Genomic DNA, 136582 nt, shown 5'->3' with positions numbered 1-136582 from the left:
ACGGTTTCCACCAGGCTGGGAGCGCACCGGGATGCTGGGACTGAGCAGGACCTGCAGAAAACTCCTTCAGGGCTGGATTTTGCTTGGTAGTTGGTTTTCTCAAAGGTCCTCTTGGATTAGTGAAGGCTGCTCTGACTGAAGCACGGTGCTAGGAAAGGGCAAGACACGCCGTAATTAGTCAACCGTCATTGAGCTGAAATGAGCCTCTGGTAGATCCATTGCTTTCAATCCATGCATAGCTTGAGTTTGGGTGCTACCAAAATATACGCCTGTGTATGCACATGCGCAGAAAGCCCTGCTCATAAAAAGAGCCATTATCTAATGGCTTGCTTCTGATACACAATTTGCACAATAAAATCAGGGCCGTGGCACCTTCGTGGTCCAGTCGTTTGCTGCGGCGCTGTTTGGTGTCAGTGGAGGATGGTGGGCTTCAAAAGATTTAAACCATCTCCGTACAGCTTTTAAAACACTGCTGAGCATCCCGGAGGGATGCGGGGCAGAGCCGTGGAGACGGCATGCTGCGTGCCGAGAAGGGGGTCGGAGCTGGGCACGGAGCCTGGTCCTGTCCGTGATGCTGCCAGGGTGCTGCCAGCCGGGTGGGACAGCCAACGTGGCAGCTCGTGGTGAGGAGCAGACCAGCCTGGCGGGATGCCCGCGGCTGCCCAGGCGAGTTCAGGCTCTTGCGCTGCGCTGAATCCCCTGGGGAGAGGGATTAAGCTGTTAATTGGATTTGCAGTTGTTTTGGGTAGACGCTTCCTGCAGCGGCGGAGATGCAGGTACAGATCCTGCGGATGTCGAAGGTCATCGCAGTGTTCGGTGTGTGATCGGGGACCACCGGAGCCGGCGGTGGCCGTGGTGCCCGATGTCCGCTGCGGACCTGCCAGAGCAGCGCCCAGAAAAAATGAAGCTGAGCTCTAGGAAATATTTGCCTGTGATGGGTGACTTGGTGTCCCTGCAGCGAGGTCCCCTGCCCGTGGAGGTGAGCCCCTGGGTGGGAGAGCAGCAGTCATCTTGTTGCTTGATCCTTTTAAAATTGGACTTGACGATGCACTTAATGGCTAACATGCGCTTAATGGGTAACAGCTTTGCGCTGGTGGAAGAACGGATGCTCTGGACCTGCATTTCCACCTGCGATTCTGTTAAAAGGCCTAATTTGCCAGAGGAAATGTTCCGGAAATTCAGGACCCATCCTCCAAGCTGCATAGTTCACTTAAGGAACCTGTAGGAACGGGCTTGCTAAGGGTGCAGAAACAGAAGACAGACCTCTTAAAAACTGCTGCCTGCCTCAGAAAGGAACTCTGCTGCTGTCTGCGTTGCCTTTTCGCTGCCTACAAATCTTCTGCTTAAAAGCAGGCTGCCATAGCAGTAGGCTTGTTCTCACCAACCTGTGTTTGGGTAAGTAACGGTGGAGGGCTGTCAAATGAGCATCTGCCAAGAGCACGCTGCCTGGCTGGGGTTCCTAACGCGTCGCAGTTGTGCGTAACGTTCGGGTTTCACCTTCGGCGGTGACACCTTCCAGGGATGCCTACCTGCGGCGTGCCTGGGACGAGCTCCTGCAGGGATGCTCCGTCCTTTCGGGAGGGACGGAGGGGCCGCGTGCGCGTCCGTGGGCCGGTTGCTGCCGTCCGTCGGCAATGCGGTGAGCTTGGCAGGTTTTAGGAAGGAGCACGGCAGGTTTTAGGAAGGAGCACAGCTTGTGGTGTGGCCGGCCCTGGGTCCTGGAGGCGTTTGCTTCCCCTCCCGGGGCTGCTGGCGTGCGGGACGGATCGGTTCATGCGGGTCCGAGCCGGGTGGCTCCAGGCTGGTGAGCGTGAGGTCTGTGCAGGGTGTTCTCCTGTGCGAATTAATCCTGCGCCACCGGTACAGCCGCTGCCGGAGCGGCTGGGCACTAGGGACTCGCTGGTCTGTACATCATGGTGCATCGTGATCCAGATGCACATTCAGGGGGTGGCTGCTGGGGAGCACGGGGCATCGCCGGTCACCCGGGTCTCTCACCTGTCCGTGGCAAAAGTGACGATGGCAACTGCTCAGCCTGGAGGAGCCGATTGCTGGAAACGTGTTGTTGAGCTCGCCTGAGTCAGGGTGCCTTGGGAAGCTTTTGCTTTTTTCTTTACCTCATCTCTCAATAAATAAATAAAAAATGTCTTAAGCTTTGCCAAGCTGGGTTGAAGCAGAGGCTGCAAACAGAGCTGATCATTATAATGCTGATGAGTCGCTAATATACCATCAACAAATCGGTACCATCCTTTGGGGCTGCGATAAGCGAAACCTTTTTGAAGAGGAAATAGATGAATCAGCGCGGGGAAGCGGATTGTTTCCCCACACTCCTGTCCTTCCCACTGCACACGCACGGATCTTCCCCCAGGCTGTGATTGAGCGTCGGAGCTGATCGAGTCGGAGCCGTGCCTGGATGAGGTGTTGGGCTGCGAAGTGTTTCTCCCCGTGGCTTGACGGCTTGTCTGTGCCTGTGAGCTTGGCTCAAGGCACGTTAATATGAGGGAAGAGAGGGGAAAAAAAAAAAAAAAATCGCAGAAGTTTTCAGCAGCCTGCTTCTGCCTTAAAGCGGGCTGGATGAGATCTTTAGCACGACATGGTGTGCGAGCAGTTACTGCCAGTCTGCGGTGACAGGCGCGCAGGGGATGTGCCCCAGCCGCGACCGCAGGAGCTGGCCACGGTGGCCGATGCTGCAGCTGGTGGAAAATGGAAGGTGCGAAACTGGCTCGTACGCAGCGCTGAAAGGGGAACTGGGAACCGCTGGGCTGAGCGCCCTGCTCTGCCAGGTCCGGGGGGCAGGATTTCACCCTGGAGCAATGCTTTGTTAGTAACATGCACAAGGCTGGTGCTCTCCACCCCAAAAAAAACCCCCTAAACCAATGGAGCTCTCCTGTCCAGCAGGTACCTTTGCTCAGCAGAGTCCGGGAGGAGTGAAATGGGTGCCTGTGTCGGAGCAGTGCCTGGTGCAGGGACCTCCCGGCCCCTTCTCTTCCAGGTACCCAGCACTTTTGCATCTCCGCCTGCCCTGGGAATGCGCCGGTGTGGGCAGGTGCTTGCTTGGCATCAAAGGATTCAGCTAACAGCACTCAACCAGCCATTGGAAAGCAGACTGGGCTTTTTTTTTTTTTCTTCTTAGGCTTCAGGAGCTCAAACAATTTGCCCTGTTACTGTCTGTTGCTTTTTCTTCTCATTAACGAGCTAATGCTCCTTTTCTGCCAGCTCGGTTAATTCCCTTGATGCCGCCGTTGCCTTTCCCGGTCTCCCTTAACAAAAAGTACCAGGGAGAAGCCCAGCACAATGTCAAGCAGCAGAGGAGCTGAGCCCCTGGCCTCCTTGTTTCATCCTTCCATGCTCTTTATTTGGGACCTGCATCTCCAGAGCAAGTGATCTTGGTGGAGAGCGATGCCAACAGCGCTGCATCCTCAGCGCTGCAGGAGCAAGGAGCGATGCTGGCGTAGGACGCGGTGCTGTTTGCTTGTCAAAGCATCCCCGCTGCCGGGCTGATGCCTGCGGGAGCCGGTGGCCAGCGGCCGTGGGACGGGCTCCCTGGCAAAGCCAGGCGCTGGCCACCGGCTCCGGCTGCCCTTGCAGGACAGGCTGGGCTGCTTCAGCCCTGCGCAAGCATCAGCGTGTCCCGGCTGGGAGCAGTTTGGCTCCTTCACCCATGCATTGTTTGGTATTTTTATTAAAAAATGGCTCATACCTCGCTCGAGAGGGAAAGGGGGGAAAGCTTTAGGCTCTTGAAAACTCAAAAGCAAACACCCTGCGAGATGGGTTCCTACTGCTCTGCCTTCTGGAGGGGCAGCTGGCTCCTGCGCAGGGCTTGCGGTGCCGATAGCAACGGGAGGGATGTGGAACAACCTGTTTGCCTGTTCCTGGCTGGGTGTGGTAGGGAAGGGCCCACAATAGCCCCTATAGTTCTCCCAGAACGATACTGTGAGTCAGACGGACGTAAATAGCAACTCCTCCTCGCCTGTTTGTGCTTTGCAGCCTGCGGAAAGGCGCGTGAGCCCCGCACGGGCAGGTGAAACCCTTGCTCTGCAGTCCTACCCTTCCCCCTCTTTATTTTTGCCTCTGGGTTTAGGTGAGACACTTAACCTTGGGTTTCTTGACCCATCGCATGTGTGTTTTGGCAGCAAGGCTAGCCTGGTGTTCCCGCTCTGTATGCGCAGTTTACACTGTGACCCAAGCTCTTGCCCTCTTCTCTGCCCTGCCGCGCAGCGGTAATTACAGCGTTTAACTTGCAAATACCACTGGTAGGTGATGCAAAACGCCCGCGGCGTGGGCGGCCACGCTGCTGCCGGGGCGTGTGCCGTGGTCCGGCCCTGCCGCCGAGCTCTGCTGGCACCTTGCAGTATCTACCGTCGGCGCAATGCCGCAGATCCTCTTCTGACCCAGGGTTTGAAATATTTTAGGCTTTCCGACTACTGTGGTATCTCTTAGTCACAGTTTAACCTCTTCCCTGCTGCCACGCTCTGTTAGTCTGAGCGGTTTCGGGGTGTAATGTCTGTTAATGTCTAACAAGGTCTGCAGCGTTTTTGCAGTGGTGAAGCAGCTTGTGGCGTGGAGGCATCGGGGTGTCGGAGGTGCTATACGTGAATTCACACAGCGCTGCAGCTACCGTTCAGGAGATCGAGCTCAAATCCTGCCGCTGCCCCACGTGGGCTCCCGGCGATGGCAGAGGCCACGGGAAGCCCGGAGCTGATTCCTTCGGAGCCTGTCGGGCTGTCTCAGCCCGGGGAGAGGCTCCGGAGGAAGCTCTCATGCCTCCGCGCAGCCCAGCACCGGGCAGGCATCCAGCCGCTTCCTGCGCCGCGCCGGCTGCGGCGTGGTGCTCGGCTTGAGCCGCTCTGGGTGCTGGGCTGGCTGCACCGCCGGCAAAGGCGCAGCAAACCGGCCGTGGCAGGGGAGCGGGCACGGGGGGCACGGCAGCGTCCCCTCGCCCGGGCTGGGACACAGAGCAGCTTGCAGCCGGGATGCTGTGCTGGGTGGGAAAGGCTCCCCACCGGTGCTCGCTTTGATGTGGGGCTGAAACGCCCCGTGCTCTCGCTGTGATAAGAGGCAAGGGGGTGGCAGCGGAGGAGAAAGTCTCAACACAAAGATGCCTATCTGTTGAGAGACGCACCACGTGCCTCCCCGGCTGCTGGGAACAGGTTGCTTCCCTGGGTGAGGAATGCGGTGGGGGCAGAGCCCGGTTGTCCCGGTGCAGGGGGCTGGGTGTACCCGGTGCCGGATTTGGGGATATGTATATTATTTCTGAGCGCCCTGGTCCCTGCTCTCCGGGTAGGTTGGGGTCTCGGCAGTGGTGGCCAGGAAGCCATCGGCCAGCCCTGCACCGGCTTTCTCAGCCAGGGTTTCCACTCCGGCCAAACGGGAAGCAAAAGGGAGAGGGGGTGGCGCGAGCTTTGGGAATAATAAGCGAGCCACCCTTGCATTGATACACTCTTGAGAAAGCCATCTCAGCCAAGCGACGGCGTTACGTCATTGCCTCCTTGCAGTGGGAATTTGTGCACTTCCCATGATTGAGCTGTCGCAGCCCAGCCGGAGAGCAATTTCCTGGCAGTCTCGTGGTGGTGACCCCTTGCCCGGACCTCCCCGTTCATGCGTGAAGTTCTTCACCGCAGACATGCGTAATTGCCGCAGCCGGCTGCCTGCTCGGCGTGAGTGCCAGGGGCTGCTCCGCTTCGCTCGGCACCTTGCGAAGCGGCTGTAAAAGTTAGAGCTGGCTCGGTGGCTGCGGAAATCTCGGCACGTGGTTTCCTCCCGGTGAAGGAGCAGGGCTGTAGCCGTGCTGTGTGGTCACCTCCTCGCTTTGCGGGATGCTTTGTGCATCGCTGCTTTTTTGAGGAGCCAAGCCGGGGGGACGGCAGCCCCGGTGCTGCAGACGGTTCTGTTACCACATCGAGCCGCGGTGCAGGCGGCTGGTGCCCGCCAAGGACGAAAAGAGATCAGATTTTAATGTTTGCAGAAGGTTTTGAGACACAGTGCAAAGTACGAATTGCTTCAGCCACAAGAGCAAAGCACTGTTGGGCCAGGTTGTTCCCGATGGGCTGGTGGTATCGATGCTCGGCTGGCGTACGGCCCGTGTACCCGGGCACGTGGCGTGCCGGGGACGGGCTGACCGAGCAGCGGGCTGGGGCTGGCCCAGCGTACGCCATCTATTTTTGTGCTGAACGAGGGTCCCAGTGGTTCCCTTGCACCGGTGAGACGCTGGTTTGGCTCGTCCCGCTCTCGCTGCTGCTGAGGTTTGACTCCACGCATGCGGTTGTCCTGGAGCCCAGCACGGACCCGTCCTCCGCAGAGGACTCGCGTTTTCCTTCACTCTCTAAATACACCAAAACCGCAGTGTTTGTTGCCAGGGCTGGGCTCTCGCTGGAGCAGGACAGGAGTGAGCAGCCCCGTGTGGAAGCAAACCTGGGCTCTGCATCTCGGCTGCTGGGGGCTGGGGAAGGGGGACCCGCTGTCGGGTGGGATTAGGGCTGTGGCTGCTCCCCCCTGGATCCCCAGAGGGTTCCCAGGTTCATCCCTGCCGGGAGCCGCAGCCTCGGGAGCGTTGCACCATCTCCTCCCGCACATTGTCCTGGGGCTGCAGGGCTGCTGTCCCCTCCCCATCGCATTTCCCATCCCTGGGGTTGCAGTTTTGTCACTTAAAACTCCACGTACGTTTTTATGGGCGGTATGTTTGGGGCTTTGAGTTATCCCAGGCGCTGCTCTGCTTTTTCTGGGATGGGATGTGAGATGCTGCTTCCCTTTGGAGAGCCCCTGCGGGTGCCGGGGGGCTCCCAGCCACCGCCAGCTGCAGGACTTGCTGAGTCCTAAGACTGGAGTAGCTCAGAGACGCGGATCACGGCTTTCAGCTTACAAACAGCTCCATGAATCCTCCTGGGAAGCTGTGACCTGCCATGCTGGAAGTAAGAGCTTCCTAACTCAGCCCTTACAAATAGCTGACAGAGCTCGGCTCTGCCTGAAAGCTTGCTCCCATCCCGAGATGGTGCTTTTCGTTGAGCAGTAGCACTGGCTCCTCTCCTAAAAGACGCCCCTGCAGCTCCCATGTGTGTGTCTGGCTCCAGCTGCCCGGCGCTTTTGCTGAGGCAGGATGCTGCCCTTCCTCCCAGGAAAAGCGCAGTGGGTGTGTGACTTGATGAATTCTGCATTTGAAAAGAAAAAGGAAGAGACAAAGCAGAGCTGGGATCCCTCGGCCATGGGCGGCCCTTCGTGGGACTGACCTGCGGCGTTCGCGGCAGCCACGGGGCCACGGCTCTGCCCTCGCTGCCCAGCTCAGCCGCTGAGGTTGAACAGGTCCAGTGGTTTTGCGGCAAATATCAACCTAGGGCTTAGCTGCGTTTGCAGCTCCGTGACCTGGACCGAGTCCCGCGGCCGCGTCTATCCGCTGCCCCGCTGCTGGGGGAGAGGGATGCGGGTGCTCTGTGCTTGGCTTCGGGCTGTACGCGCAGCTGGGAGAGCGTCGGGCGAAGCTCCTGGCTGTAACGGTGCTGCTTAAATTCCCATCTCGGTTATTAGCGCAGCATTACTCGTCTCCACCTGCTCCCTCCAGTATCTGGACTGTGAGTCGGGTTGAGACGAGGGACCTTTCTGGGTCCTGTCATCTCTGGCTCCGTTGTCACAACCCTGCGGCCAGGCTAAGGGCTGGCACGGGCAGAGCCGTGCCGTAGCTGGGGCGGCCGATGGCACGGCGGGTTGCAAGGCAGGGCTGCCCCTCAGGGCTGGGCTCCCGCTGCTGCTTGTCCTTGTTTCCCTTCATGCCACGCAAGATACGCGCGTTTGTCCAAGCGTCTCAGATGAACGTCTGCTCGCCTACAGCTCCCCAAAGGCGGGCACCGGGGGTTCTCCAGGAGCACCCATGGGTCTGGCTGCGGACCCCTCCCTGCTAGTGGGGTGCCACCTGCCCCAGCCCTGGGGTGTCCCCCTGAGTTCGGTGCCTCAAGCTCCCTCCCCATGTCTTGTCTTTGCAGGAGATGTGCTCTTCCAGATGGCAGAAGTCCACAGGCAGATCCAGAACCAGCTGGAGGAGATGGTGAGTGCCCCAGCACGCCGGGCTCTCCGCCTGGCCACGGGCTCCGCTGGTGTTGCAGCTGGGCAAAATGGCTTTCCACATTTTGACTGGGTGACACCAGCCCCTCTGAAGTGGATTTGCTGAGCTGCAAAGGGTCTGGTCTGCTTGGGCATCTGCTCCTGCCCTGCTGGGTGCCCCTCCGAGTGTCTGTCTGTCCCTCACTGCTGTCAGCCTCTGCTCTGTACAGCCCCGCTCCCCTGGCAGGGTTCGCCAGCCCTCGCCAAGGAACCGTGTTTTCTCTTTCTGCCTGCAGCTCAAGTCCTTCCACAACGAGCTCCTGACGCAGCTGGAGCAGAAGGTGGAGCTGGACTCCCGGTACCTGAGTGTGAGTTACGGACTCGTGAGGTCCAGCAGCACAAGCGTGGGCTCGGGCGTCTCCGCGGCTCCCGTTCCTGCTCCCTGCGCGGCGGACAGTTGTGCCCGGGCACTGCTCGTGCCCCTGGTTACAGATGGATCCCCGGCCATCGCGCACATCGCCGTGCACAGAACGTTTCCCCCCATGTCAGACTAGTGCCGCCCCATTTGCTCTCCGGGCTGCGGGGTTCCTGCTTTTCCCAAAATCCGGGGGGAGGCTGCTTGCTCCTGCCAGCCCTCTGCAGCAGGGGCCGCGGCCGAGGCAGGGGTTTGATTTCGGCTGCTCAGAGCTTTCTCCTGTCGCATCCAGGCTGCACTGAAAAAATACCAGACAGAGCAAAGGAGCAAGGGGGACTCGCTCGACAAGTGCCAGGCAGAGCTGAAGAAACTTCGGAAGAAGAGCCAAGGCAGCAAAAACCCCCAGAAGTACTCGGACAAGGAGCTGCAGGTAGGACCCCAGGCGTGGGGGGGGACACGAGCATCTCATCCTTGTGCTGCGGGCATGGATGGGACGAGCATCTCGTTCTTGTGCGGGCATCGGGGGGACGAGCATCTTGTCCTTGTGCTGTGGGCATGGGGGGGGACAAGCATCTCGTCCTTGTGCTGTGGGCATGGGGGGGGACGAGCATCTCATCCTTGTGCTGCGGGCATGGTGGGGACGAGCGTCTCGTCCTCGTGCTGCGGGCATGGCGGTGACGAGCGTCTCGTCCTTGTGCTGTGGGCATGGGGGGGGACGAGCGTCTCGTCCTCGTGTGGGCATGGCGGGGACGAGCATCTCGTCCTCGTGTGGGCATGGCGGGGACGAGCATCTCGTCCTCGTGCTGCGGGCATGGCGGGGACGAGCATCTCGTCCTCGTGCGGGCATGGCGGGGACGAGCATCTTGTCCTCGTGTGGGCATGGCAGGGACGAGCATCTCGTCCTCGTGGTGCGGGCATGGCGGGGACGAGCGTCTCGTCCTTGTGCTGTGGGCATGGGGGGGGACGAGCATCTCGTCCTTGTGCTGTGGGCATGGGGGGGGACGAGCATCTCGTCCTCGTGCGGGCGTGGAGGGGACGAGCATCTCGTCCTCGTGCGGGCGTGGAGGGGACGAGCATCTCGTCCTTGTGCTGCAGGCATGGGGGGGGACGAGCGTCTCGTCCTTGTGCGGGCATGGCAGGGACGAGCGTCTCGTCCTTGTGCGGGCATGGCAGGGACGAGCGTCTCGTCCTTGTGCGGGCATGGCAGGGACGAGCGTCTCGTCCTTGTGCGGGCATGGCAGGGACGAGCGTCTCGTCCTTGTGCGGGCATGGCAGGGACGAGCGTCTCGTCCTTGTGCGGGCATGGCAGGGACGAGCGTCTCGTCCTTGTGCGGGCATGGCAGGGACGAGCGTCTCGTCCTTGTGCGGGCGTGGCGGGGGACGAGCGTCTCGTCCTCGTGCAGGGCAGCGGATGCTTGGTACCGCATGCTAGAGGTGGCCCCGCTCTTGCAAGCGTTTAGTTAAGGGCTCGCTGTTCCTTCAGAGGAACGGGTGCAGCATTAGGGGAGCGTGGCGGGGTGTGGGAAGTGTGGATAGGGAGGGGGCGGCAGCCCGTGATGGGAGCGGCTTGGTCTCGTGGCCACCCCGGGGGAGGACGGTGCAGAGGGGGAGGCTGCGAGCTCCGCTGACGCTGTGCCAGGCGGTGCGGTGGTGACTAACCCTGCTCGATCCGCTGCTCCTGGTGCTTTTTATTTTTTTTGCTTAATGAATGAACCCAAAAAGATCATTAGTTTCTGTTGTGCCAGATCCATCTTCCTCTGGATGGTGTTTTGCTTAAATATTTTCCGTGTCTGCTGCCGGGGCGCCCCTTCCCCCAGCCCGCCGGGGCGGCGGCGCGGGCCGGGGGCGGCTGCGGTGAATCACTGCGGTGTGATCGCGGTGTGGGCTCCCTCGCCGACCACGCGCCGTTTGCTAATCGGGTCCCGGCTGCGCGGGGCTGGGGTCACTCATGGCACCCGCCTGGACGGTTTGTGCTGCGGGGCGGGCGCGTTTCGGAGGTCGAGGCGTTGGGATTCCCTGCAGGGAGGGAGTCAGGGGGTCGGCATCTCACTGAAGAGCATCCAGGGCACGGCCCCGGCTGGGGCTGAGCCGGGGCCGTGAGCGGGAGGTGCCGAGGGGCTGTGGCACCCGGGTTACCGATGCGTTCGCAGCAGCAGTTCGTGTCTTCTGACGTCTGCAACCTTTGGTTCAAGCTTTGCCCGGAGCACGGCTGAACATGGCAAACTTTAACGAGAGGCTGATGCACCTATCCGCAAACCTGCTCCGGCTGGAAGTCCTCGTGCTGCTGCTCGAGTTAAGGCTCTTGAATGATTGCAGCACGAGTAGCACCTTGAAAAGAGGAATATGAACCCTGAAGCCAGAAAGTACCTAGTCTGTCTCTGAGGCACGAGAGTATGCATTACGTTGGGACCGGTGTCTGTTACTTTGGGTGCCATGGGCCGGTAACGTGCCAATGATCCGTGTCCGCTGAAGGGGATCCAAACGTTGGTGGCACTTTGCTGGCAGGGGCTGTGTACAGGGTGGCATTTAAAGTAGCTGGCAGATAGTTACTATGAAGGTTGTGCTGGGGAAGTGACATTCTTAATTGCACTAAAATTTGGGAAATCAGTCATTCTCTCGGTGGCGTGAATCAGAATAAGCACTGAAGGAGAAAAACGCGCTCGCAGTCATCCACCCCGGCTCAGCGTGCGGCTCCCGTGCCGAGCCGGAGCACGTTGCGCTGAGCTCGTGCTCGTTTGCAGCCCCGGACCGCCGGGGCTGCGCTGAGCTGCTCGCAGGAGGCACGGCTGGCCAGAGCGTGGCTGGAGGGTGTCGATGCCGCGGACGTGGGTGTCCTGCCCGCCGAGGCGGGGGCTGGCGCGTTGTTGAGAGCCGAGCAGCTTAAACCGCTTCTGAGTTGTGGCGTCTCCGCAAGCCCTTGCTTCGGAATTCCTGCTGAGCAAGAAAAGCCCTGTTAGGCAAATGAGGCTCAGCGTGGGGAAACTCGGGGATCAAACCTGCGTTACCCCCCGCTTGCGAAAGCTGCTGATGGCGACAACAGAGCGAAAGTGCTGCCAGAGCCACCCCTCTCCTGCCCAGCCACCCCGGGCTGCTGCCGTGCAGGGGTCCCCATCCCACACCCGGAGTCGGAGGGAATTCCATCCCAGTGACTGGCTTTACCGTAGCTGGGAGAGGAGCGACGGTTTGATCCTCCTGCTGCGATGTGGCAGGGTGGGGTGGTCCCGTTAGCATGGCTGCTTTGGGCAGGGAAACAGGATCAGGCTTTCATTCCCTTAATCTTTCAGCAGTAAGTATTTAGGAAGCGCTTACCTCTGAAAAAGTCTTACGATGGCTTTTGAGCTTAAAGAGTTATGAGGCTGCTCAACTGCTCACTTTTTTTTCCCCCTCTACATCAAAATACAAAGTTAAATTGCCGAATTCAGCCAAGAGGGCAGTTTTCCCTCTGTTCTCTGCTGGCTGCGATGCTGGTACTTCCTTTCAACAGAAAAAGAGTGTTCTGGGCCACCCTTGATGCTGTTTTTACCTTTGCTTGCGCATCAGAGAGCGGGGGGATCGCCGCAAGGGTGGGTCCAGCCTGGAGCTGCGTGGGCGTTGGTACCGGTGTGAGGAGGGATCCTCACCGGGCGCGTCTGCGGAGCTGCTGGTGTCGCACCGTGGGGCTTCGCTCCGCAAAAATCTTTCTCAACTGGCTTAAAACAAGGAACCGGGCGGTTCTCCTTGGGGAGCCGCTGCCCGCGGCTCGGTTTGTTTAGCTGGCCCGGAGCCACCCCTGCGGCCGGCTTGTAAAAACCCCCCGGCGGCCTCTGAAGAGGCGGCTGAAGGCACCTTGTGATGCTTGCGGGAAGCTGAAGGCTTCATCAGGCTGGTGCCTGGGGACCGCAGGCCGATCAGACAACGGCTGCATGGAGCTCTTCTAATGGGCTCTTGCAGATTACTTGTCTCGTAATGGGCGAAGCTGCTGCTGCTGGAAACGTCCTGGTAGCTACATCAGTCGTCTCCTTCAGTAAAGCGATAACATCTTGCTCTTCTTTTGAGGACTCATCCACTTAAGCTACTGTAGCAGTCGGCAGCCAGGAGTCTGATGCTCTGTCATCATCTGTCCTCGTATTTAATGCTACGGGAAGCGGAATTGCTCCTTTCTGCCTTTTCCCCGCTTGGTGAGTGACCGCATCTTGTCATCGCCTGCAAGTGAGAAGGGTGGGCGAGACGAGCGCGGTGGGAGCAGCCGTGCTGGCCTCCGTCGGGGAGCTCCAGGATGTGGTTTCTGTAACATCTCACTCTGCCGAGGCGAGAGGAGATTTGGGGCTGGTCAGGCTCTGGTTTGCCGGGTGCAGAGCTCAGCCCTCACCTGGGCCAGGGCACCAGCGTGGCTCAGGCTCCGTGCTTTGCTGGATTGATCAGGAAGCCCGGTAAAACAGACCAAACATCTCGCCTGTGACTCCTCAGTTCAGATTTTCCCCCTTTTAGAAAGCAGAAGTAAATGCTGATCTTCAGCAGGCGCTGCACGTAACTAATTATCTTGTGGCTGGTGAGCAGTAGCTTTGGGAAGACGGAGGTTGAGGAGGTCTGCTCGGGATGAGGCAGCAGCGTGGTGCTCGTGGGCACTTGCAGGACGCTTCTCCTGAGCTTCGTCAGCCACCCGTGGCACCGAGAGCGCTGATCCAGCGTTGTCTGCGAGCCCCACATCATCCGGCCGCTGTCTCCTGTGCTTGTTTTGTGGAGTTTAATAGTCGAGGACGGGCATGGCAGGATTAAAATGGTTGAGGATTTGAAACACCTTGTGGTTTGCAGTAAAGACAACTCATGTAGCTTAAAAGCAGCTCAAAGTGCAATTAGGCTGCAGGAGTGATTTTCCATCTCCAGAGCTTTGTCTGTCATGGTCAAGAGAGATGCTGTGGTTGTGGGTTGTTGCTGCTGAATGTCGCAATAAAGCCAGGCTTTTTATTCTTTATGAATCAGTCCAGAGCTTTTGTTATACGTGAGGAATGAAAGCTGAGACAGCTAACTGCCTCAAATGTCTCATCTTGGTTATGTAGTTAATGACGCTTTTTTTTTTTTTGACCTGTGTTGAAAACTGGGAGAATAAAGCAATTCCATTCACTTCATGTCTTTTATGAAGAAGAATGAAAGCAATATTAAGATTAAATAATCACCGAGGAAGCTAAACTGCTGTGATTTCATTAAACGCTGGTTATGACTGTCCTGGTTTCAGCTGGGATAGAGTTAATTTTCTTCCCAGTAGCTGGCATAGTGCTGTGGTTTGGATTTAATGCGAGAATAATGCTGATAACGCACTGTTGTTTCAGTTGTTGCTAAGTAGTGCTTACCCTAAATCAAGGACTTTTCAGCTTCTCATGCCCTGCCAACTGAGCAGGCTGGAGGCGCGCAAGGAGCGGGGAGGGGACGCAGCCTGGCCAAGGGGACGTTCCAGACCATACGGCGTCATGCTCAGTATAGAAACTGCGGGAAAGCTGGCCGGGGGGCTGCTGCTCAGGGGAGGTTTAGATTGGATATTAGGAAAAATTTCTTCATGGAAAAAGTGGTCAAGCATTGGGACAGGCTGCCCAGAGAGGTGGGGGAGTCCCCAGCCCTGGAGGGGTTCAAAAAACGGGCAGAGGTGGCACTTGGGGACATGGTTTAGTGGGCATGGGGGTGTTGGGTTGGTGGTTGGACTGATGATCTTAGAGACCCTTTCCAACCTTAATGATTCCTGGTTTTTACTGTCATTAAAAAATAATCCAGCCCCCAAGCCAGGAGGCGTGGGGTTGCTACTCTCCCCTTAACTGGTTTAGTGGTGGACTTGGTAGTGTTGGGTTAATGGTTGGACTGGATGAGCTTAAAGGGCTTTTCCAACCTAAACGATTCGATGATTCGATGATTCTATGACATCGGTTGGTGGGTGGTGCATCGTGCATCACTAGCTTTGTATATTCTGTTATTATTATTACTATTTTATTTCAATTACTGAACTGTCTTTATCTCAACCCACCAGTTTTCTCACTTTTACCCTTCCGACTCTCTCCCCCATCCCACCGGGGGGGAGCGAGCGAGCGGCTGTGTGGGGCGTAGTTGCCGGCTGGGGTTAAACCACGACAACGATCAAGCCATGAAATCAAGGTCACGATGGGTTTAGGACCTTGATTGAATCAGCAGCTCAGCAATGAAGTTATGTTGGTTCAAACTATTTGGCAAATCATATTAGCGCTACAAGCAATTGCATTTCTCCGTTGGGCTGAGACGAAGCTGACTGTAATTCATGCTAAATAGGGGAGCTGAAGCCGGCTCTTTGCGGCAAAAGGCCGTGCCTGACCCGGGCGAAAGGGCTTTCGGCGCGGCTGTGCCGGCGAGCAGCCGCGACGGTGACTCTGGAGGTTTGCTGAGCCGGGGGCAGTGGGCTGCGGAGGCTGGGCTCGGTTCCTGCCCAGATGTGTCTTCTGCTTGGCCATACCTACACCTGCTCCTGTTGGGAATATTTGAAGCATTAAATACCACTGTGCCAAATAACCTGCGGGGTGGGGGGGGGGGGTTATAAACTTTTGTAATTGAAACCTCATTTTGATATTCCCAACAGGAGAGATAATTTTAGCTATAGGTCAAGAAGCTCTAACTGATAAGGGGTTTGCACAAACCAGGTTACAAAGGCTTATGTAAAAGTCAAATAGGGAAGAATTATGTAAAAGCTCGGTGGCTGCAGGTAACTCTCTCCAGGTTTTATCGTGCTTTAAGCTGAGTTGGGCTGGGTGTCCAAACCCAGCAAATACAGTCAGCGGGTGCAGGGAGGGGCAGCGCATGCGAAACGCTTGGTGGGAGATGCATCAGGTCTGGGGCTGAGCCGCTCCGGTCGTGGGCAGCGTCTGAGCGTCCTTGCCACGGCCAGCTCGGGACTGGCAGGGATCCGATTCGGGAAGCACCGCCCTGAGCGCTCACGTAGCTCGGTGGCGTTACCTGCTCGCGTCTCAGGACTTGCTGGAGAGCTCGTGCCTTGCGGTATCTTTTTGCCTCTGTTTACTCTGTAATCGGCTGTGAACGGGCGTGCTGGTGGCGTTGGCCCCTCTTACCGCGGGGCCGTGGCCCTGAGCGTCTGGGGGGGCTTTGGGCGTTGCACCCTGCTCTGGCAGCACGCCGGACCCTCTCCTCTCCAGACGTGGTGCCACGAGAGCCAAGACGCTGAAGCGGCGGCTTCTTCAGACTTTGTCGGCTGTGAGAGCTTCTGAAAAAAAGCAGCACCGAGAGGAGGAGAGCCTCCATCCCCTCCGTCCAGCGGCTGCGGTCGGGGTGGGCTTGCTCGGCCGCCACGGCTGGCTGGCAGCGTCCCCTCCGCCCCGGGTGAGCTGCAGGCTGCTGCACAAAGCGTGGTTTCCTGAAGCCAGCTCTACAAATCCGTAAGCGGCTGCTACAAATACGCAAAATGAAATCTTAAATTCCTTTTCCTCGGGGCTGAGGTGCTTTAAATGACTCTTCTGGAGAGCTGGTGTCTCGGTCCCCGTGCCTGCACAGGTCAGGGCCACGTCTGAGCGTTTTGGTACCAAACCTTCTGCATCGAGCCCTTGATCCCGGGCGTCCCTGTGTTGAGGGAACGTTTAAAGCAGCTGATCATGAAACCCCCGCACAGCCGGCTGGAGAAAGCGCTTGCCTGCTGCTTTGCTCGCTGTAAATTTTATGTAATACCACATGCGTGCGTGGATGGTGCTTTTATAGGAGCAGTGAAAGGATGAGGCTGATGCTCCGATGAGCAGATGTGCGAGACAGGCAACGTAACGAGGGGAGACGGCCCTTCTCGGGGGTGGGAAGGGAGGTCAGCCTCCTCGGAGCAGGGCGGCTGTCAGGGTTGTGCTCCCTAGGATCCGCTCTGCGTATTATTTCACCTTTGATACCCATCAGTGCAATAGTGTCTGCAGCATCCCGCAGGCTGCTGCAGCGGGGGAGCGGTGGAGGCTGGTGGGCAGCGCGGCGGGTGCCGGCACTGAAAGATCTGCCCCGGCTGGAGGTGTCGGTGCTTGTGCAGGGGGAGTTTGCCTTCTCCCCGGGAAAGGTGCAGAGCTTCGGGCTGCCCGTGTGCCAGATGCACAGGAACCATCCGACAGCGGCCGGCTGCGGTGACATGGGGTCCGGTGGCTCTGCAGGGGTGCTTTGTCCTTGCGAAAGGCAGTGCAATGTGTTTCGGCTCCCATGGTGACCCGCGTACGGGCGTGCTCTGCTGCAGGAGAGGGTTTGGTCTGTTGCTTTATTTGCCTTATCACAAGACAGGTTAGGTCACCTCCAGGCTGGTTTCCGAGCTCCAGTCTCCTGCCCGGACGTGCTCTGCTGGGAAGAGCCGCTGATATCCCAGGGCTTGAATACGGCATCGCTCTGTCTGGCTAAACAGACCAACCAACCTCCTTCATCTGTAACGCGCTTGGGCGATGATGGAGGCTGGAGGGGACGGTGTCTCCCCCAAGGCTGCTTAAGGGTCCGCCAGCTTCCACACAAGGAACAAATTCTGGGAATGAGGAGAAGCTGTCCCCTCCCCCCGGAGCCATCGGGGCTGAGGATCCCCAGGCTTGCTTTCCTCAGTTTGGCTATATGCCGTGGTAGGGTTTCAGCTGTTTTTCCTTGAGACTATTCAACAGCTTAGATGCTCTTCCTCTGTTAATCAGCCTAACTTCTTTCTTATTTTATCCCGTTACTTGCTAATTCTTCTCCCTTGTGGTTCCCTAAATAAATCCTTCCTTCTCTCGGTGTTTACTCCTTCCAGGTATTTCAGCGTGCCGCACGGGTCCGGCACAGCTCACAGAGTCCTCTCCCTTCCCCTCGCTTCCCTTTGTCTCTTCGCCCCACTGCTCTGTGCTGCTGATCCTGACCCGTCCCTCCCCGGGACGAGAGCCCGGCGTTTGGAGCTGGCGTGGAGGCACGGTCCCCTCCCGGCTCTGCGTCGCACCTGACGCCGGCTAGAAGCATGCCCGCCGCGTGCTCCCCTGCGGCGTTACTGCCTTTCTGGTCTCAAAACGTGCAACCACCACGTCCAGCGTGGCTAGCTGGTGCCTCCTTTCCTTGCTGGCTGCTGCCTGCTGTTGGTTCCCTCTTGGCCCTGTGGCCGATTCTTTGCTCAGCGGTGGCAGATGCGGCTGAGCACCGATAAAGATCTGTAATGCTGAATTCTGCAGGCATGCTCTATGCATTAGCACTGCCCTTGGCTCATATTCCTAACTGTGTCGCATGTTCTCGGCTTGGGTAGAGCAGTTTGAACTGATTTTTTTTTCCAGTAAGGCTGTGTGGTTATTAAAGGCTTGACTGAAGTTCAGTACCGACGTCGCTGTTTCACCTGCACTAACTACACTGATGGCAGCGTGCGCTTGAAAAGAACTCGGTTCTTGACATTTCTCGGCTGCTTTTTCATCTTCACGCACCTCTAGCTGTCAGCTTTGGGGTGGCATTGGGAAGTTGGTAGCGTAAGCGGCAGGGCCTTTGTTGTGCCCTGGCTTTTCTGTGCCGGGGATGACCGCGGCTGCTCGAGCTGGGGACTTTGCAGCGTCTTGTTTCCTCTTTCATGGTTTTTTTGTTCCTAATTTACTGTCTGACCGGTTGGGGTAACTTGGTCTGGCTTCTGAATGGAGATTGCCCAGCTCCGGCTGGACCCAGCGTGGCCAAGCTTTGCTCCGGCATCGCTCGTCTCCCCCAGGCACGGAGCAGCCGGGAGGGGTTGAGCCGGCAGGTCCCTGGCCGAGCCGGGGCTGCCGGGACCAGGCTCCCCTTCCCGGGATTGCTGCTTCCCTGGAGCAGGCAGGAGCCCTCGCTCCGCCAGCTCTCGTCCCCGAGCCACGGCAGCATCTTAAACCGATTCCTCGGCTGTGCCCAGCGCCGCCGCGTGCTGACATTGCTAATTAGGTCAGCGGCTCCCGGTGAATTGGAAGTGGATGTGTTCGGGAGGCGGATGGGGGGGGGACGGGGGAGTTATTTGAGGCCTCTCCAACCTAGAAACCCAGAAAAAGGTTTCTGGAGCTGTTGGGTGGCTCCAGCGTGTGCTCTGGCTTTTGGCACGGCCGTGACCCCCGCGAGCGCTGCCCTGGCCGGCTCCCTGCCCCCTTGGGCATTCAGGTCACAAATCAGGTTGGTTTTTTTTTTTTTTTTTCTCTCCTTTTAACTGGGATTTTTATTTAGGCAATGCTTAAAACACGAATTCGAAGCTGACAGCCTAAGTCAAGGTCGGAATTTAAGACGCATCGCTCGAGCGGTACGTGCTCGTGGGTGAGGTCCTGGAGAGGATGCTGCCGAGCCGCGGAGCCCGGACACACCGAGGCCGGCGGGGACGCGCGTGCCTCTGGCCCTTACGCCGGTTGTCAGGTCGTGCCGAGCTGAGAAACGTGTTTGGCTGGGGTTCAGAATGCAGGGTGGCCGCGGGATCCCCCTCTGTGCCCAGGGAAAGGAGCTGGGAGCGGCAGCCGTGGGCACCTGGCTGCAGGTAAAGCACCGCTCGCTGATTAACGACGGCGCTGCTCCTTGACACAGTAGTGAGCTCTTACATCGTGCTTTGCCTGTTCCTTTTTTTTTTTTTTCCTGGTGCATCTGGCGTATTTAGCAAGGTTTTTATTTAAATTGTCTTCCTATGCGTTATTTGAAAGCCCATTGTCATTGTGAACAAATCCAAAATGAACACTGTCTAGTGAACAAGAAGTGTTGCTCGCCATTTTGTAATGTAATAACGTGTAAAAATGAAGGCTCTGAATAAATCAATGGCACATCAGGCATATTTACATAAAGTATTAAAAGCGCTGAGAATACTAAATTTAGAGCATAGGCGCTCTGCTTGCAAATCAACATGTTCTAACTGGCTGCAGCCATTAAGACAAGCCTTTCCTTAGTGAAATAATTAAAAGTATACTTGCAAAACAAGATTGAAATCAGAGATGTAAATAAGGCTTCAACTTGCGTATTTGTACGTCGCGATTAAAACCCAAAATCTAACATTGCTAAGATAAGGAAGAATTTCCCCGCCGCGCGCCACGGCATACGGTGTGTTTGGGAGCGGAGCTGGCTCTCGCCCACCTGCCGTACCTGGGGATGGTTATCGTACGGGGCAACCTGGATCGCGGCGGGCTGGTCCTTGTGCTACTGAACTAAATTAGCCGGCGGTGGACTCATTTCACTCCTCACCTTCTCGTTCTTGGTGGCCCAGTTAGTAAATTAAGCAGGATGAGCTTAGGGTGTCGGGGTCTGCGCTTGCTCCCGCGCTCGCTCCCGCGCTCCTGCTATTTCAGGTGCTGTTAGGGTTGCGGTTTCCTTCCAGAAATGGGGCTGTGCAGGACGGGGAGCGTCGTCCTGCCGCTTCCCTCAGGAGAGGAGTGAAGGAAACTTTTTTTTTGGGGAGTTGCCTGTGGCGCAGGGACAGCGGGGATCGCTCCGTCCCTGGTGTAGCAGCGCTGCGCTGGAGGGGTCGAGGCACCGGGAGCTGGGGCTTGCCGGCGTGCTGCTGGGACATCCTTCCCTCCCGGCTCCTCTCCCTGCTGCCAAGCTGACGCCTCTGGGCTCTGTCCCTGTGCTGTTCCCGGGGCTAATAATACCTGGGAGGAGGCGGCGTGCTGCCGGCATCGCCTCTGTCCCGAGCCCACTCCGCAGGAGCGATGCTTTCCCTGCTTGCGCCGAGCGTGTCCGCCCACTGCCGCCTGCTCCCGCCGGCACATGCCCGGGGCTGCTGCCGCCTCTTCCCGGTGCCTCTGTGCCTGCTGCCGGCTTTCCCGGTGCCCTCCCCTACATCCCCGCCAGCTCTCCCTGCGGCTTCGCTTGGGGGTGATGCACATTCCTCCATTATTTCTGCTTCTACACCCAACGGCGTCAGCTCAGTTACCTTCATTTATTTCTGTTCCTAAACACAGGCGTTTGCACTGGATTTTCTCATTTGGGAGAAAAAAATTTCTCCTTAGAACAGGGTTGTTGGTTGCAAACTGGGTTTTTACCCATTTCTCCCTGACCCCCTTTTCCCTAACCCACACGGGAGACCCGAAACCTGCTGGGTGCAGCACAAGCTCTCTGCAGGGTTTGCTCTTGAGGGAGGATGCTCTGAGCAGGGTGGGAGCAGGCGGAGCTCCAGCTCTGAAATAAGCCCCCTTTGAAGTCTGGGATGTCACTTAATCTCACTGCTTTGTTGAAGTTTGTTCCATTTTATGTGTCTGCTAATAAATATTGTAGCATGCTAAAAATAACTGTTAAACATGAAGAAGGAAGTAAAGCTGCTTTGGGCCCTGAATTTCCAGTTTAATTCCCTTCTCGGGGAAGCTCAGACTTTCTGAAACAGGTTTAGCAGTGCCTGGTCTGCAGGGCTGCTTGTGGCTTTTCAGCGTGGTGCAGCCGTCCCAGGGCAGAGCCGGCGGCAGCGAGGTGCTGCAGGGCAGGACAGCGATGGGCAGGAGGGATGCTCCTCTTGGAGGCTTGGTGGCCGCTCTCCCAGCACCACATCAAGGGTGGAAGCTCCTTGCAGAGCAGCTGGGGACATCGCGAGGGCATCGAGGGAGGAGAAGGTGCCTGGTTTGGGCTGCTGGGGCCATCTCGTGCCCTGCATGCTGAGGGATGCTGATGGTGTGGCCGAGCGGCAGCCCTGCGGTCCCCGGCGTTGCTCGGAAGCCCTCCCGTGTGCCACGTTTGCACCGCACGGGTCAGCCTGAGCGGCCGGCTTAGCCCAGCCCTGTATGGTGCCGCTTCCGTGCCCTGTATGGTGCCGCTTCCGTGCCCTGTACGGCGCTGCCAAAGCCCTGCGTGGCGCAGCCCTGCTGGCACAAGTCCTGTAGGTAGAGCAGGAGCCCGTGCCAGCGGAGAAGCCTCCCGCCGCCGCGTCTACGGCATCTCTGCCCAGCGCTGGCAGGGTCCCCGGCGTCTGCGCAGCCCCGGGGTGTGCAGCACGGAGGATCGGCCGTCCCCGCTGTCCCCTCGCTGCTTGCGGCCGGGCAGAGAGTGCTGTGCCAGCGTGCGCCGGGCCCCTGCACCGCTTACCGCGCGGCTGACTGGCAAACGCAAACCGCTGCCGGTAGTCTTAGCGTTGCTGACGGTGGTGTGTGGTGGAGGGGTTCACGCGCTGTCCCGCTGCGGCTCTCGGCAGCGCGGCCCTGCCCGTTCTTGCAGGCAGCGGTGGGCAGCAAGCAGCGGTTCGGCGAAGGCGCCGGCGGCAGGGAGGGTGCCGGAGGTGCTCGGCCTGGCTGGGTTTCACCGTGGCTCGTGCGCTGCGGTGCCTGGCAGGGGCAGGGGGCTGCGGGAGCCATTGCCGGCCCTGGGTGATCGGGGCAACCTCCGCCGCTGGTGCGAGTGCCTCGGCGCGGCTCGGGGGCCTGTTTGGTGAGAGGGCGGCTGCACGCGGTACAGCTCGTCCCACCGCCCGCGCGGCTGCCAGCCCACGCCCTGAGTCAGCGCCTCTGCGTGGGGGGGGCTCCGATGAGTAAGGGCGGGGTGGAGGGGCCGCGCAGGCACACGTGTGCGTGTCCTGTGCTGGGGGGGCCGCCTGCGGGCACCCCGCCTGCCGGCCACCCCCCCACCGGCCCCACAGCCGCGCCGCTGACCCCCCTCCGGAGGATGCTGCGCGCGGAGGGGCAGGCGCTCGGTGGGCAAAGCGGTGGAGGCAGCCACCTCTCTGCTTCTCTCTCCCTTCTAGTACATCGAAGCCATCAGCAACAAGCAAGGCGAGCTGGAAAACTACGTCTCTGACGGCTATAAGACAGCTCTCACGGAAGAGAGGAGGCGGTTCTGCTTCCTGGTCGAGAAGCAGTGTGCGGTAGCAAAGAGCGCGATCACCTACCACGCCAAGGTGAGTCGGCCCCGCTGGAGCCGCCGGTCTGCTGCCGTGCGCCCGCAGCTGCCAGTCCGCAGGTCCCGGCTGCCCCGTCACCGGGTGGACGCTCCCGTGGCGAGCCGTTGCCTATAGAGCGGGCTGATATCCTGAAAGCCGCAGCTGATGCAGCTCCTGCGGCTCGGGGAGCAGAGGAGGCGAGCGACCCACGGACAGGGTGCCCTGGGAGACGCGAGCGACCCACGGACAGGGTGCCCTGGGAGACGCGAGCGACCCACGGACAGGGTGCCCTGGGAGACGCGAGTGACCCACGGACAGGGTGCCCTGGGAGACGCGAGTGACCCACGGACAGGGTGCCCTGGGAGACGCGAGTGACCCACGGACAGGGTGCCCTGGGAGACGCGTGCGCTCCCGGGCTGGGCAAAGCAGGGCTGTGCTGCCCTCCTGCCTGCACCCCGAGCTGCCCTTCCTCTGACGAGGGGGCACGTCTCCCATGGGTGCTGCTCTGCGTTTCACAGCAGCTTCTGGCTGCATGAGGTAGACGAGACCGACTGCGGGTTGGCTCCGGTGCCAACGTGGCGAGGGCAGAGCCTGGCAGCGCATCCCGCTGACTGGCTCGCCCAGGCGGTGCCGGCCCTTCCACGGTGCGACTTCGCCTGCGTGGAAGAGCTCGCGGTAGGTGGATGGGGCTGAGTGTGCCTCTCCTGCGTGTCATGGTCACCGAGGTCTGAGGGCTATGCCCTGGCAGAGACTCATCAGGTTCCTCGTGCATCAGCTCATGATTTGCAAAAGCGGAAGAATTATAGAACCATCAAATCGTTGAGATTGGAAAAGCCCTTTCAGATCATCCAGCCCAACCATTAACCTCACACCACCAAGCCCACCACCAAACCAGTTAAGGGCAGAGCAGCAATTTCATGTTTCCTCCTTGGTGGCTGGATTATTTTTTAATGAAAGTAAAAACCAGGAATCATTAAGGTTGGAAAGGATCTCTAAGATCATGAGTCCAACCATCAACCCAACACCACCGTGCCCACTAAAAGAAATGCTTTTAGCACTGCCCGCCGGGCAGGGCAGGGCGGGGGCTCCCTCTGACCCCCTGGGACCCCCTGGCCTTAGTAAAGGTGGGGATTAAACTGCTGCTCCAAACCCCCTCTTGCCTGTTCCCAGGCAGCCCACGTTTCCTGGGCCAGGGGCCGGAGCTGCTGGATGGAATCCATCTGGCCGAGGGCTGGGAACACCGGCGCTGCTCCCACAGCCTTGTGCTCCCATCCTGGTTGTTCCCCACCGCCACCCCCCCGTCGCTCACAGCACCCATCTGTCACCACCGCGCTTGGCACCGGGAGGCAGGAGAAGGAGTTTGGATTAGTCAGCGCTGTCCTCGCGCTGCGGGCTGCGTCGATGCTCGGCACACGCAAACTCCTCCCGTAGTGCAGGAGGGAAAAATTCCCCCCCCCCAGGGAGAGCGGGGTCGGCAGGAACGAGGGTGCCAGCGCTTGCAGCGTGACCGTGGCACGGCGAAACCAAAAGCTGCTGGCGGCAGCACGCGGAGGGTGGTTTTGCAAGAGGGACTCTGCAGGTGGCTCGTCCAGAGCGTGGTGGGTGTCCGTGCGACGGGGGCGCCCAGCCCCACACCAGTCTGGCAGCCGGCATGGGCCTTGCCGGCTAAAAATGCCGTCCCGCTGCTGCCGGCAGCTCCCGGAGGATGCTGGCAGCAGCCGCAGCCTGGGTGGCGAGGCTGCGCCTCGGCCAGAGCCGGTGGCAGGGAAACGTTCCGGGCCTTTGGAATTCACTTTAGAGCGGTTTTTTGATGCGTAGGGACCAAGTTGTCTCCAGGTGAGACCGGTTGCAGAGGTGTTGGGTCACCGTCTGCCGTGCGGCTCTGCTGCGGTGTGAGCTGGCGGGCGAGCCAGCCGTCGGGCTTACCGGAGCTGCTCCTCGGCAACTCTTCACGGCGCGTTTCCCGGGGAGGTGTTTAGGCAGGTGGGGGGGGGTGACCTGGGGGTGGTTTGGGACATCTCCTCCCTCCGACTCACACAAAGGGGTGCTTGCTCACGCAGCATGGGTGTCTTAGCTGAATAAGGGCAAGTTGAGCTCCATCTATTTTTTATTTCTTTTTTTTTCCCCCCTCCTTTTGTCTCGGAGCGCGGTGGTGGATGGCTGCAGGTCCTGCCTGTGGGCAGGGAATGGCGGGATTTGGCTGCAGCGTGGTGGGGCCGTCGGGGCTGAGCAGCCCTAAACGTGAAGCTCATCCCTCTGGCCCCAGGTGACAGAGCACGGCTGTGCGCTGCATGTCCCGTGGCCGAGCCTGTGGTCAGGTTTTATTTCTCCGCTCAGTTGAGTGGTGCTGTTCTTGCTGAGCCCAGCACCCTGCCCAGCTTTCTATAGCCCCTCTGCTCCTGGAGCTGCCCCATGCAGGATATCTCGGAATAAGCTGGGGAGATGAATTACCTTTTCCTTCCCTCCTTTCCATGTTTCATGACACCTTCCTGGCTCAGCTGCTGTCAGAGCTTGGAAGCGGTAAGTCCCCGTGTTTTAGCTCATCCATGCCATGCACAGAGGAGTCGATCGATCTTGTGGCCAGGATCAGGCCAGCTGCGGCTCCACGCAGTGCTGCCCAGGGAGGGATGCGGAGCTGGGTGGGTTTTGCCGTGCCCCTGTGCCCTCACACCTCGTTTTTCTCTGTTGCAGGGGAAGGAGATGCTGACGCAGAAGCTGCCGCTGTGGCAGCAGTCCTGCTCGGATCCCAACAAGATCCCAGACCGCGCTATACAGCTGATGCAGCAGATGGCTGCCAGCAGCAATGGCACCATTATGCCCAGCCCTCTGTCTACATCCAAATCCAACCTCATCATCTCTGACCCCATCCCTGGTGCCAAACCTCTCCCTGTCCCCCCGGAGCTGGCACCTTTTGTAGGAGTAAGTATCTCCGTTGTGGAAGCTGTCCTGCCCTTCCGAGCAAAGCTGGAGGGAGGAGCCCGGGCCGGTGTCACCGTTGTCCTCAGCAAGTTGTCTTTTGATGGACTGTCGTTGATGCGCAGCTCCGTGCACACGCTGCCCTGGGATGCGGGAAGGAGCCTGGCATGGGGATGGGGAGCCCATCCCGGCCCATCCTGCCTGGCTTGCTGAGCTCCAGAGGGCCAGGGGCTCCCAGCGGGGTTTTGGGGAGCCCACGAGCTGGACTCGCCTGGCCAGGCTGTTCCCAGAACTGTGGGGCTGAACCAAGGTACCCAGTAACCACGGGAGAAGGTGCTTGGAGTGACCCACGGGATGAAAGACCCTTCAGAAAAGGGTCCCCCCGCTGATGTGGGGGCACGAGCTGAGCGGTAGAGCTCAGGAGGGGTTTATTGGGTGTGAGGCAGCTTGGAGCAATAAAATACCGTAGAGGTGACCCCAGTGCTCCCCCCAGAGCAGTTTGTCTCAGGTGGGGAACTAAAGCCAGCAGGCTGAAGCCCTGGTCTGCTGTGAGCTGCCTCCCCGGGAGCTGCGTCCCGCTGCGGGAGCTGCGGTGGGGTGCCCTAATGAAGACGTTCCCCGTCTTCCCCCCCCCTCCTCTCCTCTCTCTGTAGCGCATGTCGGCGCAGGAGGCCATGCCGGTGATGAATGGAGTCTCAGGCCCAGACAGTGACGGGTACAACCACTGGTCTGAGATGAAGCCAGCACAGCCCAAATCTTTATCTCCTCCCCAGCCTCAGAAGCAGCTGAGTGACTCTTACTCCAATACACTCCCAGTTCGCAAAAATGTGCCACCGAAAAACAGCTACGCATCAGGTGAGGCTTAGTCCTCCCCGTCCTCCGCTCCCGGGGTGCCGGCTGTGCCGGGCGGTGCTTGCGGGGAGCGTTCGGCAGGGGCCGGCCGCAGCCGCGGTTGCTGGTGGCGGCAGGGCAGCGACGGCAGCGTGCCTCCGGTGCCAAGTGCCGCTCGTGCCTCTGGACCCGGGGTTAGGAAACGAGCGGAGCCGGGCTCTGCCGTGGCTTTGGCTGGGTGGGCTTTCAGCCCGCGGACAGGATTTCCAGGAGGAAAACTGTGAGGAATCTCACGTAGGGAGGCTGCTGCCTTTGCCGCGGCTGGTGGGCGATGCCAGGAGCGGTGGCCCGATCCTGCTCGCTAAGGGGGAAGGTGCGAGCTGAATGCTGACGGTTTTATTGGCACCTGGGGTAAAATAGGCAAGGCTAGGGACCTGCCCCTGCCCGTGCCTGGGTTTGGCCGTGGGGTGCAGGACTTGGGGCACTCGTTGGTCTCTGTCTCCCACCAGCCGAAAACAAGACGCTGCCACGCTCCAGCTCCATGGCCGCAGGGCTCGAGAGGAACGGCAGGACGAGGGTGCAGGCCATTTTCTCTCACGCTGCCGGAGATAACAGCACCCTCCTGAGCTTCAAGGAGGGCGACCTCATCACGCTGCTGGTGCCGGAGGCCAGGGACGGCTGGCATTACGGAGAGAGCGAGAAAACAAAAATGTGAGTGCCGTGGCCGTCCCCGCGAACCGCTGCACACCGGGCGCAGCCTCTTCTGGATCCTCCGCGAATAATCGTGGGTTTGGCTTCATCCCCTGCCTTTGCCTTGCAGGAGGGGCTGGTTTCCGTTCTCCTACACGCGGGTCCTCGACAGCGATGGCAGTGAGCGGGTCCACGCAAGGTAGGAGCATCATGCCGGGTGGGTCCCTGCACCCCTCCCAGGGCAGGCTTGTGGGTTTGGGATGGGGATACTGCGCTTCCCCCGGGCAGGACGCATGTTGTTGGGAATAAATCCCAGCGCAGGCGGCTGGTGGCTGGCTCGGGCAGGGGGCTTTGGCCGTGGGGTCCCCTGCAGTGGGTGGACGGGCAGCCTGGGGGTCTCAGCCTGCGGTGGGCTGGTGCTGACGCCTCTGCTTTGGGTCCCCCCACCCAGCCTGCAGCAAGGGAAGAGCAGCAGCACCGGCAACTTGCTGGACAAAGACGACATCGCCATCCCGCCGCCCGACTACGGCATGGCCTCCCAAGCCTTCCCGGCGCAAGGCGTTAACACCTTCAAGCAGAGGCCATACAGCGTGGCCGTGCCTGCCTTCTCCCAGGTGAGCCCGTGGGCAGCGGGGGCTTCTCCCACTTTGGGGGGGGGACTTTTTATAAACGGGAGATGCTCGAGCAAAGCCCTGAGCGTTAGTCCCGGCTGGAGCCCTGCGTGCGGTGGCCCGGGTGTCTGCGGCGTCTCCGTCCCGCCTGTGGTTTTAGAGCAGAAGGATAAAATGCGTTCAAGCGTGTTCTCAGTCCTGGCGTGGCGTAGACGGCGTGCGGGTGAAGGAGGGCCGCTCTCCAACCTGTGTTCGTTGTTTGTAGGACTACCTAATGCCCTATGGTTGTGCAATTAAAGACTATTCCAGTGGCCTCTGCCAACCACCCTCCGCTCACTACAAGCCTTACGCTAGGTCGACAGCTGTAAGTCCAAACGCACGCAATGTTTCCCTTGGGATTTACGGGCAGTCGGCCGTTTTTGCCTGGTCATCCACGTGCCTCGCCCGGGGCCCTGTCTCCTGCTGAGCATCTCTCCCGGGGGAGAAGGGACAGGGAATGCGGGGAGGCAGCAGGAGAGGGGAGCGGCGGACGGGGAGGACCAGCCGGTTTGGCTCGCCTGGGCGGAACGGGCAAGGCACGGGGAGCGAATGGCACAAAGCGGCACCGTAAACCCCCAAAGGACAACACTTGCTGACTCCATGGCAGCCTCCCACCAGAAACGAGCTGTTCGCAGGCAGCTGGAAGCGTTTTCTCTGGTACATGCCGATTCAAGCCAGTGACGGTCCTGTGGGAACGCTGGAGTGAGCGTGCGGGACTGGGGCAGACCCCGTCCGGGGCTCCGGTGGCTGTCCAAAACGAGCTCAGGGCTTCTCGGATAAGGCGTTGGGGAGGATGCATGCGTGGACAAGATCAGCTTAACCCAGGAGCTGCTGGCGTGGGGCTTCCCTGCCAGAAAAAGCCTGGTGGGATGAGCCCCGTTGGCTTCCCTGGAGCGCTCGGCATGTGCTGGCGCGTGGGGAGAGGATGAGGAGGGGGAGAGGCAGCCATACAGCACCCGACCCTTCGGCAGGGCGCTCCGGAGAGGCGGCAGCTCCCGCCGGGGTCTGGCCCTCTCTGCAGGGGATGGGCAAGTGCAGCCCCGCTTGCTGGGTTTTCCCAGCCGGATTTGCTGCTGGATTTGGGGTTTTGTGATTGGGAGCGTTCCTGGGACGATGGGAACGTGGGTCTCTGATCCCCAGCTCAGAGACCAGCGACTCCCGCTCCTTCCCGGAGTGGTCCCACGTTTGTCACGGAGAGCAGAGCTGCTCTGTGGCCATGTCCCAGGGCAGGCCCTCGCCTGGGGAGCAATGTCCTTGAGGGTCATCCTCCGAGCGCGGTCCCCCCTGCTCCTCGGACCGCGGCAGTCCTTCCCTGCTGCAAAGCCCGTTCAGTACCAGCTGAAGGAGAAAATGGTCCAAAACCCTGTGGGTTTCTGGTGGGAGTTAATACAGACAGACGCCTCTTTCCGCAGAACATTTCACTGGTGTCTCTCAGACTTGTCTGATCCCTTTTCGAGTGTCTCGCATCTCGAAACTGGCTGGAGCTCTGTACCACGGTGGGGCTGGGCCGAGCAGACCGGGGCTCTGCCGGCTGTTGCTTTCCCTTGTCCTGCCAGAATAAAGTCCTGCTCCGAAGAGAGTGGTGCAACTTTACTCTCTGCTGTCTTAAATCCCATTTAAATCATCTCCATATCTCCCTTTCCTCTCCAAATGCATTGGCTCTCGGCCCCGGCGTCCCTGGGTCCCGATGCACTTTGGTGGCTTTGTGTGACCCTCCGGTGGCACAGCCCCCGTCCCCCGCCCCTCACCGCGCTTCCTCCCCTCCTCTCCGCAGGGTCTCGATGACTACGGGACGAGGTCCGTCAGCAGGTAAGACTTCACGTTGTTACCTGAAAGCGTTACCTGAAAGCGAAGCGTTGGTGTTGGCTCTGGGCGAAGCCGTGGTGCCACGTCCCCGCGGGGCTCCCCAGGGGACAGGCGGTGGCTGGGATGGGGCCGTGCGGTGGGGGACGTGGTGCAGGTCTCGTCTGTGAGCGTGGAGGGGACCCAGCGTCTCCCGGGGAGGGCAGGGCCCCAGGCCAGCCCCTGCGTCCCCGTCCTCGCACCCTTTGTGCTCCTCCAGGGAGAGTCGTGTCTCCCCAGCCTCCTCTCCGGGGCTCGTGCCCAGATAGCGGGGCCACGGAGAGCGTGCGCTCGCGGGGTCTTTCCCCGGCACCTTCTCCCGCCCAGCAGCTCCTCCGCCCCCATCCCCTCTGCCTTGGAGCCGCCCCATCTCGCTCTGGGCGATAAACCCCGAACCCAGAGGCACGGGCTGCGAGCAAAGCGGCGACGGGCAGGGGTCGCGCTGGCCGCTCCGCGGCGCGGGTGCTGGTGCCGCCGGCCCCCGTGGTGCCCATGCCGGAGAGCTCCCGGGCACGGTGCTGCCTCGCGGCGCGCGCTGGCGGTCCCGGCCACCCTGGCAGTCTCCTGTGCTTTGTTCCGCAGCGGCAGCGGCAGCTTGGTATCAACAGTGTGAGGACACCTTGGCTAGCGGCGGCCCCTCGCTGCTTGGAAGAGCTTTCTGCTTCTTTCCCCTCTTTTTTTTTTTTCTTTCCCCCTCCTCGTTTCTCTTTCTCTACTTCTTTTGGATTTTAAACTCTTGTGATCTTCAAGGAAACCATGGTGCTTCTCCGCCCCTCCCTGGTGTTCACAGTGCCCTTGTTTCTGAAGCCTTTTCAGAGCAGAAACTGCCGATCGGTCTGTGCTCGCTTTGAAGCAGCCTGGATGCAGTTTACACTTTAGTGGGAGCCAGTTTTTGTACTGCTGTGTGAATGTTAGCGATGCACTATCCCTCCTCCGGGGCTGCACGCCAGCCGCCGCGCACGAGCCTGGACAAAACCTCCCAGACTGGAACAAATATGCATGGCCTCTGGTGTCCGTACTGTTACCGAGCATCCGGGATGCCCGCGCCCGGGATGCCGTTCCCGTGGGGGGCAGCAGCCCCGTGCCTCCCCGCTTGGCCTGATCCGCTTCCATCCAACCGCCCGCCGCGGTGGCTTTGGGAGAAGCGGATAGCGCAGGGCTCCCGCCCCAGGGAAAGGGCTGCTTCTCGGCTGGGGTCCTGCCGGCCGTGGGGCGCAGCCCGCAGCCCCCCTGGAAGCGTTACCCCTGGTTGTTTTATAATTTATTTTTTTTTTTTTTTTTTTTTTTTGTAGCCAAGGTATTGTTACCTCACATTAGCGCTGGGGGCTGGTGCGGAGCCGTCCGAGGACGCGCTCGCATCCCTAAACCGGGCTTGAGCGAGGGGGTTCGGCAGCGGCTGGGGGTCTCCCACCCCGCTGGGTCGGCGCTCGGGATCCTGCTCCCGCGGCCGAGCCCGGCCGTAGCCCTTCCAGTGCCCGTGGCCGTCTCCACCGCAAAGCTGTACACGCTTTCTTTTTCTGATGTGATTTTTAAAACCTCTGACATTGCCTGTTTACTAGGACATTGCTGGCAATACAGACACACACAGAGACAAGTTTTTGTTTTATATTCTCGCCTTTGGGCGTACTGTAATGAGACCCTTCTGCATCGATGTCCTAATTTTGCTAAAGATTTTTAACCCAGGATATTTCATGCTGAGTGACTGAATGTAGAGGGGGAAACAAACCCAGCCTAGCAAAGCCTGTACGGAGATTGTAAAGTGCTGAAAAACCTTTTTTAAAAGCCAGAGAGAAATGTGCCCTGTACTGAGTTATTGTTTGAATAAAAGTTTTATTTATTGCATTGAGCTGGGCCTCGGTGTCTTTTTCGGCTGCCGTGCCTGTGTGCTGCCCATCACCGCCTGCATTGCCCATTGCCATGCCTTTTTGGTTTTTTGGGGTTTTTTGGGGTTTGTTTTTTTTTTTTTTTCCTCCCCCTTCTCCATCCCTTCGGCTTTAGGCGGCTGTGGGAGACCCCGGGTGCCGCCTGCCTGCTCTCGGGCCCTGCAGGCTTTAAACAGCTTTGCTGAGCGGGAGCAGCTAAAACTGTTTAAGGGCCAGGTCCCTCCTCCGCACGCGTCTGGAGGAGATGCTGCTCCCACCGCTTGCTGCATGCCGAGGCTGCGGCTGCGCTTTCCCGGCCCGGCGGCGGTGGGAAAGCAGCGATGGCCAGGGCAGGGGGAAGGAAGCCGCCCCCCTCCCTTCCGTAGCCCCCGCCATGCCCGGCCTCTCCTCTCCGCAGGTGGCTCCCAGTGCCCCGCTGGCCGTGCCCTTCCTTCCCCTCCTCGCGGGGAGCCGGCAGGCAGCACCAACAACTCAATAAACACGACTTTTCCTCCTTTTTCTTCTTCTTCCTCCTGCTTCCTCTGCCCGGAGGTGCTGTGCGCGGTGCAGCCGGCGGGCTCTCGCGCCGGGGTGGCCGCCAGCTCGTAGCCTGGTTCCTCTCCTTAACCAACACCTTCTGTTCCCGTCAAGCGTGTCCCGGTGTCCTCCAACCTGCCTTCTCTTTCCCTTGCAGCCCCGATGTTGAAGTGGCCAGGTTTTGAGGTGCCCCTGCCCGTAGTTAGTAAGTTGACGGTCTCGGGGGGGGCCGAGCCCTGGGCGCGCTGGTGCTGGGCAGCGGGTGACGGCCGCGGGGCTGCGCGGGGACGGTGCCACCGCTCTGCTTCCCCCCCCTGCACCCAGCCGAGCGCGTCCCCTCCCTCGGTCACCGCTTGTCCCCGTCCCGGTGGCAGGAGCTCCCGGTCTGACCACGCTGCATCTGCACGGCTCCCCGCGCCGCCGCCGCGCCGGGCAGCCCGCTGGGGCTGCGCTTCCCCCGGGGATGCTGAGCTGCTCCCGCTGCTCCCGCTGCTTCCCACGCTCCCTGTAACCAGCCTCTTTGGTCGTAGGTCTGCGGCGTCCGCTGTCCCACCGGCGCCTAGTCGCTGCGTCGCCGTCCCCAGCCCTCTCCAGTGGGGACAGAGCAGATCCGTGCTAACGTCAAGTTTTTTGAGCAGCTTCTTTTGCTTGTAGACCGCCCTGGGGATGTGTCTCGGGAGCCTCCGACCCCGGCCGTGGCCCCCGGGCAGGGATGGAGGAGTATCCGCAGGAGCCAAGACCCCCCCTCGCCGGCATTGCGAAGCCCAGGAGGGCCCCTTCCCCGTTTCTCTTTGATCCTTGAGCTGGTTTTCCCGTGGCTGCTGGAGCTGCAGGCTCCTGTCCCAGTGGCTCTTCTCTGCCAGGACAAAAATAGTTAAATAATAACCCCTGGTGACTCATCAAAGCAACCTTTCCTCTCCCTCCAGTCCTGAAAAATCTATTTTGGCATTCTGGGGGGAAAAGTGATCTAAGAATCCGCATTAATTAGGTGGGAAATTAATTACCCTATTTTTAAGCAAAAGCCTTTTGAGGAAAGCCAAAGCGCACATGGAGAGGTGAGCGATGGCGGGGGAGAGGGGCCGAGGGGGGCAGCGAGGGCCCTTCCCTGGGGACCAGGGGACCCAGCCCCGTTCCTCCTGCCCCGCGGGAGGCGGCCGGGGGACGTCCCAAAGCTGCTCCGGTCCAGGCAGAGGTAGCCGGTAACCGCGGCTGCTCCTAGCGTGGCTTAACCCCACGTTCATGTTTGTCTTGCTGGCGCTTTACCTGCACCCCGGTCTTGGGGTCTCAGGCGAGACCTGCCGGGGGCTTGGCCGTGGCACCCGGTGTGCAGGGCCGTGGCAGTGCCGGTGGCCGAGCAGGGCTCGCTGCTGCAGGCACGTGGCCATTGCCCCCGTTGCCCAAAGGAGACCGGGGCCGGCCAGGCGGGGAAGGGCTGGCAGCAGGCAGGAGAGGCGGGGGGAGCGCGGGGGGCTGCAGGGGTGCCCCGTGGCTCCCTTGGCCGCTGATCCCAGCGCAGCTTTGCACCCGATGGCTCCGGGCAGTCCGTGCACCGCAGGCAGCCAGCGGTACCCCCACAGCTGCCTGCACCCCTGGGAGTTACCTCCTGCCTGCCCTGCCAGGAGGGGACAGCGGGACCCTCCCCAGGGCAGGTAAGGGTCCTCCCCGTGTCACGGCACCCGTGCCGGGGCTGCGCCTTTGCCGGTGCCGCAGCAATAGCCGTAGCCGGCAAGCGCTGGCGGCAGCGGGACGGCGCTGGGGATGCCCCAGGTAGGTAAGATCCCGGCTCAGCCCGGCTGCTTATGGCTCTGGCCGTGGGATGCCGCCGCCGAGGCTGGCGTGCCGGGAGCCGTCGGCCTCGTGGCCCCGCTGAGCTCCCCCTGCGCAGCCGGCTCGTCCGGGCGCCCTTCCTCTCCCCGCGCTCTGCCTCGCCAACATTTGGCTTCTCCAAAGGCTTCCCGGTCGGCACAGCACGGAGCCGCAAGCTCTGCTGTCGCCCGGGTGTCCCTGCGCGTCCCTCGGCAGACGGGGTGCAGGCAGCCCTAACCCCCTGCTCCCCCGTAGCGGCACGGTGGGGGGCCAGGTGATTTTAGGGTGCTCCCACGCGTGGGAATAGCTGGAGCCCAGCCTGGTGGGGCTGGAGCGGCTTCTCCAGCCATGGCCCTCCTTGGCAGTCCCAGCTGACAGTGAGGTAGGAAACATCCCGCATGGAGCAGCCCTTGACGGCTCATCTCTTACATCCACCACTGCTTTAACTGTGAGAGGGGCGAGGGGCAGCTCGGCCAAGGGCTCTGCAGGGCAGAGCAGCTCCAGCTTAACCCCTTCCCAAACGCTGCTGAAGCTGGGTGGGTGGAGGGGACAGGGATGGCGGCTCCAGGCTCGCCGGCAGCCCCGCTCGGGCTTGGGCTCAGCCTCGAAGCGCGCCCAGCGCAGCCTCTGCAGCGAGCGGAGCCACCTCGCCAAAAAGCTTTTTGGGGTCTCGCCAGGTCGCCGCTCGCGGTGCCGGCGCCCCGTCCTCGCAGCCCCCGCTGCCGCCATCCCTCCTGCTAAACTCTGCCCTTCCTCTTTCTCTGCAGAAACCCCTTTGCCAACGTCCAGCTGAAGCCAACGGTGACGAACGACCGCTCGGCTCCGCTCATCAGCTGATCCGGGAGCGTGGCGCCTGCCGTGCCGCGTGGCACTCGCCGCGCGCCGCCTCCTCCTCACCACTGCATGTCCGGCTTTCCGGGACTTCATTTTTAGGCAGAGTTTATTTAATCGTGCTGCTTTGAAAGCCAAAGCTAAAGCTAGTGCCCTAGTTCTCTCTTCTCTAGACCAGCTTATTGCTCTCGGTGGCAGAGGGTCGAACCGCTGCCCTGGAGCCTGTCCTTTGCCTGCGCAGAACTAGCGCGATGGCAGCCCCTCCCCGCACGCTCCCAGCGTGTCCCGTAGCCGGATTTGGGACACAGTTTGCTTCTAGGCTTAGCAGCAGCTCGCGTGGTTGGGAGATCGGTCTCAGCTGGGAACGGGCTCTGCAGAGGCGAGCTGCGCTTTGGGCTCGCGCGGGGTGGAGCGGCGATGGCAGCGGGGAGATGCTCCCCTCCTGCTGGCCGGGAGGGACCCCAGGGACAGGCGGGATAACGTGGATCCCCCGTGCAAGCCAAGGGGGTGGTGGGAGCCGTAGGCAGCTCCCAGGCTCCTGTGAGACCCCGGGCTGGGAGGTGGCAGGATGCTGGCAGCGGGGTGCTGGCACTGCAGCCCCGCGGGGACGGGGACGGGGGGGCAACTCCGCTCCCAGAGCTCCTGCAGTGCAGGTCTCTGTATATAGTAGGGTGTTACGGTACTGCTGTAAAATATAAGCTAGAAAAAAAAAAAAAACCACTTTTGGAGGCGAGGGCTCTGTTTAAGGCTGCCTTGGGGTGCCTGGGGCCGCGGGGGTGCCGGGCGGTTGAAGGGGTGCCCCCCTCAAACAGGCTCTCCGTCCAGACCTCTTGCTTGGCTGTTGCTCCTCCTCTATTACTAGGGCTGCATGAGAGAGAGAAAGAGGTAGATAGATAAATACAGATATATATACACACACACACACACTCGCTGAGCTTATTGCTGGGGTCTGCACCCCCGAGCAAACCGGTGCCTGAGCCGTTCCGCCGTCCCGGCTGCCGCCGCACCCCGAGCCGGCGCGGGAGTTGCACCCCTGCTATGGGAACAGGGAGAAAAGGTTTCCCAGGCAGGAGCCGGTCTCCGTGCCGGCGAGTGGTTGCGTGCAGCAGGCAGCCAGGTCGGGGGGGGAGGGTGGTGGGCAGCACCCTCGGAGGTTTTTGCCTTTTGCATTGTATTTGTCATTTTGAACTTTCTAGTGGCTAGCGCCGCGCGGCCCGTTCAGCGGGTGCTTTGCTGAGCGCAGGGCGCGTGGGTCGCTGCCTGTGGGTTTCCGCGCCGGCAGGGCTCTTCCCAGTCAGACGCGACGGCTCATCGCTGCTATATCCCCGCCGATGATTTTTTTGTTTTTGCAGCTTTGCCGCAGGAAAGCGGCTTCTCCTGCGACCGCCCAGGCTCTGGCTGTGCGCAAGGGCTGGGGTCTCGCTCGACGTGCCGCTTCTTCCTCTCCCGGGGCTGGAGCTGATGGATGTGGGGGCCAGACGGGGCAGGGGCGAGGGGACGGGCTCCTCTGGGGCATGTGGTGGCGGGTGGGAGAGGGCTGGGGGCTCACGGCCCGGGGCGGGGGGCAAGCCTGGGGTCCCCTTGGCCACCGGACCAGCGTTGTCCTCTTCCAGCCCCGTACCGGCGGCTGCCGCCCCCCCGGGACCCCCGGGCAGCCACCCCGGGCTCCAGCAGCCCCCGGGCTTCGCTGCACCTCCTGGCTTGGTGGCACCTGCAAGATGTAACCTGAAATAATTTTTTATGAGAAAAAGAAGTAATTTATGAGCAATAAAATCCCCACCCCACCCACCCGCTGTGTTTTCCTTGGCTGCAGGCATCGGCCTGGCCCCGGAGGGTCGCTGGTCTCCATCCCGAGCACCCCCGGTCCCAGCCCCGGTCCGATGCGCAGCATCCGGCCCTGCACGGAGCGAGAGCTGGCAGCTGCCCGCATGCCGGGCAATGATCTGGGCAGCAAACGGCTTAAGATATTTTAAAAACTTTATTATTGACCCGATGATATTTGACACACATGCTGGGAGCTGTATGGAAGTCAGCACTGATAAAAAATACAGCAGTTATGACCCGTATTGATAAAATAGACAATGTAATAATAGCCTTTCTATTAAAAAAAAATATCCAAGACACAGCTCTGTCCTCATGCTGCCCTCCAGAGGCAGGGACCTGCGGTGCCATAGACCAAACCCGGGCTGCTGTGGGGGGGGACCCAGGGGGGGGAGAATGAGGGGTGGGGGGGGTCCGGGCCAGCATCCCACTGCCCTGGGTGTGCGGGGGAGCGGAGGGTGCCTGGGGAAGGGGCCGAGCAAACCCCCAGCCCCCCCAAAAATGCCAAGTAACCCCCCCTTGCAATGCAGGCAGGGCAGCGGAGGGGTGGGGGGTGCAGCAGGGTGGGTGCTGCGGGAAGGGCACCCCCGGTGCACCCCCACTCCTGCACCCCAGCAGCACGGCTGGGTGCTGTGCCCCGTGCCAGCGGCGCCCGAGTCAGCAAAGAGCTTGCAGGAGCAGCGCTGGGGGGGGGGGGGGGGGGGGGGGGGGGTGTGGGGGGGGTGTGGGGGGTACAGGCCAGGTTGGAGCTTAAATAAACCACTTAAATAAAGCACTAATTGCCATCGGTGACTGGCTGCTGCAGGAGAAGCGACCAGTGGTGTGGGGGGGGGGTCCAGGGCAGGCACAGCCGCCCTGGATTTTAGGGGTGCAGCTGGGGACCCCCTGGGGCAAATCCCCCTGCAAGAGCTTCCTGCCCCCCGGGGGGGGGGGGGGGGGGCCAGCTAGGGCCGCAGCTCCAGGCTGGGCTGTGCCGAGGGTGGGCGAAGGGTGGCCCAGGTCGGTACCGCCTGTGCCCGGCACCAGGCTGGACCCGCAGTGCGGCCGCGGTGCCGGAGCTGTGCCAAGCCGGGGACGGGCTCGTCCTGCGGCACCGTGCCCCGGCGTGGAGCTGAATTCCCCCCCCCGGCAGCAGCCCCGGCCCACATGTGTGTCCCTGCACGAGCACGTGTGCATTGGCGCACGAGCACGTGTGTGTCCGTGCACATCTGCATCCATGCACAAGCATGCGTGCCCTCGCCCCACTTGCACAGGGCTGCGGGACATGGGGCTGGGGGCAAGGGGGGCCGGGGGGGGCAGGTGGGAGGGGGCATTTCTCACCTCAGGGTTTGGTCTATAGACCCCAAAGGAACCAGCCCTGATTTCAAGGTTTTGCTCAGCTCCGCTTACTTCCATTTCCTTCTGGAAGCTGGAATTGCACAATTATCCTAAGCCTCAAATGAATTAAAAAAGATAATAAACAAACAAACAAAAAAAAACGGAACGAAGAACCGCGAGCGCCCACCCCCCCACCCCCCCCCCAACTCATTACCTCTCTTTGGCAGCAATAACTTAAAATCGCGTCAATGTGGATTCAATCAACAGCAAGTTTTGTTTTTTCGGGTGGGTTTGGGATAATTTTTTTTTTTTCCTTTCTTTCTTTTTTTTTTTATCCTTTTCTTTAAATACAAAAATAGTTGGGTTGGCGGGTCCCAGGCCTCCCCGCCCTGCCAACCCTCTCCATGCCGCAGCGGGGCAGGGGTCCCGCCAGCCCTCGGGGTCCCTCACCAGGCCGGGTCTGCTCCCCAAAAAGCAAGGGAGGGGGGAGCTCCCCGGCCTCCCAAAGCCGTGCCGCCCACCCCAGGCGCGGGGGCATGAGAGCCACCATGGGACTGGGGGGGCTCGGGGCGACCTCCATCAGCAGCAGCGGCCGGCGGCCCCTCGCTCGGGAAGGCCGTGGGGCGGCCGTGGGGCGGCCGTGGGGCAGCTGAGGTGCTGCGAGGTGCAAGGCCAAGCGCATGGCACGGGGGGGGGGTGGGGATGAACACGGCCTCGGGGAGCACACGTGGGCAAGAAGCCAAGGGGGGGGGACTTCACTGGGGCGGGGGGGGACGACACTCTGCGAATGTTAGCAAGATCAGGGCACTACCCTTTAAATGCTGTAATTTTTCTTTATATATATATATATATGTATATATATATATGTGTCTATTTATACACGCACACACACAGCCACCCGCACACACACGCACGGCCATCACCCACCGCCTGGCCCCGGACCGTGCCGGCCCCACTCCCACTTGCAGCAGCAAACGAGCTCCTTCCGATAAAATCTGCCTAAAAAAAAAAAAATCCAGAGCGTGGTCTCGGAGCCCATGGCCAGACCCCGCTCCCGGCCCCACCGTCCTCCGACGCCCCGCGCCGGTGCCGGGGCGATGCCCGGCCGGCGTCCCGGCTGGCTCACTCCCGGTCGCCGTCTTCGCTGCTGCCTGCAATGAGCAGAGAAGCAGTGTGAGCGGGTGCTGGTGTGCCAGCGGGACACCCATCCCTTCGGAGGGGGTGACTGTCCCCATGGGGCACACGGGCAGGGCGTCCCGCGCACCCCCGGCTCCCACCGCAGCTGGCACCGGGGGACGGCAGATCTCCGGACCCCCGCGGGTGGTGGTGGGGGGGTCCCGGCTGCCTGCAGAGCGGCGTGTGGGGGGACTCACCTCCTATGGAGTCCATGTCCGAGTCGGAGACATGGGTGATGGAGAACCGGGACACCGGGGCGGGCGAGACCGTGAACCGGGAGAACTGGATGGGCAGCACCTGCTTCTGCACTGGCACCAGTGCAGGCAGTGCAGGCAGCGCAGGCAGCGCAGGCAGCACGGGCACGGCCGGGTCGGGCTCCGCCGGCGTCCCCGTCAGCGAGGACATCAGCGACGGCTTCACCGGCATGAGCGGAAAGTCGTCGTCCCACTCAAAGCCGCCGCCTGCGACATGGAGCGAGGGGGCTGAGCCCACCGCGGGGGTCACCCCAGCCCGCCCCGCCATGGCCCCCGCCGCCCCCCCGGCCCCTTACTCTCTTCCGAGGCATTGCCGTCCGAGGAGTCATCCGAGGCGCCGAGCCTGTCCGCTGGGCTGGGGGGGCTGCCGCCGGCGGGGGGCTGCCCCGAAGGCTGGGGAGACTCCGGGAAGCTCTGCTCAGCCAGCTCCCGCGTGGGGCTTTCCTGCACAAGGGGAGACAGGCGGGAAGGGACCCTCGCTGGAGGCATGCCTGGGGACGGCTCCCACCACTGGTCCCCAGCATCCAAAAACGCCGTGGGGGCCGTGCCCAGCGCCCAGCGCTGCCCGCCCCACGGCCGCCCACCTGGTCGAAGAGGTAGATGGTAACATCGTCGTAGAAGGAGACGGCCTTCTTCTTGCGCTCCAGGTCCTCGCAGAAGGCCTCGGAGAGCAGGCTGGGCATCTTGAGGAGGCTGCGCAGGTTCCTGCTGCTCTGGCTCTCGGCCACCACGATGGGCACGGCCGCCGGCTCCTCCTCGCTCTCCTCGCTCTGCTCCTGGATGTTGTAGCAGCGCAGTTCCTCGTCGGACTCGTCGCTGTCCTCCGTGTCCTCCTCCTCCTCCTCCGGCTCCTCGCGGCGCTCGGGGGCGGCCGGACGCAGCTCCCGGGCAGACGGGAGTGGGGAGAGACCCGGGGCTGACTCGCCCGCCGGTAGCACCGTGCTGGGACCCCCCGGCGCATCGCCCACCCCAGTCCCCTCCGGGAGCAGCCCCGGTTGCCCTGGCGTGAGGGGCTCAGTCTGTTCGCCCCCGGCCGCGGCTCCCCCGAGTCCGGGGACCCCCTCGGGCACGCGGATCCCTCCGACGGACGCCGGGTCCCCGGGGCTTGCCGGCACCAGGGTCAAGAAGAAAGTCTTGGGCGGCGCAGAGCCCGGGGGACAAGCATCTCCGTCAGCGTGCCGGGAGCTGCCCGGCACCGGCCCCGTGCCGGCAGGTCGCCAATCGGTGCCAGACCCCTGCCCTGTGGGGCTTGCTGGGCCACTCCCGGCCTCTGCCCCCCTCCAGTCCCCCGCTGAAACCCCCGCTGCTGCAACGTCCACTGCCACCGCAATGCCGGGCGCTGCCGGGGGGCTGCCAGGTGCCCCCGGGGGGTGCAGCGGGTCCTCTCCCGGCACGGGGGCTTGCCCCAGGTCCTGCGTGGTGGGCCGGGGACCCTCCTCTGCCTCTGGGGTCCGGGACCCGTCACTGTCCTCCTCGTCCTTGGCACCGCGCTCGGCCTCGGCGTCGTAGTCGGAGAAGTAGGCAGAGTCGCGGTAGGGGTTCTTCTCGGCGAGGCTGTGCAGCTCGGCCCCGAGGGAAGTGGAGAGCCGCGTTTCGGAGGCCAGACCCTCACCCTCGCCCCCCGGCAGCCCCGGGGGTGGCTTCCCCAGCTGGCTGAAGGCCTCCGGCTCTCGGGGCTCGTGGGGCTCTTTGAGGACAAACTCGGGGGACTCGTTGTTCTCGGTGTCGTAGCCGCTGTCGAGGGCCTTGGGCTGGCCGGCGGGGCGCGAAGGCGGTGGGGCTGAAGACCTCGCAGGAGCTGGCTGTGGAGGGGATGTCCAGCGACTCCAGCGAGTCCGGTGTCCCCACCTGCTTCTGCAGGGACTTGAACGCTGGGGCCGCCTCCACCCGCTCCATGTAGTCCCCAGAGAAGTCGGTGAAGACGCCGGAGGTCAGCTCCGCCGTGTCCTCATCGCTCCCCTCGTCTGCGCTGGGGAAGCTGGTGCTGGAGAAGGTCTTGTCCGGCGTCCGGTCTGCGTCACCAGCGGCAGACGCCACGGTCTCAGCCGCAGCCTCCCCAGGCACCGGCACGGGCGCCTCGGAGGCCTCTGGCACGGGCTGGGTGCCGTCTATGCCGGGCTCAGCAGCGGGGATGGGGTTCGGGGCGGCGGTGCCGGCCACGGGGGCGGCTTCCTCCAGCCCCGGCGCAGCTGTGGCGTGGGACGGGGGGCTGCGGGCAGGGCTGCTCCCCTCCGCGCTCTCGTCTGGGCGGGCATCGTGCTGGGCCCCCACTCCAGCTGGCAGGGCCGTGCCGGGGCCCCATGGTGTGCCGGGGCTGCCAGCCAGCGCTGCTGCCTGCGAGCGGCCGGAGGTTGATGAGTCACGGCCGTGCCAGGCCTGGCGCCGCGGGGAGGGCGAGCGGCACAGGGAGGAGGAGCCGCCGGCCGTGCCGGGGGGCTGATCCTGCCACGGGCGGCGGAAGTCGTGGCCCGGCGGGGACCCCCCGAGCTGGGGCTGGCCGCGTGGCACGGTGCCCAGCGGCTTGGCCATCAGCCCCCGGAAGGTGATCATGCGGCGGTAGCACCAGCTGTCGCCGGCCGGGGGCTCGCGGGATGGCGGGCTGCCGCTGCCGATGTTGTTGTTGGAGGAGCTGTTGGAGGCCCAGGGATGCCGCTGAGCCGGGGGGCTCACGCCCTGCGGGCGAGGGGCTCCGGGGGGGCTGTCCTCGCCCAGCTCCAGCGCCACGCAATCCGGACGGACCCCGCTCTGCCCCGACAGACGCCTGCTTGGCGGGGCTGCCGGCGGCTCCCCGTACGCCCGGGGGCTGTAGGCGCAGTTCACCGACGGGGAGATGCCCAGCGGGTCGGTGAAGATGCTGGGCTGGAAGCTGGGGACGGGCCAGTCCTGGCTGCCCGGCTGGGTGGGCTCATCCTCCAACAGGTAGCCCTCGGCCCCGCGGCTGGGGGACGGCTCGTAGCCCCGTGGCTCCTGGCCCGGGCAGGGGTAGGGGTAGTACTCGGCGCACTCCCAGGAGCCCTCGCCCGCCGGCGCGTGGCCCAGCAGCGGCTCCATGCTGAGGGAGACGGTGGGGCTGCTGTCGGAGTCGTAGGCGCTGCCGCGGGCACCCTGGGCTCTCCAGCAGGACGGGGGGCGCGGGGACCCCCGCTCGCCCGCCGGGCTGTAGGCGCACATGGCGTAGTCCAGCTCGGCACTGCCTTCCCCGGGCCCCTCGATGCGGATGTAGTACTCGCTGCCGAGCGAGGGGCTGTGGGCGCCCAGGATGGGCACCACGCCGGGAGCTGGCAGGCCGGGGCAGCCCGGCGGCTTGCACTCGTAGCAGGAGGGCGAGACCCCCAGGCTCAGGCGCCCCGCGGTCGTGGCTGGGTAGTAGAGGTCGTGGTAGCGGGCGGCACTGCTGGGGCTCAGGGACCCCAGGGGCGCCTGGAAGTGCTCGGTCTTGGTGTGCTCCCACTTGTACTCAAAATTGAGGCCGTGGCTGGTCTCCATGACGGTGAGGATGTCGTCGCCGTCCGAGGGGAAGCCGTCGGCCGAGAACTGCTCCAGCAGCGGGAAGGAGGAAAGCTCGGCACCGTGGTGGCTGGCGCTGGCGCTGCCGTTGGGCTTCATGGAGTTCCAGCGCTTCTCAAACTCCTCCTCCGCCTCCGTCGCCCCTTTGGCGCAGAGGTAGGAGAGCAGGAGGTGTACCTCCTCCGCCGTCGGGCGCTGCTCCGGCTGCAGCCAGCAGAACTGCATCACCTCGTACCTGCCGCGGCGAGGGGCAGGGGTCAGCCCCAGCCCCCTGCCCGCCTGGGGACAGGGAGAGAGGGAAGGGGCAGGATGCAGCCGCAGCCCGGCCCGGGTCCTCACCAGCGCTCCGACAGCGACAGCTTCAGCTGGGGCTTGGGCAGCTTGAGCTGCTGCTCCTTGATGGCGTAGGCGAGGACTTGCCGGTCGGAGTAGTGGTCGTAGGGCTGGCTGCCCAGCTCAAACAGCTCCCAAATGGTGACGCCCAGCGACCTGCGGGCAGGGTGGGATGCTGGGGGCACGGGGAGACCCCCACCCCGCTACCGCTCCAAAAACAATCCACCCTGACGCATGCCGCTGGTGCTGCCCTCGTGCCAGACACCTCCCTCCGCACCCCCCCGGCCGCCAGCCTGTGCCGTGCCCAGCTGCAGCCCCCCCCAGACCCCCGCTCACCAGACGTTGCTGGACTTGGTCTGGTCCACGATGAGCAGGTTGCCGTGCACTTCGTCGATGAGCTCGGGCGCGATCCAGCGCAGCGGCACCCACAGCTGGTCGGCCGTCACGAAGTAGTCATCCTGCCAAGTATGCAGGGTCAGTACGAGAAGAGAACGTCAAACCTACGTGTAAGGGACCGGCCACACCGCGGCAAGAGCTGTGTCCCCCCCTCCTGGCCCCGCCGCCGCCCCCCCCAGCCACCCCATCGCTGCACCCCAGGTCCCCGATCGCCCCCGGTTTGTGCTCTGCTCCCTGCACGCTCCCAGCCCCCTCTGCCTGCTCCCCCCGTCTCCCCATCCTGAGCCCCCCACAGCCCCACAGCCTCCTCCGCCACCCCCCCGCCGCTCCCTGGCTGCAAATCTCAGCCCTGCCAAGAGCCGCAGGACACAGCCGCGAGCAGGACAGACGGACAGTGCCCAGGCCGACGCGCTGGCAGCTGCCTGCAGGGACCTGGCCCTGGCAGAGGGGCACGTCCCGGCCAGCCCAGGCAGTAGCAGGGAGCCCCGGCTGCATTGCACTCTGCTGGGCAGGGGGCCAGGGTGCTCGGGGGGGAGCAACCCCCCCCTTTGTGCTCAGAGGGAGCTGCCGGCTGGCAGGGACAAGCCTGGGGGGGAAAACCTGGTCCCGGGGCACAGGGGGTGGTCCCTTGTAGGGTGGTCTGCCGGGGAGCACCCCACCGCTGCCGAGCAAAGCCCGGGGGACAGGGTGCTGCCCCGGCACGGCTGGGGAGGGGAGATGTGTGCGTGGAGGGCGGGGTGCAGGGCTCGGTGCCGTGTCCGTGTGCGTGTGTACGTGTGCGTGCCGCGGGGTCCCGGTGCGCAGCCCCCCCACCTCCTCCCCCAAACCAGCCTTACTTTGTACTTGCAGTGCGAGAGCCCGTAGTCTCCGATTTTGACGGTCAGGTCGGCGGTGAGCAGGCAGTTCCGCAGAGCCAGGTCGCTGCCAAGCAAACCCCGGTGCTGTCACCGCTGCCGTGGGGGGACAGGGGGGCACCCACTGCCCAGGGGCCGAGGGTCTGTGCTTGGGGACCCCCCCCGGGCAGTGCCGTGGCCGGCGGGCTGGCGGTGGGAGCGAGACGGCTGTGCAGCATCGGGGCCAGTGCTCTCACTGCCGAGCACCGGGCGTGCCAATAACCAGCCACCAAATGCACAGCAGGAATGCCTGCACGGCTCCAGCTGCGCCTCCGTCCATCCATCCATCCGTCACGCGCTGAGCCAAGCAGAAAGCCGGTGTCCCCGGGCAACGTGAGCCCTGGCACAGGGCCGGGCTCCCGGGCAGCTGCTCCAGCCATGGAGGGGTCATGCAGACGGGGCACACACGAGACCCCCGGTGCAGCAGGGCCCACCGAGGCCGGGATGCCTGTAGGAAAGTCCCTCTCTGGCACAGCCAGGGACCCCACATCCCCCCGACCACAGCGTTGGGCACCTTCAGGGGGACCCACCCACAGAGCCCGGCTCGGGTGGGGAAGGTCCAGTGGCCCCCGACGGCAGCGCACCCCCCTCCTCAACAAAATCACTGATGCTGGAGTCTCCATCTGCAACTCACTCAGCACCAGGATATTGTTGGGCAGGAGGAGCAGCGGTGGGGCGGGAACGCCGGCATCCTGGGGACCGCACGTGGCCGGACCCTCCAATTCCTCCCCAGCCCCGCCCCGGGGCATCAGGCCAGCCTACCTGTGGATGTAGTTGTTCCTGTGCAGGTGCAGGACGCCGCAGGCCACCTCGCACGCCATCCTCTGCAGGGTCAGCGGGTCCGGCGTCATGGCCTCGGCCCCCCGGCAGCTCCGCAGGTACCCCTTCAGGTCACCCTGCAGGGCAGTGCCACTGTCACGCTCCACGGCGCTCGGCTCACCGGGGGCTCAGCCGTGGCCAGCAAGGCAGCGCGCTGCCATGCACCCTGCCCTGCCTTGCCTGCAGCCCTGCAATCCCCTCCGCGACACCGCACGGCCAAAACTCGCCCCACGGCAGCACCTCGGGGAGTGGGACGGGACGCAGCGGGGGGGACACGCGCGGGACTCACCAGCGGGCAGAACTCCATCACCAGCAGGTATGGGGTGACCTCGGCGCACTGGGCCAGGCACTGCAGCAGGTTGGTGTGCTGGAGGGCTCTGTGCGGGGCAGAGCGACAGGGGCACGTTGGCACCACGCCGGCTGGGGCGCGGGGATGGCGGCAGCCCCCTGGGAACCATCTCCCTGCCTCCTCTGCTGCTGCACTGAGGGCCAGCGCGGGGGCTGCCGGGAGTGCCGGGAGCGGGTACCAGCACGTCCCAGCACCCTGGGACACGCCACAAAGGGACATTTGTTCAGCTCTGCCAGGGCAGGGAGCAGCTCCGCGGGCCCCCCTTGTCCCCACTCTGCCCATGACCTCACTGCAGCCTGCGGCCCCCACGCCGCAGCCAGCGGCTCCCGGCACGGCCCTTGTCCTGCCGCAATGAGCCCCAGGCAGACAGGCGATGGGGCCAAGACAGAGCCGTGCCGCCCGGAGAGCTCGGCCGGGCACCTCCACGGGGCAGCCACGGCTCTGCTCGGCAGCCAAACGTGGCACGGAGGCGACCAGGCGCCATCCAACAGCATCCCCGCTCCCGGCTGCGCCCGGTGCAGCAGCGGCACCGCGGAGTCACCCCAGATGTACCTGTAGGGCTGCGCTTCCTCCAGGAACTGCATCTGGTCCTGCACGCTGGCGCTCGCCTTCAGCTCCTTCACCACCACCTGGGTGCTGCTGATGCCCGAGTTCACCTCCCCCAGGAACACCTGGGGAAAGGGACAGGCTCGTCCCCTCCATCCTCACCGTGCGCCCCGTCCTCACCCCAATCCCCGTCTTGCACGGCCCGGGCCCCGCGGCCAGCATCGGGGTGTCGGCGGGGGGACCCCACCCCTGGCACTCACCTTGCCGAACCAGCCATGCCCGATCTCCTTCAGGTAGAGCAGGCTCTGCCGCCCCAGGTCCGCCGATTTGAGGAGCTGCACTGTAACAGAGCGCATCCAGCTGCCCGCGTGCCCTCCTGCCCGCCCGCCCGCGTTACCCGCCGGTCCCGGCACAGCCCTGGCATCCCCACCGTGCCAGCCGGTGCCAGGCCCTGCACCGCCCCGGGGTGCTCCGGAGCAGCCCCCACGGCAGCCATCCCCAGGCACCCTGCAGCCAGGGCATCCTCCTGCCCAGGCATCCTCCCACAGCCGCGCCGGCTGGGGGGTGCGGGGTACCGGCGTCCCCAAATCGGGTGGCAGCCGTGAGCTGGCTCCCTGCCCCTTCTCCTCCGCAGGGACCAGGGAGAGCACAGCCGAGCCCAGCGGCAGCTCTGGCATTTAGCCCCTTCCCGGCCCCCCCCGGCGCAGGTCCTGCCCCTCGGGCACCCCATGCCAAGGGCGAGCAGCAATGGGGCCATTGTTGGGCTGCGCCGCCCGCCTCGCACCCGCCGGCCCCCCGACACTGCTGCCATTCTCCCGGCCGGGGAGTGACGCTGGGCGGGAGGGGGCCGTGGCCGGGTGCCCCCCACATTCCTCTCCCACTCGCGGGCTTGTTTACGCGGGACCGGGGCTCGCGGGTGTCACAGTTCGGGCCACCCGTGTCCCGTCCCACCCGGGCTGGTGCCATGCACGGGGCTGGGGACGGGCCACCGGGGACCCTCGCACGGCGGGACAGCGGCAGCGATCCCCATGGACCACAGCCCCCCTGTCCCCCTCCCCGGGAGCTGCTCCTGCTGAAGCCACCGCTGGAGCCGTCCCTCCTTAGCAGGGGACACCCACCATCCCCACCTCGCCCCGCTGCTGCGGGACCCCCGCAACGGGGGGGGGTCCCATGTGGACTGGCGCCTGCCCTCGCCCCGGCTTACCTGAGCGCCCCGGCTGCTTGGCCATGGGCAGGGAGACCTTGGTGAGGGGCAGGACGTAGACCTCGGGGCCATGCTGCGGGGCAGGCGAGCCCTGGGCCGAGAGCTCCGTCACGTAGTCGTCCCCCTCGGCGTTCTCAAACTCCTGGGCCGGGGGGGGCGTGGGGGGTGGGGGGCACACACCGAGCAGAGACCACTGACCCTGCGGGTTCCCTGCTGCCGGCACAGCCCGCCCCGGCACGCCCCTCTGCCCGCCGCCCCGACGGGCTCACCCACGCTACGGGGACCCCGAAATCACAGCCCCCCCACCCCCCACTGCCGCACAGCCCTGTCTGCACCCCACCGCCATGGGGACCCCGAAATCACAGCTCTGCCCGCACCCCGCTGCCACGGGGATGGTCATGGGGTTGGTCACAGGGATGGCCCTGGGGCAGGCACCCACTCCCCGCCCCTGGCACCCCATCCCATTACCTGGCTGTGCCGCCCAGCCAGCCCCCGGCTACCGAAAGCCGCCTGGGCGAGCAGGTAGGTGATGGTGAGCATCCTGCCCTGCCCCTGCCCTTGCCCCTGCCCCTGCCCCTGACCCTGACCCTGTCCCTGTCCCTGTCCCTGTCCCTGTCCCTGCCCTTATTCCTGTCCCTGCCCTTGCCCCTGACCCTGTCCTTGCCCTTATCCCTGTCCCTGCCCTTATCCCTGTCCCGGTCCCTGCTGTTATCTTTGTACCTGTCCCTGCCCTTATCCCTGTCCCTGCCCTTGCCCCTGACCCTGCCCTTGCCCTTATCCCTATCCCTGCCCTTATCCCTGTTGCTGCCCTTATCCCTGTCCCGGTCCCTGCACTTATCTTTGTCCCTGTCCCTGCCGTTATCCCTGTCCCTGCCCTTGTCCCTGTCCCTGTCCCTGCCCCTGTTCCTGCCGTTATCCCTGTCCCTGTCCCTGCCCTTGTCCCTGTCCCTGTCCTTATCCCTGTCCCTGCCCTTATCCCTGCCCTTTTCCCGTCCCTATCCCTGCCCTTTTCCCATCCCTATCCCTGCCCTTATCCCTGTCCCTGTCCCTGTCCCTGCCCTTGTCCCTGTCCCTGTCCCTGTCCCTGCCTTTATCCCTGTCCCTGTCCCTGCCCTTATCCCTGTCCCTGTCCCTGCCCTTGTCCCTGTCCCTGTCCCTGTCCCTGCCTTTATCCCTGTCCCTGTCCCTGCCCTTATCCCTGTCCCTGTCCCTACCCTTATCCCTCTCCTGGTCCCTGCCAGCCCCAGCCTCATGCCGCTGCCCCCCCTCACTCCATGCACGGCGGGCCCCGGGCAGCAGCCCTATATATATATATCTCTGTATCTATAGATCTACAGCCACGGCGGGGGTGCAGGGGGCCCCCTGCTCCCCTCCCGCCCAGCGAGGTGCAGCGGCCGCTGTGGGACGGGTACACAAGGGCCCGGCGTGGGTCCCCCCGCCTGACCCCCTCCCGCCGCGGGCGCCGCAAGCCTCCACAAAAATCCCAGCAATTAGGGAAAAAACGTTTCTCGGCACATTCTGTGCCTGTGAGGTCAGGGTGCCTCCCACCCCCGGGGGCGTGCGGGTGGGACCGCCGTGGCCCTTAACCATGCCGTGGCCTGGTCCCGCATGGAGCTGGGAGCCAGCATGGGTCAGGATACGGCCCGCAGGGATGCTGAGCCCCACAGATCCAGGCTCTGCAGAGCTGAGAGCTCAGCTGGGTCAGGATACGGCCCGCAGGGATGCTGAGCCCCACAGATCCCAGCTGTGCAGAGCCAGGAGCTTGGCTGGGTCAGGATATGACCCCCAGTGACGCTGAGCCCCACGGATCCGGGCTCTGCAGAGCCGGGAGCTTGGCTGGGTCAGGATACAACCCCCAGTGATGCTGAGACCCATACATCCCAGCTGTGCAGAGCCGGGAGCTTGGCTGGGTCAGGATATGACCCCCAGTGATGCTGAGCCCCACAGATCCCAGCTGTGCAGAGCCGGGAGCTTGGCTGGGTCAGGATACAACCCCCAGTGATGCTGAGCCCCATACATCCCAGCTGTGCAGAGCCGGGAGCTTGGCTGGGTCAGGATACGACCCCCAGTGATGCTGAGCCCCACAGATCCCAGCTGTGCAGAGCCGGGAGCTTGGCTGGGTCAGGATACAACCCCCAGTGATGCTGAGCCCCATAGATCCCAACTGTGCAGAGCTGGGAGCTTGGCTGGGTCAGGATACGACCCCCAGTGATGCTGAGCCCCACAGATCCCAGCTCTGCAGAGCCGAGAGCCCAGACAGGTCAGGATATGACCCCCAGTGACGCTGAGCCCCACGGATCCGGGCTCTGCAGAGCCGGGAGCTTGGCTGGGTCAGGATACGACCCCCAGTGACGCTGAGCCCCACGGATCCGGGCTCTGTGCAGAGCGGGGATCCTGGCTGGGTCAGGATTCGGCCCACAGCGATGCTGAGCCCTGGCAGCACCCTAGCAGGCAGGGGGTGCTGAGCTCCCCCCCGCCCCGAGCAACGCTGTCCCGAGCCGGGCCGCATCCTGCACCGGCAGCAGCGGGGGATCCCGGGGCAAGCCTGGGCCTGGGGGGACCCCCGCCCGCCGCCCGCCCCGCGCCCCAGCTCACCTTGAAGCCGATGTCGCCCTTCTTGCAGCACAGGCAGGCCAGCATGAGGAAGATGAAGGTGAAGAGCCCCGAAAAGGAAACGGCCACGACAGCCAGCGAGGAGGACCAGGAGAGCTCGCTAAGGGGGGTGCCGTCTGCGGGGACAGGAGGGGCTGGGGCTCAGGGCAGGGGCAGGGGGGGACCGGGGAGGGGATGAGGCTGTGCCGGGGGTCCTGCGTCACGGGATGCAGGGGCACATCGGGGGGGCGGGGAGTGCTCTGGGGGGAGCAGGGGTCCCGGCACCCCTTTGCTGGCTCAGATCGCGGGTGGGGAGCCCGGGAGGGACCCCAGAGCCGAGGCAGGAGCCTGCCGGCAGCCTGCACGGAGCGGGGCACAGTCCCCACGGATGCAGGGTGGCAATGGAGGGGGTCCCCGCAGATGCAGGGTGGCAATGGAGGGGGTCCCCGCGGATGCAGGGTGGCAATGGAGGGGGTCCCCGCAGATGCAGGGTGGCAATGGAGGGGGTCCCCGCGGATGCAGGGTGGCAACGGAGGGGGTCCCCGCAGATGCAGGGTGGCAATGGAGGGGGTCCCCGCGGATGCAGGGTGGCAATGGAGGGGGTCCCCGCGGATGCAGGGTGGCAATGGAGGGGGTCCCCGCGGATGCAGGGTGGCAATGGAGGGGGTCCCTGCGGATGCAGGGTGGCAACGGAGGGGGTCCCCGTGGATGCAGGGTGGCAATGGAGGGGGTCCCCGCGGATGCAGGGTGGCAATGGAGGGGGTCCCCGCGGATGCAGGGTGGCAATGGAAGGGGTCCCCGCAGATGCAGGGTGGCAATGGAGGGGGTCCCTGCGGATGCAGGGTGGCAATGACACCCCATGGAGGGGGGAGCTGCACCGGCTCGGGGTCCCCGGCACCCCCCGGCCAGCCAAGCCCTGGTTTGCCCTCCGGCGGGTCCGGCAACAGCAGCAGCAGCCCCGGGCGAGGCGGCATCCCGAGGCCGGCCGCTGCGCCCGCGGGAGCTGGGAGGACGGGAAGCGGGTCCCCAGCGCCCAGGCAGCGCTGGCTCTTGCCCCGTCCTGTCCGCAGAGCCCGGAGCTGCGGTCCCCCAGGGGAAGGGTCTGCCGGAGACCTGCCGGTGCTGCCGGGAGCCCCCAGCCCTGCTCCCGCGACACCCACAGCTCTGCCATCGCCCCGCGCCATCCCGCCTGCAAGCACTGCTGGGCAAACCGCAGCCGCAGCTCCTGCCCCGCACCGGCTCCGGACCCCAGGCCACCAGGCACGGGGATGGGGATGCTGGTGCTCTCAGCTGGGCACCACACCCTCCAGGCACCAGCGCACCCCAAATCTGGCACCCACCGCCCCGCTCCAGCCCGCGCCTTGGCCGCATGTCCCCTCGGGGCGGCAGGGAGCACGGTGGCGGCGGTGGCAGCCACGGCCCAGCTGCCAGTCCCTGCCAGGCCCCCGCCACCGGCTGCAGCTGCCACATTACTATTCTGCCCGGAGCCTGCCCAAACAACCGGCGCGATTGTGGTGGGAGGAAGCCGGAAGGCCACGGTGCTGCCAGCGGAGCTGGCCTTGCCGGGGACCCGCACGCCGCCCCGCAGTGCCCAGCGCGGTGCCCTCCCCATGGGACATCAGGGCTGGGACGGGTGCCCTGCGCCAACCCACGGCCCCGCTGCGCCGTACCCCCCGGCCCAAACCCTGGTCCAGTGCCCACAGTCCTTGCCCAGGCCGCCGAGCGCGGTGCCGAGCCCCTCGGTGATGCTCGCGGTGCACACGCGGCTCCCGCACATGGACCACGGGTGCATGGCCCCATCACCGGCCCTGAGCCCCGACCGTGCTGCCCCTCTGCCGCCGCCCACGCTGGGGCTCAACACCGCGCTGCCAGCTCCTGTGTGTCCTTGAGAAAGGCACCTGAAGGGCACAGAGGGTCTGGGGGAAGGCACTGCCCGGCACCGCACAGCGCGAGCACAGAGCACCCTGGCTCCCGGCACGGTGGCGAGCGGATGCGCTGGCCCCGCGTGCTTTGGCGCAGCCCGGGCCATGCCAAACTCTTTGCCAGCGCTGGCGAAGGAGCTCAAGAGCCATCTTCTAAGGCTCATGGATGCAAAGCCGAACCTGGGAGGAGCTGGGGGTGGCGTTCCCCCTCCTTTCAGCTGGTTTCCATGGTGAACACACTTTGTACCGCGAATGTCACCATTTTCCCTGGATAGTGGGACAGCAAGAGAGAAAATGACTCACTGAAAAGAGCCTTTTGAACGTCAACGGGGAGCGGAGCGTGGCGACAGAAGCCTTTCCAATGGGGACCGTCAGCTGAGCCGCCCCTCGGCCGCGGCTCGGGAACCAGGGCTTTGCAAACGAACGGCTCTCCAAACCAGCGAGCCTGTCGGGTCCAGCTGGCCCTGCCTCAGTCTCCCCACCTGCACAATGGGCGACCTGGGAGCCACGACCAGCCCGGACTGGGCAGGGTGCCACGCCGGGAGCCGGGGGCATCACCACCACCACAACCCACCGCCACCCTCCGGCTGCCCGAGCAAGCAAGCGCTGCCCTTCCCCGTAAGCAGAGCGCAGGCGTTCGGTGTGGTGATGGGAAATGCGGCATCATTTCAGAGGCCAAATGCTCCCAAAACCAGACCGAACGCACCTGCAGCAGCAGCTGCCAGAGCACCGGGGCGCAGGGAGCACCAGGACGCAAGGAACACCAGGGCATGGGGAGCACCGGGGCACAGGGAGCACCGGGGCATGGGGAGCACCGGGGTGCACGGAGCACCAGGACACAAGGAGCACCGGGGCATGGGGAGCACCAGGACACAAGGAGCACCGGGGCGCAGGGAGCATCAGGGTGCACAGAGCACCAGGACACAAGGAGCACCGGGGCATGGGGAGCACCAGGACACAAGGAGCACCGGGGCGCAGGGAGCACCGGGGCACGGGGAGCACCGGGGCACGGGGAGCACCGGGGTGCACGGAGCACCGGGATGCACGGAGCACCAGGACACAAGGAGCACCGGGGCGCAGGGAGCACCGGGGCACGGGGAGCACCGGGGCACGGGGAGCACCGGGGTGCACGGAGCACCGGGATGCACGGAGCACCAGGACACAAGGAGCACCGGGGCGCAGGGAGCACTGGGGCGCTGGGAGCACTGGGGTGCACGGAGCACCAGGACACAAGGAGCACCGGGGCATGGGGAGCACCGGGGCGTGGGGAGCACCGGGGTGCAGGGAGCGTGAAGGACCCCAGGGCTCTCAGGAGAAGCGGGGGGCCCCACCGCATCCTGCACCCCATGGAGGTGCAGGGTCCCCGGCACTGCACCGTGCCATCCTCTGGCCTCGGTGCTTGGCACCAGCCCTGAGCCGCTCCCCGGCAGCCTGCTCGGCTGTCCGCCCACCACTATGGCCTCTGGGTCAAGGCTGGGGTGCTCGAGCCAAGCAGGGGGTGCAGGTGGGTGCACGCAGCACGGCGGCAGCGCTGCTGGGATGGGGGGGCAGCACCCCACGGCTGAGCCCTGCACACCGTGCCGGCACAGGCACCAGGGCAGAGTATTTGGGGGTTCACCACCTCAGGAGGGCCGAGACCCCCGTGCAGCCCTGCCTGGCACTGCCCTGAACCCCCCCGCCCCAGCCACGGGGGTCCCATGGGGCTCTTCCAGCCGCGGCTCTGCAGCGTTCTCCCCCCAAACCACTCATGCAGCGCCGGCCTCGCCACGGGGGTCAGGCTGAGAACGGCCAGTTCGGTGCATCCTCCAGCCTGGCCAGCAGGAACTGCTGCATCACCCAGGTAGCCCCCAGCACCCAGGGCCAGCCCGGGCCAGCAACCTGCCCAGCAGCAGGGCCGGGATGCACCGGCGGCTGCGTGCAAGCCAGGCAACACCGACCGCTCAGCCCGGCCAGCCCTGCGGGGGGGGGACAGGCAGGGGTTTGGGGGCAGCGGCGAGGCCACAGCTCCAGCCCCAGGGGCACCTGTGCCGGCCCCGGCAAACGGGAGCAGAACGGCAATGGAGAGAGGCCGGGGATGCTGGGTGCAGCGGGCTGCAGCGGGGTGCAGCGGGGTGCAGCAGGGTGTAGAGGGGTGCAGCGGGGTGCAGCGGGGTGCAGCAGGGTGCAGTGGGGTGCAGCGGGGTGCACTGGGGTGTAGCAGGGTGCAGGGGGGCACGCGCTACCCTCCCGCCCCATGGAGCTGCCGCCGCGCACCCCAAAGAGCCCTGCCCAGCCGCTGCCCATGCCCCCCAGCCCGGTGCATCGCCCACCCAGCCAGGTCGCAACCCCGAAACGCCGGTTCCCAACAGGGATGGGAAAAGGCCTCGGGGGGACCCAGGCATGGGGTCCAGGCCCTGCAGCGCGACGCCGCTGCCCGCCGTGCCGGCAGCGGAGCACAGCCCTTCCCTTTGCTGACTCACGTTTGCCGGGTGCCTGCGGCCGCCTCGCCGGCCATGGCACGCTGCCGCTGGGCCGCTCTGCGGGCTGGGGCGATGCTGCGGCCGCTGCTCGTCTCTCCCCGGCGGCGAGCGGAGCCCAGCACGGCGAGCGGCGGCTGACGTGTGCGGAAGGGACGAGCCGGGGGCTCCCGCAGAGCCCAGCGGCAGCTCAGGGCTCCCAGCCCAGGGCGAAGCCTGCGTGCGGAGCCAGCCATGGGCAGGCAGCACCCAGCTCCTGCCCACCCACACGGGTACACAGGGCTGCCCAGCACCCTCCCCGAGCAGGCAGAGCAGACGCGATAGCTCCAGGGCAGAAAGCTGCAGGGCGCAGAGCACGTCATGACCCCCTGCTCCCGCCTGGCCTCCCACTGCAGGACCTGCTGCAAGCCACGGTGCCGTGCCTCAGTTTCCCCACCTGTAACTCACAGGGGGTGGCTGCTCCCAGGACCACCGAGGGGCTGCACAGCGGGGCGAGGGCTCGCAGAGCCGTCCGGGAGGTGAGGGATGCTGCACCGCGTTGGGAGCACGGGCTGCACATCCCCCCGTGCCCCTTCGCCACCCCACCATGGCTCCCACCCTGCCCCATGACCCTGCCGGGCCCTGCACCCCAGGGTGCAGCTCCCTGCAGCAGGTGCCCAGCCAGGAGAGGCTGGATTTGGGCAGGGAGCAGGGCAGGATTTGGGCAGGGAGCAGGGCTGGATTTGGGCAGGGAGCAGGGCAGGATTTGGGCAGGGAGCAGGGCTGGATTTGGGCAGGGAGCAGGGCAGGATTTGGGCAGGGAGCAGGGCTGGATTTGGGCAGGGAGCAGGGCACGATTTGGTCAGGGAGCAGGGCAGGATTTGGGCAGGGAGCAGGGCTGGATTTGGGCAGGGAACAGGGCACAATTCAGGCAGGGAGCAGGGCTGGATTTGGGCAGGGAGCAGGGCTGGATTTGGGCAGGGAGCAGGGCTGGATTTGGGCAGGGAACAGGGCACAATTCAGGCAGGGAGCAGGGCTGGATTTGGGCAGGGAGCAGGGCAGGATTTGGGCAGTGAGCAGGGCTGGATTTGGGCAGGGAACAGGGCACAATTCAGGCAGGGAGCAGGGCTGGATTTGGGCAGGGAGCAGGGCAGGATTCGGGCAGGGAGCAGGGCTGGATTTGGGCAGGGAGCAGGGCTGGATTCAGGCAGGGAGCAGGGCTGGATTCGGGCAGGGAGCAGGGGAGGATTTGGGCAGTGAGCAGGGCTGGATTTGGGCAGGGAGCAGGGCAGGATTTGGGCAGGGAGCAGGGCTGGATTTGGGCAGGGAGCAGGGCTGGATTCAGGCAGGGAGCAGGGCTGGATTTGGGCAGGGAGCAGGGGAGGATTTGGGCAGTGAGCAGGGCTGGATTTGGGCAGGGAGCAGGGCAGGATTTGGGCAGGGAGCGGGGCAGGATTTGGGCAGGGAGCAGGGCAGGATTTGGGCAGGGAGCAGGGCACGATTTGGGCAGGGAGCGGGGCAGGATTTGGGCAGGGGGCGGGGCAGGATTTGGGCAGGGAGCAGGGCAGGATTTGGGCAGGGAGCAGGGCACGATTTGGGCAGGGAGCAGGGCAGGATTTGGGCAGGGGGCGGGGCAGGATTTGGGCAGGGAGCAGGGCACAATTCAGGCAGGGAGCAGGGCTGGATTTGGGCAGGGAGCAGGGCTGGATTCGGGCAGGGAGCAGGGCACGATTTGGGCAGGGAGCAGGGCACGATTTGGGCAGGGAGCAGGGCTGGATTCGGGCAGGGAGCAGGGCTGGATTCGGGCAGTGAGCAGGGCTGGATTTGGGCAGGGAGCAGGGCAGGATTTGGGCAGGGAGCAGGGCTGGATTCGGGCAGGGAGCAGGGCTGGATTCGGGCAGTGAGCAGGGCAGGATTTAGGCAGGGAGCAGGGCTGGATTTGGGCAGGGAGCAGGGCTGGATTTGGGCAGGGAGCAGGACAGGATTTGGGCAGGGAGCAGGGCTGGATTCGGGCAGGGAGCAGGGCTGGATTTAGGCAGGGAGCAGGGCAGGATTCGGGCAGGGAGCAGGGCTGGATTTGGGCAGGGAGCAGGACAGGATTTGGGCAGGGAGCAGGGCAGGATTTGGGCAGGGAGCAGGGTAGGATCCGAACACACAGGACCCATCAGCACCTCCAGCCGCGGGCTCAGCGCTCCCCTGCCCCGGCAGCTCTCCCAGCACAGGCGCAGCCCTGGTATCGTGCTAATCCCCAGGGCCATGGGCAGCTTCCAGGAAAGCAATTTTACACCCCACAGGACGAGCGCTCTGCTCACCCACATGCATCCAGGCGGCAAGAAACCATCCGCTGCCATTTAGCACGCAAACGCCAGGCTGCTCCTCGCAGCCCGTCTGCGGCTCCAGAGGGAAACTGAGGCACGGGGAAGCTGGGCAGTGGGGAAGAAGCGGGGTGGCCCCAGCTGCTGCACCCCCGAGCCCGGATCCCTTGGGCCACAGGAGCAGCCAGGAGCGGGGTCGGGGCTGGCACTGCCCACCGGTGCCACCCGGGAGCCCGGCACGGAGCCAGCACCTGCAGCGGCTGGCCGAAACCGGGGCGCGAGGAAGCAGCACCCTGTACCCCCCAGCCCTGCAGACCTTCTCCCACCAGGAACAGCCGGAGCCATTCGGGCACTCTCTCCGGTGATTAATAGATCAGTTCATTTTAAATGCAAGGCACGCCTTGTTAATCTGTTCTCCTTATGTATCTTTTAACGTGGGCTTATTTAACCATCGCAGAAGTATTTTAAAAGGATTGATTCTTGCCTCTTAATTCTGGTTTTATCATCTTGGGATGAATTAGGAGTAAAAAAACAATTAGACGGAAATTAAAAAAAAGATCTTCCATCATTTTCTAACGCGATGAAATAAAAATTAGAACTGTAACAAGCACGGGCCAAGCAGCATCATTGTTGTGCACACACCAAGCGTGTCAGCCTGATTAGAGACAAAAAAATCAAGTTCCTCCATCAAAGCCTGCCCTGCTGCAGCGCCGGGCTTCCAGCCGGCACAGCCCAACCACGATCAACTTTCTCCATTTTCTGAGAAAATAATAGTACATAAAAAAGCACGCCATGCAAGGTTCGATGGATTATTTAGACCAAATTCTCCTGTTTGGTGTTTTAAACCAGGTCTGAACCGGGTGCTGTAAAGCCTCCCACGCCGGCGGCGATGCTACGGCTGCATCACGGCAAACCCGCTGTCCAGAGGGACAGGGAGCGACCTCGGCCCTTCGTGCCCGGGGGAGAACGTTCACCCCGACCCTGCCCGTGCCCTGGCAGGGACCCTGCCAGCCCCGTGCCGGGAGCGGTGCCGGCGGCCGGGGCTGCCCACGAGCACGGCACCGTGGTCGCGCCGCCGGCAGCGTGCAGCACCGGCCGAGACGAGGCTCTCGCCAGCCGGCAGAGCAGCGTTTACGTAACAGCGGGAGAGCGGCAGCGTGGAGCGGGGCAGCCTATTTTTATCAGAAATGCTCGGCGGCGTTATGAAACGAGAAGCTTCGGCTCCGGAACGGAGCGGTGGAGGAGCAGGACCCTGCGCAGGAGGCGGGCGAGGGGCGAGCGGGCAGGGGGATGCTCCGCGGGGCGGGCAGAAACCTGGGATGCGGGGTTCGGTAGCTGCGGCAGCGCCGGCGGGGCTCTGCTCCCTGCCGTCGAGCCTCGAGCTGCTCCGGCGGCAAAGCTCCCCTCTCGCCTGCCCCACACCTCAGAGCCACGCGGTGCCGTCGCCGCGAGCGTCGCCGAGCACCCGGCAGCAGCCAAGGGCGCGGCACAGCCCTGCGCGCCCAAACACCTCCTGGTGTGCGGAGGGGACCCCGGCGATCACCGGCCATGGGATCCTCCACGGCTGCGGCAGCCACGGCGTTGGCAGAGCGGGAGGTGGCCGGAGCCAGCCCAAGCTGCAGCGGCCGGTCCTGGCCCCAAGCAGCAGCGTGTGCCGAGGGCCCTGCATGGCCCTGCCAGGGCACAGCATCCTCTGCTGCCGCCACGGCCGCTCGCCCGGGTGGGCATCGGGGAGACCCCCACTCCCCGACAGCCGTCAGGGTGTCCCCCACCGCAGCCCCGGAGGCCCAGACCCCGGCTGCCCCAGCCCATGGCGCGGCGCAGGACTCGGCGTCGAGGATGCTCGGGGCGTGAACCGGGGGGTTGGCTCGGCACCAGCAGCCCAGCACCCCTCTGCACCACGCCGGCTCTCGGCCAGCCCCGTGGCGGCCAAATCACCCGTCACGCACGTGCACAGGAACACGCAGACCGGGGAGCCCAGAAAAACCCTACTTTGCCATAGCGATGGCGGCAGGGATGACCCGAGGGCGGGAGCAGGTCTTGGCCCTGCTCCTGACCGCCCGCATTCGGTGCAGCCAGCGCGGCTGCGGAGCAGGCGAGCGCCGGGAGGAGCGCACAATATCTCGGAAAGACGAAGGGCCGCAGAGGCCGATGCAGCGGCCCGGCAGCGGGACACCCCGGCACAGCTGGGACGGGAGCCTGGGAGCGCCCATGGGAGAGCCGCTCCCTGCCCAGGCACGGAGGGCAGAGCCGGTCCCTGCCCAGCCAGGCGGGCAGCGCTGCTCCATTTACTGCATTTGCATACACTGGAATTTTCCTTCGCTCCAGTAATTAAAACAAACCGCTTTAACACGGCTGCTGGCACCAGGCTGCGGAGGAGGATGCCGGCTGCGGCTGGCAGAGGGGAAGGGACGGGAAGCGGGACCCCCCCGACGCTCTCTGCCTTCATCCCAGGCTAGGGGACGGTGGCTCTGCAGGAAATCCTGGATCTGCTCCCGCTTCGTCCGGTGCTGAGCCCTCCCACGTCCCTCGGCCAGCCCCAAGCACCACCGGGAGCCCTGCACCAGCTCCAGCGCAACCCGGGATGCTCCGGTCCCTTCGCCCCCGGCCGTTAGGCCTGGCTGGAGCGGCTCGCAGAGCTCTGCCGATGGCAAACGATATCACGGCCGTAATTGCCCTAAGACGGCCCCACAGCACGCTCCGCCGATGCTTCCCCGGGCTGTCAGGGGGATTAATGCCCAGAGGAGATTTATTTTCCTGCCACCGGGCGTGCTGAGTCAGCACGGCCCGGCTCCTCTCCGTGCCAGCCCCATCACCCTCCAGCCCTCCCCACAGCTGCCCCAGCCCGGTGTCCCACACCGTGTCCCATGCCGGCAAAGCCCCGCTGGGGCGTGTGCCGGAGACGTGCCAGGGCGTTCACCGGGGCGTTCACCGGGGTGTTCACCAGGGCAGGAGCCGCGGGGACGAGCAGAGCCCCCGAAGGGCTGCAGGGCACGGCCGGGACCACCACCCTTCCACCCCGGGCAGCAGGTCCCGGCACCTCCGCGCTCGCCGTATCGGGGCGGCACAGGGCAGAAACGGGCTCAGCCGTGGGGCGAGAGTGGCCCGACAGCCCCTTTGACCCCAGCGCAGGAGCTGCCTGACCCGGCAGGGATTTTCCAGCCCATGGAATTAGCGGGATGGCGAGGCGGCGTAACATGAATGAGGCAAAACCTGGAAAGCGCGAGTCGCCCGCTCTGCCTGCCCTGGCCGCGGCAGCCAGGACCGGGCAGGCCCCCGGCTAAACGCAGACCCCCCGGCCGGTTGCAAACCCCCCTGGCTTAACGCAGACCCCCCAGCGAAATGCAGACCCCTCGTGGCAGCGGGCAGGATCCGTGCATGCGGCTGCACGGCGCAGCCCCCCGCCGCAGCCCCCGCCGTTTCTGCCCCACGTCCCCCGGTGCCGCCGGGGCGGCAAGGCTCGGGCCAAGGCAGGCTGCGTGGCGCGGCGAGGCGGGCACCGGAGCCCTGCTCCGGCTGGGAACACGCGGTGCCGGGGCGGGCACCGGAGCCCGTGGGCTGCTCTGGCACATGGCGTCCCGCGGAGGCCGGGACCGCCGGGCAGGGAGCCCGTGAGTCACAGCCCGCTCCCCTCCCCGGGAGCGCGGAGCCCTTTCAACCCCGGCGTATTAATTTCTCCTAATTGGCTTTGACAGGGATCCGTATCACCATCCAGAACGCAACCGCCCGTGTGCGCGGGGCGGGGGAGCGGGGAGGGAGCAGCACGCGGAGGGAGGGAAGGAGGGGAGAAGCGGGGAGCAAAGCGGCACCCCCGGGAGAGCGGCGCTGCCGGCTGCCCGGATCCGTCCCCCGTGCCGAGCGGGACCCAGCTGCCCTGCTGCACTGCAGAGCTGCGCCAACGCCATTTCCCACGGCAGCCCAGCTGCCAGGCTCCGCCGGGGCAGGGGGCTCGATGCGTGCCCACCCCCGGCATCCCTGCAGGCACTGGGATTCGCCCCCCTACCTGCGTGCCCAGCTCCTGCCGCCCGCCAGCCCGGACAGACGGACGGGCCCCGCGCCGCTGGCACCTCCCGCGCGCCGTCCCCTCGTGGGAAACATGCAACGAGACGGGACGCCGGCCACGGTGCTGCCCCGGCTGTGCAGGGCGTTACGCCTGCCCGTAGCTGCCACCCTCATCTGCCGCCCGAGGAGCTCCCACCCCCCTGCCCCAAATCCCCGCTTTGCGCCCAGCCCCTGCGACACCTTCCCCCGGCGTCGCCGGCAGCCAGCGGCACGGTTGGTGCCAGGGCGGGAGCACGGGGGGATGTCTGGCCCCCATTTGGGCTGCCAGGGTCCTTCTGGGTGCTACGGCCCCCTCGCCACCACGGTCCCCCACATCCCTTCCCATCCCCATGCCAGGAGCGGGCGACGATGCCGGACACGGAACGCCAGCGCTCGTCGAGCTGTTGCCACCGCGTGGCCTGGGGCAGAGGATGGCAGCTCGTGCCAGCCAGGACCAAAAACACAGGGCTGGGGGGACCCCCCAGCCTCCCTTGGCCTCGACCCCCCCATCCTTCCCCAGCGCCCTGAGCCCTGGCTGACCCCGGCGCACGTCCCCCCGCCGCAACACAGGGTGCAGGGTCCCACAGCCAGAGCGGGGAGCGGCAACGCCGCGGCCGCCAGCAGCCAGCGACACCTCACCGGCTGCCGTGGGATGGGGAGAAGGGCCGGGGCAGCCGAGGGGAGGAAAAAAAGAAAGGGGAAGAAGAAATAGGTGGGGGAGAGGGGATGTTTCTCATGATTTTGAAACTCACTCCCGGGTCTGAGATGGGGAAGCGTGGGCTGGGAGCGGGGAGGGCAGGCAGGGCAGGCAGGGGGGCGAGGAGGGGAGCAGCCCTTTCCCCCAGCAGACATCCTTGTGTCCCTGCGCAGCTGCCATCGGCTTCACTGCGAGAGGACGGGGTGCTGTGGGCCCCAAAGCAAAGCGCTGCCCCGCCGGGTGATGCAGGGGATGCAGCACTTCGGCCCGGTGCCTCCAAACGGCATCTGCTCGGCCGGGCTGCCGCAGGTCACGGCGCTGAAACCCCATTCTGGGAACCCCAGAGGGATCCAGGCTCCAGGTTGGGGCAGGGGGGTGGCACGGCAGTGCCTCTCGCCGGCACAGCGGGCGATGCTCCACCGGTAGCTCCGGCGCTGCAGGCACCAGGCGGGAGCACCTCTGGGTCTGGCGTGCGGATGGGCGAAGCAAGACGGGAACGACGGGGCCACCAGGACCCCTCCCTGGAACCCCCGGCGCCGGGAGCGAGTGCATCCCCCCGGATGGTGCATGCCTGGCACAGCCCGGCGCGGGCGCATCTGATGGCCGAGCCAAGGAGCCTCACCAAAAACACAAGCTCAGACCGGAGCATGGGCTGCTGCGATTAACGTCTCCCTTCAGCACCTCCACCCCAGGTGACACCGCTGTCACCATTCCCCGCTGCCGGCTCAGCCCGTGGCCTGGCCATGGTGGCTGTGGCTTCCCACCATCCCAGGGGATGCAGGGACACGGGGCCGGGAGCGTCTCTGCTCCCCTCGCGGAGCCGGAGCCCCCAGGGCTGTCCCGTCCCCCAGCCGCGGAGCCCCCCAAAGCCCTTCCTCCCCTTCCACGCCGGCACAAGCAAACCCCAGGGAAACCGGGCTGGCACGGATGGCCGGCGACACCACGTTGCTGCCAAACAGACAAAATCAACAAAGCCGTGAAATGGAGAATACGGTTTGTTTCCCCCTTAATTCCTCTCCCCGCCAGTAACCATGGGTGGCCCCCGTACGGCAGCGGCCGAGCCCTGGGCCCCGGCATGCGGCAGCACGGTGACGGGCAGCAACGGAAACCTTCTTGCAGAAGGATTTTTAAAATCAAACGTGCCCTGCAAATCCCCAGGTTGACGGGATTAGCACGGCAAATGGGGCGCCTCACGAAAACCCAGGGAAAAAAATCACACCGGAGGCTGAGGGCGGTAAACACGGCTCCCATCCCAGCACTACCGCATTTGAGATGCAAATAAAGAGGTTGCCTCCTGAGCAGAAATCAATGCCGAGCGGGCTGGGAACAAAGTCTCCGGCAACGGGGACGCGGTTTGGTGAGTCCTGGCGTGGTTCATTTGTAAATCCCTCCACGGATTCAGATGGTCCGCAGCCGCCAGCCCCAGGGCCAGGGGAGCAGGAGTGGCGTGCCGCGAAGGAAGGAGGGACCAGGAACCCGGCTGGGAGGGATGCAGGAGCCCGGCACCGACTGCCAGAGCCTCCGCCACCACCGCGTCCGGCACGGGCAACGCTTTGCCTCCGCAGTGATGGAGGAGACGACGGGAGAGGCGCGGGAGCCACGGTACCGCTGCTCGGCTGCCGGATCCCAACACGCATTTTCCCCGGTTTGGTAAACAAAGGGCCGGTGCCGAGCACGCTGCCAGCCACGGCGGACATCCCCGCGCCTCGCCGGGGCTTCCCACCTCGGCGGCTGCTCGGCGGGCAGCGGGTCCCGCGCACGAGGGCTTCCCGCCGCCCTGCGCGGGCGCGATCCCCGCAGCGGGAGGGACGCCAGGCGGAGAGGCAGCTGCCGGCGTTTGGCAGCCGAGGAGCGAAAGGCAGAGGAGAGGGGGGAGGCTGCTGCTGCAGCAGCCCCAAAACACGCACACAAAAGCCAGCCCCTGCTCCGCTCCCGCGTCTGCAGCATCTTCCTGCAGCTGCGACGCGGCCGAGGCCGTAACACCGCACCTTACATAACAGCCTGCGCCCCAAAACGCCCGCTCCCTGTCCCCCAGCGCCTCGCCGAGCCCCACCGGCTCTCCCAGCCCAAGGGGCCACCACTAGCCCCCCGGCCAGCAGGCAGGCGGGTGTCCCAGGCAGCAGGGGTGGTCAGCCCCTGGCACCATCTTCCTCCCTCTCACCATCACCGTTATTCCCGCTGTTGTTATCCTATCTGGATGCGAGAGATGCCTTCAGAGGCAGTGCAGCCCCCGGGATTCCTCCGCGCACTCCAGCCCCGGTGAACAAAATGCCGCCCAGGCTGCGGCAGCGGTCCCACCGCCGCACCGAGACGTCTCACGGTGGCCAAAACCGCGACGGGTCGAGTCCGGCTGGCAAGAGCCGGGAGCCCATAAAGTGACATTTCACGGCGATGAAAGGCGAGGGCAGGCTCCGTTCGCGGTGCGGCACGGTGCAACCGGTACGGCACGGTGCACCGGTACGGCTCGGTGCACCGGTACGGCTCGGTGCACCGGCACGGCAGCGCGGGCAGCCGGTTGCGGGGCTGAGCCGTTGCGGGGACGGCGGTGGCAGAGCGCGGCGGGGACCCCCGAGGGCACCGGGGGGGGCTCGGTGGGAGCGGGGGGGGGTGCCCGGAGCTCCCCGGGGATGCGGGTACCGGGCGGCCCCGGGGCTGCGGCACTCACCGGGGTCGAAGTGGGAGCTGAACGCAAGGCTGGGGCTGAGGAAAGCGGCCGACATGGCAGCGGCGGCGGCGAGGCGGCCCATGGCGCGGCGGCGGCGGGAGCCTCACGGCCGCCGGCTGCCGCTGGCCCGGCGCTGGGCACGGCGGCGGCGGCGGCGGCGGCGGCGGCGGCGGCGGCTCCTCCTCCATGGCGGCCGCCGCGGCCCCGCGCCCCGTGGCCCGGGGAGGGGCCGCGCCGCCGCCGCTGCCGCCGAGGAGCGGGGGGCTCCGGCGGGTGGGGGCCGTGGGTGGCGGAGCCGCAGCCCCCGGGCCCCTACCGGGACCCGCGGCTCCCCCGGGATGCGCCGCCGCCGCCCCCCCGCGGGGCAGACGGAGCCCGCCGGGACCCCCGGAGCGGGGACGGGAACCCCGGGGGCAGGGATGGGACCCCCCGGGAGCAGGGACGGGACCCCCCGGGAATGGGGACGGGACCCCCGGAGCAAGGACAGGACCCCCCGGAGCGGAGATGCGACCCCCCGGGAGCAGAGCCGGGACAGACGGAACCCGCTGGGACCCCCGGAGCGGGGACGGGAACGCCGGGGGCGGGGATGGGACCCCCCGGGAGCAGGGACGGGACCCCCCGGGAATGGGGACGGGACCCCCGGAGCAAGGACAGGACCCCCCGGAGCAGAGACGCGACCCCCCGGGAGCAGAGCCGGGACAGACGGAATACGCTAGGACCCCCGGAGCGGGGACGGGAACCCCGGGGGCGGGGATGGGACCCCCCGGGAACGGGGCCGGGACCCCCGGAGCGGGGACGGGACCCCCCGGGAGCGGGGACGGGACCCCCCGGGAACGGGGACGGGACCCCCGGAGCAAGGACAGGACCCCCCGGAGCGGAGATGCGACCCCCCGGGAGCAGAGCCGGGACAGACAGAACCCGCTAGGACCCCCAGAGTGGGGACGGGAACCCCGGGGGCAGGGACGGGACCCCCCGGGAGCAGGGACGGGACCCCCCGGGAATGGGGACGGGACCCCCGGAGCAAGGACAGGACCCCCCGGAGCAGAGATGCGACCCCCCGGGAGCAGAGCCAGGACAGACAGAACCCGCTGGGACCCCTGGAGCAGGGACGGGAACGCCGGGGGCGGGGATGGGACCCCCCGGGAATGGGGCCGGGACCCCCGGAGCAAGGACGGGACCCCCCTGGAGTAGAGCCGGGACAGACGGAGCCTGCCAGGACCCCCGGAGCAGGGACGGGAACCCCGGGAGGGGGGCCGGGACAGACGGAGCGGGGACTGGAACCCCAGGAGCGGGGCCGGGACCCCCCGGGAGTGGGGATGAGACCCCCAGGAGAGGGGATGAGACCCCCCGGAGAGGGGACGGGACTCCCCTGGAGTGGGGCTGGGACACCCAGGAGCATGGCCGGGACCCCCTGGGAACGGGGCCGGAACCCCCCAGGAGCGGGGACAGGACAGACGGAGCCTGCCAGGACCCCCGGGAGCAGGACCAGGACCCCCGCAGCAGGGACAGGAACCCCAGAGCAGGGATGGGACCCCCCCAGGAGCAGGAACAGGACCCCCCCGGAGCAGGGCCGAGACCCCCCAGGAGTGGGGACGGGACCACCCAGGAGTGGGGATGGGACCCCCAGGGAGCGGGGACAAGAACACCTGGGAACGGGGCCGGGACCCCCCAGGAGTGGGGCCGGGACAGACGGAGGCCGCCGGGACCCCCCAGGAGTGGGGGCCGGGACAGACGGAGGCCACCGGGACCCCCAGGAATGGGGCTGGGATCCTCAGGAGCGGAGCCAGGACCCCCCGGGAGCGGAACTGGGACCACCGGAGTGGGGCTGGGACACCGGGGAGCGGGGATGGGACCCCCTAGAGCAGGGCTGGGACCTCCCAGGAGCAGGGCCGGGACAGACAGAGCCCGCTGGGACCCCCGGAGTGGGGCCGGGACCCCCCGAGGGGCAGCCACCCCCCCGGCCCCATGGAGCTGTTCCGGTGCTGACCCGCCCCGGGGACAGGCCTGGGGTGGGGAGCAGGGACAGGGTGGGTGGCTCTGCCTGCCAGCCACCCCTCGCCCCCCGGCCAGCCCCACACCCCCCCCACAGCGCAGTCCCACGCACCCCACGCTCCGCCCTCGCACCCCGGCTGGCACCCCCAGCACCCCAAATCTCCGCACCCACAGCCCCGCAGCCCCTAGACCCGGCCCGGGATGGGGCAGGGGGTCCCCGTCGGGCTGGGGGGCTGCCCCGCTGCGGGGCCGCACAGCTCGGCCTCGTGTGCTCGACGCCGCAGCCCCGGCACGTGGGACCGCGCCCTCCAAACGTGGGATCCTCTAAAAACCGAACCATCCCGACCCCATAGCAGGGAACAGCCGGCAGCTTCGCCCATGGCCGCTCCTGACCAAAACCCCGGCAAAGCGGCGGGTGCAGCCGGTGCACGGAGCCCACCCGGCTCCAGAGAGCAGCCGGGACCCAGGCGGGATTTTCCTTTGGGACTGTGGTGGGACGGTCCCACCTGCATGAGCCCCCGTCCGGGAGCCGCCGCTGCGGGACATCAGCCCACCCCGCGCAGGGCTCGGCTCTTAGCACGGAGCTCGCGCCGGTTTTAATATTTAAAGCCGAATTTTGCGTCCGCGATTAATTTTTTACAAGACTTCAAGCTTGCAAAGAACACCACGCTGCACATGTCACGTCGCCGCAAATAGATACAGGGCTGGAAAAATTACAGACTGCTGGGAGAATAAACACGCTCCCGTCAACCGGAGCCAGCTTGCTTCTCCCGAGCCTCCGCGTTTCGCCGCTCCGGAGCAGCTCCGACCTGCGCGGCCCCAAGGTCCCTCTGCGAGGGGCAGCGGGGGATGGCTGACCCCCCGTCGTTTTGCTTTCGGTGCGGTCCAGCCAGGGCACAGCCCCTGCCTGCTGCTGCCCTCGCCGGCCACCCCCTGCATCCCCGGTCCCCGCGGCTGTGCGCCTTCCCGGGCCTCAAAGCAGCCAAGCGAACCCGGCACTGCCCCGGCACCACGCCCGGCACCCTGGGCAGGGGGCGGATTTGGGTGCTGCGGTGGCATCCGCGCCTCACCGGAGCAGCTGCGGTCCCGTGGGGAGCAGGCGGCCACGCGGCGCCGGGGCGGTTTGCACGGCCGAGCCCCGCTCTTCACGCGGCTGAGCCGGCACCGGCTGCATCACAGCGAGCCCGGGTGCAGGCAGGGGTGGGCGGTGGCGCAGACCCCTCACCGGCGCCCACCCCACCCGGCTGCCCTCAGCACCTCGGGCACGCGCAGCCGGTCCCGACGGCGGGGCGGGAGGAGGCCGAGCTCGAGGTCTTCCCGCCACTGGGCAGGGGCAGCGGCAGCGGCGACTCCGGCAAGGGGGGGGTGAAATCAGCCGGCTGCCACGTCGGGGGGTGGCGGGGCAGCTCCCCGCGGGGGAAACCCCCGTGCCCAGCACCCCTTCCCTCCCGGCATCCGGGAGCCTGGCACAGCCCGTGTCTGGGGCAGGGTGGGATGGGGTGGGGTGGGATGGGGATGAGGATGAGGACTGGGATGGGGTAGGGATGGGGATGAGGACTGGGATGAGATGGGGATGAAGATGAGGATGGGATGGGGATGAGGACTGGGATGGGATGGGGATGAGGACTGGAATGGGATGGAGATGGGGATGGGGACTGGGATGGGATAGGGATGAAGATGAGGATGGGATGGGATGGGGATGAGGATGGGGGTGGGATGGGAATGGAGATAAGGATGAGGACTGGGATGGGATAGGGATGGGGATGAGGATGGGGGTGGGATGGGATGGGATGGGGATGAGGACTGGGATGGGATGGGGATGAGGATGGGGGTGGGATGGGATGGGGATGAGGACTGGGATGAGATGGGGATGAAGATGAGGATGGGGGTGGGATGGGGTGGGGATGAGGATGAGGCCTGGGATGGGACTGGATGGAGATGAGGATGGGATAGGGAAGAGGACCAGGACAAGGGTGGGCTGGGGACGGGGCTGGGATAGGGCTGTGATAAGGATAGGGATGAGGATGAGGTCAGGGTGGGACGGTGCGTGTGCCCAGCCTGACTGCGCTGCCCTGGGACCTTGGGGAGCCCTGGGACCCCCAGCTCAGCCGGGACCCTGCACATGGCCGCCCTGTGCCCAGGTGACAGCCCCAGCGCTCAGCCCCACGCTCAGCCCCGGCAGCTCCGTCGGATGCAGCCGGGAGCAGGGTTGAGCTGTGTTGGGGTCCCCCAAAGCCACCGCCACCCCCAGTGCTGCCCTGCCCCTGGGCCCGCTCTGTGCCCCCAGCCCCACTCCTCCCGCCCCGGTTCCTCGCAGTTTTCTGACGTGGCCGTGTAAGAAACGATCCCGAAGAGGAACCGAGGCCAAAAGCCCCAGCAAGGATCCCCCCAGGCAGCACCCAGGGTGCAGTCCCGAGCTCGGGGACGGTCCCAGCCCGGGCAGAGCCCCACGCCCGGTGAGAGGCACAGCGTGGCACCAGCCCAAGCAGCATCCCCTCGCTCGCCCCAATTAGCAGGGGAGATTACCCCGCACGGATCCTGCCAACTTGCTCCGGCTTCCCGGTTGATTTGTCTGGGGCCGCAGCTAATCCCCTCCGGGGCAGACACCAGATTGAGCCGCGATCTCTGCACGGCGGCTGCCAAAAGCACCCTGCGCTCCTGACCTCCTTCCCGCCTCGCCGGCAGCTAACGGGCTCATCCCACCTAATCCCGGTGCGGGGAGAGGGGCTCCTTAATTGGGGATTTTTGGCAGAGCCTGCAAATGGCCGCACGGCCACCACGAGCCTCGCTAACTGCCCGCCGTGCCGGGACACAGGGCTGCTGCCACGTTGCCGACAGCCCCGGTCCCAGGGGACCCCCGGGGTGCAGGGAGGTGGGCGTCTGGCGCTGGCGCAGCAGCAGCAGGGCACAGGCAGCCATCCGGAAAAAAAAAAAAAAAAAAATCTGCATCCCCAGTTATGCAACGCCACTGATTTATTCATGCCTGAACCGGGCACTGGCCTAGAAATTAGTCTTGGCGATGCTGGGGAAGGGCAGGGCTGGGAGATGGTGGAGGACCGAGCCTCGGGGGAGGCGGCAGGAGCAGGGCTGGGCTCACGGGGCACCCAGAGGACCGTGCATGGGGGCTCAGCTCCCAGCCGGCGATGCCGGCTGGGACACAGGGCGCTGCCACCCTACACACAGTCACTGGGCACAGGCACGAGCCCCCCGGGACAGGCAGCGAGGGGGTCGATCCCCTCTCCTCCTCCCACGCCAGATTTCGCATGATTAATCAATTTAACCACAGCATCGTCCAGCGCCAGGGCCGCGAGAGCAGGAGACGCCGGCAAAGGGCCCCGGGTGGCCCAAGCGGAGGTTGGGAAGGGGTGGAAGACGGAAGCAGCGCTCAGGAAACGGGTGTTAGAAAAAGCAACAATGAAAACAAGCACCGTGCCCAAGTTTTCCCAGCAAAACAGGGTTGCACGCTCCTCCCTGTCCTTGCTGCTTGTTTGGAGGGCTGAGAGGGGCAGCTCAGCGAGGGGGGAAGCGGAGACGGGCACGGCCGGCAGCTCAGCCGGGAAAGGAGCCGGGCAGGACCCAGCCAGCCTCTGCCTCTCGGCTGCAGCCAGCAGCACCCCGGGGCTGGAGGAGCTGCTCCTGCCCCAGGACATCCATGCCCAGCGCCAACACATGGGCAGAGATAAGGGGCACCCATGGGTGCCACCGTGTTCCCATGGGAAGCTGCAGCCGGGAGCCCACGCCAGGACAACCGCCAGCGCCGGGAAGCAGCCGAGCTCCTCCGCAGCTTCCTGGGGTGACGAAGGGTCCCCTCATCCCGCAGCCCTGCGTGGCGGTAGGGTCTCCCCGGCAGGACAGATGGGAAACACCCCGGCACCCCCATGAGCAAACATCTGCTCGCCCCCCGTGCCGAGCCCCGGCCTCCTTGGAGGGAAAAGGCTGCAGAGGAGCGGTCGCACGCTCCCCGCCGAGAGGAAACAGATGCCGCCGGCCCGGCCCAGGCATTTCCCGTAGCTGTCACGGGATGCTGAGAGATTTGCAGGTAGCAGAGGCTGCGGGACCACGTCCTGCCCCGGCCGTGCCTCCCTGCAGCATCCCGGATACTTCATTTTAGGAGGGAAGCAAGGCGCAGAGCCGGGTGCCGTCAGAGCCAGCACCCGCATGCTGCTGGGCGACAGCTCCCACCTCCACCCATCCCTCGCCGGCCAGTGGGAGCAGGGGGGCTCAGCCCAACCCCCTGACCTCAAAATCTCCAGCTTCTGTCCCCCCCAGCTCAGCCCTGAGCCGCAGCTCCCACGCACCTAGAAACCAGCGCAGATTTATTGTTAAAACACAACCACGCTGAAGGCTGCCGAGGGTCCCGGGAGGGCTCACAGCCGCAGCACCGGGACCAGGCTGTGAAAAACAAGGGTAGAGGGGAGGGAAGGGAGAGCCCAACCCCAGCCCCATGCCGATGGGTGTCCGCTCCCCCCGAGCGTGGGTCCAGCGGGCACCGCGGAGCGCCCCCAGACCTGCACGGCGGGGTGGTCATTTGGTGGCCAGCAGCTGCTTTCGCTGTTGCTCCAGGAGGTTTTCCAGGCGGTCGGCTCTCTGCACGGCCGCCTGCAACAGAGCACACGAGAGGGAGAGCTCGCTGCGCCCCGGGGCAGAGCCGCAGCCCCAGGGGCAAGCGGGGGCCAGGGCTGGCTGCCCCCCTCACTCACTTCGTACTGCTTCCGAAGGCTGCTCACGCTCTCCTCCTTCCTTGCAACGGCCGTCTTCACCCTGAGCAGACGGACACGGAGAGGTTGGGGACCCCAGCCCCAAACAGGGGGCTGGCCCCGTGCCCCAGTAGGGCGATTTCAGCACCGGGGGAGGCACAGCCCCTTTCCCTGCACCCGGCATGCTGCGGCAGGCCAAAGAGCAGCAGCTCCGGGCTCGGGGTGCCATTACACGCTAGAAGTGCCTTTATTCCCTTGGTGAGCATTACGTAGTTTGGATCGAGTCATCTACAGGAAGAAGGGGACATTATCTTCGCAAGACTTAATTAATTAACAGAACCACAGGGAGGGGATTTTAAGTTTCTTCCCGTTTCTCAAGCCCACGGTTGCTGCCTCATGGCTGAACTCTTCCCCACGGCTCTCAGAGCGCCAGACCTCCGCATTTCAGCCTCTGCCAGGCTGTAAGTAAGGGACGGAAGGGAAAAGGGGATCCCCGTTCTCTCATACTTGGGGTACGCCCCTGGCTCTCAGAGTGACGGGAATCACTCAGCAGGATCCAGGAAAGCCAGCGAGCTCCCCGTGCTCGCACAACAGCCTCTCCTTACAGCTGGTGGTGAGTGGCTCCGTACGGACACCGACAGGAGGGACGGCTCTGCACCATGCTGGAGCTGCTAGCGCAGCGCACTGCCCCACGCAGAAAGAGCTCCGGCAGGAGACGATGTGCTTCCCCTTCTGATTCTCCTTTCACTTGCAAAATCCCTCCCCCGCAGGCAGGCTCGAGGGAAGAGGAAGCCTTACGTTCTCGCTGCCCGACGCTGAGCCCGGCTCCCACTCCCAGCACCGGCTCCCCGCTGAGCGCAGGATGGAGCCAAGCCCCACGCCACAGCCCCACAGCACAGCCCCGGAGCCCTGCACGCAAGCACAGCCCCTGCTCCCTGTAAAGCGGGTCCTCGGGGTGCTGTGCAGCCGACAGCCTGGGGCCCCGGCACGTTTTGGGGATGTCACAGCTGCCCTTGACCTCTGCAGCTGTGCAGCGGCCAGCCAAGCCCTGACCCGGCAGCAGGCTGCTCCCTTCCCCTACGCTCAGGGCAGGGGGAAAATCGGTTGCCTGGCCCCTCTGGAGCGGTAAATCTGCAGAGCAAGATGCCGCGGTGGCTGCAATCACATGGCTGCTACCCACAGCGGAGCCCTCCAGGAGCTGACGGTGGGCACGGCAGGCTCGCAGCACTCCTGCCAGGGAGGAGCCGCAGACGGAGCCGTGCACCACTGGCATCTCCTGGCAGGAGCCCTCACAGGGCTCCAGCTGCCCGCCCTGACGCTCGCGTCCTCCAGGCATGCAAGGGAGCCGCCCTGGGGACCAGATGACACAGAGCAGGCTAGAAGTCACAAAGGGCCAGAGGATTCACGGTGGCTGAGCAGGCAGCCAGCTTGGGTGACTCTGCTGCCCACTTTGCCCTGACAGGGCTGGAAGCCGTGCCTGAGGATGCAGCACTGCGGACACACTCCTGCAATGCACCCCGGGCCAGCCCTGCACCCACAGCCCCAGCTATGAGCCCAGCCCGGCGCAGTGAAGCCCAGGCAGCCTCACCTCCTGTGAACCTCCTCCAGCTCTTTGTCCTTCTCCCGCACTATCCTGTCCAGCTCCAGGCACTGCCGGGCTCTCATCTCCGCCATCTCCGCCTTCAGCCGCTTGTTCTCCTCCTCTGTCCCCACCAGCCTGTCAGCGAATTCCTGACGGATCACTTCTGCCAGGCTGCTCCGCTCCTGAGCCAGCTGGTCCCTCACCTGCAGCAGGGCAGAGAGGTGACATCAAGATGCTGACAGGCACAGGGCAACGCAGGGGGACGGAGCCAGGCACGGCACGGAGCAGGGAGAAGAGCCAGAGCCCCCGGCTCTGCTCCTCACCCACCTTCCGGATCTCCTCCACCTCCTGCTCCTTGTGCTTCAGCAGGCCCTGCAGACGAATGCTCTCCCCTTCCAGCTCTGCCAGCCGCCCTTTCAGCTCATTGCAGCGTTCCTGAAGCTTCCGCTCAGACCTCTCCAGCTCCTGGAGCTCTACCTCATACTTGTCTCGGATCCTCTTAATCCTAACGGGAGGAAAGGACAGGCAGCCTGGCTCAGCCCAGCGCTGCAGGGACCATCCCCGGCCACCTTCGTGCTGCAGGAGGGACCATGACACAGAAGCAAGGAGAGGGGCAGGATCTGCCCTATGGGAGATCCAGGGCTGTTTCCTCAAGTGAGGGGTAAACTTCACCCCTGCGAGTCGCTCCTTCCTGCGCTACTGCTGCTCACACCCACAAGCTACAGTGTCCAGAGCTCGCTGGAGAGATGCGCAGGGCTCGGGGGAAGGGGAGCAGCCCGTGAGGAGCTGGGACTCCCAGGCTCCCTCCTCCCTCTCCCCCCTACCTGTTCTCCGCTGCCCTCTCACACTCCTCCTTGGCCGAGGACATGTCAGCCTCCAGGCGCTGGATCACCAACTCGATCTCTTTGTCTCTCTCCTTCCTCGCCTCCTCCCGCAGCTCCCGCTCCCGGGAGAGCAGCCAGGCTTCCTGCAGACAGAGATGGCAAACGTTGCCTCAATCCCTCTCGGAACCCGAGGGTGGCACCTTTGGAGAAGGGCAGCCCTTGCTGTTACCTCCTTCTTCATGTAGTTCGCCTCCCAGGCCTGCTTCTCAATCTCCAGCCGGTCCTTCAGCACCTTCACTTCTGCCTGCGGAGAGACAAGGAGACAACCGCTCAGCTCCAGCAGCCGCAGCTCCCCACGCCGGCTGGGAGCAGCCCCCCGGCACCACCCCGGTGAGGGTACAGGGCTCAGTGGTGCCAGCACACGTCACCGCAGCCAGGCGCTGGGGACCGGACTGCTCGCACCCAAAACAGCAATCCAGGGCCCGGAGGCGAGGGGAAAACCAGACCTGATGCCGCCTCTCCTGCTCCTCCTTCTCCTTTGCGTACTCCTCCTTCAGTGCCCTGGTGACGGCCGAGCTGCTTGCCTCCAGCTGCCGCCGCAGCTCCTCCACCTCCGCTCTCTGCCTGCCCGCACACGGACCACAGCTCCCAACACCCACACCGGCCCAGCCTCGCTGCCCGCTCCTCGGGATGCTCCCCCCTGGAGCACCAGCCCTCTTCCCACCAGAGCCTGGCCTAGGGAAACCAGCCCCACCGCTCCCGAGCCTGGAGCTGCCTCCAGCCCTTGGCCACTGCGCAAGCCCTGCTGCCAGCCCGCTCACCTGGCTGCTTGCTGGCTGAGCCGCTCCTTCTCCTCGGCCACCTCCGCGTAGAGCCGGCGTCGCTGCTGCTGCAGTGCCTGCTCCTCCTGCTCCAGCTGCTGCTCACACCTGCGGGGCAGAGCAAGCCTCAGGGATGCACCTGGCTCCGGGCATTCGTCCGCCTCTTCACCCTGCCCCATCCCATCCCTTCTGCGGCCGACCTGGGGCTGGAGGATGCCCCTGCTTCGCTGGCATCTCCCACCTCAGGCTAGGGGAGAGAAAGGGGCTGCTCCCCGTGGATATCAACTGCTGCAAATATCGGGAACCCACCGGCACGTGGGTGCTGGACACCACCCCCATGCTGCGAGCCTCAAACCGCCCTCAAGCCTCCCCCCATGACGACGTACCGCTGCCGGGCCAGCTCCCTCTCCCGCTGGCTCTGCTCCTCCTTCTCCCGCTCCAGCAGGCCCCGCAGCTCCTCCGCCTGCCGCCCATAGCGCTGGGCAGCCCGCTCGTCTGACTGCAGCAGCTCGGCCTCGTGCAGCATCTTCAGCTTCCTGATGTCCTGCCTGTGCTTGGCGATGAGCTTCTGGATCTCCGGCTCCAGCCCTGGGGCAGCGGGAAGGAGAGTTACCACTTGGCCTCGGGGCTGTCCGGACCCCAACACCCGTGCCCTTGGCCTTGGCTGGCTGGTGAGGAGGCTGCAAACGCATCAACTAGCACGGAGGGGCTGGTAAGAAAGCGGGGGCGAGCACGCACGAGCTTTCTTGCCCTCTAGCATCTGTCTCTGCCAAACACGGAGCAGAGACTGCTCGGACGTGACCCCTGTACCAGCCCGACTCCAGCCACCCCCGAGGGAACGTGCCCGTACCTTTCACAGTGATTTCTTTGATCTTTTTAGTTTTCTCATCAATCCACTTCTCCCGCCTGATTTTCTCAGTTGCGCTCATCAGTTCCTTCAGTTTCTTAATCTCCTGTTTGGAAGCAAATGGGAAAGCTTCAGAGACAAGCTATGGCAGAAAACCCCTGTTAGCCTGGGAGCCTGGCTGTGAGAAGGAATCACAGAATCATTGAATCGTTGAGGTTGGAAAAGCCCTCTAAGATCATCCAGTCCAACCATTAACCTCACACTACCAAGTCCACCACTAAACCAGTTAAGGGGAGAGTAGCAATTTCATGTGTCCTGGCTTGGTGGCTGGATTATTTTTTAATGAAAGTAAAACTAGGAATCATTAAGGTTGGAAAGGATCTCTAAGATCATCAGTCCAAACATCAACCCAACACCCCCATGCCCACTAAACCATGTCCCCAAGTGCCACGTCTGCCCGTTTTTTGAACCCCTCCAGGGATGGGGACTCTCCACCTCTCTGGGCAGCCTGTCCCAATGCTTGACCACTCTTTCCATGAAGAAATTTTTCCTAATATCCAATCTAAACTTCCCCTGACACAACTTGAGGCCATTTCCTCTCATCCTAAAGGAAGCTGCAGGCAAGAGCAGATGGCCTGAGCTGTGCACAGACGGCTCGCACAGCCCCGGCCAGGCACGTTCTCCCAGCCCAGAGCAGCAGCCGTACGCTCTCCCAGTGCCTTCTCCTCTCTCTCACGGGACGGGGCTGCTGCCGCCCGCAGATCTTGAGCATGGGGGAGAAGAGCAAAACCCTTGGGAAAGCACTCGCTGACTGAGACGCGAGAGCACCTACGGAGGGGAGAGGGGAACTGGGGCTGCTGACGGTCCTTGCGTGCGGGGCAGGCCGTCTGTCAGCAGATGCAGGGTCGTGTGTGAAGATGCTTCCTTCTCCAGCCTTCCCTCTCCCTGGCATGGAAGACCCTCCAGCAGGTGGGCAGACGGACAGACAGGCACACCTCCCAACACCGTGGTATCACCGCAGACCAAGCTCCTGCAGCACCCCAGAACTCTTCAAAGACTCGAAGGCTGCAAGGCCCAGGCACAGCCGCTGCTCTCGCTTCCTCCTCTGCCTGCGTTTACCTCCTCGGCTCTCCTCTCCAGCAAAAAAGCTGGAGAAACACTGAGGCCCTGCTGCCCACGGAGCTCTTTCCCAGCACTCCTGAAAGCCAGTCGAAGCACTCGACCGCATACTTCTGTGCTGGGGTTTCTGGTGAGAAAGGCACCGGCCCGTGAAAGGCCCAGCCCAGCCAGAAACGGCTCCGTTTTGGCACGGGTAGATGATGTTCATGTGCAGGACGCGGGACGTGTCCCAGCTCCAGAGGACAAGCGTGCGGCAGGAGACCCAATGGCCGCTGTGCAGAGAGGAGCAGGGAATAGCAGGGGGCCACCCGCACAGCCCTGCACTCGCCCTTAGGGAAAAAAGTGCAGGAAAATCGGCATGGGAAGACAGGGACAGCCTGAGCGCAGCAGCTGAGCACGTGGCCTGGGGAGATGGGGTGAAGGGGCTCCTTCACGGGGCTGACCCTGCCGCTGAACGGGGAGTTCCCATCCCAGCCCTGCTACGTGCAGGCACCTGCGGAGCCAGAGCAGGTCAGGGCGCGAGAGCAGAAGGGCAAGGCACAGAAAAAGAGCAAAGACCACATTTACCTCACAAAAGGGGCCCAAAGTGCGCCAGACCTGGGGAGAAAGAAAGGAGGGAATGGAGAGAGAAGGGGAATCGCAGAGTCACGGGGGAGAGGGGAGACAGGAGGGGAGAGAGGCAAAATCAAACAGCCATGCCTACACGAGAGCACCGGGCAGGGGTCCCACGGGAGCGAGGGGACGTGCAGCCAAACAGGCAGATACACGGATGAGCCAAAGGCCCGGCAGCACCGCCGGCGATCACAGCTCCGGGACGGGGGCAGAGCCAGCCCTGCCGGGGAGCATGCCGCGTGTTTGGAGCCCGGCTCACCGGGAGCAGGGACAACAAAGCGTCCAGAGAGCAGAGACGGGCTCCCGGGCCGTTCCCACCGCTGCTGCCCTGCTGCGAGCGGGGAGCAAGAGGTAAGAAAGGAACCTCCTCTGCCCCGCGCAGGCTGCAGCAGCAAAACCAGCCCCGTCCCTCCACGGGAAGGGGCCCCTCCAGGCACCGAGCACAGCAAAACTGCGCTGGCTTCCTCCTCTCAGCTGGACTCAAATCTCAGGCTTAAACAGCAAGGCAAAGCAAGCCAAGCGAGCTTTTGCGTTGTTTGCGTGAGGGCATCTGTCCGAACAGGCTCAGACTGGCGCGAACGCCTGCCCACAGCCCTGGGCATGAGCTCGGCTGCAAGGCCAAGGGTGAGCAGGGACCGGGGCAGCAGAGCCAGGACGAGCCCCGCGGCTGAGCCGTGAGACGGCGGCGTTGCCTTCCTGCCAGGCCTGGTACAGGGTGAGCCGAGCCGCCTGCATCTGCGGGAGAGGGAGCTCGCTGCACGCTCCCAAGTGAAGCTGCCAGCCAGCTCCCACAAGCAGGCAGCGCAGAGGGAAACAGCCCTCTGCGTGTTTGGGTGCTGGTCAGGGCAACAGCCCAGCAAAACCCACAGAGGTCTGGTACTATTGCTCATACACCCCGTGGTCCTTTATAATCTTCTTCCCATTTAGCTCCGAGAGCATCCCTGCTCCTGCAAAGAGGGCTGGAAATCACCCAGCTCAGGAGGATACGGCCACAGGTACAAATTCCTCTGTGGCATCGGGTTTGTGCCAGCGCCTGCTTTCACCTCTGCCGAAGCGAGATCCCCCCAGTCACCCCCCAGCCGAGGGAGAGCTCTGTCCACAGAAGAACATGTGGGAAGGGGCTTTCTGAGCAGAGCCCCTGGGAGCTGGCATTGTCTCTTGGTCAGCCCCACGCTTTGGGAAGCAGAGGACAGCAGCTCTTGGGGAGCCAGGGCAAAGCTCCACGGGTGACACGGACCTTCTGCGCACAGAGAACGGCTCCCCAGAACGACCGGGCCCTGCCGAGGTGAGAGAGACCGTACTGCTCTGGGCAGAGGCCCCATTTGAGCAAAACCAACCAACTCTGGCCATGGCACATCTCCTCTCCCCACCCTCCCACCTTCCCTATCCCCTCACCAGCTCGTGCTGCTCCTGCATCTGGGTGATCTTCTTGCCGTACTTCTGGTCCACTTGTTTCAGCTCCGCTACCACAGCCTCACACTTCTCACTCAGCAGCTTCTTGTCATCAATGAGCTGGGCAGGGTGAAGAAAAGGCATCAGACAGCCAGGCAGGGTGCAGCAACCTCCGCTTCTGGCTTCAGAAGCATCAGTCTGAGTTGGGATGAGAGATTACCTGGTCGATGAAGGCCAGATGCCTCTGGATAGCTGCCTCATACTGTTCCCTCTGCAGCCTGAGCTGGTGGCCGAGCTCCTTCTCAGTCTGTTCGACGTGCCGGACAGTCAGTTCCCTCTGCTGAGCCTTTTGGATGTAGGAAAGAAATAGCCACAAGACATTAGAGGAAGAAGTTACACCAGCCCCAGCACGTGTACAGGAGATAACTACCGAACCTGGAAGGCGCTGCCAGGACAGAGCTAAATCAAATTCCCTGGTACTCACACCTCCTGCCCCGCCGTCAGCAAGAAGACCCAAACCCCCGTGGGACAGAAGAGAAGAGAGTTCAGCCCAGGGCCTGACCGAGGGCTTCTGGACTAGCCAGGCACCTGCCAGGGAGGGGAGTTTGAGGACGCCTTTCAAATCGGGGAGCAGCATGGAGAAACCTGAGCGAAGCCACACCAGACTGGGAAGATCCTTGCAGGTCTTGCCCATGCCCACAGCCCTCCGGCTCCTCAGCACTAGCTCCGGGAATGCTGCAGTGCTTTGCCAGGGACACAGATGGGAAGCCCTATTCACAGAGCCCTAATTTTGTGCTTCAAAGCCACTGCCGCAAGAAACATCTGCTGAGGGCTCTTGGTCTTCATTCCCCAGCAAGCGAGAGCATCTGGCTCACACACCAGGGCTGTCTGCAGCAGGCTGATGGCTCGCTTCTTCTCCTCTACTTCCAGCTTCAGCCTCATTAGGGAGCTCGTGACCTCTGTGGCAACAGCCGACGCCTGCTCCAAGTGAGCCAGCTCCTCTTCTGAGAGGAGACCCTGCCACAATGAAAAAAAAAACCCAATTAAAAGATGGTAGGGACCATCTGAAAGAAGGATGAGGGACAAAGACCCTTCCCACCATGTTCTCGCACCACCTCTCCAGTACAGATGGGCTCTCGCTTCAGCTCTCACCTCCCGCTGCGTGGCCGAGGCGGCCGACCTGGGCCGCTCCTGTTCCGACTTCTCCATCTCATCCAGGAAACTGATGATGCTTTGGAGCTTGGCCTCCGAGAGCAGCGCCCCGTCCTCAGGGATCCCTGGGGAGTGGTTCAGCTTCCCAAACTTCTCCAAGTTATCAGCAGTCAGGGAATTGGAGCTGGGCTCCTGCGGGGCAGACACAGCTGTGAATGAGCACCCAGGGGAAGGCTCAGGAGAACAGGTGGTGGCTCTTCTCCATCACTGGAGCCCAGTCCTTCCACTGCACCCCAATAACCAGCCTTATCCTCCATGCTAACCCTGCTCCCGCCACAGCCCCTGCATGGTTTTGCTCCTCCTTGCAGATGTCCAAGCCCTGGCTGCACCAAGCCCCCTCCAGCTGCCTCCAAGCCCGCTCCAGCTGCCTTCTCTGGCAGTGAACCAGCTACATTTCTCACCCTCCACCACCCAGCAAGCACTGGGAGAAGGCCACCCGTAGGGGAACCCGCTCTCCCCAGGCAGCCATCGCTGTGTGGGGATGGATGCGACCAGCCTCGGCCCTCTGCCTACCCCATCTATCCAGGCGTATCTGTCCTTCTTGAAGGCCTTCGGTGGGGGCAGCAGCTCTGGCTCTTCCTCCAACAGCCTGAGCGTGTCCAGCAGCTCACTGAGCGTGACCTTGGACTGAGCCCTGCTGACAGCAGTCACCACCGTCTCCTGATCCTCGCCGCCTGTCTCTCTGGAGCTCACATCCTAGGGGACAAGACAACGCACCTTGCAGTAAAAGAGTTTGGAGGATCTCCCCAGAAGTCAATGAAGGCTCCAAAGCCGCCCCGGCAGGACAGCTGATCCCAGAAGCCCCACGAGGCAAAGCCAGACCCACCTGCAGCTTGTCCTCTGCCCCAGGGTCCCGCGAGGGCACGGAGACAAGGTCTGCGAGGCCGCTTTCTTCTGGCTCTGCAGCTACCGAGTGGAAATTGGCCTCTGCAAGAACCAGACTGTTCTCAGGCACTGCCAACAACCGGCCCCTTCAAAGCAGCTCCCCAGAGTGAGAACCACCCCTCTGTCATCCTCACGTCAGACGCTGCTCCAAAAGCATCAGACACCCGCGGAAGGGACTCACCAGCGTTATTGGCTTTGGTGACGCTGCTGGCCGGACTGACATTCCTTGCAGAAGCAGGCTTAGCAGGCTTCTTCTTTGCTACCCTTCTGCTCCCCTTCACCAGCGCAAGCTCTTCTTCTGCCAAGCGCTTTGCATCTGAAGCCTTTTGGGCCCTTTTCTGGTGCAGTTCCTGTAGGGACAGACAAGCCATCAGCATCCTGCCCAGCACAGGGTGTGTTCTGACACGTCCCTGCACTGCTTCGAGTGCTAGCAAGGGCCTGGGAGACAGCAACAACCCGCACGCTTGCTGCTGAAGGGTTAGCGAGGACAGCTCTAGGGAAAGGGAAAGCACAGGAACAACAGCTCTACCCTTCACTGCTCTGAGCAGAGGGAAGGTGGTAGCCAGGGTCTTGCCAGCTCCACGTGTGAACAAGCCTGTTCACATGCCCCTGCGCAGTGTCCTTTGCTGCCCCGTAAAGAGCTACCGAATCCTGAGGGCCGAGCACCGCGCAGCGTGGCAACGCCGCAGTGCCCAGGGGGCTGCCTTAGCCAAGTTTTGGGAAATCACAAGCACGTGTTTGCAAGGCTGTTGCACCATTTTGCTGTCCTCTGGCTGCTCACTGCTGTGCCTCTCCCGACCCACCCCACACACACCGAAATATGATTCCTTTTAGGGCAAAGAGAAATTGGGTTTTTAAAAAAAAAAAAAAAAAAAAAATCTTCAGCTATACTGCAAGCCAACACGCAACTCCCCGTAGTCTGTGCCAGCCCCTCATCTGTGCCCCAGGAGCACCAGCCCTTTCCTGCTGCAAAAGAGGGCTGCAAGAACAGGGTGAAGACGGCGAGGTGCTTCCCGCCAGCAGGCACAGAGCAGTGCTCAGCCCACCCTGGAGGGACCCCGCTCCCAAGGAGGGTCCCCTTCCCGGGATGCCCTCATTCTCAGAGCTGCAGTTACAGGCTCCCTGTTTCAACATGGTCACCCTTTCCCCGAGAACTAGATCGAAACCAGCACTGTCTTCGCAAGCTCCAAACGAGCTGCCAAGGCTTGGCAGGAGCACAGCGGGAAACCGCTCTATGGCACCTCCGTCTCCGTAGGGAGCGCTCCATTTCCAAGGCTGGCTCTAATTCTACTTCTTGCAAAGCCCTGAGAGATGCGGAGGAGAGGCCCTCTCGCTGCCTCACAAGACAACGCCAACGAAGTGGCCTCACGCAGGCCTTGCCTTGTCCCTACCTGGATGGCAGCACGTCGGGCCAGGCGCGCCTTCTCCTCTCGGATCTTCCGGCGTTCCTCATCCTTCCTCCCATGCAAATCCAGGATATTCCCTTCCTCCATCCGCTGCTGCCTTTCCTTCCAGAGAGGAGGGTCAGAAATGTTACCGAGAGCTCTCCAGCACCCACCACCCACAGCAGAGAAGGGCACGCTGCACCCGAGGTCACCCCGTACCCCGGCTTTCCATCCCCCCAGTCCTCCCCTCCGTGCAGGTACAGAGCCCTCAGAAAAGCTCCACTTCAGAGCAGCTTATTTTCTTTAGATATTAAACGTAATTATTAGTCATGTGGGCTTGAAACCACCGAGGAGACGAGGCTTAAAAATAGACTCTCACATGCAAGAGCTACAGTACCCTTCGTTATTGGGATAAATAATTAAACACAAAGAAACACAAATAGCTGCGGATGACTCGTCGCTCTCTAATGAGCCAACTTGTTACTGATTCGCTACGATGAACCGAGACAGGGTATCCCTCCTCTGGCCACGAGCGTGTCCGAGACAATAAGAATTCAGCAGGATTTGTGCTGCTACTGCCAAGCATCTGCCTGCTCGCAGCTGAAGGGAACTGCTGGACCGGAGCTGTGCAGCGCTGAGCCCCGGGGCTCCCGGACTGAACTCCCCCTGAAACCAAACCCAGGCTTTTCCCCTGCATCTCTGCGGGGACGGGACCCTCCCTCAGCTCTCTGCAAGGGGCTGGCCAGATGGAAAGCCAAAACCCCCTTGTCTCTGACAGCTCAGGTCTTGGTTTGAGGGTCTGGTGACCAAAGGGACTCAAATTCCCCCGCCAGCAAGGCAAGCGGGACACGGGTGTCCGAAGGGTCTGCGCTACAAGGCAGCGACAGGACTGACCTCCCTTTTGGAAGCCAGCAAGCGCCCCAGAGCCGCAGCTCCTGCCCGGTGCCGTTGCGAGTGGCGTCGGTACCAGCGCTGGATGGTCACAGCGGCCAAGTTCACTTGCTGGATGAACCTGCGGGGACAGGGAGGGTCAGCGCGGCCCTGGAGTCTTCCTCGGCCGCTGGCCGGGCGGCACCACCCCATCTTGCTGCAGCAGAGCGCAGGCTGCTCGCCCATGGCACCAGGACTTGTTTCAGTCCCCTCACGCCCCGACTCAATGAGGCCTTTTCCTGGGCTGACATTTGGGCTGGGAGGAACTCGTGCCTTTGACGAGGACAACTCAAAGCGCAGAGCCGAGTCACGGGGAGGGTAAACCAGCCACTGTGGGTGCACTAAGAGGGGCCCTTCCCGAATCTGGAGCCCCACAGGATGAGAACAAACCGGTACCAGCTCCCCTGAAGCCCACCCCTCCGCCGGGCACCGTCCTCCTGCCTCTTCCCATGAACCTTCACGCACCGGCTCTGCCTCACCTCTCCGCCTCCTCCTCCGTCACCTCCTTCCTCCGGGACAGGCTGCTGTTGTTGTTGCGGGTCATGATGTTGTTGCTGGAGAAGTTCTTCTGAGACTTCACGAAGCTGCTGCTTTCGCCATCCTCGTTTGAGGTGGCTTTGACAACGTTGCTAAGGCAGAAGATGAAGCTACTTGGCACCATCCTGACCCATCGCGTGCCACATCAGCACACAAACACGGGGTCAGCACAGCCTCCAAGCCAGGACCTCAGCACACTTACTTGAGGGAGCTGGGTGCCTGGTTGGAGCTTTTGGGTGCAGGGCCCTTGTCAGCGGTGGAGTAGTTGTTGTGCACCATGGTGGTGACACAGTTGCCCATCGCGCCCTTGTTGCTCCTTTTGCGGAGAGAAGACAAGGCATTACATTTAGATTGGATATTATTTCTTCACGGAAAGAGTGGTCAAGCATTGGAACAGGCTGCCCAGAGAGGTGGGGGAGTCCCCATCCCTGGAGGGGTTAAAAAAATGGGCAGAGGTGGCACTTGGGGACATGGTTTAGTGGGCATGGGGGTGTTGGGTTGATGGTTGGACTGATGTTCCTGGGGGTCCTTTCCAACCTTAGTGATTCCTAGGTCTTACTTTCATTAAAAAATAATCCAGCCACCAAGCCAGGACACATGAAGTTATTCCTCTCCCCTTAACTGGTTTAGTGGTGGACTTGGTAGTGTGAGGTTAATGGTTGGACTGGATGATCTTAGAGGGCTTTTCCAACCTCAACGATTCGATGATTCTGTGACTTGCTGGATCCGAAGGGGACAGCTCCCTGCCTGGCAACCCTCAACCCGACCCTCACCGTCTGGAGCGTTCCCCGAGGCGAGGAGCAGGGGAGGCCTCACAAGCGACTCACCCGCTCTCTAGAGCTCGCTCCCCGGTAGCTGTTACCCGACGCACAGACAGACAGACAGACACAGCCCAAGCAGACCTAACAGCCTGCTGCTCAGCCTACTCTACACGCAGCCTTGCTTTAAGTCTCTCCTGGCTCCGAAGGGTTCCAAGTTTTACTCGTTCCCTTTCCTAGAGGGAGAGCAGCCTCTCCCACGCATCAGTCGAGCTCCTGCGCGGCTTCCGAAGGTGTCCTGGCCGGCCAGCCTGGCACGCCGCCATCGCTCTGCCCCGCACTTGACCCCCATGCCCCGGCAGAGGCGGAGCACCGGCACCCCGTCCTCTGCCTGGGTGTTTTCTCGGTGTAGTTCCCCCCAACACCAGGCCTACGGGTTCAGCGCCGCCGCCCCTCCTACCTGTTGTTGGCAGTGAAGTTGGCTGCCAGGAGCACGGTGGCTTCTTTCCTCCTCATGCCTGCTGGTGGCTCCACGCCACAGGAGATGGAGTGGCCCGGGAACACTCGCGGCTGATCGTCCTGCCACGGAGTCAGCAGGTATAAGCGCAGGCAAGCGCCAAACCCATATCCTCAAACACCACCCTCTTCCTTCACAAGCCAGTTTCTCCCACACATGAGAAACCTCCGTTCCACAGCACGGCAGCCTCGAGGCTTTGCCTGTGCCTCTGCCTGCCTCCACCAGAAGAAGCCAGGAATGCAGAGGCGAGGGGCCAAAAGCCCCAGGCCAGAGACAAGGCCAATGCAGGCCAGAGGACTGGCCGACCACGTTGGCCACCCAAAATGCGCCAGTTTTGACTGCAGGCTGAGAAAGGACCAGGCAAGCTGTACCACCCCATCCTCGGGTCTAGGGAAACCCTCCCGCTCCTCCAGCAAACCCAGCCAACTCCTCCAGCAAGCAGAGCTGACTTAGCCCACCCACCCCAGGATGTCCCCATCCTCACCAAGATGTTCCATGTGGTTTTCTTTTCCGGGGAGGTTTTGCTCAGACTCGCCAGTTTCTTTCTTCCCCCACAACCACTCTCAAAGGTCAGGAAGTCTCCCATCTGCTCTGAGCTTTAGCCCGAACCCAGGGAAGGCAGGGAGGAGGAGAGAACACGTGTTCTGGAGTTAATATTGCATGCAGACAAACGGCAACAAGACAGCGATAGCACAGCTCTCATCCTGCGCAGCTTCAGTGAGAAGCACGCTCTGATCGCGGCAGGGCGCGCTGACAACATGCACAGCATAGAGCCGAGGCTCACCTACCGCCTGCATCACGACACAGAGGAGAAAAGGGACGGAGAATCATTACAGAGTCACGAAATCTATGAACAATTTGTTTTTATACAGAGCTCTAGATTCCAGCACGACGTGTGGAGACAGAATATATTAAAGGGGTGGGCACAGGGCAGCAAGAGAATGGAAAAATCACGGTTCAGAGATGGCGCTAGGAGGTCACTGGAGACAGAAGGAGAACTTTTCGCCTGCTAACACAGTCCAGCTACGGTCTGGAGGGTCCGTGAGGGGCTGTTGTAATTGAACAGTCCTGTCCCTTGGAATTAAATTGAGTGTCTTTTGTGACAGAGGCTTCCCAGACACAGAAATACGCTCTATTTCCCCAAATCCTGATCAAGTGACCTCCCCTCAAAAAAAAAAAAAACCCAAACAAAAACCAGACCTTGGCTTTCCAAGGCCAGGTTGTAGCCCCCTGTGTGTATGACAGAGCTTAAAGTACATTTTTTAAAGGCTCTGGTTCCCTCACAGGACAAGAGAGGTCAGACAGATGGGTGGGGTTTCACACGGTCCCATCCACGGGACAGACGGACGGACGTTGGTGGCTGGAGCCATACCTGCGCGTGCTGTTCACCCGCTGGTTAACCTGGGTGGTGCTGTTGGACCTCCGGAGGTTGTTCATTGCCCGGGATCCCGCATCTTCCTGCGGAGGAGGGTGCTAAATTCAGCAGCGATGTTAAGGAGAAGCACGGGCAGGAGGAGCTGGGACGCCTGGCCGAGGCAGGCTCCCCCCTCGAGTCAGGCATCCTAAAACAGCACTTCTGGCGGTGCTGCCCTTCCACCCCCTTCCACACAGCCCCGACGCGATGTTTCCGACATCCCCGCGGCTGCCAACCTCCCGTCGAGGCAGAGCGCAATGACACCGGGCTCCCCCTCGGGCTCCTGCACTGCTGCTGAGCCAGCAGGAACGCGTTCGTTTGGGCGAGCTCCCCAGCCCAGAAGGGCTGAGCTCGTTACCTGCCCTGGGAACAAGCATAGAGGAAGACTGCCAAGGCAGTAGGGATTACTCAGCAAGGAGCGCAGAGACTCTCCACACCTGGATCTCAACAGAGCCCGGTAAGTACCTGGGGCTCATTCACTCTGCTGAAAAAACCCTCGTAGAAACCCCCATGCAGCGAGAGACTGAGTCCCCAGCCTTGCTGAGCCCAGCAGGAACAGAGGGTGCTCGGCAAGGCACAGGCTGGGCCTGAAAGCGCCGCAGCATCCGGCACAAGGTACCAGGAACTGGGGAGTTTCCAGAAGGAAACCGGCACAGGGAGGTGAAGGCCAAGGAAGGGAAAAGGGTGAAGCCTGACGCTTTCCTGCTTGCCTTTCTTTGTGCATTAAAGGGTCAAGAAGAGACCTGACGAGCAGCCGATCGTCGAGGACGATCAGATTTGGAGAGAGCGCGCAGCGCTGCAGCACCCAGAGCCACAGTTCCAAGCAGCACCCGGACCAGCCCAATCCTCCCCTCCCCACGGCGGTGTGGCTGCTCTCCCCAAACACGCAGCCGTGCCGCGCTGCCATGCGCTCCTGGGGGGAGCCAGGGCCCTCCCCGGTGCCACCTCCCACCCCAGGCTGCGCTTCAAAGCTCGGCCCGCAGGATCAGCGCTGCTGGCAGAGCGGGTGTGCACGGAGGCATCCTGCAGCCCATGCACACACGCCTCCCCGCCCCGAGCAGCAGGAGGGATGCAGGGATGAAGGATTTCTCCCGACAAGGACTCACCAGAGTGTTCCTCTTCGGTTTGCCATCAGTGGTGACCGAGATGGAGCGCGCCATGTGCTTGGCGGGAGAAGCGCTGCTGGGGCGTCGCGAGACCGGCACCGGGAGGCCGGTCAGGCTGAGATCTACGCTGGCAGAACCGGCGCCCTGGAAGGAGGAGCTGCTGCGGGTGCTCTTCATGCTCGAGCAGAGAGAAGGGACCCTGGAAGCACAGCGCGGACGGAGAAGTGAAGGCACGGGGAGCAATTCCAGCCTTGCGCGGCAAGCGAGCCACACGCTCCGCTCCCAGGTGTCTCTGACAAACGCCGGCACACAGAGCCATAACCATTTTCAAATGGGACAAAACACCTTCCTCCGCATTTCCACGTGCCAAATAACACTGAACACAAGGCCTGCAGAGGCTCCGGGTGAGCTCCTCACAGCAACCGACACCAACAGCCGTCCCTTCACTGCTTTGGCCTAACACCCTGGCTGTCGGTGCCACGTCCCACTGCCCCATTTACAGGCCGGGACACTCGCTTCAAGGCCAGCGGACGACTAACAGAGAGAAGAAAAGCCCTGCTCCCCACACCGGGCTCCCTCACTCCATCCAGACCATGGCTGCAAAGGATCACACGAGCCCAGAACAGCCCCGTCTGCTACAGCCAGGTGTTCAGCTCACCCAGCGCCCTGCATCGGGGTGCAGGAAGCAACGGGGCAGCTCCCGAGGGATCTTTCCCCCACAAGCACTCCCAATCTCTGCCAAGAAGCTGCTTGGAAGTGGCGGTAGGGAGAGCTGAGCCCCCTTCCCAGCTCGGGAGGCGGCACGCTCCCCGCTTTACCCCTTTGCATCCCCTCCCGCCCCAGCGCTGAGCCAGGAGCTGTCGCCGAGGCAAAGGCCGGGGTGACCGCTTTAAGCCATCCCATAACCCATCTTCCCCCAGCAGGTCTGGATTCACCCCCCCCCCCCCGCCCCGCCTTGGGGCTCCACCGGACACCTTAGCAATGCCTCAGGCTCCAGCAACCCGGGTAAACAAACGGCTCTCGCTGGAAACCACCGGGCTCACAGCGGGAAAAAGGCGTTCAGGCCCAGAGGCCAGGCCCGGGACACCCAGGCCCCTCAGGCCCGGGACACCCAGGCCCCTCAGGCCCAAGCCCCCCAAAGCCCAGCACCCTCCAGGCTCCACGCAGGACGGGTGACACGGGCGAGGGGCTCCGAGCACCGAGAAGGGCCCAGAGGAGGCTGAGAGGGACCCGCACCCCCCCGGGGCCTGCTGAGGGGGAAGCACCGAGGGTGAGGCCGGGGGCCGGGGCCGGGGCTGTAGCCCCGGCCCCGGCCCCCGGCCTCACCCGAGGCCCTGGCCCACGCCTTGCCCAGCCGCAGCCCGCCCCACAAAGCGCCCCGGGGGCCGTTCCGAGGCCCCGGTCCCCCCCCCCGTACCCCCTTCCCGGTTCCTCCCCCCCGCCCAGGTCGGAGCAGGCCCCGGTCCCGGTCCCCCTCCCCTCAGCCCGCTCCCGCGCAGCCTACCGCCGCCGCGCGCACCGCCCCGCCCAATGAGCTGAGGCGGGGCGGGGCGGGAGGAGACAACCAATCGGAAGGGAGGGGCGGGGCCGGGAGGAGAGCGGGGATAGGTTGAGGGGTAGAAAGGGGCGGGAGGAGGGAGGGGAGAGGCGTGGTCTGGGGGGAGGGCGGGGCGAGCCGGGGTGGCGAGTCATTAGGAGGCGGGGTCAGGAAGGACGATGGGCGTGGTCTTTGTGGGAGTGGGCGCGGCTAAGGGCGGGGTCTGCGGAGGTGGGAGGGGCCAGCCAGACTGGCAAGTCTTTGGGAGGCAGTGAGGGAGGCGGGGCCATGTGGGAAGGTGGGCGGGTCCTGGTGATGTGGGCGGGGCTAGAGGCGGGGTCTGAGAAAGCAGGAGGGGCCAAACAGGCTGGCAAGTCTTTGGGAGGCAGTGAGAGAGGCGGGGCCAGGAGGAAAGGTGGGCGGGGCTAGGGGCGGGGCTTGCCCCATAGGGGCAGGAGGAGCTGTGGGGCAGAGGGAGCTGTAATGAAGGCCCAGCCGTGGGGCAGGCCCAGCCGTGGGGCAGGCCCAGCCGTGGGGCAGGCCCAGCCGTGGGGCAGGCTGCGGCAACGACGCAGGAAGAAGTCACAAGTTCGCAGACCTGAGCGTGGGGTTTATTGGGGGGGGTCCCAGCCCCACTGGGACGCCGCCTTCTCCCCACGGCAGCCGCCGAGGCCGGAGCTGGGGGATGCCGGAGGCAGTGGGCCACCCATGGCCATGCCGAGGTCCCCAAACCACCCCCCCAGCTCAGCCCCGGTGGGCGCTGGCAGATCTCCAGCCCGGCTCCCCGCTCACAGCCCAGCCGAGCGAGAGGTGCCAGCAGCTGTGCCCTTCCACCGGCCCTGGGAAACCGGGGACTTTTGGCAAAAAAGACAGTGAGAGGGACATCATACCCTTACCAGAGCCCCAGTCCCGGCGGCCATTTCACACCCCGTGTCCCCTTGGCAGCCCCCATTCCTTCGCTCTTGCTTGTTTGTTTCTTTGCCACGGGGAAAGCTGGGGGCGTGAGGCCCCTGTCCCCGCCGAGCCCGGTGCAGGAGCAGCCAGCCGCCCACGGAAGAGCCCCCGGGGGGGCCATGGCACGACAAGGCCCCGCAGGGAGGGAGGGCAAAGCCCCCGCAGCCCCCCGGGAGCCTGACGACAGCTACATGTTGAGAAAGGCAAAGGCTGAGGGCTGCCGGCTGCCCTCTGCGTCCGTCTGCCTGTCCTGGGGCTGGGACAGTGTCCGCGGCTCTGCCAGCGGAGAGTCCGGGCAGAGCACCGCGCCGGGACGGGCCACCAGATCCATGCCGGCAAAGAGGGACAGGCTGCGGGAGGGCGCAGGGGCACCTGCCGTGTCCCCTGCCAGCCTACTTGCCACCTCCTGCTCGCAGGGACAGACCGGCACCGCGGCACTGGGCTGCCCGTGGGTCTCCGCTTCCATCCCCTGCTCCTCGCCACGGGCCGGCGCGGCCATGGGGAGCGGGGCCGCGGTCAGGGGGGTGAGGATGCTCTCGCCTGCCAGGGGCGGGATGTCTGTCAGCAGGTCCCCGGTGCACGGGGCTGAGCTCATGGCGAGGGCAGAGGGGTCCGAGTCCGGGCGCGCGCTCTTCTGGGAGGGCTGGCCTCTGCAGAGAGCCTCAAACTGCCGCAGGATCTGGGAGGAGAAGAGCGGGATGGGCAGGAGTGAGAGCGGCAGCGGAAAGCAGGCCCAGCCCCGTCACCTCTTCCCGGTGCTGGGGATCAGCCCCGGCATCCCCAATCAGGGGCTTTGTCTCCTGGGGAGGAAGCATCGCACCCCCCAGGCTTCCTGCTCCTGAGAGAGACTGACAATTCCCACCCCTCTGGGACACGCACGGAACCACTCCCAAGATCTGGGTGTCCCTGAGGATGGGCAGCCCGGTCCCCGGAACCCCCCTGCCCCGGGAAGAGGGCACAGGGACGTCCCCAGAGTCACCTTTGTTGCTCGGTTGGCAACAGGGCCGGGGCTGCCTTGGCTGAGCTGCTGCAGGCGCTGCCGAGTGACGGCGAAGATCTGCTCCAGGGAGAGCAGGTCGGAGCACATGAGGGAGGAGATGGCGCACATGGATCTCTGCGGGGAGGAGAGCATGGCTGAGCCCGGCAGGCAGGACAGGCACTGAAACGCCCCAGCTCTACCATGTGCCTGTAGCGGCACAGCCCGGGGCAGACAGCACCACGGGCACATTGCTGGTGGCACACCGGGGACCACCCCGCGCTCACCATGCGGACGCTGTCACCGGGGTCCTCCAGTGCTCGGCTGAGCAGCTCCAGCACCACCTCGCAGTTCAGCAGCCCGCACCTGGCCAAAGGGAAGGGGTTACGGCTGCGCCGGCCGCACGCAGCACCCCAGGAGCCGGCCGGGAGTGGGCAGCCCTCCTGCCCGGCAGCATTTTGGCCCCAGAGGAGGTAGCCACGGGGGCAAGAAGGGCTCCAGCTGCCCCTCGAAGCCCCTGCAGCACCCATGGTCCCAGGGAGAGCCTGCCTTGTGCACTTACTCTTTGACGAAGTGCTGTGCTTCCTCCCTGGTGAGGAAGACCCTGGCGCCGCGGGTCAGCGCTGAGACCAGGCTCACCTCCCGCACGCAGTCGCCCAGGCTGTCAGCGTCCACCCTACCCAGGGAGATGCCTCGGTGGGGACAGGGGCCGGCCCTGCTCCCTCCTGGGGTCCCAGCGCAGACCCCACCACCCTCCAGCAGGCAGGGCGTCCCTCCCAAATCAGTTGCCCTGCCCCTGGCTCTGCCCAACCACAGGCTGCCGCAAGCTGGGAGGCCAAATATGCCAGGAGGAATCCAGCCCAGCAGCACCAGGTGACTCAAATTAAAGGCATGGAAAACAAGGGCATGGTTCCTGGAGATGAGGGAAGCATCTTGGAAGGTCCTGGGGGAAGGGGAGCCCCCCAGAGCCCCGTTCTCACCTCTCAGCCACGTGGGTCAGCTCCCGGCTGGCCCCGGAGTGGCTGTCGCTGCCCGATTTGCTGCAGGAATCCGAGGTGCGGCTCAACATGCCGTTCCCCTGCGAGGAGTCCTGGGAGCTGTGCCCACTGTCCACCTCCTCCCAGCCGCCCCCGGCCAGCCCCGGCTGGTGGCTCACTGCAGGGACAGCAGCAGGGAGGTGTTGACCCCCAAACCAGCCCCGGTACCTCGTGGGGACCCCCGCCAGGCCCCCCAGCAGCCAGTAGCCCACCTACCTCGGGTGCTGTGCGCTGCTGCGGCGGCTGCTGGAGGCTTCACAGCCCTGGCCGGGCTCCCGGTGGGAGAGGGGGCCCTGACGGGCTGGTAGGCGTCCTCGTGGAGCTCCCTGCGGGGAGGCCGGGGTCCCTCCGGGGCGGGGAGCACAGCGTGGGCCACCGCTTCGGCTGCTCGCTGGATGGTGCTGAGCAGGCTTTCTCCCGTCGAAGCTGGGCAGAGGCCAGGGCGTCAGGCGCTTGCCAGGGAGCCCAGCCCAGCCTCCGGGCACCCACCGCCTTGCAGGGTGCCATGAGGGGATGGCGGGGACCTGATGGCAGAGAGAAGCGGCCCCGGCAGCCAGGCTCCAGGCACAGCCGGGCTGTGAGGGAATTCTGGCTGGACAAGGGGGGCGAGAAATAGCTGGGGGCTACCGGGACAGGCCAGGGGACACAAGCCAACCTCCCACGTCCCCGTCAGCAGGGAAGGACCCAGCAGAGCCCTCCATGGCCGTGCCACCAGCCCCAGCACCCGTCAAACGGCTTGGGAAAGGGGAGAGCTGCACAAAGCAAAGGGTGCAGCACAGCTCTGCTCTGAGCCACCCAGAAACACCCGCCGAGAGAGCTGGCAACCAGGTTACGTGTCTCCGAACGCTGGGAGCCTGGTCTAACCCCGGGCAGGATCCCCGGGGCTGCGGCATCCCTGCGCGCAGGCAGGGCAGCACCGAGCAGGGGACCCACGCGAGGTGAGGGGCAGCACCAGGACTTACCGGAGCTGCTTTTCTCACTGCTGAAGCCAAATCCTTGCAAGGAGCTGCAGGGGCTGGGGCTGGAGCCCATACCTGGGGGAGGCACAAGTTCAGAGGGAGCACAGGCGTTCAGGATCGCCCTCCACTGCTGTTTCTCTCCCCTGCAAGCCCAGGGAAGCGCCTGGGGCAGCTGGGAGGAGCTGGGACCAGGGCAGCGTCCCTCTGCTCCCCCGGGCACGCTTTTCCCTCCGACACAGTACCCTGCAGCCGGCTCTGGCCAGAGCTCTGGGACATCCCCAGTGAGTAGGGCTGGGACAGCAGCCAGGCACCCGTCACCGGGGCCCGCAGCACCCTGCCCTCACCCCCAGCAGCCCCCCCGGCCAGCGGGGCCTCTGCACACCCACAGCTCCAGCCGAAGGGACCGGCCCGGCGTGGTGACAGGTCCGTGAGGGGCCTGCGCTTACCTGCAGGAGGCAGGGGACGGGCCGGCAGTGCAGCAGGATGGGGGAGCGGCGTATCCGAAAAGAGAACGCTGGCCAAATCCTACCGGGAGAGATGGGGGTGTGGGCAGAGAGCTGGGGAGCACCGGGTACCCCGGCCTGGCCCTGGGGTGGGGGTCTGGGAGGCAGATCTGCCCTGCCGCTCCAGGCAGGGCCCAAGCAGCCCCGCCCCGGCACAGGGAATGGGGCCGGCACTCACCTGCGCGGCCGCCCGGACCTTCTGGTTCAAGCTGTTGCCGTGGAGGGGGTCTGGGGGCCCAGAGAACACTGCAAGGCACGAGGTTGGCGGGGCTGGGGGATGCTCAGCTCCCAGGCACGAGGCAGGATAGAGCAGGACCCTGGCCCCGGCCAGCACTCGGCCTCTGGAGCCGCCCTGGGCTCTCCCCCACAGCCAGGCTGGGTTCTCCAGCCCCACGCAGGGCCGCTCCCCGCTCTCCTGCCCCAGCTCCCCGGCTTCTTGCCCCATTACCTGCTGCCTCCCGGATGAAGCAGGCATTCCTCTTCAGCTGCAGGACGAACTGGGGGGAGCCCTGGGTGCACGTGTGCAGCAGGATCTTCAGCACCTGTGGGCGCAGGGCTCGCGGTGAGAAGGCCAAGTCACAGCTGCCCCGCTGGCCCCGTGGCAATGCCCACGCTCTGGCCCATCACCCTGGCCCTGGGGCTCCTCCGTGGCCGGGGGACCCCCGCAGCAGCCGCCCCGGCTCAGCACCACCACCCTACCTTCAGCTTGACGCGGCAGGAGTTGCTCTGCAGCCGGTTGAGGAGATACTCCAGCAGGCACTGGCTGCTGCCGGGAGACTCGTGGGAGATCTCTGGGGCGGGGGTTAGGGATCCTGCTCTCCCCGCGGGGACCACAGCCTGGGGCGGGGGGCAGCGGCGGACCCTCCCCGGTTGCCAGGACCCCCCCCAGATTGCCAGCACCTCTCCCCCTCCACCCCAGCCACCCCTGCCCAGCCCCGTGGGCCTCCCGCAGCCCCCAGACCTGCCCCAGGCCCCCCGGAAGGATACTGGAGATCTCCTCAAACAGGTACCCGGGGCAGGGGACGTCGTCGTCCGCCGTGCCCCTCAGCAGCGTTGGCAGCTGGAGGAGGAGGGGAGGGATGGCAAAATTATAGATCGTTACTCAAAAAACACAAAAAGGTGTTTAGTTTAGTCTAACATGGGGCTGCACAACTACCACACAAATCTTTCAATGATCGAATAGGGGACACATTAGCAGGTACTTTGACACTAAAAAGGCTCTCTGAGAATTACATGGTTTTTTTCCCTCCTGAGGCTGAACTCTGGGAGACTAAAACCAGCTTCCAGAGCCCAAACGCAATGGTGAAAGATTGGGTTTGGAGCTTTGTAGAGCAAGGATGCCGATAAAACATTCAATTCCTTCTTTGCCGCGTCTGCTCCCAGCACACCGGTGTCTAGAGATGCTCTGGTACAAACGCGAATTAGCTTCTGCTCTAACGTTCCCAATTCCGACTGATAAATTTGCAGTCAGCTGAAATTCTGCCTGGGAAAGCAGGTTTCTACCACACTTCTGTAGTCATAAACCCCCTGCACCGGGGCTCAGCCCCAGCCGGGTCGACCCCGGCCCCCCCAGCCCCGCGTAAGGCCACTGTAGAAGCCCGCCCACCCACCCCTCATCCCCCCCGGCCCCAGTCCCGGCCCGTACCCGGCTCAGAAAACTCAACCGGTCTCTCAGCGGCGCCGCCATGACACTCCCGGCGCCGGCCCTGCCCGGCCCTCAAGTGGCCTCGTGGCTCCTCCCCCCGGAAGGCGCTGCGCGCCAATGAGAGTGCGAGATGCTGCCGCTCGGCCAGTCATCGGCGAGGGAGGGCGGAGCTCCGGGCGGAAGTGTCCCCCCAAGGCTGACGCCGGCGGCAAAAGGGCGGGAGACGGGAAGTAAACAGCCGGCACCTCCGCCAATCAGAGCTGCCCGCGACGAGCGACCAATCAGTAGGGGCACGGGAGGTGGATGCAACATGTGACCAATCCACGCTCTCGGCGGGCCGATCCAGCCAACCAGAGAAGGCTGAGGGGACGACCTTCCGCTGTTACCCAATCAGAGAGCCAATGCGCTTTGATAGGCGCGCCATTTCCACCTATCGACAAGCCGGAGGGGCGGGCATCCTCCAGCGCCCAATGCGAGAGCGCGACGCTTTGATGAGCGGGGCGGGCGGCCAATCGCGGCTGTTCCACTATGGCGGCGCCCAGGCCGTGAGGGGGCAGCGGCGGCGGCGGCGATGTCGGGCCGGGGCGTCTGGCTGCGGGCGCGGGCGCGGCTGCGGCGCTTCCCCGCGCTGCTGGCGGGCTGCGGGGAGCAGGTGGGGCCGCGGGCGGGCGGGGAGCGGCTCCGGGGCGGCGCGGGGGGAGCGCCCGGCGAGCCCGGCTCCCCGCTCCGCTTCCCTGTGGTTCCCCGCAGGCGGCTGCCTATGGCCGGTGCGTGGCCGCGGCGGCGGCCGGGACGGCGGAGCTGCGGCGGGACGCCTGCCTGGAGGAGTTCCGGGCGCTGCAGGACTGCTTCGCCCGGGCGGTAGGTTCCGGTCCCCGTCCCGGTGTGGGGAGCGGCCCCCGGGCACGGCTCCGGCGGCGGCAGCAGCACCGGCGCCGGTGCCTGCTGGGCCTCAGCCCGGCCTGAACCGTGGCTTTTTGCAGGCGAAGGCGACGCCGAAGTGACCGCGGTGCCGGCCCCGGTGCCCCTCAGCCCGCGTACCGGCCTGGAGACGCTTGGGGAAAAATAAAACCTCTCAAACCCGACCGGCTTTGTCCTGAAATTACAAAATAAAGAGCGCGGCGAAGCCCCCGGTCCTCGCTGCGGCACCGCGGGCAGTGCCAGCCCCGGCAGCCGCCGGCCCCGGGGCTGCTGGAGGCCACGGCCCAGCTCCGTGTGAGCTCCAGCTTTGCTCAACAGCAGAATTCCCGGCGAGGCAGCAGGAAGCGCAGCCCGAGGTGCTGAGCTCCTAAAAGTAAATTGGTTTAGTGGTGGACTTGGTAGCGTTAGGTTAATGGTTGGGCTGGATGACCTTAAAGGGCTTTTCCAACCTAAACTACGATTCTCTGCAGAGGCGAGACGGACACCGGCCCCAGTGACGGCAAGACCTCCGGGAAGAGCCGGGTGCTCCGGGAAGGCGGCTCGCATCCCTGCCGCCAGCTTCTGAATTCTGCTCTGGCAGCAGCTCTGCTGCAGCTGCTTGATCCCCTGAATGACAAATTAGGTGTTTTCCTCCCCAAACCAGGCCTCGTGCACAAGGGCAGCGGGAGGATCACAGCCTCCCCTCCTCTTCCCCAGCAGCAGGGAGGAGCGAATCTCAAAGCACAAAACCGTTTTTTCCTTTGGCCGCGTAACTCCCTGCGGGTACGGAGCAAGGCAGGCGCTGCTGCCCCTCCAGGGAGCCATGGCCCAGCTTTTTTAATTAAAAAACCAGGAGAATTCAGATCAAAATGCTTCAGCTTATTTTATTGATCAGCTCAGCCTCCCCTCCGGTCTCTCCCACCAAGCACTCCACCCCGGTAACGAGCAATCCCGGGCAGGCAGAGGCGACGCAGCTCCTGCCGGCTTCCAGCCCTGCCCAGCTGCTGAGGAACGGCGGGAGCGGGAGCATCTTTGGTCCTTTGTGTTCACGCAGACAACGCCGACAAACACATGTCGGGGCTAAGGGGAAGGTCTGACCCCATAGGGCAGGAGCCTGCCCTTGCCCTGCCCTCGCCACCCGGGCCCTGGCAGGCAGCAAAGGGTGAGAAGGGGCAGATCCGGCCCCTGCTCCAGCTCCCTCTCGCTTTAGAAAGGCGGGTTGGTGCAACAGGGGACAAAGCCCGGACCTGTCACCCCTCTGCAGACTTAGAGATGCGCTCCGGAGCCCACTGCCATCCCTGTCCCGACAGACGCACACGGAGGACGGCCACGGACCGGCTCCGGGGCTCCTGGCTGCGTTGTTTGTGCTTTAAGACAGCATGATGGAGAAGCTCGCTTGTACTATGGGGGGGAGTCCTGAGGGTTAAGGCCATGACAGTCACGGGGAAGTAGCGCGGGTGGTCCTCCTGAAGAAGTACGCCCAAGTCCGTGGCTGTTGCCCTGCGGCTCTGTGTCGTTTTAATGAGAAATTAAGACGACGTCCTTCAAGCAACAGGCACGCGTCCCAGGCGGGCAGCTGCAGAGATCCCGAGCAACCAGAACCGGTGTGATGGTCCCGCGTGTCCGATAACGATCCATCCCTGGCTCTGCGAGGTCCCATCGGACACGAACTCGACGAGGCTCATTTACCAAAGACACTTTGAGATACGGATATAAAAACCACCACAGTGATGAGGTCTGTAGACTCCAGGCTGGGAAATTTCAGCCGTTCTAGTGAGAGCTTTGGGATTTGATTTCTTACATTCGCAAGTCAGGATGTAAAAACAAAACAAAACAAAAAAAACCCAAAGGGATGAATCACCGTCTGGGAGCCTGAAACGAACCAGGGCTCTCACAGAAGCTCTTCCCTTCCTCGCTCGTAAAATACATTTCCAGGGGTGGACTACTGACATCTGTGGATGTAAAAACACGTCGCGGAGGGGGGCTGGGAAGAGCACACAAAACAAACACGCTCCACCGCGTCACAGAGAGAAGAGGTAGGTATGCTTGAGCCAAGCCCCCGAGCCCGCCCTTTTAAGCCACGTCTTTTGTTCCCAAATTAGTCGCCTCTTGCAGAAAAATCAAGCTGGTGGGGGGCGGGGGGCAGCCTGCAGCCCCCGGGGTTGAGCTTCGTAATGCACTTTGGACAGGAGAAGTCAAGCTTGAAAGCACAGATGAGAGTTGAGCATCCGGGGAGGGTGGCGAGAGCAAAGCTCCGTGTTATTGCTAGTGTGTGGCCGAGCAATTAAATCCCTGGGAGTAGAGGCAGCACAACAGCAGCAGTTGTGCCCGTTTAAGGCAGCGTTTCTACTAAACTAGGTTCCTAAACCACAGCTATCTCCTAAACATGCAAGACTAACAGCTCCCATTTCAAGAGAAACACCAAAGCAATTGGCTAAGCTGGTCCTCAACCCATGACTTGATGCTTCTCCAGAATAAAACCTTCCCCCCCCCCCCCACCCCGAGATGCATGATCCCTGGTTCCGCTCCTCCCGCGGCCCCGCACAGCCCGGGTGAAGGAACCCAAGGCAGGTGCCAGAGGAGCCTTTCCAAGCAGGCAGGGGAACCTCGCGGACGGCCACCTCGGTTCTGAAAGAGGAGTCGAGAGCTGGGCGGAGAAGGCAATTCGAGATGAACGAGATGTTGAAAAAAGGTACTTGAAAGCTGGCCTGGCAGGGAACTGAGGTAGATGGCAACGTCTGAAAGCCAGAGGACAGCAGGAGCTTTTTCTTTCACGGTTGCCATCTCCTCAGCCACCCGCAAGCGCGCGTGCAGGGAGCTGCCGCCATCGCAGAGACTCGCGAAGCCCACGGTTCCCCGGACGGCGCTCACGGGTCCAAGGAAGATCCCGTGGGTCCGAGCACTGCGTCCAACAAAGTGCTGCTGGCTTAGACCAACCCCTGCCTGAGCAACAGTGGCCAAAAAACCAGCTGGTTAACCTGAACCTTCCCTACGGAGCTCCTCAGCCTCGTGCCTGTGGCCAACACCCGCAGCCACCCACCGAGCACGACCACCCCGCTCACACGCTCCCGTCCGCCTGCGTCATCTGCTTGATCTGCCGGCTGTGGACCACCTGCTGAGCCCGCTCCGCAACTTGATTTAATCGTGTCTCTAGAGCACTCCGGAGGTCGTTTACTTTCACATCTGGAAGGGGGTTCAGGCCAATGAAGACCCCCGCCCCCTGTGCAGCTGCCTCCTCCTCCTCGTCCTCGGGAGGCAGTAGGTCCCGTCTCCTCCGGCGGAGGTCCAGGTCCGCCTGCAGTTTCAAGTCCCGGTTCGGTTTGACATCGTGGTCCGGGTTCTGGTCCCCCTGGGCAGCCGCTGCCCTCTCGGGCTTTTGGGCGGGAGCATTCTCAGGGCCCGGTTTCTTCTCAGCATCGTTTGAGAGCCCCCCATCCCCATGCCTCTGCTTGCTCCGGAGACCTCCCTGCGGCTCCTGGGCCACGTCCACCATGTTCTCCCGAGGAGCTTCTTCCTTTGCCTCCCCTTTGCCAGCCAGGTCCCTCTGCAAGGCTGGCTGCCGCCTGCCAGCACCCTCGCCTGCCTCGGCGTCTGCACCTCCCCGGCGTTCCCATAGGTGCTGCTCGCTCTCTGCCACGTTCCTGTTACTGGAGGAGTCCAGCGCAACTGCCAGGTCCTTGGGCTCCACCTGACTCAGTGCTTTGGCTTTAAGGTCTATTCCTGAGTCTCTTTCCAGGCTCTTTCCCGCTACTCCCTGAACTTTGGCAGCCCCCAGCTGTTCTCTTTGGATGGGAGCTGTAGCTACTTCCACAGCTTTCAGGGAATTCTTCTTCTCGTGGATGTCTCTTCCAGCTTTGGCTTCATGATCTCCTCCTAAATCCTCCGCCAAGGGCTTCTTTTCTAGGTGGTTTCTGGCTGCTGGAACGTGTTGGGCATCCCTGCGAAGGGGATCCCAGTTCTCCACGGGATTTTTAAGAGCTCTGTCGTTCTCCTGCGGCGGCACCTTCCGCTCCTTGGGAGGAACCCCAGGAATCTCACGCCTGTGCCCAGCCTCTTCCAGCTTTCCTGCAGTCCCCCTGCGCTGCTCCGCGGAATCGGCAGGCAGCCTGCCCGGGCCCTGCGCAGGTTGCTCCAACAGCTCTTTGCTGAGTGGCTTTGCAGCAGCTTCTTGCTTAGCTCCGAGGTCCTCGTCCTCCTTGCTCTTGGAGAGAGGCACAGCGGGCTCCTGCTGCGTTTCCACTGCAGAACAAAAACCCACATGTAAAAGCTTGTTCTTATGAGCGAGAGATTCCCTTCTCCCGCCACCCCGTTCTGCACAACAGGGGACGGGAGATCACACCATCAACAGCCACATGGGAAAACAAGGAGAGCCGGGGGGGAGAGCGTTATCCCTGTGATCAGGGGATGGGGATCCCCACCTCGGAGAGGTCAGGGTCAGACACAGGAATGGCTGTTGCAGGGCGGACTCTGCCACGTGCCAAAGGGACTCGGAGCTCTCCCAGCCTGATTTTAAAGCTGTTTTGAGCAGCGATCAGCCTGTGGAGGGGTCACGGCTCTTTGGCGATGTCCTTTACCTTGCTTTGGCTTCTCCTCTCCTCCCTCCTCCTGCCTTTGCTGGTGGATCTCCTTGTGCTGCTCTTCAATTACAGCCAGCAGTTTTGCCTGCTGGTCGAGTAGCTGCTTCTGCTGTACCTGCTGTTCTTTGATCACCTGCAGCAGCACAGCATGATCAAGTAGTTTCGCCTGTCCCGCTTCTAGAAAAGGGGAAAAAAAAAAAAAAAGGGGAAAAAAAAAAATTCTATGACCCAAACCCCTCACTAATCATCTCTCAGCGCTGGAGGGGCTGCAGGGGCTTTCCTCGGCAGGAAGCTCCTACTCCGCAAACACCGCGCATGTGCCAGGAGGGAGGGAAGGACGCGGCGCAGCTCTGCTGCTGGCGCTGACGGCGATCGCGGCAGCACCGCTCCAGCGTACCTCCACCGAGGATGGCAGCCAAAAGCCCAGACTAGCAGCTCACTGGCACGCACGCTAACACAGGACACCGGCCTCCCAAGGAGATTTGGGTGGAGAGATCAAAAACCAAGCTCTCGCCATTAGCGGCTCGAGAAGAGGTACAGGGGAGCAGGGCTGCTGGGGCGTGGAAGGACGAGGCGGCTGCTCGGCACAGGAGCTGGAAGAGGGCAGGACTGGCAGAAGTTGATCGCGAGCGAGGGGCTCAGCTGCCCAAGCAAGACAAGCTGCTTTTAAAGCTGCCTGCGGTGCCTGGGGAAGCCCCAGCACTGCTGCAGAGCGGCTCTCTAGACCGTCTCTTCGAATGCACTGCAAAGACTTCATCCCACCAAAAGCAAGCCTGGAAGGGCCACAAACGGCAAATGTGCCATCTTAGGAGGAACGGGAAGAAGTCGGCTGCCCTCAGAGGGAAACCGCCTGCACGGTGGGGATAAACCGACACGGAAACATCGACCCAACACGTGAGGTACAGACGCTGGGTTGGGTCTTTTCAGGGAGCAAGTCCTGGGTTACGGCCAGAGTGATGAGAGGCGACTGTTGTCTCTTCTCCCGGCTCAGCCAAGTGAAGGTCTAGCCTGGCCCACAGCAGGAAAACACCCAGCGAATGATCCTGCTGAAGATTTTGGCTTTGAGCAGGGTGAAAGGGCTGGGATCCTGAGCAGCCATCCAAGCTTTAACAGCCGAGCGCTCTCGCACACAGCAGTGCAGGTGGTCGGGCAGGTTGAAACCACGGCGGCACAGAAAGTCGGCCGCACCTCCCGCCGAGCCGAGCCGCCGCCGCAATAAAACCGAGCTCCCCGCGCCACGTAACGGGAGGAAATCCCTGCCCACCGGCCCTTCGCAGCTGCGAAGTCACACAAAACAGATGAGTGCATTTCAGGCCAAGCAGAAGTGACTCACGTCGATTCACTCGCTGCAAGCGACACATCACGCACAAACTATGAGTCCCAGGTCTGCACAGAAACGTCGCTGCCTTTTCTCCGCCCGGACAGACACCCAGACGCATCGTATCGTATCCAGAGAGTATGAACCCGTGCGTCGCTTGCCTCCCACACCAGCAAGCAGCATTCCTCCAAACCCAAAGGTGTTTCTAGACTATTATGCCCCAAAGGAAATAATGTCAAAATTAATAGCCTGTAAAACGCCATTTAAATTAAAAAGGGATGCTGTCCAGGTTAATCCTTCTCCAGCACGGATTGCCTCCCCCTGTCCCACTAATCACCCACAAGGTGATTACAGAGTAATATTTCCAGTTCACATTACGGTGCTATTAGTCGAGGGCCCCTGGAATTCCCCTTCTGCTCCGTTTACAGAAAGCTGGGCTGCGAGGGGGAATTTGGTCGTTTCAAGAGAGCAATTGACTTCTCGAGATCTGATTATTTTTCGCACTTTGCTCAGAATAAACAACAAAAACAGAAGTCATTTCTACTACCTCGCTCTCAGAGCCTGCCAGGTCCCAGCTCGGCATGGGAACGTTTGGGTTGAACACGCAGCAGGCAAAGGTTTAATGCCAAATCAAAAGGTTTCTCACCGAGAGCTCTGCAAACACGTGTAACTCCTGTATTTGTGCAGCACACCTCTTCCACACAAACAAAAGGCGACGCTGTCTCTCGGCTCCTCCTTTGATCATGGGGAAAGCAGGCCTCAGCTGGTGCTTTGGCTGGATTTTAACAGGCATTCTTCATAAAAAACAGCTTAAACAATTACAAAATTAAAGTACTTGCGTTCACACAGCCCAGGGCAGCTACAACCGGAGCACTCAACAACAGTCCCGGCGAGGCAGCTGTTTGCAGAGAGCATCCGCCTCGCTCCTGCAATGCCTTCTCGCCCTTTCCACCCTCTCCCAGCCTCCGGGTACAAAGCTGCGCTCTGGGCAGAGGAGCAGAACAAGCCCAGAGCACCTTTTGGTGACATCCTGATGGGAGAGTGTCCCCAGCAAGTCCCACACAGACCAAGATGGAAAACCCCACGGAAACTCACAGCCCTTCATCCTCCTTGAAACATGAGGAGTCCTTATAGCGCATACCTGCCGCTAGCTTTTTATGCTCCGTTTTTAAAGTCTCATCGCAATGCAGAATGGAAATAAAATCATCAGAAAACCAAGACGTAACCACCAAACAAAGAGGAGGGCGATACGCTCCCCAGGAGGAGAGCCTGCCTGCTGCCATCCATCGCTCACCGGACCAAGCGCCCATCACCTTGGGCCAGAGCACCCGGGGGTGGCACGAAGGCAAAGAGCCACAGGAGCACAGCACGCACAGGCTGCGAGTCCGAGCTCAGGCTCCGGCCCCTCTGGCACAGCAGAGGTCGAAGGCAGCGAGGAAGGGCTCACCGCCGCCCAGTACCAGCACCGAAGCTCGGTGGAAGGAGCAGACGGGGCTTTGCCACCGCTCCCCGCCACGCCATGAGGCTGTAGGGCGATGCCCACCCACCTCCCGCGCCGTTTCGCCCAAGCCAAACGGTTTCACTCCGGTCGCGCCCTTGCCGGGGCAGCACCGCCTGCGCTCGAGCCGCCAAAACCGGGGAGCAGCCGGGCCCGGGTGCCAGCGTGACTCACGTCCTCGAGCGGCCCTGCCAGGGGAACAGCCAGCCTGCACCGCAGGCGTGAGCCCGCTGGAGACAGGCACTAATTGCTGCCGTCGCGGAGGTGACTACGGCCTAAAGCTATGTGCCGGCAAGAGCCAAGAACAGCGCTGGCTGGCACGCTCCTCCTGCAGAGAGAAATCCTGCACTCGCAGCCCCGGCTCCCGGGAGGAGCTCAGCGCCTTCCCCTCCCCGCACGCCCCAGGGATGCACGCTCACCCTCCAGCTTGCTCCCCGCGTTCTCCTGTTGCTTCTCCTCGGCGTTTCGGGCCTCCCTCGGCTCCAGCTGATCCGCTCTGTCCGGGAGGGGCAGCTCCTGCTTTTCACCTGCGGACGAACAGATCGACAGACCTTTGCAGTCAATAAGGACGCTCCAGCAGCAGATGTTCTCTAAAATGACTCCACATCGTGTTGTCCCTCCCTGCCTAAGCCGGCACAGTTTACATTCAACCCGATGACTGCAAGGGAAGTAATAAAAAAAAAAAATATTTAACAATCTTATAGACTCGTGGCAGCGAGCCAGCGCTAACTACCTCAGCCAATTAAAATGCAAGAATGGTTCTAACTAGCTTTTAGACGGGCACTTAGCAATGTGTTACCTGTCAAGATCTCCCGGCTCCGCGTCCCCAGTGAGTTCAGAGACGCGCAGGAACAGCATGGCACCTGACATTTAGTAGACTAGCAAACAACTGTTTGACAGATATTATAGTAGCTGTCAAAGCCACCAGATTCCTCCTTTTCCCCAACAGCTGCTGAAGGGGCTGTGCATGCTCACACGCTAATCTCGTGCAATTAAAAGGAAACACTGGGATGTAGGTAGGAATAACCAAATGGCCCAGTTGCCGGGGCGGATTACAGGCCAAGAGGAGAGCTTGTTCAGATGAGCCGCCGTGGAGGGAGCTTACCAGGGTCGCCTTCCTTCTCCATGGACTTCGCAGCCTCCTCTGCTTTCCTGGGGAGCTGGAGCTTTGATTTCTCCCTGTCACCTGCAGCCTCAGCTTTCTTCTCACCGTCCGGCACGGCAGCTTGCGCCTTGGCTTCCAGCACTTGTTTGTCTGGCTCCAGCTCTTTGTATGGCGCCCTGCCATCCTGCCGCACGATCACCTCCAGGACGTTCTTCGGATTCTTAGCGGGCTCGTCAGTCCCTCCCCGCAGTTGGTTCTCAGCAATCGCTTCCTTCCCTTGTTTTGGGCCAAGCACCTCTTTCTGGGGATTGAGCGCGGCTGGCTCCTCCAGCACTGGCTTGAGCAGACGGTCATTGGCTCCTCCGGGCGCGAGCTTGTTCTCATCAGATTCCTCCCGCTCCCGCCCCATGTCCACGACCACTTCGTCGTGCGGGACGGGCGGCTCGTGGCGATGCGCTTCCCCCACGGGCAGGGCAATCCCTGGGGCGAAGGACAGGCAGAGTTAGGGGGCTCGAGACTGATGGGAGAAAGTAAGAGGCAGGGGGTTCACAGCACACCCAGCACCCTGCTGCCCTTTTTTCAGCCCTGCCTTGGCTTTCTCCTCAGGCTGCATTCCTAACGAGCCTTGAGAGCATCAAATACTAAATCACCTTCAGTCCACGAGGTAACGAGCAGAGATCAGGATCTTTATCTGAAATAGCCCTGCAATGTACGCCTCCCAGCTCCAAAGCTGGCACCCTTTCCCCACGTCCCTCTTACCTTGATCGGGACGGTCAAGCTGCACTTTCTCCTCCGGCTTTCCTCTCTCCTCCTCTCTCTTGGGTACCTCCATGGGCACCTTGATTTGCGGCTGCTCCATTTCCTCCTTCTCATCCAGCAGCTTCGGTTTGTCGCGGTCATCCTCCGCCTCCTCTACTGCTGGGTTCTGGTCTGCAAACGCAGGACAGTTAATTGCACGAGGTTACGCACAGCTGCACCGTCAGTCCACTGGCAGGACCGAGGCAATCGCTTTGCGTGCTGCAACCCCCTTTACCAACGCAAGCCGAGCAGCTATTTTCCCTCCGGCGTCAGTACGGAGGGGTTGGGCCTTTTGTTCTGGGGTCGCCTGTTTGTTTTCCTCCTGGGTTTTTTTGGGTTTTTGGGGCTTTTTATGGAGCTGCTGCCATGGAAGCCCAGGCCAGGTGAGGCAGGACCGGGACAGAGCCGGCTGCTGCTGCGAGCCCGTGCCGCCAGATGGTAGCATCCTCCCGGCTCCCCCGCACCGGACCCCCGAGCACCGGGAGAAACCGAGGAGGGGTCCGGCTGCAGCCCCCCCATCACCCTCCTGCTCCCACCTGCGCTGGCCGCAAACCGCAAAGTAGCTCAAAAACCTCTGGTTTTTTTCAGTTTGCTTTTTTTTTTTTTCTCCTCCTTTTTGCGCACAAGCTTTTCCCCAGCCCTTCGAACGCCGCAAGGAAGATGGGCGGGAGGAGAGCTGCGTGACCTCGCAGAAGGCACGACATTTTGAGGCACGCAATTAAACGGGCGTTAGGGGAAACTCCCAAGGGAGACGGGGGACTCCCCCCATCTCTCCCTCGAAAAGATGGGATGTTTCTGGGAGACGCATCCCAGTCGGACCAGTTACAAGGTTCAGCGCTGGGGTAACCACGTGGAATTCGTGGCACGTCCCACAGGATGGGAACGGTCCCTTCTGACCTCAGGGTGGCAGAAGACGACCGACGCAGCGCGAACAGGGAGTGAACTCTTCCTTAGAAGAGCAGCAGAGGAGGAAATCTAATTGTTTCCCAGCACTGAAGTTGTTCTGCAGATTTTTTTTCCATCCAACAAACTCTGAAGAAAAAAAAAAAAAAAATCTATCTTCTGTAACAAAAAAAAAATTCCCAACGCTTCCCCCCATTTGCCCTCCCCCATGCGATTTCCTTTGGGGAATTAATTCTATAAACATCTTTCAATTTTCTCCTCCCCCTCCGCAGGGCTGGTGCGATTTATTACAAGATGAACTCATGGGAAAGAAGAGATTGCCACAACTTCAGCTGCGTGGGCCTTACCCAAGTTGGGGGACCAAAAAAGAGGGAAAAAAAAAAAAACCAACCACCACCCTAAAAACCAAAATAAGTACAAAATCCTGGCCCAGAGGGATCCGTGCCAGAAGGACCCAAAGCCTCTCCAGAAACCTGGACTCTCTGGCCTGGAGCTCCGGACCCAGTTGAAGGGACGTGTGCCAGGGCTGGCCGGCTTTCAAAGTTGCTTCGGTTCGGGAATGATGGTGGGAGGGGGAAAAGGACTTGGATTTTCTGAGAAATTCGAGTCCGGTACCCAAGGGTCCCTTCTCTCCATTGAGGGACTTCCCAGGGTTCAGCAAGTCACGGCAGGACACTCCTCCTTCCAGGAAAAAATGGACTGCAGGAATCAGTGCCCGGCCCTGGACGGGGGCCCTGGGAAGCAGAGGCTGAGGCCGGGGAGGGGAGCGCTCGGCACGGCTGCGGATGTTCCCAGCTAAATTCTGGCCTCGCAGCAAAAAATTATTTACGCTATTGGAGGAAAGTTTTTCGTTAATTGGTTCATGAAGCCGGGAGATGGCTGCGTTTGGAGAAGGCTGCGGCGCATCTGAAACCCGAGGATCCAGAGAACCGCAACGCCGGCAGAGCCGTTCCCACGGCAGAAGGGAACGACGAGCCGAGGCAGCCCTGCAGCAGGATGATGTTCACGAGGGGAAATAAAAAGGAAGGCGGGGGGGGGCGGGGGGAACTACCCGTACAAGTGGGAAACGGAGGAGTTAAAACCAGAGCCACCCCTGCGTGCACGGCAGGGTTTGGCCAAAGGACCCCGCGGCAGGTGAAACCCCCCCATGGGTCAAGGGCGCGAGCGAGGGGCCGGGGGAGGCCCCGCCGCTGGGAGAAGCATCAATCGCATCAATCGTAAATCAAGAGGCGGCCGCGTGTTCCGCGTTCTGCAAACAATGCAAGAAAAGACCGAAACACAAACAAAACACAAACAAAAATAAAAGCCTCCACGCCGTAATAAGACAAAGTTGCCTCTGAGCCGTCATTTGCTCAGCAGGAAACAAAATTAAGTTCATCATCAGGGCGTGAATTAACGACCTCTCACGCTGCATGGAAATCTATAAGGGGCTATATGTGGTTTGCAGAGAACAATTTTGCTCAGGATGTGTAATAATCGCTCTAACTGTCTAGTCGCCCTCCAGGTCCCTTTGGAGAGCGTTACAGTAATGCTGCGCCTCTTAATGTTTTATGAGTGGCGTTGGACTTTACTGAGAGGCTGTAAAAGTTTTTTGGCTTACAACAACAGGACCTGGGCGTCGGGCAGCACCGGGAGGGTTTGCTTTGCCTTGGCGCAGCCCCGTGCTGCCGGCGGGTCCTGCCGAGCCGCCCCAGCTCATGATGCTCTTCAGCAGCTCCGCTCACCCTTACGGGGGGGAAAGGAAGGGAAACCGGGGCTTTCTGCAACTGATTTGTGTGTGTGTGCGTGTGCGTGTACGCGCGTGTGTTGTGGTTTGCCAACAGCCTCTCTAGGCTGCAATAAAATTTCATGATTAGCAACCTAAAAGCTTCCCTTCCCCCTCCGCTCCTGTTTCGGAGAGTAGCAACGGTCCCAGAAAGGCATTAAATCCCTCCTCGCACGGTTTCCCTATCGCTCTCGTCCACCGCAGCAATGACCGTAGCCGAAAGCTGCGTTCACGCACCCTGCTCTCGGCAGAAGCAGCAAGACGGGCCCTGGGGTGCTCCCCCTGAGCCGAGGGGGCTCCGGCAAAGGGACCGGGGGAGCCCCAGGGACAGCACGGGGACTTGGAGGAGACACCGTCCTCTCCGCGCAGCCGAGCGATGCCCAGAGCATCGGCCGAGGGCTGATGGGGGACGCGGGCTTCAGGAGCTGCTCGTGCCACCGGGCCAGCTCCAGACTCGCTTAAATGGCTTCAGCGCAGCGAAATGGAGCAAGATCCATGAGCTCGTGCTAAGGAAAACCAAGAAGAAGCAGCGGGGCAGAGGGACGGGGGCAAACCGCTGCCCTCAAACGCGCCGAGCAGCCCCGCAGCCCCGAGCGGGGCAGGGACAAGCCCTGCCCGGGGAGCCCCGCGCAGCCCCCCCGCCCCAGCAGTGCCTCCAGGAGCCCCCCTCCGCCTGAAACGGTTGCAGATTTCACAAGGTTATCGAATGGCATCACTGAAATTAGTTCACAGTTGTCTCCTGACGCACCAGCAGTAAAAACGAACCCAAATTACAAGAGGCTGATAGTTCCTTTTCTGTGTCACAGGCACTATTAAAAGCTCGCTCGCACAAAGCACCAGGGAGAGCTGCAGCAGAGTCAAGCTGTTCCTGCAGCTATTAGGAGCTGTGCATAATCCACGTTTCACACATGTTCAGGGCTGCTCTGGCTAATAACGCCGGCGGGGACGCAGCCTGCGGCCGGGCAGGTCTCTTTTTTTGGGGCCGAACGCGGCGCAGGGAAGGAGGAGCCCTCGGCATCGTGCCCCCGCTGCACGCCGGCAGCCAGCGGAGAAGCCAAACGCAGACCCGAGTTTCGCCCAAGTCCATATCCCGCGGACCACCGCGGCCGGGAGGACGCGTGGGATGGATGGAGAAGGGTCCCCAGCATGCGGGCTCCCCGGAGCGCCGGGGAAAGGGCGCTCTTGCATAAGGAGAGTGAATCAGGTCTTTGTTACCCGATATTGCACAACGCCAGAGAAAGAAAATGAAGCAGCAACGATCAAGTAAGGAGCTGAAAAATATTACAAAATCTTAATCCACCCCATGAGACCCTCTAGGGTGCTTTCAAATACAGAGAGAAATTGCCTAATTAGCTTTTTTTTTTTTTTTTTTTTAAATGGATAATTGCCTTCATGAGCTTTCACAGGCAGCTTAGCAACCTTTTAACATACGCGCACACGCTGCATGGAGCGGCAGAACGTTTCTGAAAGGGGTTTTATACCTTTCCCGAAGAGCTGCTGACAGTAAACCTCAAGCAATACAGGCAAGGGCTGTAATGGGCACTTGGGTGTCGTTAGTAAAAACACTATTCAGAGTTCGCTGGTCAATACGTGTTCACATAAAAGGGCAATGTTCTAATATTCATAATCCCAGGGCCCACAGGGCAGGGTTTTAATGAAAGTCTGTACAGTTCTGGTCTCCACAACATCAAAGAGGCCAATAAAACTCCTCTCACATGCTGACAGGCAAAAGTCAGACGATGAAGGCAGGACTGGGAAAAGGCCCCGGCGCAGCCCCCAGCTTTGCCTCGGCCTTGCAGCTCCCAGCCCGGCGCGGGGAAGGGGCACGCAGGCACCCTCCGCCCCGGGGAAGGGGCTGAGCACCCAGCACCGGTGCCCGGGGAGAAGCCGTTGTGTTTCTGCTAAAGCCCTGCGCCAGGAATACGAACCAGATGCGCGCCGAGGAGGGCATCCAGGTGATGCGGGGCAGCCCGCATCCTGCGCGCCCCTTGAATGACAGGATGCAGCTGCTGCGGTGTTTTCCAGGCTGCAGGCTCCTGCCTCTGCAAAACAAGCCGGGCGAGGATGAGGGGGGAGCCGCGGGGGGGAAGAAGGACACCATTTAATCCCTCTCATTGCTAGTCAAGCCGACATCCTGCAGAGGCACAGGGAGGCACGGATCCAAGGCGCGGGGCGGTTCGCGGCAGCCGAGCGGGACCGTGGCTCTCCCGGGGCATCCCCGCGTCCAGCCGCCGCTGCTCCCCCAGCGCCGTCGGCCCTGCAAGGTCCTGGTCCCCCTTCCTCTGCCCAGCTCCATCTCCCCCAGCCCCATCCCGCTTCCTCCTCCCAGGGCACGGAGCACCCAGGGCACGGAGCACCCAGGGCAGGCTCCGCTCCCCGGGGCACAACCAGCAGCCCCCCGCTACGACAGGGACCACGCTGGACTCGGAGGGCAGCTGAGCTCTGCTCGTCAGCACATTAGGAGCTGCACAGCTCCTCCCTGGGAAGTTTACGAACCAAGAGCACTAAAACTGCCTTCCCTCCCAGGTAGGATTATTTAATCCAGCAGCAAGTACCAGGCAATAAGGGCTAATGCCGACGAGCTCTGGGCACACGCGGTGGGTACGGCGGGGCGACCGACGAGCTGCTGCGCTCCGCGATGATTAGACGCAGGCGTCCTGCTCTGCCGCCCCGGCTCACGCGGAGAAGAAGTGGAGAAGAGATTTAGCAAACTCCAGCGGACACCATCTTTTATGGGACTTTTTTTATTCTCCCAGTCACAAGAACACGTGTCATTAGCGACTCCTCCTGAAACGAGCAGCTGTTCTTTGGCCATTACTGCTCCAAAATTAACCAAGACGGAAGAATTCAATTGCATCCCTCCTCCCAGCCCTGCTGAGTGCGCACGATTAAGGGATTGAGAGCATCTTTCGCTCAGAGTTCACGGGCATCCTAGTGCCTGAGAAGGCACGCACGCCTCGGGTGAACGGTGAGCACAAACGCATAAAACCCTGCCGCTGCCAGGGACGGAGCAACCCAGGAGTGAATGTTATCGGCGGCAGCACCGGTGTCTCGGAGACACTCAAAGCTGCTCGGCAGGAGCACAGCCAACAACCAGGAGGGAGGATAATCTCCAGAAGAGACAGCCCCTTTCTCGCTTCCGTTCTCAATCTCTGCGAGGATATTTCAAGGCCCCCCGAAGAACAAAAAAAAAAAAAAAAACCCCCAAGGAAAAAAAAAAAAAAAGCACGAGCAGAACCAAGCAAAAATAAAATAAAGAAACAGGACACAGCCACAGATGAGGGGCAGCGCAGGGTCAGGCGACACCTGCTAGTGATGGCCTTGCAAGGCAAGCCTGCAGCTGGGGAAGGGAGGGATCGGCCGTAATTCTATCAACAGCCACAGTAAACAAATAATAAATAACGTGAACCAGTAAACAAAGCTGAGGCATAATCACAGGCTTTGTCAGAGCTAAAACCGAATCCAAATTTATATCCTCACAACTAAAAAAAGTCAGCGCCCATAAATTTACATACCTTTGAGCGCAATGAATGGCTTGTTATTGGAACGGCGGACAATGCGCTGGCAGAACGGTGAAAGCAGCCCTGTTTGGCCACTCGCACCCCTCGTACAGGTGGCCAGCGCGGAGCCGTGCTCACAGAGCTGCATTTACTACCCCGAACGCAGAGCCCTGTGCTCTGCCCTTACGGGGGACCCCAGTCCCCGCACCCTACCTTTCCTTTCCCTTCCCAAAAGAACAACTCCCTCAAGTTACCACCAGAGCTCACACCAGGCTTTTCCAGAAGGCAAAACTGCGGCCTTTCTTGGGAAAAGTCTCCAGGATGCTGTGAAGATGCATGGAGCTGCCTGGAAAAGACCCTGCTTCCACCGCACTTTTTAAAAAAAAAAAAAAAAAAAAAAAAGTATTTTTTTTTTTAAAGAGGCGGAGCTGGGAGCAGGGCTGGGAAGCACAACTCAAGCAGACACATACCTGGGATTTTGACTGAATCTTGGTCAATTCTGTTCTCCTCTCCATCCAGGTGCTCCAAGCCCACCGCTTCTGTCTTCACAGGGGCGTCCTCTGTTGCAGACAAGGTGGTATAGGTGCTAATAACCAGTATTCCCAGGCCAATCCACAGTATAATCTGCACAATGTGCCAGAGCTTCAGTTAGCACAGCAAAAACAAACGGGACTGCTCTGTACAGCATTCTTCATGCAAACAGTGTCTCCAAACAATTCAAAGCTCAGTGCAATTACACATGTCAGTAAGAGGAAGAGAAGAGGAGAGCAATTTAAGAGGAAAGAACAGTAGCTTTTGGCTGAGGTTTGTATTTGGATGTAGAGACATACGAATGAGAGTTTCAGATGCTGGAAGCTGTTGAAAAGGCAACTCCTGTACCAGAAGGGCTCAAAAGCAAGTGGACAGAATATAAGGATAGAAAAAAAATGCATGTGGCAGACAAGAGTCCAGCTGCACAGACTCATTCCCTGGTATTTCCAGCAGCTACATTAGAACACCATGAAATCAGGTCTGGCTGAGAGCAGAGGTGCCCGACCTGTTTACAGCCTAGAAAGGTTTCTAGGGAAGCTGTTGAAAAATTCTTCTTTTTGAGAGCAAGAGTAAGATGTCTACACACAAGTCCTGGTGGCCAGTGCTCAAGAAGCTGCTAAGAATCCTCCCTGATTTCCAGAAAGCTGGGGCCAAATAGAATAAAAACAGAAAGACAGAATCTGGATCCTGTGGAGGGAAGGGCTCTATGAATTTCTCCAACTCAGAAAGGAGAAAAAGTGACCACCACCAAAAAGAACATTTCTACAGCTTATTAGCTAATGATAAATGGATCTAAAAGCATCTAATTTCACATGAGCCTTAAGGAAGAAGAAAAAACTCTCTGCCTTCGACTGCAGAAAAAAACCCATAAATCTAGGAGCGCTAGCAGTTCGCGTGGTAACTCAAGAAGGACAAGCAAGATGACGCGCAACAGCAACAGGGGCAGAGGAACGTCTGCCACGTTTGGTGTCTGGGCTGCCAAATGCCTGCCTGCTCCTCCAGATGAGAGCGGTACCAGTTCAGAGAGCCGAGCGGATGGATTGCTGGCCGACAATGCTGAATGGGGAGATTTAATTAAACTCTAAAGTATTATTTTTACCTAGTTAATCATTGCAGTTGTCACAGTAAGGGCTTCTCACAGAACCTGGTTTGCATGTCAATGCGTCACCGGCACCGCAAACGACTGGTAGGAGAAAGTCCGCAAAAGTTTGCGCTGAAAGAACTGGGCAAAGAAGCGGCACCCTCTGCTAGAAACTCGGGTCCCCCCACAAACTCCTTTTCACAACAGACCATGGGAGCAGCAGGAACCATCATACGCAAAACAGAAAACTCCTCTGCAATGCTGGGAAGCTGAAAGTTTGCAGCAAATCGGTATTTATGATGCAGCAATTCCCCCCGTCTTTTTAAATACATTCTGCTCTCTGAAACGCCAGGGATCTGGCTTATTTCTGCGGCTCTGCATATGGCAGCAAAGGATCCAAGATAACGCTGCAAACTGCATCTTTTCTCGATGCTTGGAGCTTGCAGGCAGCACGCCGCTGGTTCTCCTCTGCTTTTTGCCAGTTCCCATCCCCACCCCTGCTGCGTGCGTGCTGACTGCAGGCTGCTGGGGAGAGGACACCGCTTTTTCCACCACATGTCTAACAAGAACAACTCGCTATGCGTGCTTCACGAGGCAATCGTAAAAAAAGTCTCAATCTGCAAAGGAAAAATGCTGCTTTGGTACACGATCTTGTTGCTGTCCAGTAGGAACCACACAAGCTGCCTGGCCCCTTTGCAGAGCAGTGCAACACCCAGAGTACCGGTGATTCTGGCCCGGGCTGGGATACAAGCCCACTAGGAATCACAACCTGCGGGACTCATCCTCTTCCCCCAGAATCCTTACCCTACAGCATTTACGTCCCAATTCACAAAAAGCACAACGAAAGGATGCTGCTCAAGTGTGAGAAAACCCAGGAATGGCTACAGGGGACCACTGCTACAACCGGGAGCTGCCGGAGGGAGAAAACTGAAAATAAAGGGGAGAAGTGAAATTGAAAGGAGAAGTTAAAACGTTGGCATCTCCAGGGGAGGGAGGAGAGGGTAACGTTTTCCTCTCCTTCCTCGTGCTGAGGGAGATCGCCCAGAAACACGGGCCAGGGTGGTCAGAGCCTCGAGCCCAGGAGACCCCGTTCTCAGCACACCCCTGCAGACAGACAGACGCCTTCAGAAGGAAAAGGTTGGCAGGACGTGAAGCAGCTCTGGACAAGGGACGAGCAGCACGGCCAGGGAGCAGAGGCCAGACCTTAAAGACGTTGCAAAGGAAACAGAAGTGAAATCTGCTCCCTGCCTTGCTGTGTGGGTGCACAAAGAGCAGATATCCTGCCATCCTGCTCGGGCCAAGAGCAGAGTCAGCAGGTCCCTGCCACTGCTGCCCTCGGCTTGGAGCTCGTCCACTTCCTCCCCTCACACAATCTACAGCCCCGGCAGCAATGCACTTTGCGACTGGAAGGCTGTTCTGGCGTCTTCCAGAAACAACAGCGGAGAGGAAGAGCATTTCCACAAAGAGGATCTATTCTGGTGCCACAGGAACTAGGAGCAACGTGGGAGAGAAGGGAACTGTAGGAAACGGCTGAAGACATAAAATGTTTTGAAAGGATTTTTGTTGTTTCTTATCCTAGTGGGGAACCACGGGCTTGAATGCCTTAGATTCAAACCCCTTTGATTGTTTAACATTTGGAGTTCATCTGTGAGCTTCCCAGAGCAGTGGGTACGGGCACACGTGGCAGTCAAAGACAGGCTGGGCTGTCCATGACCCAGCAGCCGTCCCTCACCTTCAGCTCCCCCCTCCTCCTCACCTACCCCGTCAGCAACTGAAGACCAGAATAAAGAGGTCCGCAATTTGGCTTAATTCCACGGAGATACTTATGACATGGAAAACCAGGCAGTTTGTACTCAAGGGAGCACCAAGGCTAATCTGGCAATCAAAGGAAGAGGAACGTGGGGTGCAAGGACCCGGTGGCTCGAGGAACCAAACACAGGCAGAGGAGTCACCTACTCCCAAAGCGTTCAGCTGAAGAGCTGAGAACCTGGAGCAAGGAGAGGGGCAACACTGCAGAGCAGTTATAAGCCAGAGCCTGATCCCACAGGATCTCCCCGCCTCTGGAAAGCAAACCCTCTGAGAGCAGAGACCCTTCTCCAGAAGCACCTCTCAACATGGATATGGCAAGAGGATGTGCAAACGCCTCGGGCCGCAGCCTCCTCCAACAGGCAGGTCAGCAAGGCAAGGGCCTGGCTCCCGAGAGGAGAGCACAGACGGGAATTTGGGAGAGGAAGTTTACGTGGCCGTTTCCGCTGCTGGTGGCTTTCCCTCGGCCGTCCTTCCTCCCAGAAGATAACTTGAACTTTGTACAGAAGCGTCATTAGCTCAGACCATCTCCTCTAACCACGCCTGAGCCATCAGCGGGAAGCAAAAAAACTGCATTTGTGTGGAGTGACGACATCCTCCAAACTGTGCTGTTTTGGACACCAAGCGCTTGGAGGGACAGAGTCACGGCGAAGGAATGCAGAGCCCCGGTCACTGCCAGGTTCCTCCGCTGCACTACGACAAAGACGCTGTGTTGGAAGGGCTGTACCGACCGAAAACGCCTGCGGTGAAGGTGTGCTGGCCGCTGCGCTACCAGGGGAGGGCAGAGGGGAATCTCTTTTCCATCCGCACAGGAGCGAGACTGGGGGGTTATTTCCTGACCTCGAGCAGCCTCTCCACAGCTCCTCTTCCCAACTGGGACAACAGCAACTCCAGCCTCCCTAGGAGGGGCCTCTCGGATAGGCTTGTGTCAACACTGGGAAGCCAACACCTTCCTGTTAGAAGTTAAACACTCTGTTTACAGACCTCAACGCGACCTTCGGCAGCACTCTGCCAAACCTCACTCTGTCCCCCGCCCCGCTCAAGGCTCCCGGAGGGCAGCAGGACACGGACCCGCACCTTTACAGGAACACGCCTGATGCTTAACCACAAGAAAGGGAACGCTCTCCCCAGTTCACTCACAGTTCCGCACGCCTGACTTCAAGCTTTTTAACTGCTCGTTACCTGATCGTCTTTCCAACACAGCAAGCCTTTCAACCGAGCCACCCCCCAGCCCAGCCCAAAGCTGCTGTCCCCAGCCCCGGCCGGCTGACCAGCGGCTGCGATAATTAACAACTCGCTGGCAGAAGCCGCCCGTGCTTTTTGCTGGCCAGCAAACATCTGGGACTGGCCGCATTCCTTCCCCTGGAACCCTCTTCACCGCTTTTAATGCAACTCCCCTCTTTCGTAGCCTCAGCTTGCACCATCTTCCCAGCTCGGTAAACCTAAACTCCCTGTCTCGCCAGCCCCCTAAGCTGCCCGACGCGGGACTTCGCCGGATGCCAGAGGTGGCCCAATAAAAGCAGCCAGTTCTCAGCAGCAGCACCGCAAGAATCGAGATCATTCAGGCAAGCGTAAGAGCCGGTGTTGAGAAGGTCTGCTGCTTTGGAAGAAAGCTAAAGATGATGGAGGGAGGGAGAACATACATTGTTTAGGCAGGGAAAAGCGGGGAGGGACAGCTATGCCCAGGGCCAGCTCCTTCTCCCCCTTGACTGCCGCTTTTCACGGGAGCGTATTTTGATGGAGTGGAGCGGCTGATCAAAGAAAGCAGGAATGAAGGAGGAGACCAAAGACGAAGCTTCAGGGAAAGAATAAATGAGTCTTTGCAGAAGACCTGGAGGAACGAGGAGAGGGTGGGCCCAGAATTTGGCTCCAGAGTGGAGGCGGGGAGGTGCTCTGCAGCCTAGCGCCCTTCTGAAGGCAGGTGTGCCCTTGCTGCAGCACTTCAGAGCATCGGTCAAAGCAAGTATGCAAACTTGACAGGCGATGGATCATTCAAGAGAAGGCTGGACAGCTTGCTGCCAGCCCCTTGAAATGCCAGGGTAACCTGGGGGCTGATGCTTTAGATAAGCCCTTATTCCTTTGTGGGGATTTCTGCAGGACAAACATCTTCACCGGCCTCGTGACCAGCGTTTCAGGTCAAGCATTGTGAGGGCCCCAGTCTCCAACCCCGGGCAGCTGACTGTCGCCTCTGGGCAGCCAGTCTAAGAGCTCAGCACATCCTAAGTGCAGTTTCAAGGCACTGCAGAGACACGTTCTGGCTCAGCCAGAATAGAAAGCAATTCTTGAAAGTGCTCTTTGTTTCCCTGAAAAATCCAGGCTGGCATTCAGACTCCTGCTTGGGGTTTCAGTCAAAAACGTTAGGACCAAAGTGTCAGAATTCAGAGCGAAAGCTGGAAAGTTGGACTATTTCCTTGTGTCAGAGAAAGCATTGGGTAAGAAAAAAAATACACCCCCCTTAAAAACTTCATGTACGTTTGCAAACCCACAAGTCATTAAACACAGAAAAAGCCATTAGTTCTGTAGGACCCACAAAAATGTCGTGCTCTCCCCCTGCTGACTCTGCAGTTTGCCGAAAACCTTATTCCCAACCCAGCACTGTCGTGACTGGTAACGCTGGGGCAGAGGCCTGCTAAAAGGCAGTGGATTATTGTTAGAAAAAACCAAACCATGTTAATTTCAGCCCCACAAAAGCACAGTATTTGCAGAACCAGAGAGATCAAGCCCAGCGAAGAGCCACTTTCTTTCAGTCCCCGAGGAAGCCAATTCAAACTGGAGCAAAAGGAAAAGCTAAAACTTTTAGCAGCCTCTGAACGACCCCAATTTTTTAAAAATCAATTCCTGAAGCAACACCTCTATGTGTGTGTTCCTTTTTATTATTATTTTGGTTGAAACCAGAAAGCTGAGGGTCAGCAGCAAGAACCGCATCGCTGAGAAACCGTGTTTATTTTACCCAACCCAGGCAGGTTGGGATGTAAGGCCCGTTAAGGTTTTATAGCCTGCCTGGATTTCCCATCCTGCGGATACAGAACCTGAAGCCCACCAGAAGGCGGACTGGAAGCAGCGTTTTATGCACCAAATGAATGCTTCACTTGCCGCTGGAGGGACAAAAAGAGCTGCTGTTCCAGCACACGGCAGGCCATGCACGGGGCCAGCACCTCCTCTGTCGCTGTCTGCGTGCCCATAAGCGATGCTGCTCAGAGCAGCCGACCAGAACAGCTCCCACCTGTACTGGGCAGACTGGAGGGGGAGGCTGGAGGAGGTGCCAAGCAGTTTCTCTGCTGCAGCCAAATTAACTACGTTCCCAGGCTCTGCAGAGGGCTTAGGGGGATGTCAAGCAGCATCAGCACTGACCTGTGAACAAAGCGCATTCTTGTGGATCTTCTTGTAAATAAGAGCCGGGCAGATAAAACAAATGAGGCTTCCCATCGTAGCACCTGTCAGGCCCAGGACTGTTTCCACTGGCAAAGAAGAAAGAAAAGTCAAAATCCCCTTCCAGGACAGCCAGAGCAGCAGCACATGGCGGCTGTCTGAGGCCCCCGGGCAGGCTGGGGTGCAAGCCCAGCGGGCCTGGCCATCCCACCCAGAAAAGCAAATAAAAGAAACCAGAGAAAGTAGCCAAGCAAGCAGCCCTTGCCCCCAACTCCTCGCTCACCATTCGGGATCATGATGCCTCCTACCATGGTTCCAAACACAACAGCCAGCGTCAGGGCTTTGAACCGAAGCGGGGGCATATAACCCCCAGCAGCGAAGGTGCCGTCTTTTTGCTGGAAGAGAAAGGGTGGGAGGGGGAGAATGAGTTTAGCCCCCACGTCACTCCCACACAGTTCCTAAGCAATTACCCCAGCGGGCTCCAGCAGCTCCGTCACCTCCACGCTATGGTCTCCTCAGAGGTTGAATGCTGGGGTGGAGGGGGCAGTTAGACATGGTTGAGCAGTTTTAATATGCAACTGCATTTGAACCTTCAAAGCAAGAGTGACGGGGGGGCACGGAGCCAAAGCTGCTGTTTCCATCCTGCCCCAAATGTGAACCGTACAGCTGCATCCCAGCCCCTGCGCCAGTGCTGCAGCCACCCAGCCTCAGCGAGTGGCCCCAAGGCCAAGGGCATGAGAAAGAGGCACAGCTGAGAAGGCAGGAGGGAGAACGGTCGCGGGGGGAAGAGCTCTGGTTTTGCTACGGCAAGGTGTCCCCTAACACCTCCGGGAGCAGGGCTATTTCCACTGCGTTACAACCCGTGTACCAGCTCCTCCGACTTGATGGAAAACACCCTGGCTGGATGGCAGAGAGGATGATTGGTGCTGCTGGGGAGCTGCTGACACTGGAGGGTTTCCAGACGCCCTCCGTTTCCCATCCCATCCCCACCCTCCAAGCAGGAGGTGCGGAAAGCAGAGGACCCAGCAAACCCGCGTGCCCTGGAGAACCAGCGGGTCCCCACTCTCCTGGCCGCACAGATGGGAGAGGAAAGCAAAGTGACAGGTTCAGAGCCCAAAGAGCAATGAGCAGAGCCCAGGCGAGAACCAAGTCCTTCCCAAACGTTTCCAGCGCCTACTCCTCTGCATCTGCTGGCTTTCACCGATTGTCTTCCCCCATCCTCAGGCCCTCCCGACGTGAGAAAAAAGCTGGGGGCTTCTCACAGGCAGAAGTGGCAGGATTTAGAGCTATAAATTGCTCAAGTTTTATTTCCTGCCCTAAGAGGTTTCTATTTATGCAGATACACAAAGGCTTCAGAACATTCCCACAATCTCTTACTGTTATTTACTGAATACCATCGGCATGCTTAGTGCCGTACAATACACAGAGGAGAACACGCTACTGCCACAAGGGACTTACAGTCTAAATCAGACAGACCAACTATAGTCACAAAGGCTGTCTGAAGATCTGACCCTGGGAAAGGTGAACGTGTGGGAGAGGGCTGTACTCCACCGCATGCTTCTGCACCAGATCGGCACCAAGCAGCCAGGGGAGGTACTGGAGGAAGGGGACTTCTGAACCCGGAGGGGAAAAGCTGCTCAGGGGGCTAGTGACGAAGGTGCAAGGATGAGATTAATAACAAAAGAGTAGAAATGAGCAGGCACACACAGAAGCAAGAAGAAATGACGCTGGGCTGGGCTCTGAAGCCAGGAAGAGAAGCTCGAGCTAAATGCAAAGCAAGATCGAGTTGGCCAGCAAAAGGATGCCAGCTGGAGCAGCAGGAAATAAGGAGGCTCCTCTGTTTCCAAAAGCACATTTCTCCCTCTTTCTGAGGGGGGGGAACCACCTCGGCTCTGAACTGTGTAACACTTCTGCACGAGAGCCGAAATCCCCAGTGGAGCAGGGAAATAGCAGCCACGGGGCTTGGGGCGCAGCAGAGCAATAGCAGGCTTCGGGCTCGCGACTCCAGCACTTCTGCCCACGAAATTGCTCTGCAGAGAGGACAAGAACCTCAGAGTACCAGAGATTAACCATTCTGCAGAGCAAGATTTACAGACTGCCACGGGCCTCCTGCTGCACTGTTACCACACACTATGCACTTACGATTTCACTGTCAGTTGAGGGTTTGTCCCTCTGGACAGCGAGTACCCACCACGAGTCAGAAATATGCAGTTGTCAACGGAGTCTCACAGAGCCAAGGCACGTTTGCAGCCCAGGTCAGCAGCCAGCAGCAGAAGCCAGAGAGTCACAGTAGCCCTTCAAAAAGCAAGTTTTAAAGGTGCACACCAAGGCAGGCAACTGCTCCTGGCCACACAAGAGGCTCTTACCTGCTGCTCAAAGAGAAGGGTGTTCAGCGCCTGTCTGCACGGGAGAATCATCATCGGAAACCCCACAGCTACCGACATCATGAATCCCACTCGGATCATCTCCGTCACAAGGTTGGAAGGGAAGTTCATTAGGACGTTCCCAGCAATGGCTTCGGTGTAACTCACGTAGCCAAAGAAGCCCACCTGTCCGGCAGGAGGGGAGGTGAGCGGATGGGGTTTGACTCCAAAGCGCACATATCTGCTCTTTACAAAAGGCTGGCGGCCAGCGACCTCCTGCGGGTTAGGACCAGCCAGCCAAGGAGGGAGCACGGGGCCACCTCCATGGGCTACCTGCCAGCAGCCCCAGCTGCAGCACCCCCAAAAGTTGAGACAGGCGGTTAACGAATAGTGGGACCTTCCTAAAAGCAGAGGCAAGTTTCTCACTAAATACAGGGGGCTTTCATGGAGGACGGTGCAGCGAGGGAATGCTGCCACGGCCCGTGACACAGAGCGGTGATGCCCTGCTTCCTGCCAGGCCCACGGACCGGCCCCCTCCGATGAAAGAGGGGCCGTAACGATTCCCCGCAGCAGCCTAGCTCACAGGAATTATTAACTCGGTTTTATTAACCGGTGCTTTATGAGGCATAACTTCTTTCACATCTTTCCAATTGCAACAGGCTGAAAGAAGCTTTCCTAAACTCGGGGAGGGCATCTCCAGCTCCAGGCTGGGCCCTGGGAGGCAGACAGCAGGCTGATGCACATGGAAGAGCTGGGTCTCCACTCTGCCTCTGCCCAAGGAAATGTGCCACTGAAAATTTTGGACTCTCCAAATGCCTCCTGCACTGTTTGGTTCATCATCTCCCATCTAATTTTGCTTTCAGCAAAATGGCTTATCTTTCAGAATAAACGCAGATAAGCAGAAACCAGCCCCAACTGAAAATAAATCATCATCCCTGTTGCCCCTCCAGAGCGTGAACTTCTGGCAAGGAAATAGAAGGGGAAGTTTCTTACCGTAATGTAAAAGGTGGTGACCACGTTTAGGGAAGAAGCAAATATGGAGCTCATGATTTTAACAGACGGCTCATCCAAGCTATCATAGGTAGGCAAGACCTGACTGTAGAAAAGAGTAAATTATTTAAGGAAACCTTCTGCAAAGAAGGAAAACCCCAACTCCAGCATGTTCCCTGCCTCAGCCCAGCAGCAAAGAATCCCTGACACCTTCCCCCTACGGAGCATAAACACTCACTGCTATTCCAGAATTTATATTGCTAATGCCAAGAGATTTCAGAACACTCATAACTTTAAGTGTTGCAAAAATATTCCTGCTCTCCCCACCCCACCACGTGGAGCTAAACGTGTGATGTAAACATTTTGGTTCAAAAGTGTTGCAAAATGAATGACCGTTTGTTCCAGTGAAACACCAGTGGCACCAGGCCAGGCAGCGCATTGGAGATTATTGTTCTTGGAGCTCTCTATGCTGATAATTAAAGCGACGCAGTGTTTACAGAGTAAAAGCAGGAAGAAGGTTAGAGCATCGCACTGTCTAAAAGAAAAGTTAAACAAACAAAACTAAATGCAGTGCCTGTCATATTTCAGCGCTGCTGCTAGACCTCAGTTCATAGAAAGCTGGGAGCGCCAATTACACGGGATTTGGGGCATTTATAGACCTGGAAAGCATGTGGAATGTACTTTTTGACATCAGGTGCATATTTTAGCAACTCATTAACCTCTTGTTACTTTAATTCAAGTGGCTACATCCTGGCTTCATGTTACTGAAGTAACTCTCACGAGAAGGAGGGGGAGCATCCAGTTAGATGGGAAGGGGGTATCCCCAGTTCCAGTGGGCACGAAGCCATTAACAGAAAGTGTGTCAAGCTGAGGCCAAGCAGAAAAATCCTTAACCCTTAATCCCTTAACATCAAATGGTTCCGCACAAAGGAAGCTGAGCATGTCTGCTCTCAAGAACCCGCGAAACGCATGGGGTCTGTGAACGCAGCACCGTGACAGCCATTTACTGTAGGCAGGGAGCGAGGAGACCGGCTTCCCCAGGAGTCTCTCCATTTCGGATTCCTCCCTGCCCTCAACGCAGCAACCTCCGCTAGATTAGCCAACTACGTCCCGGACTTCAGCCCCACGAGGGGAAGGGGGCCAGCCAAACATCCAGGCCCAGGAAGGAGAAGAAAGGATGGAAGCAGAGAGGCTCTGCAGCACGTGGGGTGGCACAGCCAGGCCAGGTTCGTGTTAGCACAGGAGCAACAGCAGTGACACGGGGAAAAGCGCCATGCCAAGTCCAGCTGCGCCCAGGCCTCCTGCGATCACCTAACGGCACCCGCTTGGCCAGCTTGGGTTTGGAGGACCAGCGCGGTGTCCCTCAAGCCCCCACGACACGCGGCTGGCCCCTCCTGACCACCTCCACCTCTCAAGGCAGAGCAAGAGGATGAGAAGCACACAAGAGGCAGCATGTCCCGACACGGCCGGGGTTTATTTTTAAGCAAAATGACTGCACTGAAGGCCAGTGAAGGATCAGGGATCCTTCCCCGTGTTATCTGTTACACCGCACCTCAAAGAGGGCACAAGCAGATGGTTCCTCCTGAGCAGAGAGCAGGCGAGTCAGCACAAGCATCAAGAGCAGCCTCGGAGAAAGCAGCCTTGCTTCAGAGATGGCCAGAGCTACCTCAGAGTATCTGTTCTTCACCTTCACTGTAGGGACCACCTCGTACAGGCTCTCCGAGCACAGTACTAACTCAGCCTGCAGGGAACTGATGCTCACAGAGGCAATGAACATCATCCTGGCTGTTATTATCCCTGTGAATTCATCATTTTTGCATCCATCTGCACCAGAAGAGCCATCTCCAGAAATGAGAAGTTTTCTTCTGGAAAGCTCTACTGACTCCTCTTTAATTAGAGGGTTCAGTGACTTGACCAAGGCCACGCAAGGAGGCTGCAGCAGAGGTAACCCTGGAGTCCTCGCGCTCCCAGCTCTCAGCTCTGCAGCAAATTTCCACGCTACACAACTGTAGAGGAGTGACCTACTTTGCAACTTCAGCAACAACAGGATAGCTTTTAAAGAGCGAAGGGTATTGAACTCACGAGTAAAGCAGGGTCAAGTTTTTCAAGCTAGAATAATAGTGCATTTATTTGTCCTTACTGTATGCTGCATTTACGTGCTGAAGGAAAAGGGTCTCTGCTTTATGTTAGAATTATTTATTTTTTAAAAAGGTGATTCAGAGGTTAGCAAGATTACACCTACCTAACTGAGAATAACATGCTTATAAAGATTGCCTGGGCTGGGGACAGCGGACTGCCCTGATGCTTGGAAAAAATGCGTAGCTTTAGGTTTGGCTTGCCACGTAAGTGCTGTAATGGAGCCTATATTTAGGTACATGCACACTGGTCCAGACCAAACGATTTTCCTGTATTTCCAACTCCCAGAAAAATCGCGCTGGGTACTGTGCGGCTACCGTAAGAAAAAAAAAAAAAATGGAATTTAAGAACTCTGAAATGTTAACAAGGTAAAGCCGTAAAAGACTACAACTCCTTTTGCCAGTTGTAATGGAGACGTTAAACAGCAAGACTGGAGCGTGTTCGGGTGGGAACCGAGCTGCCAAGAGAGCCGGTAAGTGGAAAATGACAATTTGGATCTTGCATGTGGGTGTAAACACAGCAGTCTGAACAAATTTTATCTGTCACATTCATTTACTGTTGGCATGCTACCCATTTGCTGGAACTACAGGGGGGAAAGCCCAATTCTGCCAGCCTTTGAAATGAGGATGGTCTTTTCCATGTCCACATTTGGATTTACGCTTCTATTTAAAGTCTGTTACTATTCTGGCCAGGCACGTATTGCTCACTTGCCATTTTGGTGCAGAAGGTAATGCTGCTAGAAACGTGAAGATAGCCTGGTCTGCCATCATGTCCTTCCACGTGCCAACGGAAACCCTCATTAAAAGCAGGCGACTGGAAACGCGCGAACAACTCTCCAAAGTCGACGACTGTGCAACGATCCGAGTATTCTCAAAGAAATTTGGGGAAGCAAAGAGCAGCCACGAGTGTACGCTACCCTGCAGGGGGCCCTGCGGCCATCAGGTGACACAGCCCCGCTGCCTTTCCTGGTGCTAAATCATTCCCTTCGAGAAACGGGGGGAAATTCATCACTGCTGCAGCTGTACCAGAAGCAACGTGCATTACGCTGAGGACCTGTTTGGCCCAAATGGTCTTGTGTTGCTCAAATACAATAAGTCTCAAGTGAAAAAGAACTCCCTCCCCCATCTAGGTAGCAAAAGGGTCACAACTGGATGAGATGCTGCACCTCAGCAGGCTGTAAAATATTGTGATGAAAATAAAATAGGAAACCAGATGGTATCTATCCCTTGCAGATCCTCATGACCCTCTGCCCTCACAAAAACTCATTGCGCACCACAACTGCCAGAAGTGGGAATGGCAGGTACTTACGACTGACAGGCAAAAGACATGCCAAAGATGGGGATGCAGCGAAAAATGCCCTCCCAACGAGTGTAACTAACTCGCTGCAGCCACTGCCCGCTGAAGAGGCCGTGCTTGAAGGACGACAGCACAATCTGCAGCCAAGAGAAAGAAAAGGGGTTAAGATCCGACCCAAAACAACGTCACGGCAGCAGTAATGCTGGTGCTGGGATAAAAGGCAGCGTGTGGCAGCTCTGCGAGGAGCTTACGCTGCCTACCACAGCCCGATCTCTATTAGTCAAATTCCCCAGCTCCCCACCCCACCCACACACTTTTATTAAAGCTCCCAGCAACCTCCACAGGCCCCTCGCCACCAAGGATCCTGGGGTGTATTTTAAAAGATCTATGACATTCCCCCCCCCCCCCCCCCCCTTGTTTGATGCCATCAGACATTATAGCACGCACCAGGGTGGGACAATTTCCACTGACACATTGAAGTGAGAGAATTATTGTTCCCAGCAACTTCTTTTGCACGTTTTTAAACACATTTTTAAATCCAAACGGGAAGCGACATTTGCCTTGGAGAAGCCTGTTCAATGGAGAGAGACAAAGCTTCCTAGAACAGGCCCCCACCTGCACGCTGCTGCTCCAGAGCCATTTAACAACACCAGATCACCAAAGACAAGGATAAACTTCAGGAAAACAGGGGTTGCGAGGCACCCAGACGAGGCCAGGGGAGCTCTTTTGCCTTTGACAGGGAAACTGGCAGGCATTGGGTTGCACAGGAAACAGAAGGTAAATATGTCTGAATGCCTGTTTATAATATCGCCTGAATGGGGGTTTTCTAATCCCCAGAGATTATGTTTTAGTGCAGCCAACTCTCATGAAATGTTGTGGTTTTCTTAAAGGCACAGCTCCTGCAGCATGGCAGTTTTACAAAACACTCATTTACAGTTTCCAGCCTCCTTACAGAGGCAAGCTCAGAAGCGTGACCCAGCACAACCTACTAAAAAAAAAAAAAAAGTTAAGTGGAAAGAATTTCCACACCTCCCTTTTCTTCCTTTTGTTTCAGCTCTTCCAGTCCTGACATTTGGGAGGCAGGGCTGGGGCTCCACGAGCAAACCACACGAGCATCCGTGAGGTGAAACTTGAAGTCATTAAAAAGCAAGTGAAAGTCTCCACCTCTCAGTAAACGGTGCTATACAACGGGGCTTGGCCAAGCCAAACAGGGCCAGCTTTAGGTAACTCTCAGCTTACCCTACTTCATCTAAATGGTCCAGAATCCGTTCACCTCAGTAAAGAAACTTTTCTAGAAATATCTAAGAACGAGTACACGCCACGTAGCAGGCTTTACGAAGCTTTCAACGCTCAAAAATAGAAGTGCTGGTGTCTGACAAATAAAACTACTTGCAGCCTGAAAGACATTAACCATCAGCTGCAAAAAAGCATGCAAAGTACATGCTTGAGTTCTTAACGAGAACTGCCCTCCCCCTACAGATTAGAAGCATTGAGGTTTTCAAGGCAAAACACTAAGGCATGATGAAAGCCCTTCTGCTTCCAGGCACTCTTCCCCACATCTTCCATCCTTTGATTTCAAGTTCAGAGCCCTAAATTATAAGACGCCAACAAGCAAAATAAACCACAGCTCTATTTGTGGTTTATTATTATTTGTGCCACCACAGTCCCTAGCATTTGTAATGGCTTACAGACCCACTGGCCGGTTTCTACAGTCTGTACCTCCCCACCTCCACCGGCTCAAGAGCACGGGCACCCGGATCACTCATTAGTCCCGGCACTAATTATCAGGAAGCACATTTTAAACTTGAGGCCTGCACCTGCAGGCTGTCCCAGCGGGAACAGCTGTGTTAAAACAATAGGAAAACAGCATTCCCGGCGTCGATACTCACCACGAACATGAACACGGTGTAAAAGATCAGAGCCATGGCACTGAAGGACTGTATGGAGGCCATCATGTTCCTCTGGAGGCTCAATGGAAGTACAATGCACAGGGAGACGGCAAAGAGCAGGACTATCCGGAAACTGCCCGACACCTGGAAAAGGGACCTGCGTGAAGAACCGGAGCACGGAGGAGACTCAAAACATCCCACCAAATTAGCAAACACCGCTGTGGTGGACTTCTCCAGAGCGAGAAACAATGCAAAGCCAGGATTGATTTCGAACGTGAAATTCTGCTTCTGTACATATTTAAAGATTTGATGCTGAAAGCTTGCCGTTTCTTTGGCTAGGTCTGTGATTAGCTTATACAGTCACTGGGTGCCACTGTTGCTCTACACAGTACGTGACAGGTCCATCCTGAAGTGGAAGTTATTTGGGGAGGGGGGTTTAAATGCTATTCCAGCACAAGCTATTCAAGTATTTTCATGCAATTAAATAAAAACTCAACTTACTCAGGGAAACAAGAGATTGAAGTCTTGAAAATTCTGATCCAGAAAATTAATCAAAACCTCACATTGGTATTTATTATAGCAGAACACTCTGAAATGCTTGGAAATATTTAATACCTAATTTGGCTGCAGCCACAACGCATCTTTTTAACTTCACAGCCCCTTAATCGGAGCTTAGCAGCAGCAGGCGGAGCAGATAACAGCCCCGCCAAAAATCCTTCCACACGTCCATTTTGCTTCCCCGCACGGCCCTCGCGCCGGCTCCGAGTGCTGCTGCTCCCAGCTCTCCAGGAAAAGCAGCAAGAGCCGCCTGCCCCTGAGGAGCACCTCTCGCCGCCGCGCGTCTTAAGCCAACGCCGGGCTCATCACAGAGGTTATTTTATCTTAAAGAGGAGGCAGGCAGGCACGCAGTAACTTTGGCCACCAAAGCGGCAAGGGACAGGACAAAAATCCGTCTTGAACAGAAGGCTGCGAAGGGGTGAGAGCTCGGACAGAGGAACTGTCTGTCACTACCCGTTAAGGGCAGGAATTAAGACAGGAAGCATCATCTCCTCCAGGAATCTGCTCCAGAATTAACAGAGACCGAGTTAAAAAGAATTCCTTTGCTGGAAGTGCCTTATTGGAGGTTTTACACATCTGATTGTTCGCCATATGTCTGGGCTTCCAGGACTTCACGGAGCTAAACGCTCTGTGCACAAGGCGTGCCATTAAAGCTCACCACGAGGCGACCCCGCAACGCCTCGTGGGCTGCTGAGCACGCCACGAAGGCGGGACGCTCTTTGCTGTATCTAAGGCACACATGGCTCGATGCAAGAATTGGGATCACCGCCTGCATTGTGGATGTGATCCGGCAAGGATTTATTTACCTGAAGTCCAAGCAGCCGGGCAAAGAAGTTGGACCCCAAATCACCAATGACAACATAGAAAGCAATGCAAGTTCCCAGCATCAGCCCAATCATGCTGCAAAAACAACAAAATACACAGAGGTTAGGAAGCTGGAGCAGGAACCCTGGCACGCAGCTCCTGCTCCCGGGCAGGTGTGTTTCAGCAGCCACATTCCCAGCGGATTTGTACTCTGCACAGCCCTCGCAAGAGGACGAGGCTTTGCTAATGCTAAGGCTACCTCAGAGGCACCCGGAGACGCTGCCTGGGACCGCCCTAACTGAGCCTGCGGCGACGGGGTCCGCACCGACGACACATGAGCAGCGAGAACACCGCTACGTGCCCTGCATGGAGCAGGGCTACACTTCATACCCTGGAAGCAAAAGACATCCTACGTACGCTGCAGCTGCCAGCGAAGGATGAAAACAAAGGTTTAGCACCAACGAGGTCTCAAGGGCTACACCCTGCACACAACCGCAACAGCTGAAGATTGCTTAGGATCCTACTGCGCCCACCGTTTACCAAGGAACATCCAGGAGAGTTAAAGAGAAACAGCTAAAAGGGTGCACGTAAAGCGAGTTAAAACCTTGTGCAGCCACTTGCTTGTGTTCAGAGGTGGAACAGCCTCTGCGTGCCTTGCTTCAGCGTACATCCACCCTCTAACACAACTTTCTGGCCTTCTGTGGTGGAGACAAGCCCCAGATTTTGCTGAACCTGCACTGAAAAACACGTTTGGCAAGCAGTAATGAAGTAGGTTTTCTGTCTACGGGGATCCAGCAGGCTGCGAGCTCGCTCTCACAGCCGTATGAGCAGGCTGTGCATCGCTACTGGTGCTAGAGGGGAGGACCACGCTTTTACCCTCAGGCTTGTGAAGGGCAGGCCACCAGATCTGCATTCCACCCTAGTAAAATAAAAACCAGAGAACCTCCATCCACCTCGCATTCACACCTAACACCTTGGCTAGAGATACCATTCCGGTAACAACCCGTGCACGGGTTGAAGTGCTGGTTGGAACCACGGAAAAAACAGACCTTGGAGATGGCAAGAACTACTTTATTTCTCAGAAAAACGTTTAAAAGAATCAGCAAGAGGTTCTCTCAGCCCCATGCCCCGCAGCAGGGGCCTACCATGAAAGCCTCGACACCAAACCGGCTCTCAAACTTCTTTCCACAACATGGACCACACTTTAATGAAGAGATTGTCTTATGAACTGCTTCTCCTCCCATTCATGATTGCATGGACCACTTTCCCTCCCAGTTCCAATTATATAACATCCCTGTGGCAATTACAGCAATTGCTTGCACGGACAAGTAACATCTGAGAAATATTCTGTGTATTTTTAGTGTTCTGCAGCAGTTTGCAGCTGGGAGGAGGGAAGGAGCCAGCACCACTGACTGGCCTGAGCTCAAGACGCCTCCACCAAAGAATCTCCGCTGGAAAAAGCGGTGCTGTAACGACGTCCCAGTGCCCATCACGACTGCTGAACGAGACCTGCTGGGGAGCTTCTACTTGGATTGGGGTCATCCGAGGAACAGGAGCCTGCCCTGAAACGGAGATGGGATTTTCCCCACAAGGCATCTCCTAACGCCTGGCGTCTCGCAGAAGAAAGCGGCGCCCACTGCGAGGAGCGGGCAGGACCAGAGCAGCTAAAGGGTGGATCTGAGGTACTGAACACCCTCCCTCCCACTAACTCACAGCAATCTTGGCAGGGATTTCACCCCTGGAAAACATCCACAAGTGACATGCCCATGATTTCACAGCACACGCAGCAGAGCGGGAGATGAGTTCATTCCCCGACTTCTGTGCTCCCACTACCGCTCCTGCCTCCGCTCAGGAACGGGTGGGACACGCTGAAGGCGACACCTGCGAGCCGCGCCTGGGGGATCTCACTTACGCTCTTGTTCAAATCCGGGTGGCAAGGAAGACTTCTGGGACTGGAGAAGGCAGGAGGGTAAGAAACGAGAGCGCAGCAAGGCCGCAGGAGGCTACAGAGCGGTATTTTTCCTTAAAGAAAACTAAACTATTCAAGCTTTAAATAAGCAGCAGATTACCTTGTTTCCACCAACATTTTTCCTGCTTTTCCATAGGCGTGAAATGCTGGCATAAGAGGGGGGGGAAAAAAAAAAAAAGTTATAGTTAGTCAAATGAAGGTCCAGAACGAGGCACACACATGAGTTTGACATTAAACAATAGCAGCGATAAAGGGCAGTGCAGCAGGAACCCACCGGTGTTGTGTTTTGGGGCCGTTTCCCTTGCCCGCCCTCCCACTTTCTTTTTCAGACATGCCCTCCGCAAACTGAAAACCACATAAGACAGGAACAAAGATGAGGAAAAGATAGAAAGCAGGTTCTTTTTTTTTTTTTTTAAATAGAGAAAAAAAAAAAGTGGTGTGAAGTAGCAGTCACACATGGCAACCATTAAAAGAAAGTCAGCGCGGAAGAGAAAATATGCATGTATAAGATGCTGTGTGGCAAAAAGTTACTGCAGTGCAAAATTTCAATCAAACTCTCATTTTTATTTTTATCTTCCCACTATAACTGAACCGCCTGACGCTGCTGGATGGGAGATCTGAGATGGTGCCCAGAACGTTCAATCCCATACCCAGAATACCCAGTACTCACAACCCACACCAAAGGGCTGCTGCCAACAGACTTTTTTCTTTTTTTTTTCCCCTCCCATACTTGGGTTGTAGCTCGTAGCAGAAAATGATCAGTAGTCTTTAAATCATTGTGTTTTTTCTTAAAAAGAAAATGCCAAGAAAACTCCGCTTGTATTTTTAGATCTTACTGGGTAGAATGGGAATTGAGACCTCCAGTTCCAAGCGCAAACCACATTGCCCGATTCTGTCAGTCTTTAAATGCAGAGGTCCAACATGAAAACCACCACCCTGGACTCCCCTTTGTCTTCTCTCAAGGTACAGCACACATTCCTGAAGGCCGCCAGAAAACAAACTTTATCCGCTTCTGGAAGCATCTTCTGCTATTTTAAATATTAACTTACAAAACTCTGATTTCTTTGGACTCTGCTTGAGCTAAAAATTAAGGAAACAAGATGTTCTCCCACAGAACGAGAATAAAGCATGGCAGGAGACCCACAGCAGAAAAATAAACCGGAGCTGTTATGTGGGGTAGCACCGAAAATAGCCGATGGCTCAGTGACAGAGCGGGTGGAACAGCCACCACCAGGCGCGCTGCCCGAGCGCGAAGAGCGGCCGCACCGCTCCGGCCTCCAGCCCTCACCTCGTTTGGGAACTCGCGATGGTAAGGGGGAAAAGGCAACAGCCCTTGGGGGGGTTCAGTCGCACAGCCAAAGAGCCAGTGGCGAGAGAGAGAGGAACCAGCGAGAGGAAGACATCCCTCCCGGAGACTGGGTCATTAACGAGCCGAGCTCCAGAAGGGCTGCTGCTGCTGCACTGCTCCTGCGAGCTCCTTTTTCACATCGCGCAGAAACGTAGGTGCCTCCAGATCACAGCTACAGCTGCCAGCGACAGCCTAGGCCAGAGATGCTGAGAAACAGTCAGTCCCCTTGGCTGTTCCAAAGTGATGTTCTAATGAGAGCCAGCCTTCAAACATTACGCCAGATGTCCCCATCTGGGGACACTGGAAAAATTGGATCTTTTATCTTCTCAAGGAGGAAGGAGGTGATGACTGTAAAATAAATTGTACAGTCGAGCATCCTCGGAACGGGATCTCTAGGTGCCTAACAAGCTGGGCAGAGCTGAATCCGCTCAGTAATTACAGAAGCCCTTTTAAACCAAGCGTGGTTACGAGAACGGGCAACCTGCATTTCAGCACTTTTCTCCGCAGGGAGCGGAGCGGAGCCGCCTCCTGGGGGTGCAGCGTGCTGCCGATGGGATCACTACGCAGTACAGGTAGTCTGCAAAGACCCAGGCCGCTTTCATCAGCTGAAAGGGGAGGCATTAGCCCGTCTCCTGGTTCAAGTCTGCCTGGGAACTGCATCCCGCTTCCCTTCTTGTCCACACATCCACCTAAGGCCCTTCCCTTCCGCGCAGCGCAGGAGAACAGCAGTGACGAGCACAGTATTTTTAATACCCAAGCCCTTCAGGCACAGAGCGCTGCCGAGCGAAGACGTCTGGGCTAGATATCAGGCTGTTACAACCCTGGCTCCTTTGTAGCTGTAACGATCGCTCTCAATGTTCCTCCGGAAGGGACTGGCTGGCTGAAGTTAATTTGCAAAACTTTCTTACATCTTTCAGCACTGCCAAAGCCTCCCACAGAATCAGCTGCAGGGGCTGCCAGGATCTCTCGCAGATGTACCAGGGCACAAGCCCACGGTGACAAAGGCTGTCTGTGTGGAGCCGCTCAACCTTGATCCATTAGGATGCGTTATAGGAGCACTGCCTTTCCTCTCAGGGCTGTCCCTCCCGGTGGCACCTCTCCCAGGGCAGAGACATTTCTTTCAGCGCCAGCGTTTGCGTGCCAGGAAGTTTAGAAGCATTACTGGCCCTCTGTGTATTTGGGCCCCTTGGCTTCAGAAAGCGCGGAGGATCCCTTCTTCCCGGGAGACGCTCCAAGGTGGAGGGGACTCTCTGTACTTCGGGGACGCGGCGCACAAAGACGTCTTGTAAGGGGGCAGGGAGAGGCAATGCAGGCAGCTGGGCTGGAGGTGGCGGGGCCAAATCGGGCGCTACCTGGGGGCTCCCCCTCCCCTCCAGCATCACAGGCACAGCCTCCGAGACCACAGAACTTCTTCGTCTTTTCTGTTTCTAGCAGATATAACCTGGCAGAAGCCAAGACATGCAGCCCGGCAGCAGCACCTCGGGTGCTCTGAGGATGGAGGAAACCCATCTGTCAGCAACATGGTCAGCGAGCGAGCCATGAGTTTCTTTAGCTCTTTTACCAACGGCGATGCCAGCTGACTCTGGGAAGCCGAGTAAAAGGCAACTTTTCCTGCAATTTCACATGCCAACGGAGAGGACTGGAACCCGACCACCTCCTCCTGCCCCCGAGTGGGTCAGAATGAGAAGAAGAGGTCACAAGCAGAGGCCAACCCTGGCGCCAGCGCAGAGGCGACGAGCTCCGTGGAAGAGGGCTGGCAGGCTCCGCCAAAAACCCACACATGAATCTTGCAGATGTTTTTATTTTCTTGGCCGCTTGGAACCTTGCACGCCATTTCCTCCCTGCTCTGCCATAAATGCGCAGGCAGCTCGGATCCAGGCAGCCCGAGCTCCATGCCAGGCTCTCCGCTGGCAGAACCCGATGTCCTCGGCAGCACACTGGGTGGGGAAGCTCGCGGCTTTCGTGCCGAGACCAATAATTTACACCAGACACCCACTACGCCAGCTCCCGAAAACTTGGGTTTTGATCAGTCAGCGCTGCATCTCCTCCCCCGCCCTGCAGAGTCAAAACAATTCTGCGCCTATTAACTTCCCCGTCAAGAGCAGAATTAAACCCCCGCGTTCCCCTGGGGACATGGGGCAGGGGGGAAGAGGAAAACAACGCAAATTGAAAACTACATCAAGAAGCCGTTTGCTATTCCAACAATATCAGTATGAAAGTTGTAAATTAAGAGGTCAAAGTAAAACCGCAGTTTAAAAAAAAAAAAAAAAAAGAAAAACCAACCAAGCCCTAGAGCTGAAAATTCTCACCAAGGCCGGGGTAGGTCCTGCGCTTGCTGAGATTGGCCGATTTCACCAGGAACATGCAGGATTGATGAGTCATCCAAGAACAGAAAATCAGCAGCAGAGCTCCCAGGACAATGCCGCACTGAAACGGGAGAAGAAGGGGGGAAGAGACAAGCGCAAGATGGAAAGTCAGTCATTCCACGGAGCCTTATTGCCGTCCCTCATCACCTTTAGGCTCCCTCGCATATTTCCAGCCACGCTTTTGCCCGTTAAGGGACTTCCCTCGATTTCAGAGCAGCCAGGAGAAACGTGACGTACGAGCTCAATTTCACTCTCGCCGCAGCCCAAGGACGACTCGGAGCAGCCACCTGTTTCCCACAGCTCCCAGCTGCACCAGTTGAAGCACCGAAGAGCGAACTGGGAGCCGTTTGTGGCGCAGAACTTCCACAGCTCCCCTGGTTCAGCCCCCAGCACTCTCAGCAGGTTCACACAGAGCCGAGAAAGACCACTCCTAACCCCCAAGGTGCAAACTCTGCTGTAAACTGATTTAAGAAGAACCATTTGGTGGTGTAAACTAATTCCCAAGTTCACTACCAGCGCTGTCCTGCCTTGCTGGTTCACACCATTGCAGCAGGGGATGTTAATCACTGGATGCTTTTTAAGCGGGTGACTTTAAACAGGCACAAGCGATGCCAGATCTTAATGGCAGCCGCCCTTTTTCCCCCCGCTGTATTTGAGCTTGGTGTGGCCGCAGGGGTGGCAGCAGCTCCTGGAGCGGGGCACAGCCTGGCACAACGTTTGCGAACGCCTCTGAGCCGACCTGTGTTTACCGTACAGATAAAGTCTTCCATTTTTTGCCTTTCTACTCACAAGAAAGGCAGAAACGGTTACCCAGAGACCTCAGAACAAGCGAAAACGTGTCATTTGGTACAAGAGACGTCCGAACTCCATCTTTAGCGCTTCCTTCGCTGACCATCCCCTACCACCAAACACCGAGCCACCTTCTGAATTAGGACCGGGGGCAGACGCGCTGGTGCAGTCTCCAGCTGCCCCCCTGCCCTCCTCTGCCCCGGCCCAAAGCCCCGCAGGCAGCTCCCGGGGCAGACACCGCGCCAGGGAGCCTGGAAGCGGAGGAGAGCAGAGACCGAGGGGCCGCAGCTGCCGGCCCTGCGCCCGCACGGGGCTCTCTCGGCGGGGGGAACCGGTGACGGGCCCGGGCGTCCCTCACCGGCCCCAGCGCGACAGGGACACCGGCAGGACCCCCCCCGCCCCCGCTACCCACCGTCCCGGTTCGCTGATGCCCGCGGGGAGCCGACCCCGCCAGCCTCTACCGCAGACGGCGGCGAGGAGCCGAGCGGCCGGCCCCGCCGTCCCGGGAGCGCGGTGCCCAGCAGCGGGGGCCGGCGGAGCGCTCACCTGTCGGAAGCAGAAGGGCACGGTGAGCACGCTCACCCCCACGATGCTGTTCACCACGTTCATGATCAGGCCCCAGTTGGAGCCCGCCGCCGCCGCCGCCGCCGCCGCCATGGCCCGCGGCCGGGGCGTCCCCGCGGCGCAGGGCCCGGCTCCGCAGCCGCCGCCCGCGCCCCCCGCTGAACCCTCAGCCGCCGGGACCCGCCATGGCGGGACCGGACCCGCCCCGACCCGCCCCCCGCCGCCGGCCCCGGCACCGGCCACAGCGGCACTTCCGGGTTCCGCTGCTCCGCTGGCGCTTCCGGGAAGTCGAGGGGGGCGACCAGCGAGACGCGCGGGGCAGAGCGCCGCCGGGCGGGGCCCCTCCTGCCGGCTTGGAGGACCGCGCCCGCTGCTCCCGGGGAGGGAGCGAAACCGGCGTGTCCCGAGTGGGTGGGGGGGGACACACCCCGAGAGCCGGGCCCACGCACACACAAGCAGGCGTGCACACGCGTGCACACACGCGTGCACACGCACGCACGCATCTGCATGCATGCGACGGCGTGCACGCGCGTGCAGATGCACCTGCCTGCATGCGACAGCGTGCACATGCATGCGTGCAAATGGACGCGCGCACACACGCGTACACACGGATGCACGCATGCACATGCACATGCGTGTGCATGCATGCAAATGAATGCATGTGAATTAATACATGTGTACGCACAGGTGCGCACCCGTGCGTGCACACCCATGGGTGCACACGCACGTGCACATGCGTGCACGCACACGCAGCCCGCAGGATCAGCAGCTGCACGGCTTGCTCAAAGCTTTGCACCCCAGGGTCCCAGGCTCTGCGGAGGGCCGAGGCCTCCTTGCCCGCGCTGCGCTCCGCACCGGTGTTCGCCTGGCCGGACCCCCACCGGCACCCACCAAACCTCTGCGGGCCGCAGCACCGCGTGAACTGCGCTGCAAACGCACGCAGCCCTCGCAGCAGCGGTGGTACCCGGGTACGCAGAGCCCTGGCTGCACATCTGGGCCTGCATCCAGCTGTGCACATGCAACGCACGCAGCAGGTCTGGTCCCCATCCCGGCCGGAGCGGTCCCCGACTCCAGCGCAGCCATGGATCTGTCCGTCCGCAGTGGGGTCCCCCCAGCAGCCTGCTCTCGGGGGGTCCGAGCACCCCAAAATTCCTCTCCCCGGGAGCCCCGTGGTGTGCGGATAACCAGCTGCAGGTGCTGCACCCCGAGCCCCGTGCCGTAGCCGCACGCCACGGGTGCCAACCTCCGTCAGGCACCCACACAACCACGGCGCCCGCTCGCCCAGCGTCCAGGGGCTCCAAGCCCACCGCAGGCATCTCCCCCCGGCCCTGCCTGCCCGCTGGCTCCCCATCCCCTGAGCAGGAGAAAGCAAAAAAAGAAAGAAAATAAAAAGCAGGACACGGCGGGGGGGGGCTCTGGATGGCTCCCCCGGGGCCAACGCACCGCGGCAGGTCGGAACGGCGCGCGCCGACTGCACGCTGCCGTTGGAACGAAACACGCGGCGCTTGTATAATTTGCAGCAATTGCAATGGGTAACCGCAGGAATTTGCTCTACAAAAGGTTTGCAGGGAGGTGAACACGCCTGCCTAATTCCCTCCAGGTGCCGCGCGGGCTCGGGGGCCGGTGGCGGCAGCACCGGCTGCGTTTCTCTGCCTCCTGCGCCGGGGCCGTGCCCGCGGCCCTGCGTGTCCCTGGGGTGGGACTGGGGGGTCCCCTCGGGGCTGTTGCTGTCCCGGTCTGGAGGAATTCCCAGTCGTGGCCTGGAGCTCCCAGGCATGGGAGGTGGCACTGGTACCCCAACACGGGACATGGTACCCCGACATGGATGTGGTACCCTGACACGGGACACGGTACCCTGACACAGGACATGGTACCCCGACATGGGACATGGTACCCCGACACGGATGTGGTACCCTGACACGGGACACGGTACCCTGACACAGGACACGGTACCCCGACATGGGATGTGGTACCCTGACACGGGACACGGTACCCCGACATGGGATGTGGTACCCTGACATGGGACATGGTACCCCAACATGGGACACGGTACCCCGACACAGATGTGGTACCCCGACACGGGACACGGTACCCTGACACAGGACATGGTACCCCAACATGGGATGTGGTACCCTGACACGGGACATGGTACCCCGACATGGGACATGGTACCCCGACACAGGACATGGTACCCAGGCGCAGGACGGGGAGCTGCAGGGGATCCCCATGTGCCGTGGGGATCCCCCTGTGCCCCCAGGAGCACGCAGCGAGGCCCACACGTCCCCCCCAAAAAAGCTGCCATGACCCTGGCCCCCGGCACAGAGCCACCCCTGGGGCCAGCACTGCAAGGGGGGCCAGTGCACAGTGGGGTGCGAGCACGCACACACCCCGCACACGCATGCAAATGCACGTGTGCACCTGCACATCCGTGTGCGCAGGCACCCCCCCATACACACGTGCAAAGCCACGGACACGTGTGCGTGCGTGCACATGCATCCCAGGCGCAGCCCTGCCCCGGCCACAGGCTGCGGGTGCCAGTTTGGGGTCGGGGCCGGGCATCTCCCACCCATGGGTGCCCGAGCACCCACCGGCGAGGGCAGAGCCGCTGCCAGGCGCCGGCGGCAGCTGCCGGCCAGGCCGGGAAGGGAAGGGAAGGGAGAGCACCTTGCTCCGGCGCGGAGACA

The 136582-nt window shown here is 61.3% G+C and overlaps 6 protein-coding genes across 9 annotated transcripts in view; 2 read left to right on the top strand and 4 right to left on the bottom strand.

Annotated features, from left to right (window-relative positions):
* The window catches only part of BAIAP2 (BAR/IMD domain containing adaptor protein 2), a 51299-nt gene extending 17141 nt beyond the window's left edge, over nucleotides 1-34158 (top strand). Inside the window, exons 4-14 of one of the 4 annotated variants that reach the window (XM_075719516.1) lie at nucleotides 7968-8029; nucleotides 8322-8393; nucleotides 8733-8870; nucleotides 22053-22205; nucleotides 24879-25106; nucleotides 25757-25958; nucleotides 26444-26645; nucleotides 26755-26823; nucleotides 27076-27238; nucleotides 29049-29083; nucleotides 34089-34158. In XM_075719516.1, the coding sequence (XP_075575631.1) occupies nucleotides 7968-8029; nucleotides 8322-8393; nucleotides 8733-8870; nucleotides 22053-22205; nucleotides 24879-25106; nucleotides 25757-25958; nucleotides 26444-26645; nucleotides 26755-26823; nucleotides 27076-27238; nucleotides 29049-29083; nucleotides 34089-34158 (1394 nt within the window). Of the gene's footprint in view, nucleotides 1-7967; nucleotides 8030-8321; nucleotides 8394-8732; nucleotides 8871-22052; nucleotides 22206-24878; nucleotides 25107-25756; nucleotides 25959-26443; nucleotides 26646-26754; nucleotides 26824-27075; nucleotides 27239-29048; nucleotides 29084-29698; nucleotides 29730-31672; nucleotides 31701-34088 lie in introns of those variants that run through there. The other 3 variants (XM_075719518.1, XM_075719519.1, XM_075719517.1) reach the window with 3 other exon arrangements.
* A 4254-nt stretch (nucleotides 34159-38412) lies between these two features.
* Nucleotides 38413-49488, bottom strand: AATK (apoptosis associated tyrosine kinase). The gene is given in 15 exon segments (XM_075719850.1): nucleotides 38413-38441; nucleotides 38664-38927; nucleotides 39017-39164; nucleotides 39305-40483; nucleotides 40485-42462; nucleotides 42567-42716; nucleotides 42897-43060; nucleotides 43793-43877; nucleotides 44612-44745; nucleotides 44958-45045; nucleotides 45570-45688; nucleotides 45824-45903; nucleotides 46768-46909; nucleotides 47236-47277; nucleotides 49363-49488. Coding segments are annotated over 15 exon segments (4647 nt in total). The 5' UTR covers nucleotides 49408-49488.
* A 20462-nt stretch (nucleotides 49489-69950) lies between these two features.
* Nucleotides 69951-86892, bottom strand: CEP131 (centrosomal protein 131). The gene is given in 30 exon segments (XM_075719829.1): nucleotides 69951-70025; nucleotides 70127-70187; nucleotides 71712-71908; nucleotides 72033-72210; nucleotides 72530-72672; nucleotides 72759-72833; nucleotides 73036-73153; nucleotides 73351-73458; nucleotides 73737-73938; nucleotides 74201-74303; nucleotides 75884-75913; nucleotides 77324-77440; nucleotides 77541-77666; nucleotides 78200-78337; nucleotides 78473-78664; nucleotides 79046-79228; nucleotides 79359-79459; nucleotides 79599-79767; nucleotides 80809-80925; nucleotides 81697-81814; nucleotides 82212-82361; nucleotides 82472-82585; nucleotides 83488-83606; nucleotides 84029-84140; nucleotides 84917-85002; nucleotides 86065-86263; nucleotides 86723-86747; nucleotides 86750-86785; nucleotides 86788-86829; nucleotides 86832-86892. Coding segments are annotated over 30 exon segments (3495 nt in total).
* A 1850-nt stretch (nucleotides 86893-88742) lies between these two features.
* TEPSIN (TEPSIN adaptor related protein complex 4 accessory protein) lies at nucleotides 88743-93717 on the bottom strand. The gene is made up of 13 exons (XM_075719991.1): nucleotides 93676-93717; nucleotides 93018-93090; nucleotides 92730-92821; nucleotides 92479-92572; nucleotides 92209-92276; nucleotides 91974-92052; nucleotides 91531-91602; nucleotides 90785-90994; nucleotides 90512-90686; nucleotides 90094-90207; nucleotides 89819-89897; nucleotides 89535-89669; nucleotides 88743-89234 (listed from the first exon to the last, which is right to left on the bottom strand). Exons 1-13 carry the CDS (start codon nucleotides 93715-93717, stop codon nucleotides 88743-88745), a joined length of 1725 nt encoding a protein of 574 aa, XP_075576106.1.
* Nucleotides 93718-94246: 529 nt separating this feature from the next.
* NDUFAF8 (NADH:ubiquinone oxidoreductase complex assembly factor 8) lies at nucleotides 94247-94679 on the top strand. Its single transcript, XM_075720301.1, has 3 exons — nucleotides 94247-94327; nucleotides 94426-94536; nucleotides 94659-94679. The coding sequence occupies exons 1-3, from the start codon at nucleotides 94247-94249 to the stop codon at nucleotides 94677-94679; spliced, it is 213 nt and encodes a 70-aa protein (XP_075576416.1).
* Nucleotides 94680-97111: 2432 nt separating this feature from the next.
* On the bottom strand, nucleotides 97112-136005 carry SLC38A10 (solute carrier family 38 member 10). Its single transcript, XM_075720166.1, is given in 18 exon segments — nucleotides 97112-98814; nucleotides 99150-99329; nucleotides 102388-102495; nucleotides 103074-103553; nucleotides 103833-104003; nucleotides 110510-110663; nucleotides 116809-116915; nucleotides 117110-117221; nucleotides 119193-119375; nucleotides 120183-120285; nucleotides 123624-123748; nucleotides 125501-125644; nucleotides 126865-126958; nucleotides 128932-128977; nucleotides 132489-132606; nucleotides 133881-134129; nucleotides 134131-134268; nucleotides 135952-136005. Coding segments are annotated over 18 exon segments (3747 nt in total). The 3' UTR covers nucleotides 97112-97633.
* Nucleotides 136006-136582: the final 577 nt, after the last annotated feature.

The sequence above is a fragment of the Pelecanus crispus genome, chromosome 12, assembly GCF_030463565.1.
Source record: "Pelecanus crispus isolate bPelCri1 chromosome 12, bPelCri1.pri, whole genome shotgun sequence".
Lineage (NCBI taxonomy): Eukaryota > Metazoa > Chordata > Aves > Pelecaniformes > Pelecanidae > Pelecanus > Pelecanus crispus.
Note: the sequence above shows the minus strand (reverse complement) of the source record. Positions and strands in the feature narration are given on the sequence as shown.

Excerpts from the sequence above, each read along its gene's own strand:
- NDUFAF8 (XM_075720301.1), top strand. The coding sequence starts at position 94,247 with ATGTCGGGCCGGGGCGTCTGGCTGCGGGCGCGGGCGCGGCTGCGGCGC. Across the intron at positions 94,328-94,425 it reads TGGCGGGCTGCGGGGAGCAG|GCGGCTGCCTATGGCCGGTG; the intron begins GTGGGGCCGCGG and ends GGTTCCCCGCAG. Across the intron at positions 94,537-94,658 it reads AGGACTGCTTCGCCCGGGCG|GCGAAGGCGACGCCGAAGTG; the intron begins GTAGGTTCCGGT and ends GGCTTTTTGCAG.
- TEPSIN (XM_075719991.1), bottom strand. The coding sequence starts at position 93,717 with ATGGCGGCGCCGCTGAGAGACCGGTTGAGTTTTCTGAGCCGG. Across the intron at positions 91,603-91,973 it reads CCGTCCCCTGCCTCCTGCAG|GTATGGGCTCCAGCCCCAGC; the intron begins GTAAGCGCAGGC and ends TGCCTCCCCCAG. Across the intron at positions 90,208-90,511 it reads CTGACCCACGTGGCTGAGAG|GGTGGACGCTGACAGCCTGG; the intron begins GTGAGAACGGGG and ends CTCCCTGGGTAG.